Source organism: Rhinopithecus roxellana, chromosome 15, assembly GCF_007565055.1.
Source record: "Rhinopithecus roxellana isolate Shanxi Qingling chromosome 15, ASM756505v1, whole genome shotgun sequence".
Lineage (NCBI taxonomy): Eukaryota > Metazoa > Chordata > Mammalia > Primates > Cercopithecidae > Rhinopithecus > Rhinopithecus roxellana.
The window spans coordinates 38333085-38477263 of NC_044563.1; the positions used below are offsets into that span (position 1 = coordinate 38333085).

Below are 144179 nucleotides of genomic sequence, written 5' to 3' on the forward strand. Positions count from 1 at the left end.
AGTACTACATACACAACACCTCTTGTGTGCTTGCTCTCCCCTCTCTTATCTTTGCTTTCTTCTGTGTTGGTTTCATTCTCAGTGAGATCATATCCAGGTAGCTTAATTTTGGATATGAAGTTAACTTTTAATTAACTTCATATCCAAAGTTCCCAGGCCGGCAATATCCCTGACCAGTACAGATTTATGTTCAATCAGTGTGATAATCCCAGTAGAAAGATAGTAGCTTCTCACTGGAGAACTAAGTATCTGTGTCATAAGAACACATTCCTCTGACCTGTAACACCTAGAACACTGAGATAATTTTAAAAAATATACAGAGTCTGGCAGAGATCATCTTGCCAGAGGGATACTGATAAATTTTACAGGCTACAAAATTATACTATTTCCAGTCTCTTCCTAACAACCATATATTCTCCCTAATATATACCTCTTCACCAAAAGAAAGTAAAAAAGCAAAAAGAAGAAAAACAACATTGCAAAAATTATATTATCCAGGGCCTTGTATTTTCTTTAATCACTCAAGAGTCTATGACTAAAAATTAAGTTAGCAGAAGAAAGTTCTTCTGGTTTTTACTTATCAGCAGAAGTGGTTCCAATCAGAAAATGTTGAAACTAATAGTGCTATTCAGGAGCAATCAGTTATTTATGAACCACAGAAGGAAAAGAGAATAAACCAGCTATTAAAAGTCGTAAACCTTTAGAAGATTACACAGAGACTGATAGGAAGAAGTAAATTCAGAAGTTTTCTGCTAGTTGAGTTAGTAACCTACCTAATATAACGAGTATCAATCATTGGCATATTCATTTTATCCTTCAAAATGAATTATAGAGTACTCAATAATACTTAAACATAAAGACATGCACTGGAAGTGATTAGCTATGGTTTTGGTATAATCACCCCTTCTGAACCAACATACTATTCATGTTTCACTCAATAAATGTTAGGCACCTATTCTACACCAAGCCCTGACCAAATGCTGGGGATACCGTGTTGGTTGGAGAGCGAAAGTCCCTGCCTTCATAGACATTGCATTCTGATGAGCGAAACCTGGTAAATGCCTTAGCCAGAATGTCTAGCATTCTGCCTGTGCTGGTACCTGTCTGGAATTTTTCATTTCTCCTATCATGCTGTTGGATTTTATACTTCTTTGTTCCACTCAAAGCACTGCTCTAGTTTAGTCGTCAGCATTCCACTGCAGATGAATTGCTTCCCTGTAATTAGGCTGATTTGCAGAGTTCTCAGACCTAAGATGGCTGGAATTTCAAACCTTTGCATGGTTACCACGCACATTCCATCACATTCACTTCTATTCCTTTATTTCTGTTCCTATTCACTATGAGAGAAACCCACATAATGGCAGGTATAGTGTCCCTCAAGTATGAGTGTGCTCTGAAAGAAAATGCTCTCTGCTCATGAGCACCTTCTGCAAAGATCATTTTTTTCCAAGAGGGCTTTTATAAGCTTCCCTGAATTAAATGGAAGAAAAAAAATCTGTCTGTGGAGCAGTAGCCTGAAGATATCCTCCTTGGTCAGAAATTGTTTTCACTATGGTCTCACCATCAGGTATATCCCATTCACCATCTCTGCACAAATCCCTGTTCTGTAGGTTAAAAGTTCCCCTTTTATACTCCCAGGTTTATACCCAACACAAATTATGTGCTTGTTCACCAAAAGACATGGAGGATAACATTCACAGTAGCACCATTCATAATAGCTTCAAATTGGACACAACCTAAATGTCCATCAACAGGAGAATGGATCAATATATTGTGGTATATTCCTACAACAGGGTGCTATACATCATGACAGCTGACAAAACTCAGCTATACTGAACCACTTGAATGAATCTCACAAGCTAACAGCACAAGAATCCAGATAAGCAAGAATGCATAAGATGTTCCATTTACATAAAGTTCACAACCAGGCAAAGTTAATGTAGAGTTTTGAAATGGTTCACTTTGCGATGGGAGAGAGGGAGAGTGTTTGGCAGAGGGCATTGTGGGTCTTCTGAGGTGCTAGTAACATTCTATATCTTGACTTGGTTTCACAACTATGTTCATTCTGTGATATCTATTGAACTATACACTTAGGATTTATGCACCATTTTCATGAAAAAAGAGTTTTTCTTAATAAAATGTATCCATTTGCTGCATTTACCAAGGTTTTATTTAGGTCCCACTTTCACAGGGGAGCAGCTCCTCGCCATTCCTGGGGGCCACACAGGGCTAGGAAGGTTTTTCTCCCTGGGTAGCTGGAAATTGTGTTACTGTATATTTGTGGAGAGACAAAGTCACACTCCACATGGAAAAAGCCAAAGTTTGAAGAAGAAAGACAGTTCCAAATAAAGTGAGGCCATAATCAGATGATGAAAAATTAGCCAGAGACTGATGGGATCAAACCCCAGAAAGCTGGTATCTGGGTATGCGAGGTTATGGGGCACAGTGGTTACATCCACTGATGCTGGAACCAAAATCCCTGGGTAGATTTCCCAAATCCATTAACTTCTGTTTTGCTTTGGGCAGCTTCCTGAACCTCTCTGTGCCTCAGGCCCTCCTCTGTGAAATGCCCCTGAGAAGTCAAAATATAACACTTGTCAAGCACTCCCAGCTGTGCTTGTCCCATGCTGGGGGCTCAACATGTGTCAATGACTACATCTGCCTCATTTTCTGCTCTCACAATCCATATACCAGAGCATGGCTGTCCGCTGCTCACATGTTTTATAGGAAAGCAAGGGAAACCATTCTCTTTCTTCCTAGTCCTAGTTCCAAAGTTCGCAGGCCAGATACCTTTCCTGTCCGTAAAACTATGACTAGAGAACAGAGTCACATTCTATAAAATGACCTCTTCCACCAAACCATGTGAACTGGGAGTCAGACATTCAACAAAAGGGGCAGATCAGTTTCCAGACAAACAAGCGAGGAGTGATTTGAATGATACCAAGAGGAGTACAGTACAAATAGCATATTGGTGGGTCTGCCTTTCTTCAAAATGAATGAAACTGTGCCTTTATACACACAATGCAGAAGTGTACATTAAGCCTGAGTATTTGTCCCAGATTTCACTCTCTGCTTAGATAAGTTAAGCCTGGTATTTCTTTGGCTAGAAATAAAACAAAGCAGGCCCCTTTCTGAGATAAACATTTTACATTTATTTTGTATCTCACTGGGTTTTTAATCTCATCACTTATCTCAATGCTTTGTTTCTCACTATTTTATCTCAGGGTTTCTGAATGTTCTCCTTGAATAAACAGTATAAACACAATAAACAGTGTAACAGGCAAGAACCCTGACATAGAAGTGGAGGCACATTAGCGGTAAGGCAACCAAAGACACTAAGATAAAGCAGAGAAAAACATGAAGTAGCTGGTGCGTGGGGCTTGGAGGAAAGAATTAACAGTGGTGGTTGTGGGAGAGCACTGCAAGCTGAAACAGTGTGCTAAATTTCAGGCGTTAGTAGAAATGTCAAATACGTGTGCGTGTAGGCAATTATAAACATGAGAAATGTGTAGAATGGTGTCTTACACAGAATAGGTGCTAAATGAATATTATCCAAATTAGTGAATGAATGAAAAGAGGAGAGACAAGGGATTTGCTCATTTACATGTAGGAGCTTTGAGAAGTCAAGGAATTTTAGGATTAAAAGGGACCAGTAAAGTCTATTCCCCTTACAAGTGGTTTGGCTTTGAATACCTCAGTCTCAGGTTTGAATCAGGAATCAGTAAGAAAGAGAGAAAAAGAAAGCAACACCGACACATGGATTTTTTTAGGGAGTTAAAAGCATTCTGGAATAATGGATGGCTGAAGGACCGTTTGTAGGGGGGAAAAAAGCTATCATGGGAGAATTGGAACGGACCCCAAGGAGGTCATCTATCATGTCATCTCTCTGTAGAATACAGAAATCATTAGCTGATGACAACAATACCTTTGTGTAGTACTTCTAGTTCTGAAAGTGCAGTCAAAGACATTATCTCCATTAATTCTCACAAGCACGTAGGTATTCTTTTCTGGGACTCAAAGGAAGTTAGTAGCTCAGAAATAAGGGATGCTTGTTGATGTATAGAAGTCGCATTACCTCAGACAGATGAAATGTCCTTTAAAAGATTCCTCCACAAAATAACATATTCATTTATGTAGTAACAGGGAGAGTTGTTGAGAATTAAATGATGAATTGTCTTTTCAAAGCTGTGAATTTATTGTATTACCTTGGAAAGTATCTTTACCTCCTCCTTCTAATATAATAGCAAGGAGAGCCACCAGGATGCTTTGGACAGTTATCCAAGGGGAAGGAGGATGATGCTTGGTGGGAAAGTGGGGAGTGGCCCCACCCTGGAGGTGACTTCCCAGGGACTGGGAAGAGTGGGATGTTCAGTGTGTTCTGGGTCTCACTTTGCACTGCTTACAAGCATCACAAGAGAAGGACACAACTTAGATGAGGGTGGTGGTGCTGGTAGGAGTGAGCGATTGCTGTGAGAGGTATAACTATAACCTACCTGGCATGAGAAGCCTGACTGGTAGCAAAAGACTAGAGCTCAGCCCGTGCTGCACAAGAGACAGATGTAAGGGACAGAGACCTTTCACTTCCGTTGTCCTCATCTGCATACCTACTGGGATTTTGGTATGATCCATAGGAGATGGAAGAAAATTTAAAAAAGTAATATTGGAATTGTTACTAATCTTGGCAAATTAAGATTTGATTTGATATAGAAAAATAAAGACATACAATGTTTCTTACACTTGAGATGTCATGGAATGATGGTACATCTGTTAACCTTCATTCAACAAGCATTTATTGAGCACTTACTGTGAGCCAGACTTTCTAGTAGGTGTTGGGGATATAAGGGAGAATAATACAGAACTGGATCTTGTTTTTGAGTAGCTTGTTACATCTGTAATGGACAGATAGACAATTAAACAAGGAATAACCAGCCAGAGTGCTGAGTGTTAAAATAGGAGAAAGACAGGAATCTGAGACACCAGAAAAAAGGGGTTACGTAGCCTGCTCTAGGGGACAAAGACAGCATCCGTGCAGAAGTCACAGTTAAGCTGAGACCTGAATGATTCTGTCCTGCATCGCACAACACTTCCTTCCCACCACTGCTATGCTAAGCATTTACCCCAGTTACGTAGTATTTGCTATTTTCAAATCTCTCTCTCACTAAGCATTGAGCTCCCAGAGGTCTTACAGCATCATGTATATTATTTAAAAAAAAAAGAAATCTTTGTATCCTCAGCATCTCTGATAGAGCTCCTACACTTAGTAGGCTTTCAATGCATAGCTGCTAAGTGACACAAAAATTGAATGAATGAATGAATGATGAATGGTGGGAGGCCTAATTGTGCTATACGGTAGAAATGCCAGTGTTCATCTGCAAAGGGTGCAGGCTGGATGCTGCATTCTAGTTAAGCAGTGTCACTACTGTGTCCTCCAGGCAGTCAGTTGCTGAGCATCCACTAATTAAGGCTACACTGCCACTCTGAGGGCAGTCTGGGTAGTGCCAGGATTGGACAGGACACTGATACCCGCTTTGTTTCTCAGCTTCAGGCTGGTGAAAGCACTAGCAATGCAGCCTCCTCTTTGAAGGAAATGTCTCTCAACTTCGTCACAGTCCTCCTTACTCAGGCAGCCGTCAGTCCTACTGCAAAGCCAGGGCATGAAGTCTTCTCTTAAAAGTGCAGTCTGGCTAAGGAAACTGAACCTCACTTTCATGGCACAATTTTGGGGACACAGAGGAATTGAGTCACATTCTTTTCCTTGTGTGTGGGTTGGAGAGGAGGAATCCAGCCCCTACCCCACCCCTCCCATTGCCCTGGAAGAGCCACCTGGGGTAAGCATGAAGCCTGCACACTCACCTCAGCACAGAAGGTAAATGCTTTAGCTGAAATATTCTCCTCTTTAGCGACCCTACTTCTCTCCCCTCCAGGGAGCTTTAAATGCTGGTGATTTCTGACCAGCATCCTGGAAGGGAGTAATGAACTAGCACCCGGGGCACCTTCCTCGCTTGTCTCCTGGCCAGTACCCCAAACTTCTGTCCGGCCGTTACTGTGTGGCTCAATGAACTGGGGGCAAGAAAATCTAGATTATAACCCTGGGCTTGCTGATTCCTATGCATTACACCTTTGGTTAGTTGATTAATATCTTTGAACCTCAGTTAGCTGATCTACAAAATAAATATTGATATACCTGACCTATCTTACAGGGCTGTTAAAGAATCAAATGGTACAATATGCGGAATGCCCTTTGTGAACCCTAAAGCACTACACACATGCAAAGTATTATTATGTCCAATACGTCTGAAAATGTATGAAATAAAGATTCCATGGAAATGTACTTTTTTTTTTTTTTTTTTTTTTGAGGCGGAGTCTCACTCTGTCGCCCAGGCTGGAGTGCAGTGACCAGATCTCGGCTCACTGCAAGCTCTGCCTCCCAGGTTTATGCCATTCTCCTGCCTCAGCCTTCCGAGTAGCTGGGACTACAGGCGCCCGTCACCATGCCCGGCTAATTTTTTTGTATTTTTTTAGTAGAGATGAGGTTTCACCATGTTAGCCAGGATGGTCTCGATTTCCTGACCTCGTGATCCACCCACCTCGGCCTCTCAAAGTGCTGGGATTACAGGCTTGAGCCACGGCGCCCGGCCGGAAATGTACTTTCATGTTGTGAAATCCTCACTGTTTCTCTTTGTTAATCCAGGGAAACCACTGACTAGTATTTCTTTCACTTGATTGTCTCATTTCTTTCACTGATTAATTCATTCAAAAAGCAGTTATGAGTAAAATTCAACATCAAAAATATTGATTGAGTGCCTATAATATGCCAGGAACTGTTCTTGGTGCTGGAGATACCACAGATATTAAGGCAGATATATCCCTGCTTTCCTGCACTGGGGTTAGAGCAGGGAGTAAAATGGCAGTCCCTGCCTTTAGGAGTTGACAGTCTAGTGAGAAAGGGAGGAATTTAAAAACTAATCATATGAATCACTATGTGTGTGTGATATGGTTTGGTTCTGTCGCCACCCAAATCTCATGTCCAGTTGTAATTCCCAATGTTGGGGGAGGGACCTGGTGGGAGGCGATTGAATCATGGAGGCAGATGTCCCCATGATAGTGAGTGAATTCTCATGATTGTGAGTGAATTCTCAAGATATCTGGTTGTTTGAAAGTGTGTAGCACTTCCCCCTTCACTCTCTTTCTCTTCTGCCACCATGTGAAGAAGGTGCTTTCTGCCATAATTTTAAGTATCCTGAGGCCTCCCCAGCCATGCCTCCTGTACAGCCTGTGGAACTATGAGTCAATTAAATCTCTTTTCTTCATAAATTCCCCAGTCTCAGATAGTTCTTTATAGCAGTGGGAGAGTGGACTAATACAGGCTGTATGTGGCAACATTAAGCTCTCGTTAAGGACACAGGGAAAAAGAAAATGTTTAATATTGTTGTTATCCTCTTGTCCTCACGAACCCTCAACTGCTAGTGGGCAAATTAACTAGTGTCCAATGTCATTAGACTCCATTCAATCCAATATTTTATACAATCCTCAGTCAGGCAATGCTCAGAATCCCCAGCAAAATGTTCAGCTTTTCCGGTTGTCCTCCCCTCCTTCTGTTTTGGTTCTGAAACTAGCATCTCAGTTTATGGGGGGAAAGTAGGGCGTTGCAGGGAGGAGTGTCATTTCCAGGACATGAGGCACAAGGGAAGAGTTGGGGTCCTCTAATGTGTCTTCTCTGTCTTCTGGTCTCCAGAGAAGTGCCTCCTGTCCTCCTATGTGCTGGTAAAGTCTGTGCTAGTGTCACTCAGACCCTCTCTTGGCTCTGTCAGATCCTGGGATTAACCCTTGGCTTGCTTGTCCCCACTGCCTGCATCTGCTGGCTGCAAAACCTAGGCCTCTGCCACATTTGCTCTCCAGTCTGTTGGCTTGACAATGTACTCCTAACCTCTACTGTGAGAGTCACCTCACTCTGCAATGGCTAAGCTAGTAGCAGAGGTACTGACTTTCTATTCCACACCTATTCAACTTGTGAACTGAAGGGACTCAGAAAAGTTAAACCTCAGGGCCTCTCTCTGCTGGACCAAATCACACCATTAGATCTGTAAGAGCTTCCCCAGAGACCAAAATGAGCAAGGGCTGTAAATCTTTTACTGACCTAGTGAGTTATGCCCAGTACAGTCCAGATGAGAAATATGGGGACCCCCGCACCCTGTTTTCCTCTTGCTGTCTGCCTTTGCCTCTGTCTACCAGTGCTCAGGCCTGGGAAATGATATCTGTATGATATCTGTCTCATGATACCTTTAGTGAGTCTCATGGCTTCACTAAATACCCTCCAGGAAAACTTGGATCTAAGTTCCTTTTCCCAGTGAACTCTTTATCCCTGCTCGCTACCTGGCTTCTTGCAGCTACTGAGCTTTATCCACGCTGCTGTCCATACACCAGGACACCACCCCTCTACCTGCAAGTCTCAAAGCACCATAACACATTGCTGTTGTGTGCAACAAACTCTAACTGAAGGTTAGGGATGATGATGAGGTGCTGTGTCCAAAAAAAAAAAAAAAAAAAAAAAAAAACGGGATGGGAAACAACGAAATCAAATGGCAGAAGGCACTGGCCAAAGGCCCTCAGCTGTCTCCACCACAGCGACTGTCTTGCTGGTGACATTCCCAGCTTTCTCACAAAGCCATCATTTCCTGGGACTTGTTTTATTTCCTTCTAGCCAAACACTTCTGTCAACTTTCTCAGTTCAGAGACACTCATTTACTGTCCCCACTGCCACCCCCCACGGGTAGCTAACCTGTAATTCTATTATGAAGGGAAATTTAGCTCCTTTTTTATCAGATGCTAAGGTAGAATTAGCATACAGCAGTGGTTAAGTTCATGGATTTTAAATCCAGCGTGCCTTGGTTCAAATCTGGCCTTCATTGCCTACTAGCTGTGTGGTTTTAAGAAGTTGCTCATCCTCTTGGTACCAGTTTCCCCATCTGTAAACCTGGAATGGTCGTAGCCCCTACTGGCTGGGGCCCTTGTGAAGATTATATGATAAATGCAAATAAATAAGATGCTTACATCTGTCCTATATAAAGTAAGCACTCAATGAAAGGTAGGTATTATTCTCTCTACTTCCTCCTTCCTACACTAGCCGAGACCAGTGATTCTCAAACTTTAGCACATAACAGAATTATCTAAAAGTCTTATTAAATGTCAGGTTGCTGGGACCCAGAGTTTCTGATACAATAGGTCTGGGATGTGACAGAAAATTTGCATTTCTAACAAGTTCCCAGGTACTGTAATGAAGCTGGTTCGATGACCACACTTTGAGAACCACTGGCCTAGACCATGTTTTCCATTCTCAAAAAGTTCCATTAAGTTGTTTTTCTTGGCTTCCCACCCTTAGAAATAGGTAGAAGCTTCAAATTATACTTTTTTTTTTTTTTTCGTAAAGATGAGATCTCAGTATATTGCCCAGGCTGGTCTTGAACTCCTAGCCTCAAGTAATCCTTCAGCCTTGGACTCCTGAAGGGCTGAGATTACAGGTGTCAGCCACTGTGCCCAGCCCTCAAATTATACTTGTTACAGAGCCTTCCTGGATCAAATTCCATAGACAAAAAAAAAGAAAAAGAAAAAAAATTTATTATGCTGACTATTTGGTAACAAAGAAAAGGAAATAAAGAATATATATGTGTATATCCATTTTTTTGTTGTTGCAAACAAACAAACAAACAAAAAACTTACGAAAGATAAACCAGAAACTGATAGAATTGTTTACCTAGGATGGGGTAGAAAGAACAGGAAAACGAGTGACACAATTCTCTGAGTATACCATATATATATGTGTGTGTGTATATATATATAGTTTTGACTGTTGGAAGCAGGCTAGTGTTTTCATATTTAAAACATTAAATCAGCCGGGCGCGGTGGCTCAAGCCTGTAATCCCAGCACTTTGGGAGGCCGAGACGGGTGGATCACGAGGTTAGGAGATCGAGACCATCCTGGCTAACATGGTGAAACCCCGTCTCTACTAAAAAATACAAACAACTAGCCGGGCGAGGTGGCGGGCGCCTGTAGTCCCAGCTACTCGGGAGGCTGAGGCAGGAGAATGGCATAAACCTGGGAGGCGGAGCTTGCAGTGAGTTGAGATCCAGCCACTGCACTCCAGCCCGGGCAACCGAGAGTGAGACTCCGTCTCAAAAAACAAAAACAAAAACATTAAATCAAGTCTGAGGAAAGAAGCCTAGAATTAATAAAAAATACAAAATTAAGAGTATATCAAATAGATGACAGAGCTACATGAAAGGGAAAAAAATAGAATGAATCTAAGTCACTTTGGTGTTTTTTTTTTTTTTTTTTTTTTGAGATGGAGTCTTGTTCTGTCGCCCAGGCTGGAGTGCAGTGGCGCGATCTCGGCTCACTGCAAGCTCCGCCTCCCGGGTTCACGCCCTTCTCCTGCCTCAGCCTCCCGAGTAGCTGGGATTACAGGCGCCTGCCACCATGCCCAGCTAATTTTTATGTATTTTTAGTAGAGACGGGGTTTCACCATGTTATCCAGGGTGGTCTCCATCTCCTGACCTCATGATCCGCCCGCCTTGACCTCCCAAAGTGCTGGGATTACAGGTGTGAGCCACCGCGCCCGGCTGAATCCAAGTCACTTTGAACACAATACTTACATAAGCACCCTCAGTCTAAAAACAAAAAGAAGTTCAAACAAATGTTGTTTTGTTAGTGATATGGGTGTAGCAATTCTGAAATTATTTGGTGTGCATCTTAGGACTGAGTAAATTAGTAAATATACTAATGTTTCTGGTAGCCAGGTTTCCTACTATGAGAGAGAGGTGATATAATTTATGGAATGGGGTAAATTTAGAGGTGTCAGCATAAAAGCATGATTTTCTAAGAAATAAAAAAATAATAAAAATGTATGTATCTTTCCTAGTTCTCTCTGCTGAAAGGGCCTAGAAGTAATGCTACCCTAGTTACAACGAGCACTCCTAGCACCTAGATCTTAAAGATCTTTATGTCTAAAGATAATTCCTCTTTAAAAATAGCTGATTCTAAAATACAACATAAGTACACGATAAGACTAGAATATTTTGTTGTAGTAGAAAACAAAGAAATTATTTGAAAAATAAAAAGGTCCAAGGATGTTACAAAGAGGAAGAATCTCAAAGAGACCTCTAGCCAAATCAGTGATCAAAAAACAACACAAACAAACAAAAAGAACAAAGAAGGCTGGGCGCGGGGGCTCACGCCTGTAATCCCAACACTTTGAGAGGCCGAGGCAGGCAGATCACCTGAGGTCAGGAGTTTGAGACCAGCCTGGCCAACACAGTGAAATCTGGTCTGTACCAAAAATACAAAAACTAGCCGGGTGTGGTGGCACGTGCCTCTAGTCCCAGCAACTCAGGAGGCTGAGGCAGGAGAATGACATGAACCTGGGAGGTGGAGCTGGCAGTGAGCCAAGATCGTACCACTGCACTCCAGCCTGGGTGACAGAGCGAGACTCCATCTAAAAAAAAAAAAAAAACAAAAAACCAAAGACTCATGACAGTACTGGATTATAACACTGTGGGAAAAAAACCTAAGAATCCACCAGTGCCCTTGATACTAAACAAAGAAAAAAACAAATAATAAGAATGATAGGAGAGCTTTTCTTTATAATAGAGCATCAACTAGTAAATGTAGAAGGAATAACACAGTTAGAAAATCACGATTTTGCACCCATCATAGTAATATTTTGTTTAGAAAAGAATAATCCAGGAATATTAAAACCATTGAGTGAAAGTTTGTTGGGAGTGAGTATATTTACACAGCCTGAAAATTTCTCCTCACAGATTATTCATTAACTACAAGAGGAAAAAAATACTTCTACATAATAGATAACACTGTAGCTAAGTGACCACCAACAATGGGACAAACTGATATCTTATAATTCCTGATAAGAGAGGCTAAGAATACAATATCACGTATGTAATATTCCTGCCCAAAATGTATAGCCTCAACTTAATTATGAGGAAACTACCAGTCAATCTCAAATTGAAGGATAAGCCACAAGGCAACTGGTCTGAATGTTTCAAAAATATCAATGTCAGAAGAGAAAAAGAAAGGCCAGGCATGGTGGCTCACGCCTGTAATCTCAGCACTTTGGGAGGCCAAGGTGGGCAGATCACAAGGTCAGGAGTTTGAGACCAGCCTAGCCAATATGGAGAAACCCCGTCTCTACTAAAAATAGAAAATTAGCAGGGCATGGTTGTGCATGCCTGTAATCCCAGCTACTCGGGAGGCTGAGGCAGCAGAATCTCTTGAACATGGGAGGCTGAGGTTGCGGTGAGCTGAGATCATGCCATTGTACTCCAGCCTGGGCAACAAGAGTGAAACTCCTCTCAAAAAAGAAAGAAGAAAGAAAGAAAGAAAGAAAGAAAGAAAGAAAGAAAGGAAGGAAGGAAGGAAGGAAGGAAGGAAGGAAGGAAGGAAGGAAGGAAGGAAGGAAGGAAGGAAGGAAGGAAGGAAGGAAAGAAAGAAAGAAAGAAAGAAAGAAAGAAAGAAAGAAAGAAAGGCTGTGGAGCCATTCCAGATTAAAGGTCATTGAAGAACGATTACAACTGAATGAAAAGCATGATTCTTTATTGAATGTCTGATGAGAAAAAAAATAAAAACATTGCTATTAGGGATATTGCTAGGACAACTGATACAATTTGGATATAGATTGCATATTCCAAAATAGTATTATTGTATCATCATTAAATTTTTGGAACGATCATTGCTCCATGTAAAACAATGTTCTTGTTCTTAAAAGGCAAATACTAAAGTATTAGGAGTGAATGTGCTTTGGTTGCATTTTTGAATCAGCTATATTTAAAGGGGAATTATATGTAGGTATCAAGATCTAGGTACTAGGTGTGTTCGTTGTAACTCGGGTTGCATTACTTCTAGGCTCCTTCATTAGGCCCTAAATACTTTAGTATTTATCTTTTAAGAGCAACAACAATAATATAGCAACAACAATAACATAGTTATAAGTGGAAAGAGATAAAGCCAGTGTGGTAACGTATTAACAATTGGCAAATCTCAGTGACGGATATATGACAATTTATTGTCCTAATTTAGCAACATTTCTATACATGTGAAACTTTTACAAAATAAAAAGATAAAACAGATTTGAAAATCTTTAGGTGACTCTCTCCCCAATTAAATGGCATTCAAAAAGTATTCTCCCTTTAAGCCCAGGGATTTTCCACTAATTTTGTCACTATTACATTTTCCTATTGATAACTTTTAGTTACCTGGTGTGGGCAGCTGGTGGAGAAGGAGGTTTGGGTGAAGATGATGGGTGCAATTTGATGCAGTGTCTTTGAGATCCAATGTGTCTCGAGAGATCCAATGTGTTGGGAGCTCAGGGAAGAGGTCCAAGCCAAAGACATGGAATCGACTGATATTACTCCCTTGAGAGCTCTCCTGGAGGGAGCTTAGAGAACAAGAGTGGCAACTGTAAAGGAGACTAAGAGTGAATGGTGGGAAAACCAAGGGGAACCACGGCTCAGCAGCTGTGGAAGGATACATTTCATATGGAGACCATGGTCCACAGCCTGAAATGTCCCAAGGAGTAAAGCAGACAACCGTAAAGTCCCCTGGATTTGGCAAGTAGGTGGTCCTTGGAAACCTGAATGACTTCCAGGGAGAGGGAGTTGAGGAGTGGGATTGGTGGTGAAACCACACCAGGGTTCATTAAAGAGTAATTGTGTAGCCAAGTGTGGTAGCTCACGCCTGTAATCCCACCAGTTTGGGAGGCCGAGGTAGGCAGATCACTTGAGGTCAGAAGTTTGAGACCAGCCGAGCCAACATGGTAAAACCTCGTCTCTACTAAAAATACAAAAATTAGCCGGGCATGGTTGCAGGCACCTGTAGTCCCAGCTACTTGGGAGGCTGAGGCAGGAGAATGTCTTGAACCCAGGAGGCGGAAGTTGCAGTGAGCTGAGGTGGTGCCACTGCAGTCCAGCCTAGGCAACACAGCAAGACTCCATCTAAAAAAAAAAAAAAGTAATTGTGTAAGCCTGACACAGTGGCTGAGACCTGTAATCCCAGCACTTTGGGAGGCCGAGGCAGGCAGATATCTTTGAGTTCAGGAGTTCAAGACCAGGATGGGCAACATGGCAAACCCCATCTCTACTAAAAATACAAAATAATTAGCCAGGTTTGGTGGTGGTGTGTGTCTGCAGTCCCAGCTACTCGAGAGGCTAAGGTGGAAAAATCTCTTGAGCCTGGGAGGTGGAGGTTGCAGTGAGCTGTGGTTGTGCCACTGCATTCCAGCCTGGGTGACAGAGCCAGACACTGTCTCAAAAACAAAAACAAAAAGTAATTGTGGAGGTGAAATGTGGTAAGAATATACCTTCCGATAAGTCTATTTGGAAGGGCAGGAGAGAAATACAGATGAAGGAAGATTTTTGGTTTTGGTCTTTAGAGCTGGAAAAGATTTGCCCATGGAGAGGGGGAGGTTAGAGAATCGGAAAGGGCGATAGTTACATTAGCAAGAGCCCAGAGGAAACAGAGGGCAGGAGATCGGGGTAGAATGGTGGCACTAACCCTGCGTAGGGAAAGAATGTATCTTCCCACCCAGTGGCCTATGAACCCCAGGGCCTTGTCTTCTGTCTTGACCTCTCTCAAAAGAAACCAAACTGTTAGCCTCTTTCCTAATATTTCTGATGAGCCAACCACAGGATCCTGGTAGGCAGGGTATTGACTTAGGTAGAATTCTGAATTTGGAGTTGGAAGAAAGCTTTGATTTCTTGTTTTTTTGCTTGACTTCCTGACTGTGTTATCCTTTCTGAGCAGTAATGTCCTCATCTTTAAAATGAAAAAAATGCACTCCACGTAATAAAGTAGGACAATATATGAAAACACTTTAAAAAGGGACTCGCGATTAGGTAGCTTTTTTGAGGTGTTTTTTCTTTGTGTGTCCCTCTGCTCTTAGGATCTGGCAATATTCCAGTGACCAGGAGACCTGGCAGTTGCCAAGAATGTTCTCTGCAACTGCTGGCTTCTAATGAGGCAGCTCACACAGGATTTGCTGTCTTGAATTTAAAAATAACAGAAACAGAAACAAGTGCATCCACAGAGAGATGGACTATCACCAGAGGCTTGGTATTGTGATTAACAGTAGAATGTAAGCCAATGGAAGCCAGCTGGCAATCACTGAAACTCGACCATTTGGTTCAGTAGCTCACAATGAGTTTGTTATTGAGAATTGTTTATAATAATCAAATTTTCCACTAGGTGACAGCAAAGCCCATATGATCTAAATCATCGTTCCTCTTGAATAGTGTTTGAGAATCTTTCAAAAGCAGTGGATCCTACCGTTCTGCAGAGAGTAATTATTGCTAAAATTATGACATATGGCCTTGAGATATTGTCATTACTCTTCTGAGATAAGTAACTCCAGTTTTTAAAAAAACAATTTTAGTTTTTGACATTCTAAGTCACTTGAATTTATAGAAACAACTACAACAATAATTTAAAAAGCTGACATGTGTTAAGTATTTGCTGTGTGCCAGGCACTCTTATAAATGTGCATGGCTCTTGATACTACCCAGCTTCTCAGAGGTTTCACAGGGATCACAAGTCCCTTCTTTTAATAAAGAACTAAATCTTTCCTGGGCCACTTCTGTAACCATAACACTAACTACATACACGCTTGTGGCTGAACTACCCTGCCCAGGAGAGGAGGAGTTTGGTTATGAATATTAATGGTTTAGTCAAGAGCCCTTTACAGGGTTTTATGAACAATTTTCAGTTATAGTTGGTATTTCTCAGAGCATTTATCTTTTTTAAAAATAACTTTCCCCCTCTTAGACCTATGCTAACCCTTCATTGGGTTTCCTGTTGGTGGCTCATTCTTCTTGAGACTGTGTTGAGTTTGGGGTAACCTATTGAAGTCTTTTTTTTAGGGGCTAAAGCTGAGACCCCAGGCAGAGTGAGCTTGACTCATCATGGTATGAAGCCTTTAACCATCAGAAGGAAGTGGTAATTATGGGCCATTGCTGGTGTTTGACTCTGTCCCCTGGACCCTGGCTCCTGAATGCTTGCCTTGGTTCTAAGCAGAGAAAGGACTGAGAAGTAAAATGGCAGGGCTGTTTCTGGAACACACTGATCCACAGGCAGCCCTGCTTAGTGTGTTTTCTTCAATCAGAATATAACATAAAAACCAGGGAGCTACATAGCTGGCTCCTATACAGCTACCCATACTGCTTTTCTTTCCTTTTTAATTATTACTATCTCTGAAAGAATGCTATAAATGCATGAGATGAAATTTCCAAAGGTGCCACAGAGCATACAGTTAAAAAGTAAGTTTTACTTCCCACACCTGTTCCCCATAGGAAACCACTGGTTCTCACAGTTACCAGTTTCCAATAACGTTCAGCCTCAGCAGCCTGGGGATTCCGTGCTTGGCAGGACAGCGGTAGGGATGCTGGATGCTGATGGGGGGAGGCGTTAGGAGTAGCTCAGATTGCGGAGTGAGTTAAGCACATGTGACACCTCCTGATGAGGCTCAGGGACTAGGGGCACATGGCGTGTGGGAAAATGAGCCAGGAAACTTTGGGAATTCATAACAAGATGGCCTTATTGGCACCCACAGGCTGGTGTGGCCTGGGGAATTTGTGTACTATTATTATAGAAATATGTTCTCAGATGAAAGTTAAAAAATATAGATAAATATATCTCACTATTTAAGTATATATATTAAATACATATGTGTGTATATATACACATATATCTATGTTACAGTTTTTCCTGCAGTATGGAGCCCAAGCCCCAGTCTCCAATTCTCATAGCAACCCAAGCATCAGCAAGCAATGCCTCCAGAAGATAGAAACTGACACTCCTAAGGTCACCAGCAATCTTATCCCACAATGTCAGCTGAGCCATGAGAGGGAGCAACCACTGCAGAGTGGCAGCTAGCCTAGGCAAGCCACGACCCAGTTCCTGACATTGGCCCCAGGTGCATTCACAAGTGTGAGCACGTGTGCTGGTTGACCCAGGACCACCTCAGTTTATACCTGGGATAATTGTGAAAAGGGTCCTTTTCCAATCTCAATAACTGTCCCAAGTTTGTCAATGAAGTATATGATCTCTCTGAATACAGTTCCCCTGTGCATCATCTCCCACTGTGCCACTCCTTCAGGGTGCTGGACCAACTATGGACGTGTGAGTTAGGGGGGGTCAGCTGTCTACCATCTTTCAGACCCAAAGCTGCAACCATTTTTTTCCCCTAGGGCCTCTTCTGGGTCTAGCAGTCTCCTGTCTCTGGGACACAAAAGGGCCAATTCTACCTCCAGTTCAGGCAACAGAACTCCCCAGCCACCCTTCAGAGGACTGGATACCCTAAATGCTTATGCCTCTTTTTCCCAATGAGCCTGATGCTCAGTAGCTCAAACGTAATTTACCACTGAGATATGTAATAAATATCTCAGGATATTTATTTCGGCCCCTCTCTAATCCCTAGCATGTCATTTTCATGAGAAAAAAAGGAAAATAAAATTCTTCTGTAATACTCAAGTAGAAATTTCCAGAGGTTAATAATTTTGGAAGCATATTCTTCTGGATATGTATGTAAAGTCTTTTATTGGTTCTAGCTGTTTTTCATCGGATTTTTAAAGTTTTTCTGGGTAGGCAATCATGATTTGCAAGTAATTATTATACTGACACCCAATATTTATTTATTTAACATTTTGAAAATTTTTATTTAGAGACTAAAACTTCTAGGATGTAATTGAATAACGATGATAGCAAGCATGTCTTCTTGCCGACTTTAATAGAATGCTTCTAGTATTTCACCCTTAAAATGATGTGATTTAAGGTTGGACTTTGTGTGAAGGGAGTATCCTCCTAAGCTTACCAAAATAATTACCTTGGTTGTAACTTATAGAATAAATTGTCAGTATCTTGACAATTTCATCTTGACAAAGATCAAGATATTTGCTTTTGTCCAGATAAATGGCAATGGACCTATACCTTTGCTTTACTCAGATATCCAACTGTTGCAGCTCTTTCTCTTTTTACCTACAATAAAATATTAAGTCCATAAATCATTAGATGCCTGGGTTTAAGTCTAGTTGTGGGAGTTTGCTAACTATTCTGAATTTCACTTTCTTTATCTGAAAATTAGAATTAAAAATACTGACTTCACAGAGTTGCTGCATTAACTTATTGCCTAGAATGTAGCAAGCATTCAATAAATTTATTATTATAGCTGTTATATAATATATATTTCACTCTCTGATCCTATTGGAGATATAGATATTAAATATAATATATATTAGATATATCACATATAATAATAAGAGAGTAAAAATCTCTTTAGAAAAGACTTTTCAGTTAATGACAGTGGTGATTCTAGGATTATTTTAAGTTCACTGTGGTCTTTTCTTTAGAGGTAGTAGGATGCCCAACTGCTCCAGTTTGTTCTGGATAGGGGAGTGTCCCAGGATGAAGGACTTTTGGTGCTAAAACCAGAGAAGTCCTGGGTAAATTGGGACAAGTTGGTCACCTAGATCATGGTAATATTTGACTCCTTTCCTGTTTTCATCTGATCAGGCAGTCTCCTCCAGAAGACAAAAATAGCATTCAAAGAAAATTATTAAAGTCCTCCTGATGAACAGATATCACCATCATCATTTTAGTAATAATAATAATACTAATAATAATACTGTAATAATAAGCCACATTTAGAAGGAAACTAAATATCTCTTTCTAAGGAAATTTCTAGCAAACCAAGACAAACACTACTGGGATGATTTTCACAGAAGATGTACTCTTTGGATGGTGAGAGAGCACTAAGAAAGTAGCTATTCCAATGGGGCAGGAGGTAGAAAAGAGAAACTGAGGTACTTGGCATAGTTCAGATACTACAAATCCGGTGCTCCTGATATACAGAAGGAAGTGTGGATATAGACCCACATTGAGAGTGAGAGTAACAGGAAGAGGTGCAAGAGTGAGGTGAATAATTTCCCTCTAGAAAGTTTGGGGCAAGCCTGGAGGGGATACTGGTTTTGTGGGCTCTTGCCAGGATAGTTGCTACCCATCTGTGCTCTGGCCTGAACCTGGCTGAGTCATCACCCAGAATGCTGTGATGGTGGGAGTAATTATAGCCCAGGAGGACATGGAAACATCAAGTAATTACAGTCAAGGAGGACACGCCCCGGGCTATGGTGCTGCTGTGCACAGAGCATGAGGCAAGGTTCAGGCAGCTGTGGGAAAAAGGTATAGATGCTTCAAAGTATTATTAAAAATGTGTGGATCCCCAAGAAACTCTACTATACTCAAGTTTACCAGGATATTTGGGTAGGAATGGGGCTGATGAACCTCACTGTTTATAAAATCTAGACTGCTAATAAAAGAAGTAAAGCTTTGAAAGCTCCGGCACCTGCTCATGGTCATCACTAATCAGCTTTACCTGGCATACACATGAAATGAAACATCAGTCAGCCTGTAAATTTAAGCAAGCTGTGTTAGACTGTACACTTGTCTAAGTATCACTTACTTCGTGGCATGAATAAATGGATCTGTGAAACGCACTGAAAAAAAAAAAAGATCAAGATCAGGAGTACAGTGGGAAACAGAGGTCATTGCTGGGTAAACTCAAAAGATGTAGTACACAGGCCAGAGACAGGGCTGAGACACTGGGCGTTTATTCTTACTAGATGCTGGACAGTTATTGTGGCTTCAATGAGATAATGCACATAGACGCAGAGTTCTTACATGGCACATAGTTAAAGCTTACTATCACCTATTTTTAGTTTTTGCACCTCTGAAAGCTAATCAACTAATTTCCCCTAGTATAGAAGCAGATGAACAAAAGTCAAAAATCGAAATTCTTTACCGGGAATAAAAGTTGTACAAGTTGTGTTTGTTCCACCAACAATTTCCTTTGATCCAAATGGCCAGTATAGAAAGATCAATGTTCTTCTACAGTGGCTAGAGCACAAACAATGATGTCAAGGGCACGTATACTAGGAAGAGACCACTAATGACCTCTCACAGGCCTCCCAAGGTAGCATCATGACCTGAAATTACCCATGCAGGCCAGGAACTGTAATTTTATTCAGTCACAGAAAGAAACACTTATCTCAGGTGTTAGTTCTGCACAATCATCAAACTTACAAGAGTGAATACAAACCAGTGTATCTTTTATTTGTAGTTTAAAATTTTTATTACTTTTATTTTTCAATAATTTAATACAATCAATCAATAAAAGAGGACCATGTATGGGCCAGTCGTGACAGTGTGTTACTAAACACAGATATTGGATAGGCAATTAGCAGTGTCTGCTCCAACCATGGCATCAGTTTATTAATTTTCAATAATAAATTACTATAAGAATTCTGGAGTCCTTATGATCAGTGCCAAGTGCCATGAAAAGTCCAATCAAAATCAGAAACCATTTAATTTATTCCTTCAGAAGAAATTACTGCATAGGTCTATTTGACAAGCACAATCTTCCTTAAGATATTAGCTTAACCATAATCAAGAAGGTTGTCCTGAATGCAGAATATAAGCTAAGAAAGTTGACTGTTTAATGGCTTCAGGGAAGAAAGTTTCTGGCCCACAGAACTGGAAATACCAGCCAGGTCACAGCCTCTCTAGGACAGTGCTAAGATGGAAATTACTAACATTTGCTTCAGTAACTTTTCCTGCTTTTTCTATCCCCAAGTTACAAAATCACTTTTTAGTGTCTGCATTCTTTGCTTAGTCAAGTTAATATATCTACCTCGGTTATAGAAAACTTTTGCAAGCCCACAGGCCAGTTTTTCCTCTCTAAAGAGTTTTTTTGAATGTCTGCTTCGATTTGTAGCCCGTTTATTTCACTTTTTCTCCTTATGCAAGCATCTCAAGTTATTCTGGTCACTTTACTGACGCACCTATATACAGAGAGCAACTATCCAATCTCCCTGCTTTTTGACATTCATCTTATCTTGTTTATAATATATAGGTAATTCCATGAAGTTTCTCAGGATCCCTTCTATTCAGTATGTTGTTGACTGAAATCTTTGGTCATCACCTTGGTCTCTGTGCCATTAATTGCCTCCTTTATTTCTTATATGTTAATTTATTATTCCACTGGATCCAGCTTCAGTCTACAAATGTAGTTAAGTCTCCACTGCTCCAAAAACCCTACCCTCAAGTCTGCAACTCTCAGGGTACTTTCCTTTCATGGTGGAGGGACTGGAAACAGCATTGTCATGCATCATTGCCCTCTTCCATGTATCAACACCTTGCAAACTGGCTCCTACAAGTTCCATACTCCAGTGGAACTTGCTTCTTGGAGTAGTACTTTCAGTGATCTCTTCTCCCTGGGGTCTAGTGCTAGACCCCAAAAAGGGGTGAATGCCTGCCTTTGCTGACATTGCTCCCTGGCCATAGTTAAAAGAGAGACACACACTCAAGCTAGGTTACTTTTCTCTCCTGGGATTTGGAGCATGAACTGGAGAGGTGCAGAATTTTCTGGAGCAGAGCTGTATTAGTGGCTGCACCACCCTGGGAGAGGGGTCATAGATTCCTAGGAGGCCCCCAGAGCTGCCCTGGTTCCTATCCTTCCCGAACCTTGGTTGTTCATCTCCTCCGCTAACTCTCTGTGAGTTTTCCCAGAATCCTCCTTTAGGTACTGGCCTTAAATTCCCTTTTTTCTTTCTGTCTAAGCTAGTAGTCAGCTTCTATCCTTTACAACCTAATTAATTCTTAACCAGTTAATTCTCTTACCCTTTTTAACAATTCAGAAGCATTGAACACTGAAGAATCCCCTTCCCTGCTGAAATTGTTTTTCTGTGTCTTTGCTGCCTTTGCATTCTTGTGGCTCCTTGTCCTGCAGCATTTTCTCAGGCCCCACTGTCACTCCTCTTCTTTCCCTCACCCTTGAATGAAAGACTTTCTAAAATGTTTTTAAAATTTTTTTGTTTTGCTTTGAGACAGCCTCACTCTGTCACCCAGGCTGGAGTGCAGTGGCATGATCTTGGCTCACTGCAGGCTCCACCTCCTGGTTTCAAGTGATTCTCCTGTCTCAGCCTTCTGAGTAGCTGGGATTACAGGTGCATGCCACCACGCCCAGCTAATTTTTATATTTTTTAGTAGAGACAGGGTTTCACCATGTTGGCCAGGCTGGCATTGAACTCCTGATCTCAGGTGATCCACCCACCTCGGCCTCCCAAAGTGCTAGAATCACAGGCATGAGTCATCGCCCGGCCCTTCCTAAAATATTATTTATGAGAATCCTTTTTACATTCTCACTTATTCAAATCAACAAAACAAAATTTGAATGAGCCAGATACTCCACCTCATTTCAGAATATTTTGAAGAGATAGTCTAGAGAACATGACTATATATATGGTCATATTCTATTGGCACAGTCAAGCAACAAGACATCCAAGTTCTAGATATACATTTCTGATTATCTACATGTATATTTGTGATTCAACTCACCTAAGATCACCTATTACCATCTGAAATTTAGTATGCTTAAAACTATACTCATTATTTCTGCCCTCAATATGATCCTTTTTCTATCTTTCCAATCTCAATCCAGAACAGTACCATCCTCCCACCATAAGCTTAAATATCAGAGTCATCTCTTATTCCCTCTTCCCATCTGGTAAATGCACAGGCCCTGTTGATTCTGACCCTGATACACATTCACCTCAGCAGAACATGCCCACGGGCACCCCCATCAAGTCTCCTTACATTTCACTTCCTGTTGCAGGGGTTTACTAACTCAGTGCCCAGCTCTCTGGCTGTGCCCTACCCAGTCATCCTCCACATGGCTGCTTAAGTCTTTTAAAACTCAGATTCAATCGTGACAGTTCCCAGAAGAGAAGCCTTTCAGTGGTTCTCCAAGGGATGTTCATAAAAATTGCCGAGGAGTTCTGAAAAAGTGAAGATTCTTGGGCTGCAAATAAGAATTCCTCAGTCAGTTTCCAGAAATAAGGTATGAATATTTTGAGAACCTCATCGCCCCACCCCCACCCAGGGATTTTGATATAAACCTACGGTTAAGTGTCATTGCTTTAATGGAACCTCAATACCTACCGAACAGATCTCAAATTTCTCACTGTGGTATTTAGGGCACCAACTTCTGCTTCAAGCCTTGTCTCCTTTAATTCCTTACGTATTCCAAAGTCTGACAAAGAGTGATGACAGTAGTTACTATTTCCTGAATGCCTCCTGACATCATGCCTTTCATTAGTCTGCTCTTGCCACTTGGAAAATCCTTTCTTCTCCATTTCTATTTCTCTCAATTATACCCTCCTTCAAGGTGAAGTTTGACTAATTTAGAGTAAAATACATTATAGTATTTAGAGTAGTTATGGGGTCATAATAAGCCCTCTATAATAGCAGTTAATGTTGTTATGATGATGATGATGATAAATAATACCTTATACCTCCATGAAGTCCTTACCACCCACTAAATCAGAACTAGTCTTTCCCTCCTTTGTGTTTCCATTGCACTTTGTTTCTAGTCCTTTTAGGGTATCTGCTAGATTCTGTTTTGCTTTTTGTACCCGTCTTACCTGTCCTGGTGAAGTGCAACGTTGTTAGTGAACTCTATCTTGGTCAGGTACTATATCATGTTCAAAACACAGCAGTTGCTCAATACATTTTCACACTTTTAAATTGAGTTCTAAATGATCTTTGTGAACTGTCACCCCCGCCAGAAACAGATGTTCAGCAGTATTCCCTGCCTGTTTGTTCAGCATGTTTTGTCTCTGAGCTGAGCAGGGGAGAAACCCGACTCGGAGCCCTTTAAATTAAACATGTATTTGAGTGGCAAAAGAATTTTTAATTAGAGCCTGGGCAAAGGAAACATTAACATTTGTTGAGTGCATACTCTGCCAGGACACTGTAGTGTGTTTGCCCTTGGAACAGCTGTGTAGCAGGAAGCTGCTTCTAACGTATTCTGTATTCTTTCCTCCCATTGTTTGCTTAAGGTAACATTTATGTCTGATATTTGCTTAATGTGTCTCTCAAGTCATTTCTGAGCATTGTAAAGAGGAAACGGTTCACTGGGTGGCAATGCCAGGCACTCAACACTGAGTAACTGATGTGTTAGTGGTGCTCTTTGAAAAGTATGATGTACTGTGAAGTGTCACACTATCTGGATAATTTGCTGTTACCATCAGCCAGGTGGCTGTTTAAATGGTTTTAGATTGAGGATGAGTTTCCAATAATTTTAGGCCTTTCCCAAATCCATACTCCTAGGAGAAGTGGGGATTTTTGGCCCATGGCATGATGTCCCTGTGAACAGTAGCAGAAATGTAGATCTGTTTTATGAGATAAGGGACTACAGTGGTTCTCTGAGCCCATGCTTCCACGTTGAATGGTAGTTAGGACTATAACACGGGTGACTATATAACTTATTGTTAAAAGAGTGGATGCTCAGCACAACAGAATCCCCTGGGACTATCCCAGGCGAATTGGTACCTCAGCTACCAGAGCACAGATCACTTCCATGCTGGGCATGGAGTCAGTGACATCTGCTTCTTTCAACTCCAGATAAAGTACTAAAAGAGAGGGTGTGAACCCTGAGAGTAAGTATAAAGATCCTCTGGATGTGCAGAATTCATCCTGAAGTGACTGAACAAAGCTAAGGGGTGAATTTGATAAATCTCTGCACTGCAGCCTAATGAAAGAGCAGGCTTCTTAGTTGAAAGAGCGAATCATGCATTGGGGGCTTCTGAGGAAAGTTAGGCTTCTCCTCTAAATTCCGCAGTGTGATGAGGGGCAGGAATGGACTTTGCCTGAACACAGAGACTGATGCCTGAACTTAAGAGTCTCATTGATTGCATCCAGTGTTTTCTGGACTGTCCAGCGAAGCCCTCTCCAAGTCCTACCTTACCTTCAAGGCTCACTAAGCGATGAATGTCTCTATCGGTATTCTCACTGTCCTCCAATCCCATTGCTTTCTCCTTCCTTAGAAGTGATACACCCTCTCTACTACCGAAGTTGTGACTTACATTTATACAGCCCTGCTGAAAATCATTACCAACCTAGCTCAAAGGAATCTTTACTTTATTCTGAATCCCTCTAGCACTGAGTTGTTTAGTCCACTTTGCCCTTGTGATACATAGCCTTGCATTGTTAGTTGTTCTTTTCACCTGAACTGTTTTGTCTTTTCAAATTGAGAATACAAGTCATATATTATTGTTCTTTCTTCATCCACATTCCTCAATTATCAACGAATACTTATTGATTGATTTTGAAAACCTTATTTTGTATGTTGAACCATCTTGGTTTTGTTCTGAATAGAAGAGTTATTTATGTTACCAAAATGTACCTGGACTTTCCCTTTATTTCTAACCATATCACCAAAAAAATAAAAAATCCTCCAAATCTGGAATTTACATCAGACTTCTTGGAGGAATGGGGAAATGAGTTAATATTTTAACTCAAAAGGGTGATGCTAGAAGCCTAAAGTATATAGCAGAAGTGGTAGGATGAATAGAATTGTTAAAATCCACAGAGGGGCCGGGCGCAGTGGCTTGTGCCTGTAATCCCAGCACTTTGGGAGGCCAAGGCGAGCGGATCATGAGGTAAAGCGTTCGAAGCCTGGCCAACATGGTGAAGCCTCGTCTCTACTAAGAATACAAAAATTAGCCAGCTGTGGTAGTGCGTGCCTGTAATCCCAGCTACTCAGGAGGCTGAGGCAGGAGACTCACTTGAACCTGGGAAGTGGAGGTTGCAGTGAGCTGAGATCACGCCACTGCACTCCAGCCTAGGCAACTCTGTCTCAGGGAAAAAAAAAAAAATCATCAGATTGGAATTGGGATCCTGGGTTTGGTTCTTATGACTACTAAGTCTTAGAATTTACTTCTCTGAACCTCAGTTTGTTCATTTGTAAAATATTGATTATAATATGTATTTCTGTAGGTTTATTGTGAAGATTAAATGAGATAACGTATAAGAAAACACTAAGAATGATGCCTAGAACAGTACATGTTAAATAATTCTCAGTCTGAATGAGTCACTGATGTTGTTTTAGAGTATGCCAAATCCTGTAATTCTGGGTATTTTGGTTTCCTTAAAGAGCCACATTTGAAAGATTACCAATGGAGATAAGGTCAAACTTGTTAGATGGTAAATAGTCTCTTGACATAAGGAATGGAACCCAAAGACCTCAATAGAGGATGGATTAGTACCCATTTATAATACACAAAATGAACTGTTCCTTGGTCAATTTCTCACTTCTTTGACTTAATACAATGGCCTACTATTAAGTAATCAATCATTGATCTAATTTATTATACAATGAATGCAGTCTATTGAGAAAGTCAGATCAAAATGCTTAGCTGTTTTATGAGGGAAAAATCAGATGAGGAACAATTGTGTGTTGTTATCACAAAAAATCAAAATTAATAGGAACAGTAGCCTATAAATGAAGCATAATGTGATTGGCTACCAGCCTGGTCTTAAAGAAAATGGGTTGGTAACGTTTTCTTAAATGGTACCTTTTTCCAAGGACCTCTTATCTTAAAATCTTCTGAGGGCATGGGCTAGAATGCAGTCCTCCAACTGGAACTCCTCCTTTTTCCTGAATGGAAGCTTTCTAACTTCCATGCCGCTTCTTTTTATTATCAAAAAGCACATATATGTTGGTGTTTATTTTCTCTGATCAGTTTTATGAGGAATCTATATCTCTTAAGCAGATTTCCCAAATGGGTATGGAACTATTCTTTCCCAATGTGATTGGTATTGTCAACAAGGTTACTAAATTGTGAGCAAGCTCCTTGAATAATCATGAAAAGTGTCCCAGGTAGCAGGAATTCCAGGATTCCTCATGCATAGCATGCGTCTCAGGTGACCTACTTACCACAAGTAAGTCTTTCACACACTCCTTTTGAACTGTGATGAAAGTAAGCTATACAAAAGCTGACAGGTACAGACTGTCAAATTAAATCTCAAACTAGACCTTGATGTTAAAATCTTGAATTAGATAGGACTTATCAAGTTAAATTTACATGTGAGGATCATGAGTCCTTAGCATCCAGAGAAAACCCAGACTTTTGTACTTGGCATGATAATAGTTTTATCTGAAGACAACACAAGTAAAACAATTTCCTTGTAAATTAATGTCTAACCAATACATAATGCTTAGAATGGAAAGAAGCAAATTTTGTAAAGCACCCTTTTTCTTTTGAGTCTTTGGGAGTACACTTGAGATTAATTATAATATAAGCTTTAAAGCCTTTTACCCGTTATGTTAAATACCAAAAGGAATAACTTGCATGTGGGAAAATAAAAGTGTCCTTTCCAGCACTTGCCGTAAGTCACTTTTTTTTTTTTTTTTTTTTTTTTTTTTGAGATGGAGTCTCGCTCTATCACTCAGGCTGGAGTGCAGTGGCATGATCTCAGCTCACTGAAACCTCCACGTCCCAGGTTCAAGTGATTCTCCTGCCTCAGCCTCCTGAGTAGCTGGGACTACAGGTGCATGCTACTATGGCTAATTTTTTGTATTTTTGGTAGAGACGGGGTTTCACCGTGTTAGCCAGGATGCCTCAGCCACCCAAAGTGCTGAGATTATAGGCGTAAGCCATTGCGCCTGGCCAAGTCACTTTTTTATTGTCCTTCAAAAAGTAGTATTTTCAGAAGACAATGCTTAATATGTTGGTTGTGGCATTTGTGTTGGAGTTAACTGCCATCAGTGAAGCTCAGTTAGCTGATTTCAGGCTGATCTTCTGAATCTTTCATTAGCTATATGAGAATGGATAGACAGAAATGTACAATGTTGTAATGACTAAATCACACCACTGCCAATGGTCAGAACTGTGAGTGGCTCTCACAACCTGGCAGCTTAGGTGCTTAGGTTCTGAAGAAGCCATGAGGCAATAAAGTAGATAATAGTATATGTCCTAAAGTTGCAATTAGATTTGGTTTTCATCTGTGAAATTTTGGGCAAGTCTCTGAGTCTAAGCTTGTCGTTTCTTTCTTTCCATTTCTAATTTTATTGAGGCATAATTGATTAAATTGTATGTATTTATGTGTCCAATATGATCTTTTGTTATATGCATACATTGTGAAATGATGACCAATATTAAGCTAATGAACATATCCCTCACCTTGCATAGTTATCTTTATTGAGTAGAGAGTGTGTGGAGAGAACATTTAAGATCAACTCTCAGCAAATTTCAAGTATAAACTCCAGAATTATTAACTGCAGGCATCATGCTGCATAACTGAGACTTTGTACTCTTTCACCAATATCTCCCTATATCCTCCAACCCCAGCTCTTAGCAACTACCATTCTACTCTCTGCATCTATGAGCTCAACTTCTTAAGATCCCAGCATAAGTAAGATGATGCAGTATTTGTCTTCTATGCCTGGCTTATTTCACTTAGCAAAGTGGCCTCTAGGTTCATTCATATTGTTAGAAATGATGGGATTTCATTCTTTTTTAAGGCTGAATAAAATTCCGTTGTGTGTACATATACGTATTATATACCATGTTTTCTTTATCCACTTATCCACCAATGGACACATCTTATTATTTTGAATAATGCTGCAAGGAACATGAGAGTGCAGCTATTTCTTCTATATACTGATATCATTTCTTTTGGATATATGCCCAACAGTGGGGCTGTGGCATCATGTGCTAGTTCTATTTTTAATTTTAATTTTTAATATCTTAGTTCCATTGATGTTTTCTGTTGTTTTTTCAGCTTCTATTTCATTTATTTTTCCTCTGATCTTTGCTATTTCCTTCTTTCTACTGAATTTAGGCTTTGTTCTTTTTCTATTTCCTTGAGGTATAAAGTTAGGTTGTTTATTTGAGATCTTTCTTTTTCTTATTCTAGGCATTTATTGTTATAAACCTCACTCTTAGAACTGCTTCTGGTGTGTCCAATAAATTTTGGTATGCTGTGTTTCCATTTTTGTTTGTTTCAAGATACCTTAAAATTTCCATTTAGATTTTTTGACCCTTTGGTTGTTCAGGAGCATGTTGTTTAATTTTTACATAATTATGAATTTTCCAATTTTCCTCCGGTTACTGATTTCTAGTTTCATACCATTGTGGTCAGAAGAGATGCTTGATATGATTTCAAATTCTTGAATGTGTTAAGACTTGGTTTGTGGCCTGGCGTATGATCTATCCTGGAGAGTATCTCACTTGCACTTGAGAAAAATGTGTATTCTGCTGCTGTTGGGAGAAATGTTTTGTATATGTCTGTTAGGCCCATTTGGTCTAAGTTATAGTTTAAGTCCAGTATTTCCTTATATTTCTATTTGGTTACCTGTCCATTGTAAAATGTAGGATATTGAAGTCCCCTGCTGTTAATTGCATTGCTATCTCTCCCTTTGGATCTATTAATATGTACTTTACATATTTAGGTGCTCTGATATCAGGTGCATATGTGTTTAAAATTATAATATTATTTTGATGAAATGACCCCTTTATCATTATGCAATAACCTTATTTGTCTCTGTTTTACAGTTTTTGACTTAAAGTCTATTTTGTCTGCTATAAGTATAGTTATCCCTACTTTCTTTTCGTTTCCATTTGCATGAAATATCTTTTTCCATCACTTCACTTTCAGTATGTGTGTGTCCTTAAAGGTGAAGTGAGTCTTTTGTGGGCAGCATATAGTTTGGTCTTGTTTTTCATCCATTCAGCTGCTCTTTGTCTTTTGATTGAAGAATTTAATCAATTTATACTCAAGGTAATTATTGATAAGTAAAGACTTACTATTGCCATTTTGTTACTTGTTTTCTGGCTGTTTTGTAGATCTTTTAGTCCCTTTCTTCTCTTACTGTCTTTCTTTGTAATTTGGTTATTTTCTATAATGGTGTGCTTTGATTCCGTTGTCTTTATCTTTTGTGTATCAACTACAGGTTTCTGTCTTATGGTTACTATGAGGTTTGCATAAAACACCTTATAGTTATAACAGTCTATTTTAATCTGATAAATTTCAATGACATGCAAAAACTCTACATGTCTATTCCCTATCCACCTTTTCTGCTTCTGATGTCACAAATTGGCATCTTTTTACATTGTATATCTGTTAACTAATTATTATAGTGATAATTATTTTATTATTGTCTTTTAACCTTTATACTAGAGTTATAAATGATTTATATACCACTGTTACAGTATCAGAGTATTCTGGATTTGACAATATACTCACTTTAACCAGTGAGTTTTATACTTTTACATGTTTTCATGTTACTAATCAGCATCTAGAAAAAACTTGTATTTTTTTCTTTCTAGGTTGGTCTTGAGGTCTTTTGTGAGAGTGGCTATAAACTCTAGCCCTGCCCTGAGGGTCCAGGGGATTTGGTTATAGATGCTAACAGTGTATCTTTCATGTGATACTTCTTTATTCTGGTGGATGACCTAATGCTTAAGTGTCCTACCTGTGATCATGTTTCTGTCTCCTAGGAAACTTTTTTATACTGACAGACACCCTTATGGCTCTTGTGACCTGTGTCCTGTTTATTTCTACCAAGATAGTCACTCTCTAGGAAAGCCCTGAACAGAAAAGAATTTATGCTTCAGGTGCACCAATCAAGTAAGACACAGAGGAGGCAATTCCACAAAACCCATGAAACGACAGAACCAGTGTATTACTTACAAATCGAGGCCAACAGGAAGGAGAGGGCTGTTGAGGAAATTCTCACTCAAGCAGTGAGTGGGGAGCAAAAGAAAGAGAAGGAACTATGGGCCTAAGCCTTTACCAGGGTGCAGGGCACTACCCAACCAGGTTTTCCATGAGGAGTTCTAATTGTTGAATTTACAGCAAGTAGGTAAGTGTTCCATGGGGTCATGCTGTGACTGACAGGTGGTCACTGCAGCATACGTGAGCAGTTCCTATGGGGTGGGAGGGTCAGGTAAGTTGTATCTATTAATAGCTGTTCCATATGAAAGTGGTCACTAAGAGGCAATTGCATAAGACAGATAACTGGATCAACCACACTGAGGAACTATGAGAAGGCAGAGAACTGAACACTATGTGTTAAGGGTGACTAAGCCCTGCTTCTGGTATAAGAAACTTCAACTTATATTTAAAATGGATGCTGAGGAAATATAAAATTATAATTCACTACAGTGTCTTTATATTTCAGGATAAAGAACTCCCTTTAGCCTTTCTTGTAAGGTAGGTCTAGTGGTGATAAACTCCCACGGCTTTTGTTTGTCTGGGAAAATCCTTCTCTCTCCATTGTTGAAGGACAACCTTGCCAGGTACAATATTCTTGGTTGGCAGTTTTTTTTTTCTTTCAGTACTCTGAATATATCACCACTCTCTTTCACAGCTTACAAGGTTTCTGCTAAGAAATCCACTGATAGTCATGTGGGTGTTCCTTTTTATGTGACAAGTTGTTTTCCTCTTATTGCTTACAAAATTCTCCGTGTTTGATTTTTGACAATTTGATTATAATGTGGCTTGCTTAAGACCTCTTTCTGGTCAACCTATTTGGAGTTCTTTGGGCTTCGTGGATTTGGACGTCCACTTCCCTTTCCAGAATTGTTAAGTTTTCTGTCATTTATTTAAATAAGTTTTCTGTTCCTTTCTCTTTTTCTGTTCCTTCTGGAATGCCCATAACGCATATATTAGTTCACTTGATGGTGTCCCAATAAGTCCTGTAGGCTTTCTTCACTCTTTGTTACTCTTTTTGTTGTTTATTATTCTTTCTCTGGCTGGGCTATTTCAAATGACCTGTCTTTGAGCTCACCGAGTCTTTCTTCTGCTTAATTGAATCTGCTATTAAAGCTCTCTATTGAATATTTCAGTTCAGTCATTGTGTTCTTCAGCTCTAGAATTCCTGGTTGGTTCCTCTGTTTGGTTCATTTTTATGGTTTCTAGTTCTTTTTTGAACTTTAAATTTTGTTCACATGTCATCTTCCTGATGTCATTTAGTTGTTTATCTGTATTCACATATAGTTCACTGAACCTCTTTAAGATTATTATTTTGACTTCTTTTTCAGACAGTTAGTAGCTTTCCATTTCTTTAGGGTCAGTTACTGATACTTTATTTTGTTTTAATGGTAGTGTCATGCTTCCCTGATTATTCTAGATCCTTGTGGACTTGTGTTGGTGTCTACACATTGGAAGACATAGGCACCTTCTCCAAACTTTACTGATTAACTTTGGCAGGGAAAGCCCTTCACCACTTAGTCTGTCTATAGATTATGTGTGAACTAACTGGCAGAGTTGTTGATGGGCTGGCCTGGTGCCTAGGTCAGTGGGTCGGTGGGCCTGGGGCCTGGGTTCATTGGGAGGAGCCTGAATCCACAGAGGCTTCCCTGGCACTGGGATGGGCCTTGAGCCTGAATTTGCAGGGGCCAGCCTGTGATTGGGCTAGGCCTAGAGCCTGGGACTCTGGGGGCTGGGTCATGGGGGCAGGGCTGGCACTGGTGTCTGTGGAAAAGTTGGGTGCTCACTTCATTCTACTTCCTCCATGCAGAGGGTATCTGTCTTCATGCTGTGCTGCTAGGGCTTGGGGGAAAAGGGATGAAAGCAATGTGAAATTATCTTTCCTACACTCTTTGTCTTTTTTTATTTCTGTGCTTTACCCAAGTGCTGTAGTTGCCCGTCTGGATTTATTGGTTCTTGTGAAGGTATTTTTGTGAGTGGACAGTTATTCAAACTGATGTTTCTGGAAAGGGACAAGTCCTGGAAGTTCCACAATCCTGCTCTCATGCTGATAAACCTAAACCTCAACTTTTTCAACTAAAAATGAAGTACTATTACACCTGCTTATATTATTGTTGTACAGGATAAATTAGGTAAAGTTGAAAAGCACTTAGCATGGGGCCTTACTCAATACAAATTAGATTTTGTTGTTATATTTATTATTAACACTTTTGACAAAATTAATTAGACCATTGTGATATGAGGACTCCCACTTTTATTGCTTTTTAGATATGACTAACAGAAGAAAAGAGAGCAAGCGAGAATCTAATTAACAGTACTAAACTGAACGAACATCACTCTGTTTATTCTACCTTGTTTTTTGCCCCCATTCCTGCCCCACTGCCGAAAGGCAGAAAAATAGAGCCTCCATGAATAATTTTCCAGGATAACTTACAATGTGATGGCCCAGTCTTGGTGAGAGATGACAATGTGCTAGCAGCCCTTACTCCTAGCGCCTCCTCGGCCTCTGCCTTCTCTCTGGTGGCACTTGAGGAGCCCTTCAGCCCGCAGCGGCACTGTGGGAGCCCCTCTCTGGGCTGGCTGAGGCCAAAGCCTCCTCCCTCTGCTTGCAGGGAGGTGTGGAGGGAGAGGCCCCGGCGGGAACCGGGGCTGCTTGCTGCGTTGGCAGGCCACTGCGAGTTCCGGCAGGCGCGGGCTCAGCAGGTCCCGCACACGGAGCGGCCAGCAGGCACCACAGACGCAGGGTAGTGAAGGGCTTAGCACCCGGGCCAGCAGCTGCGGAGGTTGTACCAGGTCCCCCAAGCAGTGCCGGCGGGTGGTGCTGCACTCACATTCTTGCTGGGCCTTAGCTGCCTCCCCAGGGGGCAGGGCTAGGACCTGCAGCCCACCATGTCTGAGCTATCCGCCTGCAGTGGGCTCCTGCACAGCCTGAGCCTCCCCGCCAGGCACTGCCCCCTGCTCCGTGGCACCCGGTCCCATCCACCGCCCAAGGGCTGAAGAGTGCACGTCCCGCTTGGGACTGGTGGGCAACCCCGCCTGCAGTCCCCCTGCAGGATCCACTAGGTGAAGCCAGCTGGGCTCCTGAGCCTGATGGGGACTTGGAGAACTTTTATGTCTAGCTAGAGGATAGTAAATATACCAATTAGCACTCTGTGTGTAGCTCAGGGTTTGTAAATACACCGATTGGTACTTTGTGTCTAGCTAACCTAGTGGTGACTTGGAGAACTTTTCTGTCTAGCACTCTGTGCCTAGCTCAAGGACTGTAAATGCACCAATCAGCACTCTGTCAAAACGGACCAATCAGCTCTCTGTAAAATAGACCAATCAGCTCTCTGTAAAATGGACCAATCAGCAGGATGTGGGTGGGGTCAGATAAGGGAATAAAAGCAGGCTGCGCAAGCCAGCAGTGGCAACACGCTTGGGTCCACTTTTGTGATGTGGAGGTTTTGTTCTTTTGCTCTTTGCAATAAATCTTGCTGCTGCTCACTCTTTGGGTCCATGCTGCTTTTATGAGCTGCAACACTCACCGCGAAGGTTTGCAGCTTCACTCCTGAAGCCAACGAGACTGCGAACCCACGGGGAAAAATGGACAACTGCAGACACGCTGCCCTTAAGAGCTGTAACACTCACCACAAAGGTCTGCAGCTTCACTCCTGACAGCGATACCGTGAACCCACCAGAAGAAGGTCCAGACACATCTGAACGTCTGAGGGTACAAACTCCGGACACGCCATCTTTAAGAACTGTAACACTCACTGTGAGGGTCGGCGGCTTCATTCTTGAAGTTAGAGAGACCAAGAACTCACAAATTCCGGACACATGGGAACAGTATATCCTCAGTAGGGCCCTCCTGAGACTGGCCAGGGAGAAGGGTAAAGGAGAAGAGATGAGGAGATTTGAGGAAATTTTGCTGCAATTTAAAAGTCCTGAAGAGGGCAGATGTGATGGCAGATGCTTGTATTCCCAGTGCTTTGGGAGGTTGAGGCAAGAGGACAGCTTGAATGCAGGAGTTCAAAACCAGCCTGTGCAACAAAGTGAGATCCCATCTCTACAAAAAATTAAAAAATTAGCCAGAAATGCTGGCACACAACCTGCAGTCCCAGCTACCCGGGAGGCTGAGACAGGAGGATCACTTGAGCCCAGGAGGTCAAGGCTGCAGTGAGTTGTTTTTGTGCCACTGCACTCCAGCTTGGGTGACAGAGTGAGATCCTGCTTAAAAAAAAATGCCCTGAAGAAATGAGAAAAAGCTAGGGATGATAGATGGATAGGGAGAATGCGTGGCATATGAGAAAGAGCCCTCACTTGGCACCTATGTACCACTTTATGCAGCATGCTTTATTTCCTTTGGTCAGAGGCTGCCCTGGCAAGGGAATGGGCTTTTAACTTGAGTTTTCAGGACCATCCCTGTGACTGAGGTAGGCCTGGAGCCAAAGGCTCTTTGGGATAGCCTGGTGTCAGAGTTTATAGGGGTCAAAATCAAGAAAACAGCCACTTTAGTAACTGCTGTACTCTTACCTCACAATTATTGGCCTGTATAAATCAGTATCCCCCCAAAAGTTATTGAGATGGTACTGAAAGCCCATAAGAATCCAAATTTTGAGAACTTTTTGGGATGGGAATGTGATTATCTATTGCTTGAATAAATGTTTCTAGAGACTATGTGATGGAGGAGACAACAGTCATTTAGACCTGGGTTAGAATCTTGGCTTTACTATTGGATTTTGAGTAAATTGCTTCCTTGATCTAAGTTTCTTGATTTGTAAAATGGAGATAATACTTGAAGTTTTTTTTTGATAAAGAGATTGTGTATGTGCATTTATAAGGATCTTGCTAGGAAACAGATGGCCCACATATACAAACTGCTAATTAGAGTTGGAACTATTTATGATGGTATGGGCAGGTGCAATAATCTGTTTCTGTCCCTCCTAAATTCATATGTTGAAGTGCTAACCTCTAAAGTGATTGTATTAGGAAACGAGGCCTTTGGGAAGTAATTAAGTCACGAGAGTGGAGTCCTTATGAATGGGATTAGAACCGTTGTAGACAAGACTTCAGAGAGTTCTCTCACCCTCTTTCCACCATGTGAAGATAAAATGAGAAGTTGGCAATCTTTAAGAGGGCCCACCAGAAACCCACCATGCTGGCATTCTAGTCTCAGACTTCCAGCCTACAGAACTATAGTAAATAAATTTCATTTAAAAGCCACCCAATCTATTGTACTTTGTTACTACAGAAGTACAGTAAATAAGGCCGGGTGCGGTGACTCAGGTCTGTAATCCCAGCACTTTGGGATGCTGAGGTGGGTGGATCATGAGATCAGGAGATCCAGACCATCCTGGCTAACACGGTGAAATTCCGTTTCTACCAGAAATACAAAAAATTAGCAGGGCGTGGTGGTGGGCGCCTGCAGTCTCAGCTACTTGGGAGGCAGGAGAATGGCGTGAACCTGGGAGGCAGAGCTTGCAGTGAGTCGAGATCGCGATGGCGCCACTGCACTCCAGCCTGGGCAACAGAGTGATACTCTGTCTCAAAAAAAAAAAAAAAAAAAAAAAAAAAAAGAACTATAGTAAATAAATTTCATTTATAAGCCACCCAATTTATGGTACTTGGTTATAACAGCCCAAACTGACTAAGACACCAGGTTTTTAGAAATATCCACAAGGAAAGACGTAGTATCCTAGGGCAGGCAATGGAGAGGAGCAGCACTCCTCTTTCTAGACCTGGACAGTAACAGGAAGGAGAGAGCTGCCTGACAGAATCTGTGGCCTTCAGAGAGGGATGCAGCCAATCTGTAGTGATTCGGTAAGGAGAGAACTAGGGGAATTAATTTCTAACTTACTTCACCTCTGTCCTATGATCTCCCTCCCGTACCTCAAACGGTCATACCTAATTGGAAGCCAGACCTCAAGAAACCTACTGAAGCACTCTATACAGGATAGCCTTCCAGGGCACAGAACAACACAGAAAAGAAAGGAAAGTGAATCTGGAGGGAAAAAGTGGAAGATGATTGGAGAAGGTTATAAGGTACTTAATATGTTTCCTGATACAGATAGTACAGTTGACCCTTAAACAATCCATAGGTTAGGGACACCGACCCCTGTGCAAGTAAAATTCTGTGTTTAAGGCTAGGCTGTAACCCCAGCACTTCGGTAGGCTGAGGCAGGTGGACCACCTGAGGTCAGGAGTTTAAGACCAGCCTGGCCAACATGGTGAAACCCCGTGTCTACTAAAAATACAAAAATTAGCCAGGTATGGTGGCATGCACCTGTAGTCCCAGCTATTTGGGAGGCTGAGGCATAATTGCTTGAACTTGGGAGGTGGAGGTTGCAGTGAGCCAAGACTGCACCACTGCACTCCAGCTGACCTGACAGAGAGAGACTCCGTCTCAAAAAAAAAAAAAGAAAGAAAATCTGTGTTTAACTTTTGACTCCTATCAAACTTAATTACTAATAGCTTATTGTTGACTAGAAGCCTTGATGATAACATAAAAATACATATGACATATGTTATATGTATTCTATACTATATGCTTAATCTAGAGAAAAGAAATATTATTAAGAAAATAATAAAAAGAGAAAATACATCTGGAGTACTGTACTGTATTTGTCGATACTATAAGTTTCTGTTGTTTGTTTATGAGATGAATCATCTGTCTCAAATGGTGGGCAACTACAGCTGCAGACCTCAATCTATGGTACACATTAAGCAATTCAGCTTTTTCTTATAATGCATGACTTTTGTCTGTTTCTTGGGGGCACTTTCAGCATCACTAGTGGCATTTTGTATGGGTTCCATGGTGGTGTTCAAGGTTTATAGTACTGCCTTAAACGTGATGAAAATCAGGCAAGAACCACGAGAGATCACTTTTTATAGCAATAGGCAATTTACTAGAGAGATAAATTGCTCACATGGTGATGATTAGCATCACAGAGCATTTTAAGTGGATACTCGCAATTCTTGAGCTCACTGCCAATAGTAACAGGAGGTGGCTATGAAATTATTACAGTATAATCATATATATTACAATTAAGTTTATGAAATTATGATTTAATACTGCATCTTCATGTATGTTCACATTTCTCTTGACTGTGAAAGGTGCCAGGTACAGTCTGTTCGTGCATGTAAATTCTGATTAACTTTTTATAAATCTGTATATATTTTTATGGTAGTAAATAATAAAATAGGCTAGTATCCACATATATTTTATGCATTAATGAAATAACTTTTTCTTAATTTTTCAATATTTCTAGGTTACACAGTTCATCTGAGTTTTTTCAAATTGTCATAAAGCTCCAAAAATTTTTTCAATACATTTATTTTAAAAAATCTGCATGTAAGTGAACCCATGCAGTTCAAACCCACATTGTTCAGAAGTCAACTACAGCCATAATAATTACAATAAAGACTAGGTTTCAGATTATAGTTCCACCTTTCAGGGGTGGGCAGTGGATAATTCAAGAGCTTTTCAGAAATGTCCAAAGTTTTATAAATGTAAACTTTATGAACATTTCAGAAATATGTTTTAGATTGTTTATTGTTGAGAGGATTTTTTCCAATAACGTGTTATATGCTTAGTTTTCCGTATCGTGATTATAAACTTAAGAATATTGTTGCAAAATTCTGTGAAAAGATAATGTAAATTCTGTTAACTGGTTTTTCAATTTAGATTTCCTTTTTCTCTAGAGTGTCACACTTTTCTAGGGAAACTTTCTTAGGTCAGTTAGTGAAACAACTAGTGTTTCATTCAATATCTTAAAAAACTTCCACATCATATGAAAAATTTACCCTGTCCCAACCCAAATGAAAAAAAATTATAATTTATAGTTGGTGATAATTTTTTTTTTTTTTTTGAGGCGGAGTCTCGCTCTGTCGCCCGGTCTGGAGTGCAGTGGCCAGATCTCAGCTCACTGCAAGCTCCGCCTCCCGGGTTTACGCCATTCTCCTGCCTCAGCCTCCCGAGTAGCTGGGACTACAGGCGCCCGCCACCTGGCCTGGCTAGTTTTTGTATTTTTAGTAGAGACGGGGTTTCACTGTGTTAGCAAGGATGGTCTCGATCTCCTGACCTCGTGATCCGCCCGTCTCGGCCTCCCAAAGTGCTGGGATTACAGGCTTGAGCCACCGCGCCCGGCCGGTGATAAATTTTTACATGTAAAAACTTTAAAAGGAAAATGTATTACTGGTTGGGTAAATTAGTATTATTTTAAACCAATTTCTTGTGGGTCAATAGTCTTTAACCAAAAGGTTCTCTCTCATTTTGACCATGAAATTTCAAAGGACTTTTCAGAAAATTCACTTTCTTCATAGTCTTGCCCAGTCACTAAAAATTTAGAATCTAAAACTACTATGTCCTCTGTCATAGGGATGATTGGCATTAAAGACAAAGAACTTGAAAACAACTACAGAGCAGGAAAATACATGACTTAAAAAAACAATAAATATTATAGGTGACTTTGTTGGATATTTGTCCTAATAAAAATTAGTAATTGCCAGAGACTATGATTTTTTCTTTTTGTAAATTTGCATTTATTTTTATTATGCATTAGCTTAAATAATCAAATAAAACATAATGTGAAATAAATTCTTGCCTTATAGCTTGCTACAATTTCCTTTTTCAAGAGGCAACCATTTTGAACTCTTTTGGTAATTCTATTTGGTATTTGCCTTCATATTTCTAAATGACAAGCTTATAGTACTATTAATTTTTTCAGTTTTAGATACTATTTTCTCACAACTATGAAAAGTGAGAATTTAGCTCTTTTACATAATCCTTCATACAGATAATTTCTCCTCACTCCACTCATATCTTCAGAGAGTTATAATATACTCTCCACTACATTCACATTTTTATTATTATGCCTTTGCATGTATTATTCACTGCCAAAGCAAAATGGTATACTATACTTTTGTTTCTTTTATGACTGTTATGTTAACTGTAGTTGCCTTTTCTTTTTTTTTTCATCTGCTTGGCTTTCTTCACATCTGTGGCTAAGTTTTCTCACCCTCCCTACAGCTCTAAATAACATCTCTTTGTCCAATTCTGCATACTTTTCAGATTATCAGTTTCACTGTTTCTTTTGTCTTTGGGGATAGCTGTTCCTGGTGCCTTCCATCTTCTTGCCCCAATTTGGACTGGTAGCTCTCTAGGCCCAGTGCAAAACTGCGATTTGGAACTTACTTTTGGCATTCTCTTGGGAGTTCCTTTCTCCTTTGCCGAATTCCTGGTTTCCTGAATCCCATGTCTCCTTCTTTCTAAGTTTACTCCTTAATTTTGGGGGAGCATTTCTCCAGTGCTTTCTAAGAAAGGGCACATGGGAAGTACACATTGAGCTTTTATGCATATTAAAATGTATTTATTTTACTCTTTCATTTGATTGATAGTATGGTTAGGTATAGCATTCCAAGTTGAGTGTGTTTTCCATCAGAAGCTGGAATGCCATGCTCCATTTCCCTCTAGCTAGCTTATGATATTACTACTGAGTGGTCAGATGTGATTCCAGTTGAATGTGATAGCCTTCACCCCCATTTTTTCATCTGGGGAAGCTTTTAGAATCTTCCTGTTATTATCAAATGTTCTAAAATGTTTTCAATGATATATCTTGACTTAGGTCTGTTTGCATTTGTTGTATTGGGCATTCAGTGAATTCTTCAAATCTGGAAATAAATGTTCTTCAATTTTGAGAAATTCTATTATACTTTTATTTTATTTTTTTCCTTTTCTCTTTAATCTCTTTCTGAATTAAGATACTAGAACTGCTAGATGGATCCTTTAATTTTATTTTTTTCTATTTGCTTTTTTTTTTTGGTCCTTTTGCTCTACTTTCTGTTCCCTGGTTATTCCTTTTTTTTATGGCAGTCTATTCCTGTCTCATAGATGCAATATGTTTTTTAAACGTCTACTTGAGAGTATTGCAGAGGCTTGTTAAGAAGTTAAACTTCTGCTATCTGCATCGTTTCTCTTTCCCAGGCATTTAGTTTTCAGTTTTTTTAATCTGCTAAATCTGTCATAAAGAGTTAAATAAAATCAAGTTATTCTTAACAAAAGTAAGGTTGTCAGGAACAATTACTCCAACAAAGAACCTCTTAAGAGAACCAATACTGATCAGCATGTTTCCTAGGTTCATTAACCGAATAAAGAAGTCATTAAGGCAGATACTAATTAAAAGATGGTGAGAAGCTTGTCTCTATTTCCACTGAAAACAGAGAAGGATAAAACAGCCTTAGGATACAAAATGAGTAATATTTTATATAGAGGAGAATCAAATAGAGAGGATACGTAAGATTTGGTCTGCTCAGCTGTTCCTTCGGAAAACCGTTTCCTTTTCCACAATGTCATCTACATGGTTGTATCAGGAACTACCACAATATATGACTTTGTCCAACACTCACTCACTTGACTAGTCCAGGTGTGGGAATCTGATCCAAGGTGACTCAATCACAGTTCTTACCTAGGAAATGTTTAAAACTGAAACCGAGAAAAAGAGACCAGTATGTTTCTGATCACTCAAACTCTAAGATAAAGGAATTGAGAGCTTTTAGGAAACATGTTTCCTACCAGGTGAACCTGAGAAACAGAGGAGTTCTGCAGTGGAAACTTGCACAGACACACAAGCAGATGCACAGAGAAAAGCGATCACTGAAGAAGAGACTCTCAGAGGCATGAGAATCAGTTTCCTGAACCCAGTCTCATCTCTGTTTTAGCAATCTCAGTATCCTCATTAAATTCCTCTTTTGGCTTAAGCTAGTTTGAATTGGCCTCAGTATTGCAATAAAAAAAATCTCTAGCTAATACGCTCACTTTATTTGATGCTTCCTGTGAATCAGGCAATGTGTTGATGCTTTATATACTTTATCTCATTAAATCTTCTCAACTTGTAAGGTTGGTGACATTATTTTTCACATAAGAAAACTTTAGAGATCTAACTATTATATAATAGGCAATTCTACCTAGATGTTCCACAGGTGTCTAAAACAGAACTATTTCTCTATCTGTAAAAGAGGAAAGGCTAGACTCACTGCTGGAAACGCTCTTCTCCCTACACACACCCAGCCAAGTCCTTCTTACCTTCATATGTCAGCTTAAGTGTCCTCAGATAAGACTATCCTGCCTTCTCAATCTAAAGTAGGTTCCCTGGTGGTACCCTGTTATTTTCCTCACCAACAATTGTAATGACATATTTAGTATTTTGTTTTGTTCTTTCACATGCTGTATACTATGAACTCCATGACAGTAGGGAACATATCAACATTATTTGCCATTCTAGCCCCTGCATCTAGCATAGTTCCTGACATATGGAAGGTGCTCCATAAAATGTGCTTGAATAAATTAAAGACTTCTAAATGTTTCCTTTCATATACCTCTGAGGCTATACTCAGTAACTTTCAACAACTCTTCATTGAGTGCCCAGTATGTGCAAGTCACTGTGCTAGGCCTGTTGAGACAAAGACAAATACAGTCAATTCCTCAACAGGCCTAGCACAGTGCCTTGCACATAATAGTATACAGCATAGTATAAAGCCCAGAAAGAGGAATAATTATAAGACGAGAAGTGTTATAACAGAGATATGAACAAAGTGCTGCAGTTGCAAAGAAGGAAGTAGTTAAGATATGATCCAAGAAGTTAAAGTCAGGAAAAGAAAGGAATTTCCAGGGTTCAGATTGTCACATTGTGTATAATGTGTCCATTTTGATACAGCTGTACTTTATATCTGCTTCTAATTTATAAGACCTGGAGTAGAAGTCCTAGTAAATACGTTCTCAAGTAGAGATGCATGAAAAACACATTTCTCTTGAATCTTATGATCATCGTTACCACTTGCTTTATCTCCACATCACTGTAAAGACATTGAGCCTGGCCTCCTGCCTCAGCCCAAGCCTCTTCAAAAGATTCCAGGCTTATATTACAAGTCAAGCTTTTCTTCCTTCCATATTGCCAGATCTGCTTTCGCTGGAGCTGAGATTAGGGGACAATGACTTTTGATCCCTTTTAACACTCAAAGGATAATATTCTTCTTTTAAGATGCTGTCCCACATGTTCTCATTATAATGAGTGGTTTATGGAAAATTGCCTTAGTCCTGTAACTTCTGTCTGATGCCTGTCTTCTCTCCTGCTGATCTTTAACCAGGTGATCCACCCCAACACTGGTTGGGGAACATTTCTCTAGTTATGTTCCAGAATAGATTTCTTCTTGTTCTTTTATTTATTTATTTATTTATTTATTTATTTATTTATTTAAATCTCCTTTACACCTTTATTTGTCAAGAACACTTCAAATAAAACCTTCTTTTGGGATTTGCATGTATATGTATGTGAACAAATTGGGTTCACTTAAAGAAAAAAAAAGCGGGTTGGCAAACTGTCATTATCACTAGTTATCTAGTGAAAGCCTACAAAGGATGCAACAGGAGGAAAGATGTAGATAGTAGTATGTAACTGTGTACCTTTTTAATCTCAGAATTTTAAATATTTAACACCATTGCCATATAGTTACATCAGTGACTGTTAATTAGAATTATCTCACAGATTGTCGTCAGAATTAAAGATAATGTATGTACGGTGCGTAGGAGTATTTGAAACTACATCAGTACACTTAGTTTTTACCTTAATTTTCTTTCAGCACCACGGTCAACGTCAAAAATCTGGAAGGACATTGAAATATCCGTAAAGTGAAATTGTATGTGACTTAATTAAATTCTATTTAAGTGTATCCGGTAACTCTAACTATAGAAACAGGGACACGAATAACCAGAGTAGTCAGAACCTCAACATGGGTAGGAGACAAATCTCGTCCTTCTTCGCATTCTCCAAGGTGACTTACAGAACGCTTAACGCCTTGCATACGGACAGGCGCCCCAAATTTAAGTTCGCGGTCATCTTTAAAAACCCCCAGGGAGCTATGGACCCAGGGCTCCACCAGCTCTAAGGTCCCACCGTCGCAGATCTCAGGTTACCCAATCCTCCTCTCGGGTTACCCAACCCGGCCTTGCTGCAGTCCTCGGGTCTTCGGCCCCTCCCGCCCCTCGCCGGCAGTACCCGCCGAGCCGGGCTGCCCCACTGCGCATGCTCCTCGCCGCGCGGGTAGAGAGCGCCGGGGCAGGGAGGCGAGCGCCAGGCGCTGGTCCCTCCGGGCAAGGGAGGTAGGCCTGGGCCTGACGCCGGCCACGCAGCGGCGGGAGAGTGAGCATCCGGGCGGCGGCGTCCTGGAGACCCGCGAGAGATGGAAGCGGCGGCGACGCCGGCGACGGCCGGGGCGGCGGGGTGCGAGGAGCTAGGTCGGTGTTGTGCCTGGGCAGGGACCCTGGGCTGACGTAGGCGGGGGTCGGGTGCGCCCACACCTCTCGGGGCCCCGCGCTCTGCCACGGCCGCGAGGAGGCGGACCCTGCCCCCCCGCCCATCCGCATCCGGGTTCCACAGGGAAAGACGTGGGGCCGAGTGGGCGGTGTGTGTGTCTGTGTGTGGCCGAGTGGGCGGTGTGTGTGTGTGTGTGTGTGCGCGCGCGCGCTCTTGAGGTTGTGGGACTAGCACGGGTTCTAATTTAAACCCAGCAAACAGACCTCCCCAGGAAGCTGGAATGAGTTGAGGCCTGATTGCTAACTGACCCCGTGGTCAGCGTCCGCAAAGGAACCGGTTATCTGACCCCGAGAGCTTGGTCAGACGAAGCCCAGGCCTCAATAGGGCGTTAAAATGTGTGTGTGTGTGTGTGTGTGTGTGTGTGTGTTTGCGCGCGCGCGCGTGTGCTTGAGTGTGTGTGTTGAGTGGGGCGGGGCCCTGTGTGTACACGTCGAAGACGCGAGAGCCTGCGCCGCGACTTTCACAGTTTTTTTCCCAATGATGCTTTAAGGAAGTTATCATTGTTCTGCTTTTCAAATGCTGCAGCCCTTTTCGGAATCTCCAGATGAATCTTCATTTTACCCCTTGTTATCCCAGAGTTTCGAACAGGTCGTGCTGACCAGAACGAACAGGAGATACCTGTAGCTTGCTCACTTGGCAAAGTTTGTTTTCCTGCTTTCCTTCGATCCTGTTTCTTGGCGACAGGGCGTGTTTGTTTATGGTTTCCCGCTGTCCAAAACAAAAAAGTAGGGATTAGGGTGGTAAAATGATCACTCTGCCAGTTACATGTACTGTTCTTGGAAGTATTTTTCATTCGATGCTGATTAAATGTAATTAAAAGATTAAATCTAAATGTAATCTTCAAGAAAACGGTTGAACTTTTAAAAATGCCGTATTCTAAGTAACTTATAAGTTTTATTCCTCTAATAGCTTGCAGGGCACTTTGCAGTGGAATTTTTTTCAGGCCATAATAGTAGAAACAATAAACTTAACATTTTATTGCATGCTTACTGTGTGCAAACACTGTGCTAAGTGCTTTGCCAATGCCTTGTCTTTAACCCTCACAGCATTTGGGATAGGTGCTATTATGATCTCCATTTTATAGATACAGTAATTTTAAGCTTATTAATGGCAGAACCCAAATGTGAACTCAGGTTTGCCTGTTTTAAATTCATTAACAACCTGTCTTAGTGAGGATATGGAGAAGTGGGTATTCTCATGCATTGCTGGCAGGAAAGGGATAATACAGTTATCCTTAAAAATGTACATATCCTTTGACCCAGCAATTCTCCTTCTGAATATTTCCAGAGGAAATAAGTAATGTAACAAATACCTGTATCAAGAGGTTTTCATTATAGTATATAGAGAAAAGCTGTTAACTAAAGTACAATGAAATGAAATTGGTTAAATTGTGGTATAGTTGTATACTGCCTAACCATTAAAAGTGATATGGAAAGATGTTCACCATGTACATTTTCTTTAACTGAAAAAAAAGTTTCAAATTATTTCCGTTTTTTTAAGTTTTATGTATTCATTAATTCAACACATATTCATTGAGCTTCCCCTACGCACTTGAGATACATCGTGAGCAAAACAGATAAAAATCCCTGTTCTTATGGAGCTTGTATTTAGTAAGGGGAAGCAGAGAGTACGCAGTAAAGACAATAACCAGTTAATTATGTAGTATGTTAGGTGAAAAGTGCTATGGAAAACAAGAGCAGGGTAAGGGAAATCAGGAATGAGGGTGGGGGCTAGGCAGTTTGCAGTATTTTATAAAATGGTTGGGATGAGCCTTATTGAAAAGGTGCAGTTTGAGTAAAGACTTGGAAGAGGTAAGGAAATTAGCCAAATGGATATCTGGGGAAAGACTATTCCAGGCGGAAAGAATAAAGGAATAGCAAGGAGACCAAAGTGGCTGAAGCAGAGTGATGGAGGTAGCGATGAGGCCAAATTATGTAGGGTCTTGTAGACTGTGACTTTTACCCTGAGGGAAGCAGGGACCAGTGCAGGGTTTGAACAGAGGAATGTCATGATCTGCCTTGTTTTAAAAGGATTGCGTTGACTGCCATGTGAAGAATAAACTGTAAGGGGGCAAAAGTAAAAGCAGGAGAATATTTCAGTAATTCAGGAAAGATGTGGGTGTCGTTCAGAGCAGTATGGCAGTGGCAGTGGAGGTGAAGAGACATAGTTAGCCTCTAGGTATATTTTGAAAGAACCAGTGTAATTTCCTGAGAGTGGATGAGGGTTAGAGAGTAAAACGGAGGAGACAAGGAAGACTCCAGAGTATCTAGAATAATGAAATTGTTATTAACTGGGATATTATGGTGGTTTTGTAATATACCTACAGATTCTTTGATGTTTCTCTCTTAAGTAGGAGAAACTTAATTTTCTTCCCTTCGAGTGGGGGCTGGACTTAGTAACTTGTGTCTAATGAAAGATTTTGGTAGAAGTGATGATGTATGACTTCAATACTAGATAATAAAGTGCATTGTACCTTCCTCCTTGCTTTCTCTTTTTGAATCATTCACTTGAAGGAAAGCTAGCTGTCATGTTGCAAGGAGACTCAAGCGGCTGTAAGGAAAGCTCCGTGTTGCACAGAACTGAGGGCTCCTGACAGTAGCCATAAATTGTTATACAGCAATAGATAACTAATACAAATGGGTAAAGTTGCAGGAATAGCAGGCTTGCTGGTGAAGACCAGTTCAGTTTGGGGCATGTTAAGTTTGAGATGTCCATTAGATATCAAAGTGCAGATGTCAAGTAGGCAATTGGATTTATGTCTAGCATTAGTGAAAGGTCTGGTCTGGAAATGTAAGTTTCGATGTTATCAGCATATGAATAGTATTTAAAGATAGGAAACAGATTGAGAAGATATGAGAGTTTTTTGTGTGTATGTGGGTGTGCGCCTGTGAACATGTACTCTAAAATGTTAACAGTAGTAATTTCTGGGTAATGAAGTAATTTTTAATTTCAAAAATGTTGTTTATATATTTTCTGATTTTCTACAATGACCAAGTGTTATTTAATTTAAAAAAAGAATTTCCAAAAATGGGTATTTATGTAAAAAGCACTGGTAGAGATGTTAAGATACAGGTTCTCGTAAGGTATGTGAATAGCTTAAGGTCTGCACTTTATTTCATAGCCCATGGGGCCCTCCGGAAAGTTTCTTGCTGTATATATTTCTTCCACCTCAGAAATGAACAAAATAGTTACGGTTCTTATTTTATATCTAGAGAGTAGTTTATAGATTCAGGTGACAATATTATGTTATTTTTAAAAATGAAACTATTTCTATTTTCTTTTAGTTTGTCTATTGCCAAAATACAAGTGATTTTTAAATTTTATTATGAAAGTAATGCAAGTTTGCTACAACTGCTTTTCTTTTTTTTTTTTTTTTAACATTTTCCAGAGAAGGAAAAGTGCACTAATGATCCAATTGTCCATCTATATTCTGGTAAATTTGTTTACATTTTGTTATATTTACTTTCCCTGATTTCTACTTAATTTTTAAAAACATGATTGGAATCCTATTGCAAATATTCAGCTTTTTCCCACTTCGCATATGATACAGTGTTCCCTGTTTTACTCAGACCTCAGTATTGCACCATAATGTCAGTGCAATACTTCATAAAGTGACTGCCTTAATTTAGTAATTTTCTGATTGCCACACATTTAGTTTGTTTTCCAATTTTCAACATCAATAATGTTTTAATGAACATTCTTGTGCAAAATCCTCTTCTGCATACACTAGCTTGCCAGAAGTAGAATTACTAGGTGAAAGAAATAAACATTTTTAAGACTTTAATACCTAGGATATTGCTAAATTAATGTTATTTTAGAACATTCTGTCTACAACTTGAAATTTACGTTGGTTTTAGGCTTGAAAATTGAGATTCAAACAATTTTCTTGCCAAATAAGACAGCATACAAGCCCTGCCTAATTTAAGAATGCTCCATTTGTATGCTCCATTAATGTATCCCTATGGTATACTCTGTAATACACCTAACATCAGATATATTGTGTATAATAAATGTTGTATAATATTGAATCAAGCTAGTGTTTCTTATTTATCTATAATTTTTCCACTTGTAAATCGGTAGCACATGTATTCCTTAATAGTGTTTTAGTTTATAAGACATCATTAATTTTTACAATAATAATCACAGCATTTTCCAGAGCTGCCCAATTTAGTACTTAACTAAAAATTACAACAAAACATTGGGAACATAATAGACATTATGTATGATGTAAATTGGGTTGTATAATCTTTAATTCCTTTGGGGTGTCAGTTTTTATTTCATATATTCTTAACTCTGTTTACTATGTTGAGTTGTTGAGTGTTTATCTCCCTTACTAGTCTTATTTCCTTCTGGCAGGTATAACATGTTTTGCCCATCTTTGCATACTCAATCTTACAGCAGTTTATAGCTCATAAATGCTCAGAAGTATTAATTATTAAATTATTTCTAATTTTTGTCAAAGATTGGCATTTAAAAATCCTATACAGCTTAATATGCTTCTAATATATGGAGGAAGAGGAAAAAAAGTGTTTATTGATTACTTATTTATGTGCCAAGGTCTAGGCCCTACGCTCATATACGTTATTTCATTCTTCATATTCTATGTAACATATATAATGTATATAATAATTTCATATACATTATCATTTGTGATGACATCACAAAACCCCTGTGTAATAGAAGTTATTATTTTCATTGTACAGATGAGAAAATAGGCCCAGAGGAATCTGGTTAAAATGTAAATCAGATATCACTCCAAAGCCCAAAACTCTCTAGTGCTGTGCTGTCCAGTACAATAGCCATTAGTTATATGGTTGTTGAGCACTTGAAATATGGTGTGTTCAAGCTGAAATATGTTGCAAGTGTAAAATACATGCTGGATTTCAAAGACTTAGTATGAAAAATAAAATCTAAAATATCTTAATCTTTTACTGTTGATTACATGTTGAAATGATATTTTAGATAATCAAGTTAAATAAAATATTAAAATTAATTTCCTGTTCCTTTTTTTTTGTAAAAAACTTACTGGAAAAGTGTATATTTGTGTACTATAAATTTACATTTATATTTATATATAAATTTACATTTATATATAAATGTAAATATTTAATACTTACAATAAAATATTTATAACAAAATGTAAATATTTAATATAAATTTACATTTTTATTATAAATATTTTATATTAGATATAAATAAAAATTAAATTTAAATAAAAATTAAATATTAAATTTAAATTAATTTAAATTTAAATTAAATTAAAAATTAAATATAAATATAAATTAAATATAAATTTACATGTATGTTACATTGCATTTCTATTGGAAGGCACTGCTCTAGTGGCTTTTCATGTCACATGGAATGGTCTACAAGGCTGTGTACAGTCTGCCTTCTGTCACATCTGATCTGATCTCATCTCCTACTCCTCCCCTGCACTCATTCCTCTCTAGCTGCTCTACTCTGCCCTCCTTGTTCCTTAAACACACCAGACTCCCATCCTGAGGGCCTTTGCCTTTGTTCCTGCTGCCTAGATTACTCTCCCTCCCACAGGATATGGACGCTGCTCACTCCTGCTCCTTCTTCGGGACTTCTTTGGCTGTCTATCCAAAATTAGAGGCTCTCTGTCTCAATCCTTGTGTTTCTCCTTAGCACTTAACACTATCTAACTTATCTCTGTTTTACTTATTATTTTATTGTCTCTTTCCTTCACTAGAATTTGAGCTCTATGAAGGCAGGATTTTTTTTTTTTTTTTGAGTTTTAGTAATTATTCTCAGCATCTAATGGTGTTTAACGTATATTAGGGCCTCATTAATATTTGTGAAATTGAATAGGAATCCCTTGTAATCTCTTTAATTGAATACATTCAGTTATGAGGCAGAGAGCTTTTGTGTTGAGGAACTGTTGTTAGTGGATATTAGTGAAGATGACAGTCTATTAAAAGGGGTTTTTGAGAAGGGCCAGAAACCAGTAAATTTTGTGGAAGGGCTTATTCCTCTTTGCATCAGCTTCCATAATGTGTTTGCCTGTAATGTTGATGTGCATAAAAGCCATCATAGTCTTTGACATTCTTTTCACTAACAAACTAAAGGTAAGCCATGGGAGGCTGTTGTGCCAGGAAAAACAACTCCTGGTAACCACTTTCCTATATATGTCTTTCCAGGAGTTCCACAGGAAGTTCCCAGAGAGAGTATAAATGCTAATTCTTTACCTCATACCTCACTGCTTTTCATCTGACATCACGGTGTGAAATAACCAAGGGAAGGATATGGTGGTAGTGATGGGTGCTGTCTTTCTTGAATCTGAGCCAGAAACCTTCCATAGGAAAGGGGTGCGATTCTCGACAACACTGATTTGAAAACTTATCAAGCTTTCCAGCTTAATCTTCTGCCATACACATTTACCTTCAGTTTCAGTGACATTACACCAACCTAAAGTTTCTCAAGCATGCAATTGTATTCAAGCCTGGAATGTCCCACTCAGCCTTGTGACCAATGCCAGTGCTAAAAGCTCTCCTAAAAAACTAAGAGTTAAGTGTAAGAAAATAATATTACTGCATTTTTCTATATTGTATACCTAAATTGGAAACAAAAATGCAATTTAGCATTTTATATTTAGTATTACCTGGAACTTCTAAAAGTTATAAATGACTAATTGACTCTTTATTAATAAATCTAATGTTCAGAGATCTAGGTATATATAGGCTATTACCATTTAAAGATGCAACTTCTTGGGTACTAAGTATTTCCTAGATATTTCTAGTTAGGTGTCTTTCAATTTACTCTTTAGATTCAAGAGCTATTTTATATCATTCAAGTTGATATGCTCAGTCTTAAAACCTGATTGCTTTACCTTTTCTTAGTTTAACAGATACACGTTTTTTAGTATGTAATGTTAGCTCCCTATGTAGACTAAAGCTGGAGGGAAAGTCTTAGAGATTTTTCAGATGCAGTGAGCCAAGACCACGCCATTGCACTCCAGTCTGGATGAGAGAGTGAGACTCTGTCTCAATAAAAAAGAATATTTAAGCACATAGTTAGAACTTAGCTAATAACGTCACATTGCATGGTTCTTTAATGGTAGAATCAAAATAGTAAATATGTACTTCTTAAATTCCTAACACTATTAAGAAGTATATTTATCTTTAATTAACTTACTTTAATCTCATTGTAAGAGAGTTAGAGGAGTTTCCTGGAATAATTCAGTTACAAATTTTTTTGTGGGCACATAATAATTGTACGTATTTGTGGAGTACATGAGATATTTTGATATAAATGTACAATATGTAATGATCAAATCAGGATAATTGGGATATCCATCATCTCAAATATTTATCCTTTTTTAGTATGTGTTGGGAAGATTTCAAATCCATTTCTCTAGTTATTTTGAAATACATAACAAATTATTGTTAACTACAGTTGCCCTATTGTGCTACAGAACATTAGATCTTATTCCTACTACCTGTCTGCATTTTTTGTACGCAGGAATAATCAAATTTTTGTTAAGGTTTTAAATGTGAAGGATGAGATGACTTTAAAGCAAATATATATATGAAAAGCTGTTTTTCACAGTAAGTCATGTTTAATGTTTTCTAGACAATATAACACTGAAAATTCATGACTTTAAGAAGTAAGGGAAAGTGTAACCATAGGGATCACACTGTTGAACACAGTTAAATAAATATGACAGCTGCTAAACAATGTGAGAAGTTTGTTCAGAGTAACTGAGGCCCCAACTAATTTTTACTTGGGATTCTGAACATTATAATACTATTTTTAAAAACTTAATTCTGTGAATTACAAAACTAGTATTTATAGGTAATTTTAACAATTCTAGATTTCCAGGTTTATCTAAAAGGATATGAAAAATAAACTCTTCGATAATGCCATTACAAATAAACTTATTATTTGCAGTTCATATTGTTGTTAAAGATATGAAAAAACTTACCATTTTCCGTACTTTCCTTACTGCTGTGATCTCTTGGGCAGTGTGCTTTAAATAACAGATTGTTCAGTTTTTGAAATATTGGTAGTGATAACTATCTTTATTGAGGACAGAGAGTGTACTTAGTACAGCACAGAACATGCTGCACACTTCCTGACAGAAAGAAATCAGAAAGTTCAAATAACTGATAATTTAGATAAGCTAAATGAATAAAAGCAAATGAACTCTAGTCAGCAAGGGCAGTGGAGTATATTTAGAAATAAAAATATTAACATATTAGTGGTTGAAACTGATGTTCATACAACTAATAATGATGGTTATGGATTAAGTAGTCTCCCTGCTCCTCAATTTATATGTAGTCATAGTGCTGCATACCTCAGGATGTGACCTTATTTAGAAATAGGGTCATTGTAGCTGTAATTAGCTAAGATGAAACCATGGCCAGGAGCGGTGGCTTATGCCTGTAATCCCAGCACTTTGGGAGGCCGAGGCAGATGGATCACCTGAGATTAGGAGTTCAAGACCAGCATGACCAACATGGTGAAACCCTGTCTCTACTAAAAATACAAAAATTAGCTGAACGTGGTGGTACATGCCTGTAATCCCAGCTACTCTGGAGGCAGAGGCAGGAGAATTGCTTGAACTTGGGGGGTGGAGGTTGCAGCGAGCCAAGATCGTGCCATTGTACTCCAGCCTGGTCAACAAGAGCGAAACTCTGTCTAAAAAAAAAAAAAAGATGAGGTTATGCTGGAGTAGGCTGGGCCCCTAATCCAATATGACTGGTGTCCTTATAAAAAGGGGAAATTTAAACACAGAGAGAATGTCATGTGAACTTGAAGATGACTGTCCATAAACCAAGGAGAGAGGCCTACCTGGAACAGAGCTTTCCGTCCCAGCCTTTAGAACCAACCCTCCCAACACTTTTTCAGACTAATATTTTCTAGAACTTTGAGGCAATAAATTATCTTGTAGTACTTGATTATGAGAGCCCTGGGAAACTAATGTGATGGTTTTATAAGAGTACCAATTTATTCTGTATAGAGTATAACAAAAAAGGATATAAGGGAGAATGTATTGAAATGAAAATTTAATGTGTCACTTAAGATACATATGAATGAAAATGAGGTAAAGACGGATACCAGAATGGTCAGAGATATAAAGTGGTTGAATGGAAGACAGGCAAAGAAGATCCAACATGCATGTAATTGAAATAGCTAAAGAAGTAGTATTTGAACCAAATACATATTTAAAGCTATTATCCAAGAAAACTTCATAGTAGAAATAAGAAAAAACCTAAATCAACATCTCAAAAGGGGCCCACTGTGTCCCTGGGAAAACTGACTTAGCATGATCAACCCCAAGATTTGTGGTAAAGTTATTAGACTTTAAAGACAAAATATCTTCAGGACCTCTAGGAAAAAGAACAAGTTACTTAATGGCTGAGAAAATTAGTCTGCCATCAGACTTCTCAAAAGTAGCATATAAAAGCAAGGCAAACGTGGAGCAGCATTTTCAAGAAACTCAAGGAAAGAAAGTGTGAGCCAAGGATTTTATATCTAGTTGTTCTTCAAGTATCCAGTCTATAAAGAAAAACAGTTTGAAACATGTAAAAACTCAGGGAATACCGTGCCCAGGAGACCGTCCTGAGGAATCAGTTAGAGCAGTGGTCCTCAAAGTGTGGTCCCCAGACCAGCAACATCAGCAGCACTGGGGAACTTATTAGAAATGCATATTTTCGGGCCCACCCCAGACTTGCTGAGTGAGAAACTTTGGGATGGAGTCCATCATTGTGTGTTTTAGCAAGCCCTACAGGCCATTCTGATGCATACTTTATAAGAAGGTCTTCCAGCCAAGGGATGATTGAGGAAACTTTGGCAGAGAACTGATAGTGAATATTGATATTGATTGCAGCTATAGGTCTAAGAAATGAGTAGAGACACAGTTTGAAGAACAGTATGAAAAACATCCCTATGTATTGTCAAAGTAGAAAGAATACAACTAAAAATGAGAAAATAAGGAACAGAGAAAGGAAAAAGTAGAATTAAATTATTAATTGTGGTATAGGTAATAAGTAGAAGTCAGAGAGTACCACTTAAAACAGTCAAACAAGATAGTAAAAAATTAAGTAAGAAAAAAGATGATTAAAGGCGTCTAAAAAATATAATGGCAAAGAAACCACTAGAACAATTCAATTAAATGTAATATATAATCCTGGATGGAGGAAAAAATTGCTAAAAGGAATTTGTTGGTATAACTGATGAAAGTGGAATATGGAATGTAGTTTAAATAAAGTATTACATCAATGTTAACCTGAATTTGATAACTTAATAGGAATATTTAAGAGAATATTCTTGTTCTCAGGAAATACACACTGAAAAAGTGGCAAAGGGCAAATTTTGATACTGAAATTTTAAATATTGGAATGACTTTGTAATTTTCTTCAAGTATTTAAAAATGTGATTACTATATACCTGTACAGTATGATTCGAAGCTAAGCAGAGATGAAAATATATTTGATCATTCACATTTCTCATGGTGTAATTCTATGATCATTTACTATAAATCTCTTATGGATAATGCAGAAAAAGTTTTGCATTGAATACTTAAGCTTTCACCTTGCACTGCATATTCCAAACAGCATATCCAGCAAATAAATTTAGTTGCTTCTTTTTAAATGTACTAAAACTCAGGGTATTAGTATGAACTAACTTTGGATGGAAATAGTAAAGATGAGTACAAATAGTATTTCCTAATATTTTAAAATTCATTTATACCAGCTTTATCCAAATTTTTTAAGCAATAGTGAAGTACTTTGTTTTTCTTTTTTAAAGAGATGGATGTAATGAGGCCTTTGATAAATGAGCAGAATTTTGATGGGACATCAGATGAAGAACATGAGCAAGAGCTTCTGCCTGTTCAGAAGCATTACCAACTTGATGATCAAGAGGGCATTTCGTAAGTGTTATGGTTTATAAGTCTCCTTTTCTTTTAATTCAGTATGTATTTTGTAATCTTCTGCAGGGAAGACATTCTGTTACATTACAAGACACAAATATAAGACATATCTCCACCTTCAATGAGTTTATAGTCTGTTTGGGAAAGAAATGCATTTAGATCACAGAGCAGTGTATAGGAATTACTGCAGTGACAATGCGTAACAAATGCTAGGGATCTTGAAAGAAGGGAGATCTGATTAAGTGGAACAGGAATGTTAAGAGAAGTGATGTCTGAAATGATCAGGAGGTAGTAAATGCTTCTTTATGCTGAAACAAAGTCATGGAGGTAGGAAAGGAAACCTTTTTTGACATTTTGTCATCATTAATAGATTCGAGTAACTTCTCATTCTAATGATAGTTTAATGGTTAAGCAAAGTAATACGCAATTGATCAGAAAAGAAGAATATAAACTGAAAAAATATTTAGGTAAACATTTTTGTTTCATAAGTTTAAACTTTTTGCTCTTCATTTTTGTTTCAACTTATTTCTTCCTGGTGAAGAGACTTCCTTCAGATGCCTCTGGAAACTACTTTTAGGTCAAATCCCTTAGGGAATTCATAGTATCTAAAAATTAATTAATGTTTATCTTACCTGTTGATGCATATAGTTTTTAAACTTGTATTTTTTTAAATTAACTTCTTAGGTTGACAATCATAGATCAAATATGTTTAGTGTCATGGTTACATAGGTAGTGTCAATACATTGCTTTGTTACTAGTCAGATACTCAACATTGTTTTGAAAATCATAGCAGCAAAATATCTTATGAGAAAATTACTTTTTAAAAAAAATTTATTGCTTTACTGTGTACAAAACCACACTGTAAAGAGATGCCTTTAGCCTTTTTTAATTTAATTTTTTACTATCTTGTTTGGCAGATATTTCACTTAGCTATCTCATTTAATATCCACAATAACTCTTGTTATTCTGCTTTTAATTAGCAAAGATAGGACTTGAACCAAGTATGACTTCTAGCCCAGTGGTGGGATGGAAATGTTATTTGGTTCCTTGCCTAGATTAATTTTCAGTTCCCATCTAGTACTAAAACCATGATCGTGTTATAATAGATTTTGTTCTAAAATATTTAAGTCTTACAACTTTTACTTTTCAGATTTGTACAAACTCTTATGCACCTTCTTAAAGGAAATATTGGAACTGGCCTTTTAGGACTTCCATTGGCAATAAAAAATGCAGGCATAGTGGTAAGACTTATCTTTGTAATCACCAGTTAAGATACAGTTATCAGTCTCATTTATAGCAGCCTAATGTCTGACCTAGTCAAATATAACCTGGTAAGGTGACGTTTAGATGATCATTTAGATGTTGTCTTGAAAAAATTGTGTCAACTGTGATAATGATACCTAACAAAAAATACTAATTACTTTATTCATTTCTACTTCATTACTTATTTGTAATATTTAGCCAAGTAAAGCCACAAACCTAAAACAGTCTTTGATTTTTCCAGGTATAGTTATATCTTATTATTATTTTGGATTTTCAGGAATTGAATTTAGCAGTGTAATCATAGCAACAAATATATTTATAGATCAGATTATTGGTAATGTGACATTGTATAGTTTTTTAGAGTCAAATATACAGTTTTCAGAATTTAAATAACAGTTAAGAAAAGTTGATCGGGTGTGGTGGCTCATGCCTGTAATCCCAGCACTCTGGGAGGCCGAGGTGGGTGGATCACGAGGTCAGAAGATTGAGACCATCCTGGCTAAAACGGTGAAACCCCGTCTCTACTGAAAAATACAAAAAATTAGCCGAGTGGGGTGGCAGACGCCTGTAGTCCCAGCTACTCGGGAGGCTGAGGCAGGAGAATGGTGTGAAACCAGGAGGTGGAGTTTACAGTGAGCCGAAATCGCGCCACTGCACTCCAGCCTGGGTGACAGAGCGAGACTCTGTCTCAAAAAAAAAGAAAAATAATAACAATAACTTTTAAAAACCAACATGTAAAGCATTGTTAGAGGCAGCTATTGTAATTATTATAATTACAGAGATCTTTGTTAGGGGAGAAACCCATTTATGATGTAATAAAATCGTATTTAACCTTTTTTGAATAGACCAGTTTCTAAAAACAGTTTTAACTATCTCTGCATTTGACTGTTTTTTCCCCCAATTTAGATGATAAAAACTTTTGATTATAAAAATAAACTTTGGCAGTATTTTGGTTGTATCTTGATAATTATTAGCATCTCTTTAATTTTAGTAAATAAATATTTGAAATATTTTATTTACTACTTTTTGAAGTAATTATTTTCTAAGCATGGTTTCTGACACATAGTAAGTACCCAACAAGCAGTCTGTAGAAGTAAATTGCTCGCAGTCTCCGTTTGACATTGTGCTTTTTAGGGATTTCAATAATGATGCATGGTTGTGTATAATTATAACGGTGGGTCATTGATAGTTGTAGACTTGCCATCTGATATTCAATATGATCTTGTGTTCTATCCTACTTTGTTGTCTATGCTCCGTATTCGTAGGTTTGAGTAGCTAATAAGATGGAATTATACATTGTTGTCTTAAATATTACTCGAAATTCTTTCTGCATCAAGTTTATTAGTTTTCCCTTATGCAATGACTAATCATTTTGCCCAACAGATATTTATTCAGTGCACATGAAAAATCCATTGATTCATTGCTTATGAGATTACTCAATTTCTGTTAAATATTTAAACCTTATACATTTTTTTCCCCATAGCTTGGACCAATCAGCCTTGTGTTTATCGGAATTATTTCTGTTCACTGTATGCACATATTGGTACGTTGCAGTCACTTTCTGTGTCTGAGGTAAATGTGGATTTGTTAAGCCTATTTATTTTAAAGCTATCTTTTTATTTAGAGCATCAGATAGTCTTATATTCTACTGTGCTTTGTATTTGCTTTAAGCTCTGATATAGATACATCTAAGGTAATGAATATGGAAGAGGGTAGCATTTCATATGATTTAAATCTGGTTAGAATCTATTTATTTTTAAAAGGTAGCCTTATTAGTGAAATAGTATGGTTTCTCAGTATAAATGGAAAAAATTAGAAAAGATATATAGCGGCAATGGAGACAGTGGTGTGACTTTTAGCTATAGCATAATGGTCTTCAATGTGTTAGTAATTCTGTTTTGATTATAATGCCTTTGGTGCTCTCTGCCGATGTATGGGTTAGTAGAGAGTCAACAACATAATATTATTTTTCTTCATTTTTGTATCATGAAATACTTCTACTGGACAGTAGACCATATGTATTCTAGTAGCCTGATGTCAAATCTTGACTCTCTTTTGTTGTTATTACATACTGTTAAAACTTTGGGCAAATCATTTATGAGCTTTATATAACAATGTATACTTGGGAAAAAAAAAGAGATAATGGAGAAATAATAACTACCTCATGGGAAGATTAAATGAGATAGTTTATGTGAAAATGTATTGTGCAGCCTTGCACAGATGTATTATTAATTAATGCTATTCTAAGAATGGAATAATTTAGACATGAATAATGTAGTTGACGTTTTAGGCATTTGAAATATTTAAATTAATAAAGCACAAATTTAAGTTAAAAGTTGTAAGTTATGTGCTAAAGTTACATAAACTTTAGCAGTAGATAAAATTAATATACTGGTAAAAAGGACAGATTTAAACTTTTAAAACTTTATGAGGCGTGCTTTAAAAATATGAAGATCTTAACATTTTGATAACTCATCTGTCAGTGCATAGCCTTGCATTTATTAATTCCTATTTATTTTATGTTTATTTAAAGAGGTGGTTTTATGGACCAACTTAAAATTTTTCTTTTTTCCTTTGTATGTATGTCATTAAATTACAGGTTTAAAAAGTCAACATTAGGTTATAGTGACACCGTGAGCTTTGCTATGGAAGTGAGTCCTTGGAGTTGTCTTCAGAAGCAAGCAGCGTGGGGACGGTAAGTACTTACTCTGTTATTAATATGTGATTGTTAAAATTATATTAATTTTAGTATTTTAATCTAAAAAGATATATAAATAAAAATATGATAAAGCTGGAAAATAGACATATGTAACCCTTAAACAGACTTGGGTTCTAATCTGAACTTGACCGTTTTTCAGTTTTCTGACCTTGATCAAATTATTTATCATTGTGGTTTGGTTTTCTCACTATGAAATGAGTTTATAGTAATACCCATTTCACAGGATCATTATGGTAGATGAAATAAAATGGTATTTATAAAGCATGACCTGCTCAAATAATGACATAATCATGTTCATTAATTTTTTAAATAAAGGAAAACAAGAAAAATGTTGTAGTCTCATTATTTCAAATGAAGTTGTAGTATTTAGTTACATGCTTATCTGAAGTATGGATATATTTTAGCATAACCTTATTTTATTGTCTTGTTATTTAAATGTAACTTTATTATTGGTGGCTCTGCCTAATCAAAGTCAGATGAATACAGGACTAGAAAAATAAGGAAACATAAGCAGTCAGCAAAGGGCTACCTGTTGTACAGACGACATGTGAGATGGGAATTAAAAGAAGAACAGTGTTAGTAGAGTAGTTTATAGTTAAGTATGGCCTTTCTGGAGATTTTCAGGAAGTTAGATTTGGTATGAGCTGCTCAGAGTTCCTGATATGCTGAGTAGGAGAATATATGCTATAATAAAATGTTTTAAAACTTTTGAAAAGAGAAATAAAATATATTGACATTTCAGTAGCCTTATGGATGCTTATTTGTGGATATCTTTTTTCAGGAGTGTGGTTGACTTTTTTCTGGTGATAACACAGCTGGGATTCTGTAGTGTTTATATTGTCTTCTTAGCTGAAAATGTGAAACAAGTGAGTATTTTTCTTCAGTTAGTGAAATCATTTTCTTCTAAAGCCCTAGTTGTGGCTTCATATTTCTTCTGTGGAAGCCATGGTTGAATTTGAAAATGTGTTCCCTTTCATAAATGATCTTCCTTTACAGATTTTCCTTTAGTCTTTTTTTCTTGCAATTTGGATTTCTGCTGTAATTGTTGATTTTACTGTTTTGCTATAATACTGATAATGCTTGTTTTCTCAGATCAGAATATGACAGATCAGAATATGATTTCTCAGATCAGAATATGATTTCTTAGCTACGTGAAACTTAGATCTCAAAAGCATATACAGAGATGCTTTGGAAGCATATTCTTTACATTGACATTCTATAAAGAACTATATAAGGCTTTAGCCAGTAGCCTAAAAAAAGTCAAATAAAAATAGTGAGCATTGATTATTAAAATCCAGTAATTATAGCCATTGTGTAAAAAGATACTGTGTCCAAAAATGAACAGCTTTCTGTAGTTCTTTCAGAAACTTTCTCATATTATGAAGGTTTGCTTTAAGAAGAAGTGGTGTGCAGTCTTGGAAGAGATTGACAGTGTATTTGGACAAATGTGGAAAGCACTAAAATAAAAAATCCCTCCATCAAAACAATACTATAAAGCACTTTTCTTTATGACTGGTATCATTATTCGTACATTATCCTCTGCTCTTCTTTAATCATTATTTTAATCAGTAATGTTTATTAATGATCCACATGTCCATGGTACAGTAAACATTTTACATAGTAATATATAGGATTGTCTTCTAGATATTTTTATGCAAAATGATGAAGTATGTTTTCTAAAGAACTTATGTTTGTGTAGGTTCTTGTGCATTTGTGTGTATTTGACTCTCTTTTCTAAGTATAGACCATGCTTCATTTCACTGAGAATTGGCAAACTGTTTCTATAGAGGGCCAGATAATAAGTATTTTCTGCTTTGCAGGCCATATAGTCTCTGTTGTAACTATTCAGTTCAACCATAGGCAACAATATGTAAACTAATAGATATGGCTGTATTTAGGTAAAATTTTATTTGCAAATATAGGTGGCCTACAGACAGTAGTTTTTTAACCTCTGATTTAGACTATCCCTATATGCTGTATTTGACCCATTCACTTAGATTTTTGTGTTGGAAGAAGTCATTGAGTCAAACCCTCTTTTATAAAAGAATTCATAGCTAGTTAGGAATTGGGGCTTGGATTTCTGGTCAGTTTTCTTTCCAGCGTACCATGTCTCAGCATCTAGAAAAGTTTTGTTTATATCTGGAACCTTAAATGTCTGGAAACTTAAATGTCGCTCGTTCTGTGAAACCTTTCTTAACTGTTCCTTCCATGCTTTCCTTTTCTTTATCTCTTGCTAGAATTTATTGGTTTTTCTCGTGGCTTCTGTGTCACTTTTTTTTTTTTTTTTGAAACGGAGTCTCGCTCTGTCACTCAGGCTGGAGTGCAGTGGCCGGATCTCAGCTCACTGCAAGCTCCGCCTCCCGGGTTTATGCCATTCTCCTGCCTCAGCCTCCCGAGTAGCTGGGACTACAGGTGCCCGCCACCTCGCCCAGCTAGTTGTTTGTATTTTTTAGTAGAGATGGGGTTTCACCGTGTTAGCCAGGATGGTCTCGATCTCCTGACCTCGTGATCCGCCCGTCTCGGCCTCCCAAAGTGCTGGGATTACAGGCTTGAGCCACCGCGCCCAGCCTTCTGTGTCACTTTTAAAAATAGCCTTGATCATGCTGTACTGAAGTTAATTTACAAGTTATTTTTCACCAGTAGACAGCAAGCCCCATGAAGGAAGGGACTCCCATATCCCTTGTGTTCATCACTGTAAACTAGCATCTAAGAGTGCCTGGCTTATCAGTACCCAATATGGTTATTGGCTCTGAAGGAAAATGAACTCCCTGCACTGGGAGAGATTATACCTTTTTCATGTCTTTATTTCTCAGACCTAGTACTGTACCTGGTTGATTGCACAAGTGTCAGTAAAACTTTCTGGACTGAAAGGGTTTAATCCTTTTGTTTGATTTCCGCAGTGATGGTCTCTGCTACTTTTCTTGCTCCTACCCTGTGCAAAGACCCATTTTTCCCATTTTCTCTGTCAACTTTTCTCTTTCAGCACCTACATGATTGTTTTAGCTTGGTTTCTCACTTTCACAGCCCATTTTCCTGTGTCTATAAAAGGAATGGTGTCCTTAGGGTTTTCAAGGTAAGCGATCATATCATCAACAAACAGGGACAGTTTGACTTCCTCTTTACCAATTTGGATGCCCTTTATTTCTTTCTCTTGTCTGATTGCTGTGGCTAGGACTTCCAGTACTATGTTGAAGAGGAGTGGTGAGAGTGGGCATCCTTGTCTTGCCCCAGTTCTCAGAGGGAATGCTTTAAACTTTTCCCCATTCAGTATTATGTTGGCTGTGGGTTTGTCATAGATGGCTTTTATTACATTATGGTATGTCCCGTGACTGATAAAATAATTCAGCAAAGTTTCTGGATATAAGATTAATGTACACAAATCAGTAGCTCTTCTTATAAACCAGCAGTGACCAAGTGGAGAATCAAATCTGGAACTCAACCCCTTTTCCTTTTACAAAAGCTGCAAAAAAAATTAAACTACTCTCTGGTTCCAAGATGGCTGAATAGGAACAGCTCTAGTCTACAGCTCCCAGTGTGAGCGACGCAGAAGACAGGTGATTTCTGCATTTCCAACTGAGGTACTGGGTTCATCTCACTGGGGCTTGTCGGACAGTGGATGCAGCCCATGGAGTGTGAGCCAAAGCAGGGCAGGGCATTGCCTCACCTAGGAAGCACAGGGTATTGGGAAATTCCCTTTCCTAGCCAAGGGAAGCCATGACAGATGGTACCTGGAAAATCGGGACACTCTCATCCTAATGCTGTGCTTTTCCAATGTCTTAGCAAATGGCACACTAGGAGATTATATCCCATGCATGGCTTGGAGGGTCCCACGCCCACAGAGCCTTGCTCACTGCTAGCACAGCAGTCTGAGATCGAACTGCAAGGTGGCAGCAAGGCTGGGGGAGGGGCGTCCACCATTGCTGAGGCTTGAGTAGGTAAACAAAGCAGCGGGGAAGCTCAAACTGGGTGAAGCCAACTGCAGGTCAAGGAGGGCTGCCTGCCTCTGTAGACTGCACCTCTGGGGGCAGGGCATAGCTGAACAAAAGGCAGCAGAAACTTCTGCAGACTTAAACGTCCCCATCTGACAGCTTTGAAGAGAGTAGTGGTTCTCCGAGCACGGAGTTTGAGATCTGAGAATGGACAGACTGCCTCCTCAAGTGGGTCCCTGACCCCCGAGTAGCCTAACTGGGAGATACCTCCCAGTGGGGGCTGACTGACACCTCATACAGCCGGGTGCCCCTCTGAGACGAAGTTTCCAGAGGAAGGATCAGGCAGCAACATCTGCCGTTCTGCAATATTTGCTGTTCTGCAGCCTCTGCTGGTGATACCCAGGCAAACAGGGTCTGGAGTGGACCTCCAGTAAACTCCAGCAGACCTGCAGCTGAGGGTCCTGACTGTTGAAGGACATCTAACGAACGGAAAGGACATCGATACCAAAACCCCATCTGTACGTTACCATCATCAAAGACCAAAGGAATGCAGCTCCTTGCCAGCAACGGAACAAAGCTGGATGGAGAATTGACGAGTTGAGAGAAGAAGGCTTCAGACGATCGGTAATAACAAACTTCTCCGAGCTAAAGGAGGATGTTTGAACCCATCACAAAGAAGCTAAAAAAACCTTGAGAAAAGATTAGACAAATGGCTAACTAGAATAAATAGTGTAGAGAAGACCCTAAATGACCTGATGGAGCTGAAAACCATGGCATGGGAACTACATGATGCATGCACAAGCTTCAGTAGCCTATTTGATCAAGTGGAAGAAAGGGTATCAGTGATTGAAGATCAAATGAACGAAATGAAGTGAGAAGAGAAGTTTAGAGAAAAAAGAGTAAAAAGAAATGAACAAAGCCTCCAAGAAATATTGGACTATGTGAAAAGACCAAATCTACGTCTGATTAGTGTACCTGAAAGTGACAAGGAGAATGGAACCAAATTGGAAAACACTTCAGGATATTATCCAGGAGAACTTCCCCAACCTAGCAAGGCAGGCCAACATTCAAATTCAGGAAATACAGAGAACACCACAAAGGTACTCCTCGAGAAGAGCAACTCCAAGACACATAATTGTCAGATTCACCAAAGTTGAAATGAAGGAAAAAATATTAAGGGCAGCCAGAGAGAAAGGTCGGCTTATCCACAAAGGGAAGCCCATCAGACGAACAGTGGATCTTTCGGCAGAAACTCTACAAGCCAGAAGAGAGTGGGAGCCTGTATTCAACATTCTTAAAGAAAAGAATATTCAACCCAAAATTTCATATCCAGACAAACCAAGCTTCATAAGTGAAGGAGAAATAAAATCCTTTACAGACAAGAAAATGCAGAGAGATTTTGTCACCACTAGACCACCAGAGAAATGCAAATCAAAACCACAATGAGTTCAGAAGGAATAGTAGCAGCTCCTCTTTGTACCTCTGGGATGTACCTCAAAATAGTAAGAGCTATTTACGACAAACCTACAGCCAGTATCACACTGAATGGGGAAAAACTGGAAGCATTCCCTCTGAAAACTGGCACAAGACAGGGATGCCCTCTCTCACCACTCCTATTCAACATAGTGTTGGAAGTTCTAGTCAGGGTAATCAGGCAGGAGAAAGAAAGAAAGGGTATTCAATTAGGAAAAGAGTAAGTCAAATTGTCCCTGTTTGCAGATGACATGATTGTATATTTAGAAAACCTCTTTGTTTAAGAACAAAATCTCCTTAAGCTGATAAGCAACTTCAGCAGTCTCAGGATACAAAATAAATGTACAAAAATCACAGGCAGGCATTCCTATACACCAATAACAAAAACACAGACAGCCAAATCATGAGTGAACTCTCATTCACAGTTGCTTCAAAGAGAATAAAATACCTAGGAATCCAACTTACAAGTAATGTGAAGGACCTCTTCAAGGAGAACTACAAACCACTGCTCAGTGAAATAAAAGAGGACACAAACAAATGGAAGAACATTCCATGCTCATGGATAGGAAGAATCAATATCATGAAAATGGCCATACTGCCCAAGGTAATTTATAGATTCAATGCCGTCCCCATCAAGCTACCAATGACATTCTTCACAGAATTGGAAAAAAATACTTTAAAGTTCATATGGGACCAAAAAAGAGCCTGCATTGCAAGACAATCCTAAGCCAAAAGAACAAAGCTGGAGGCATCATGCTACCTGACTTCAAACTATAGTACAAGGCTACAGTAACCAAAACAGCATGGTACTGGTACCAAAACAGAGCTATAGACCAATGGAACAGAACATAGCCCTCAGAAATAATACCAGACATCTACAACTATCAGATCTTTGACAAACCTGGCAAAAACAAGAAATGGGGAAAGGATTCGCTATTTAATAAATGGTGCTGGGAAAATTGGCTAGTCATGTATAGAAAGCTGAAACTGGATCCCTTCCTTACACTTCATACAAAAATTAACTCAAGATGGATTAAAGGATTAAATGTTAGACCTAAAACCATAAAAACCCTAGAAGAAAACCTAGACAGTACCATTCAGGCCATAGGCATGGGCAAGGACTTCATGACTAAAACACCAAAAGCACTAAAACACCAATGGCAACAAAAGCAAGAATTGACAAACGGGATCTAATTAAACTAAAGAGCTTCTGCAGAACAAAAGAAACTACCATCAGAGTGAACAGGCAACCTACAGAATGGGAGAAAGTTTTTACAATCTACCCATCTAACAAAGGGCTAATATCCAGAATCTACAAAGAACTTAAACAAATTGACCAGAAAAAATCAAACCCATCAGAAAGTTGGTGAAGGATATGAACAGGGATTTCTCAAAAGAAGACGTTTATGCAGCCAACAGGCACATGAAAAAATGCTCATCATCACTGGTCATCAAAGAAATGCGTATCAAAACCACAATGAGATACTGTCTCACCCCAGTTAGAATGACGATCATTAAAAAGTCAGGAAACAACATGTGCTGGAGAGGATGTGAAGAAATAGGAACACTTTTACACTGTTGGTGGGACTGTAAACTAGTTCAACCATTGTGGAAGACAGTGTGGCAATTCCTGAAGGATCTAGAACTAGAAATGCCATGTGACCCAGCCATCCCATCACTGGGTATATACCCAAAGGATTAGAAATCATTGCTATAAAGACACATGCACACATATGTTTATTGCGGCGCTATTCACAATAGCAAAGACTTGGAACCCACCCTAATGTCCATCAGTGATAGACTGGATTAAGAAAATGTGTCACAAATACACCATGGAATACTATGCAGCCATAAAAAAAGATGAGTTCGTGTCCTTTATAAGGACATGGATGAAGCTGGAAACCATCATTCTGAGCAAACTATTGCAAGGACAGAAAGCCAAACACCGCATGTTCTCACTTGTAGGTGGGAATTGAACAGTAAGAACACTTGGACACAGGGTAGGGAACATCACACACCGGGGCCTGTCGTGGGGTTGGGGGAGTGGGGAGGGATAACATTAGGAGATATACCTAATGTAAATGATGAGTTAATGGGTTTAGCACACCAATGTGCCACATATATGCATATGCAACAAGCCTCCACGTTGTACACATGTACCCTAGAACTTAAAGTATAATTAAAAAAAAAAAAAAAAAAAAAAAAAAAACAAAGCAAAACAAAAGACCCACAAACACACAGGATAGCACCTGACACAGTTATCACTCCAAGTATTTGTTGTTCCAACCTCTCTCCCTCAGTCTGAGCTAACCTATGAGGAACAATAAAATAATGTAAAATAAAAATTGTAATTTAAGCAAAAAAAAAAAAATTAAACTACTTAGGAATATAACTAACCAAAGAATCAAAAGACCTCTACAAGGAAAACTACAAAACACTGCTGAAAGAAATCATAGAAAACAAAAACAAATGGAAGCATATCCCATATATGTGGATGGGTAGAATCAATATTGTGAAAATGACCATACTGCCAAAAGCAGTCTACAAATTCAATGCAATCCCCATCAAAATACCACCACCATTCTTCACAGAGTTAGAAAAAACAATTCTAAAATTCATATGGAGCTAAAAAAGAGCCTGCATAGCCAAAGCAAGACTAAGCAAGAATAACAAATCTGGAGGCATCACACTACCTGATTTTGAACTATACTATAAAGTCATAGTCATCAAAAGAGTGTGGTACTGGTATAAAAATAGGCGTATAGACCAATGGAACAGAATAGAGAACCCAGAAATAAAGCCAAATACTTATGGTCAACTGATCTTCAACAAAGCAAACAAAAACAAAAAGTGGGGAAAGGACACCCTTTTCAACATATGGTGCTAGGATAATTGGCTAGCCACATGTAGGAGAATGAAACTGGATCTTCATCCATCACCTTATACAAAAATCAGCGCAAGATGGATTAAGGACTTAAGACCTGAAAGTATAAAAAGTCTGGAAGATAACATTGAACAAACCCTTCTAAACATTGGCTTACGCAAGGATTTCATGACCAAAAACCCAAAAGCAAATGCAATAAAAACAAAGATAAAATAGCTGGGACCTAATGAAACTAAAGAGCTTTTGCACAGCAAAAGGAACAGTCAGTAGACAGACAACCCACAGAGTGGGAGAAAATCTTCACAATCTATACATCTGACAAAGGACTAATATCCAGAATCTACAACGAACGCAAACAAATCGGGAAGAAAACAGCTGCATCAAAAACTGGGCTAAGGACATGAATAGACAGTTCTCAAAAGAAGATATACAAATGGCCGACAAACATATGAAAAAATGCTCAACATCACTAATGATCAGGGAAATGCAAATCAAAACCACAATGCGATACCACCTTACTCCTGCATAATGGCCATAATCAAAACATTAAAAATGTAGATGTTTGTGTGGACGCAGTGATCAGGAAACACTTCTATACTTCTGGTGGGAATGTAAACTAGTACAGCCACTATGGAAAACAGTGTAGAGATTCCTTAAAGAACTGAAAGTAGAACTACCATTATATCCAGCATTCCCACTACTGGGTATCTACCCAGAGGAAAATAAGTCATTATTTGAAAAAGATACTTGCACATGCATGTTTATAGCAGCACAATTAACAATTGCAGAGTTCTGGAAGCAGCTCAAATGCCCAGCAGTCAATGAGTGGATAAAGAAACTGTAATATATATATCATCATATATATATCTATCATATATATGTATGATGGAGTACTACTCAGCCATAAAAAGGAGTGAATTAATAGCATTTGCAATGACCTGGATGAGATTGGAGACTATTATTCTAAGTGAAGTAACTCAGGAATGGAAAACCAAACATTGTATGTTCTCACTGATACGTGGGAGCTAAGCTATGAGGACACAAAGGCATAAGAATGATACAGTGGACTTTGGGGACTTGGGGGGAAGAGTGGGAGGGGACAAGGGATAAAAGACAACAAATATGGTGTAGTGTATACTGCTTTGTTGATGGGTGCACCAGGATCTCACAAATCACCAGTAAAGAACTTACTCATGTAACTACCACCTGTACCCCAATAATGTATGGAAAAATAAAATAATAAAATGTTTTTAAAAAAGGGAATGGTATCAAGAGATTAGTGTTGTAACTGCTGACAGTTTTAGCCAGGAGAGTACTTTAGATGCTGTCTGCGTCTGAGAGTCCCAATAAATTCTGTAGTTTTTCTTTCTACCCTCGTTTTATTTTTTTTTTTTCAAAATATTCTACTTTTAAACTATTTCTTCTATCTTTTACTAGATATTTGCAAATAATTAGCTTCTTAATACACAGTTTCTCGCAGAAAAATCTGTAATCTAAACCATCAGACACAGGTGTTCCCTCATATGTATTGTGACTACAGAATAGAGTGAAAGGTCTTAGTGAGAGCAAGTAGCCATGGGAGATGTAGAGGACATAGAAAAGAGTAACAGTAATTAGAGTTAAAGTCCTGTTTATATTCTTGTTTATCAAAATAAAGCATCAGTCCTTCCATTAGCATTACTTGTTAGAGATGACATCCTTTTGATTTTACAAATATTTAATTCTACAAGTTGCATTTTCCTAGGACTCCTAACCCCATTAAGAGGCTTTTTATTAACAAGAAGTGATAAGACATACCATCTTACCAGTCATTTATATATAATATGATGGAAATTATGCCTTTCTAGGGTTGTGCAACGTGGTAGTACTGTATCTTTTCTAATACTTATCTTCTAAAGGAGTTACAAGCTCTGTTTGAATTTAAGAATAATGTTAATAATGCCTTATAATTTTATATTTACAAACCATGATATACATTATTTAATCTTTATAACTACTCTGTAAAGTAAGTACTATGCTCATTTTATGAATGAGAAAGCAGTCTCACAAAATATGAGTAGTGTGCCATAAGTCATATGGAATTAGGTTGAAACCTAGATCTCTGTCACATCCAGTATGTTAATTGTTCATCACCCCACGGGACATTGTCTTGTTGGATTTTAGCTGTGAGTGTGTTTGTATGACATAAAGAGTAGATAAGGTGGATAAAATAAATGTTTATAAGCTTAGAATTGGTGACTTTCTCCTATGAAATATTATCAGTTACTTCTCAGGTTGAATGGAAAAGTTTAACTTTGCACATGTCCTAAGAAGATCAGGTAGAAAAGTGATTCTCTGGAGGTAAGGAGAATGCCTGCTGTAGATAGAAATGTAAAAGTCCTTTTGAATCATAAAGGGTAACATGGGAAAAAAAAGGCAGTCAAGCTTGAGAAAGTAGTTGAGATGGTCACTGAAGCAGCATGAGATCAGAGATTTTCACTCTCTACAGAGGTGTTCTTTTACATTTGATATCTTTATACAATCGTAGACACACTAGTTGATTAAACCTTACCAATTGCTACTTATTGTTATAGTTAAAAACTATAGGATTGTTACCCTCCCTTTAATGTACATGAAATTTAAATGTATTTTATTAACCCCCAAAATTAAGGGTTTACTTGCCACACAAACGTAGAAACCTGCTATGTAACTGCCACAGGACTATTCTTGGTCCCATTAAGTCTTTATGCACAATCAGTAGGGGATAAAGAACCCTAGTGCTTCTGATGAGTCTAGTCCATAGTGGTTATGTTGTTCCTGTCTGTTCTTACTCTAGGATACTCTAGAAAATCTCATATAGATAAAATAGTGGTATGTGGGCTTGGAGAATGGGGGAGGAATACAGTATTACAAATAAAAAATGTAGCAATATCAAAGATCATTGATTGTAGAATAGGAGTTCAAATCTCTGCTTTCTCAGTTTTAACTCACACATTGAGCAAAACCCCTTATCCCTGGTCTAGCATCAGTTTCCTTATTTGTAAAATGGGAATAGTAACAAAATATGCCCTTGTTTCTCATAAACTTATTGTGAGGCTCAGCTGACACAAGGTTTATGAAAGCCTTTGTAAAATGTAAAACATTATACAAATGTAGGGTACTATAACTATAATTCTGCATTTGGCTTTACTGACAAACATAATCTGCCGTTGGAATTTTAACTTAAATTACAGAATCATTGAAAACTTAATAAGTGGTGGATTTTAGTAAATTTGAGCTCCAATGGAAACAACTGAATTTAGTAATTTTATTTTATAATGTTTATTTCAGTGTTTTACATTTTGGTAAACATGTGAGATCATAGGAAGTCCTATTAGATAGCCAGTCTCTGTCTCTAGAGGGCACCAAAGGACTCAAATGTTTACCTGAATCTTGCTCTAGGTATGTATCTACATTTTTATTTTATTTTTTTAATCCTCAGAATTTTTATAACCACTTTTTTGCCAAAAGTGCTAAAATACTATATTTGTGATAGAATTAATTTTAAATTCCAAAGCGCCTAATAATAATTAAAACAACCCTTTAAAATATTGGTTATATAACTGCTTTTCTCTTGCCAGCTAGCCTTGTTAGAGCTTTACTTTGATCATTATCTAATCTAATTATTGGAGATACTGCTTTCATAACAAGTATTTGGCTCTAAATTATTTAGTTACTAGAACATTAAATCAACAATCAAATATGTTTGTAAAAACCAAGGAATGTAAATCCCCAATTTTGCTTTTATTTTAAATTATAGAAAAGAAAATGTAAAGTTTTGATGGTCAGTTACAAGATAGTCATGTGCTGTGCATTTCTTAAATGGTACATGATGTAACTTGAAAGTCTGTTAGTCCAGTATAAGTTATAAATTGCCTGTATAGGGCAAAAATGTGATAGATATTTTCTCTACAGTCTAAGATGATGTGTACATTTATGGTGACACTAAACATTACTTACGGTAGATTATACATGTAAAATTAAAGTAGAAGAAACACTTAAATTGTTAATCATATCAGAAATTTGTTTTAATCTTCTGATTCGTTGGCCTCTTAATTACTACATTTAGAGAGAGGTATGTAAGAGTGGAGGCCAGGTGGCTGCTTGGGCAGGGCCCTTCTTTCTGGGTTGCAGTATTTTGGCCAGGCTAATTCTAGAGTCACAGGCCTGGGTTTGAATCCTAGAACCACCACTTACTGGCTTGATATTACATAAGGTTTTAAAAAAATATTTCTCTAAGCCTCAGGTTCCTCAACTAAAATTGGGATTAATATTACCACCTGCTTTAGAGAGTCATTTTGAGGATTAAGTGAGATATTGTATATAAAGCATGTAGTTCAGTACCTGATACAAAGAATGTACTCAAAAAACACTAGCTGTTATTATTACAAGGTCTTAAGAATTTTTAGAATGTGTGTATCCAGAGACTCGACAATATTGATGTGTTCGAAGGAGGGTACACTGTTTGGGGGCAAATAAGTTTTCACTGGTATTCAAGTTATAGTATGATCTGCCTCTGCTGTAAATTTTTAAGACTGTTTCTAAAGTCCTCTATAATTTCATTTCTATTTTAGTAGGTAGCATTATGTGATTAATTGGATCACAGATAGTTCTTAATATATGGAGTCTGTAAATCACATTTGTTTTGAAATCTGAAAATTGGGTTATAGGAGTGGCTGAATAAGTTTTAATATAAAGTTGATTTATCTTGTAGAAGTTTTTTGCTCTAGCAAAAATTTATGTACTGTCTACCATATGGCCATGCATGAATGTAGTGGATTTTTAATAAATATTTATTGATGGTGATGATAATTTATAAATAATTGCTTTATAAGAGTTTTAAGGTTAGGCTATAATTTTAAAATTTTGCTCTGACTACATTTTTGAGAGATAATTGGAGCCTGTTTCCTATCTGAAGAAAACAAGCTAGAGGAGAATACTCAGTGGCCATCCTAGACAAGCATGGTCCCAAATTTGATGATCTTGAAAAGAGATACTTGAGCCTTTGGAGGTATCATGAGCATGATAGTGACAAAGCTTCAGAATACATTAGTAGATCTATCGTTATAATTTTCTAATGAACTTTATATTTACAGTATGATAAAAGAAATTACCTTTCAAGATTATTTTATGTCAGTTATCCTTATATTTGATACATATGTTTCTAGGAAACCAGAGTATCTTGAAAAAATGTAAATGTAAATATTTTAAAATATAGCAATGTATTATGAAGTGTATAGATTGTAATTTTCTTTGTACATGTGTTTTATGGTTGTAAATTGATGGAAGTTTTTGCCCTTCTTTATTCTCCTGGTAATCCTATATAGGTTCATGAAGGATTCCTGGAGAGTAAAGTGTTTATTTCGAATAGTACCAATTCATCAAATCCATGTGAGAGAAGAAGTGTTGACCTAAGGATATATATGCTTTGCTTTCTTCCGTTTATAATTCTTTTGGTCTTCATTCGTGAACTAAAGAATCTATTTGTACTTTCATTCCTTGCCAACGTTTCCATGGCTGTCAGTCTTGTAATAATTTACCAGTATGTTGTCAGGGTAAGTATAAAATACTTTTAACTAAGTTCTTATCTTTCTTATATAAGTAAAATTTTTGTTTACCGTGGAGGTAAAAGTAATGATATGTAAAGACCCCTACTTCATATGTGGCACACAGTGTACAATCAGTAGATGCTGGTTTCTTTTAGGGGGATGCTGTTGAGTTAGAAAAGTAAATGACAGAGAGATTAAACAGGCTTTGTGGTCAGATCTTGAATCTCAGTAAATATGCTTCTGGGCTTTGTGACAGTGCTTCAGAAGGTAGGAATACCCACTCTATTAGAGTTATTATGAGATTTAGGATTGTGTTCTTAGTACAGTGCCAAATGTGAAAGCAGGTACTCATTAAATGTATTATTATTTAAAATACTAATTAAATGTATTATTCTTTAAATCTTGTGATTTAAACCAATCACGAGATGCATTATATATATATATATATGCCATTCTATAATTTCCTTTGACTTCTGAACTTTTATTTGCTGCTACTGCTTCAATCCACTGCCACTACACTAGTCTGAAATCTGAAGTATATGCAATTACCTCAACTGATTTCATTGTCCCATAGGCTGGGGATTCTTAACCCAGTTTCCTTAAAATAATCTATTGTTGAGATTCAGGGATTCTTCAAATTCCTTAAAATAGTTTGCAAGATTTAGTATTTCTGTTTGTATGTATGTGTTTTGCTGTTGAGCAGTTATATAGCTTTCATCTTGCAAGGGTGCCAAAGACCAAAAAAAAGGTTGAGAATCCCTGCTCTAGTCACTCCTGATCTAATTAATCTTATATATTATTTCCAAGGTAATTGTTGTAAAATCTTCTTTAGCAATTTATTAAAAATTATTACTATGGATCTGTGTTTCATTTCCTTCCTCTTTGAATTTCAAAACCTGTAGTTTCTCTTATAGCACTGAGTGGGAGGAAACAGACAGGAAGTTCCTGTAGGCTTTCCAGAGTTCATGGCCCCTTAGCTAAACATGTAAGAGTCAGTTAAGCCGAAAAGGAGGTTCCTAAAATAGAAGAAACAGCATGAGCTGCTGTTTGGAGAAGAGAAATAGCATCCTGCTTGCTTTAGATAATAGTTTAGTATTGAATGAGCCAAACATTGTAATACCCTTTCATTCTAAACCCAGTGTGTATGGTTTTAGTCATGTATCACCATTATATCACACAATTCTATCTATGCTTCAGATGTCCTAGACCTCTCTGTTCCCCAAATTATCTTTGAGCTTTCACACTTCAGTTGCTTTGTTCATCCTTTTTACTTGGCCTTGAATTCTACTTCCAATCGGGCAAAGCAGAGAATGTAAGATGGTGAGGAGAGTAGGGACCAGACTTGGGGTATCTGGAAGAAGTGGCTATTTAGAGCTAATGTGCACTTTGTCCAGATGATGAGAGTTGGAATAAGCCTGTGAGTCAAGACCAAGCAATCAGAGCCAGAGTCAGGACATATATATTCAAATAATAAGGGTAATGACAACCATCAGATCAAAGAGTAAGCACTGAAACAAGAAGGAAACCTGTTCTAGGCAGCAGCAGAGCTATAAGGTAGAAAGCCAGTGTCAGGAACCAGGCATCTTAGAGAACTGAAAGAGCAATGAAAATAGAGTGGAGAATGAATTTCTATTGGGCACCAGCAGCAGTGGTTGATAACTTGACTGTATGGCTCTCAGCTTAGAACTTGAATGTGCTTATGTATTTCCTGTTGTGGCAGGAGCCATACCTAGTGTGCACAACCTGGGATTGCAGGTGGAAGCAGGTAGTCAGGAGCATTTTGCTCAGATGGAATGTATGGGCATGAGGGAAACAGTTGCTTTTGGCAGTGAAATCCTAACAGCTTGGCTACATTTAACATAGGGTGCTTTAAGTGTTTATTGAAAAAATTATTCACTTTTATAATATATTTGCTGTGGTGAAGCTCAAAATTACATGATTTTTCTTTCAATTTTAAATTATTTAGAATAAGTAAAGATGTAACTGGTCTTCTTTCTTTCTTCCTTTCTTTAGAACATGCCGGATCCCCACAACCTTCCAATAGTAGCTGGTTGGAAGAAATACCTACTCTTTTTTGGTACTGCTGTATTTGCTTTTGAAGGCATAGGAGTGGTAAGAATTTAGTTATTATTATTATTTTTTAAAATCTTAATTCAACACAATGATTTATATAGCCTAGCTATATTTAAAATTGCATATTTTTCTTTTTTATTTCACTTTTCTTTATTTCTAGAACATGATTTCCAATTTGGTGTGATAGATTAGAATTATAGTTTAGTCCTTCCACTAACAAGGAGCTTAATGTTAGACATACCACTTAGACTCTACTTCTCTTTTTCTTTATCTATAAAATGAATAAATTAGCCAGATCATTTTTAACATTTTATTGTGGAAAATTTCAAACCTATACAAAATTTAGAAAGTAGTATAATGAACTCCTATGTAAACGTCACCTGGCTTCAAAAATTATTAACTCAAGGCCAGTTTAAAAAAAAAACCTATATCCCACATACTCAAGCACATCTGAAGCATATTTTATAGATGACATTATTTGAAGAGAATCGGAATAGTGGCAGAATCACTGCTATATAAGAAGAGTTGGGTATAAATTCTCCCTGTAGTTTTATGAGTATAATGTTTGTTTTGAGAAACAATGTTATAAAGCTAATACTAAGAGACACTCCAACGATTCTGAGGATTCTAAGATATTAAATATTTCCATGCAGGTAGCTCCCAGTTAAAGCCTAACATTTGTAGACTTGGGGAAAATAAGAGTCTTGCTGTCTGCTTTGCTCCATAGTTTATGTTTCATAGTCTGATGGTAGGTATGGGAGCAAAACCATTTGTAAACATCTATTTATATTAACCCCAGACAAAATAGATCTAAAATAAAATTTTATACCATTTTACTTGGGTTTCTGCTCTCTGTGAATTCTCCTTCAGATAATTCTCCCAAATTCTTAGAAATTTTCACAGCTACAATTATTGCTGTTGCAAACATAACTGCAAATTTTCATGTCTGTCTTCAACTGATGAGCACCGGTTAACTATTGACATTTCCTCTGAATCTCAAATTCAACAATTCCAAAGTCTGATACATATTTTCTCATCCAAAACCAGCTTTACTTTCTCATTTCTTTTTTCTTTTAGTTTTATCTTCAGTTGCTTAAACTTGAAACACTGGAGTGATTCCTTTTACTTTGTTCTTGGTTCCCTATTTCAATCAGTAATTAAGGCGCGTTAAGTCTTCTTTAATATTTCTCAAATTCATTCCATAAAGGAGACTATACATAAAACAATTATAATGCTGCGTGACACAGAGAAGGCCTCAGGAAATGTTCATTTCTTTCTCTTTCTCCCTTTCTAGCTGCACTGACACCATTCCTGGTCACTGCCCGTATTTCCTATCTGGATTATCTCCAGAGCATCCAAACTGTTCTCTGCCCTCTTGCTGCTATTAACAGTTAATGTTTCCATCTGGAACTGATTGACTGAAAAGTGGAAAAAATACTAGATTTATCATCTCATAGAGTTATTGTGAGGATTGCATAAGATGCTATATGCAAAGCTTTTAGAATCATACCTGGCATATCATAAACACTCCAGTAAATACTTGCTATTATTATTACTTAGCTATTTCACTATATGGCCTAATTTTATGGTTACAGTCTCTGAAGATTTGCCTTAAAAACTTGATTTTTCAGTCAGCCTTTTCTTATTTTCTTTAAAGGTTCTTTTTCAATAAAATAAAAATCATTAGTTTTACTGAATTTGACAGTAGATACAGGTGGGTAGATGTAAAACCAGTTATAGATATGTGTGTATACATGGGTTAGTATACATGCATATACTTCCTAGTTCTGTCTCCTGAGAGGGGCTGCAAGTAGTGACACCCCAGTAGCAATAAGCACACACCCAGATCTTGATTTCCAAATACCAGATCTTCATTTCTAAATACCATTCTACAAGAGAATCAAAGTTCTTTGGAGAAATGGCTGATTTTAGGGCTGAAGCAAGGAAATGCAAGATGAGGCTAAAGCATCTTGTAGTGTCAGAAGGTAAGAATATGTTCAAGAAACGAAAGAATGGAGGCATGTCAAAGGGAAACAGAAGCCAACCTGATGGAATTTACAATGGCCAAAGGTGGAATAATATGAGTAACAAAACAAATAACAGAATATTGGATTATAATTCAATATTGAAAAAAATATACATAAGGCCATGCTAATATGCATACATACATACATACATACATGAGATTCCAAGAAATCCTCTTCCCTCCAGGCAATATAACTAATCCCCCTCCTACTCCCCAGGGAATGGACTGGATTTAGGGATTTACTTTCAGTGAACAGAGTATGATGAGAGGGAAGAAAAGTAACTGTATAATAGAGAAACCTGACAAACATTACCTTAACCAAGTGATGAAAATTAACTTCACCAGTGATAAATCATGTTAATAACGTGTGATGAGACAGGCACTTCACCTCTATGTTATCCTTCTCTAAAACCTACAATACCAGTCATGAGAAAAACCTCAGACAAGCCTAAATAGAGGGGCATTATGTAAAATACCAAACCAGTGCTCCTTAAAACTGGCAAGATAATGAACAACAAGCAAAGATTGAGAAACTATCACAGACAGGAGGCATGGTGACAAAATGCACTGTGGGTATCCTGGATGAAACTCTGGGACAGAAAAAGGATATTAATGGAAAAACTAATGAAATCCAAATGAAATTTGCAGTTTAGTTAATAGTGATGTACCAATGTTGGTTTTTAGTTGTCGCAAATGTACTATGGTAATATAAAAAGTTAATGGTAAGAGAAACTGGGTTGGGGTATATGGGAGATCTCTGTGTTATCTTTGTAACTTTTCTGTAAATCTAAAATTATCCCAAAATAAAAAGGTTATTAAAACCAACTAGCAGGTTTGCCTGCCAAGAGATGAGTTTAAATGTTTTTAAGAATTTTAAAATAGGTAGCATAAATATATAGCAATGGAAGTGTACTTCAACAATTATATATGTTTTAAAGGAAAAAAATTTGCATATAGCCTATAAATAACCAATTTGTATGTATAAGAGACACTGTTATTTGTAAATACTTGTATTTCCTTAAAAAAGAAAGAATTGTATTATTTTCTTAGGTCCTTCCACTGGAAAACCAAATGAAAGAATCAAAGCGTTTCCCTCAAGCATTGAATATTGGCATGGGGATTGTTACAACTTTGTATGTAACATTAGCTACTTTAGGATATATGTGTTTCCGTGATGAAATCAAAGGCAGCATAACTTTAAATCTTCCCCAAGACGTATGGTAGGTGTATATGAATTTGTCAATATTGGTTTATATATTTTATAATGTACCACTGTTTGATGATAAAGGCATGTTCTTGGATTTATGGTTTAAACGTTTAAAATTTTTACTGTGATTTCCTGGAATCCCATCACTCTGGGAGGCAGAGGTGGGTGGATCATCTGAGGTCAGGAGTTCGAGACCAGCCTGGCCAACATGGTGAAACCGCATCTGTACTAAAAATACAAAAATTAGCTGGGCGTGGTGGCAGGTGCTTATAATCCCAGCTACTCAGGAGGCTGAGGCAGGAGAATCGCTTGAACCCGGGAGGCGGAGGTTGCAGTGAGCTGAGATCGTGCCATTGCTAATCCAGCCTGGGTGACAAGAGCGAAATTTTGTCTCAAAAAAAAAAAAAAAATTACTGTGATTTATTTATTTGTGCAATCTGGAATTTTTTATTCTCTTCAGAGGAGAGTAAATATGAATTTAGGGTTCTTCTGGGATTTTTTTAAAAAAATGTTTGAAATTGGAGGTTGTTCCAAATCCAAGTCAAGTATAAGAGTAGAACAGGGATTATTTTCATATGGATACATTTTAATAAAAAAATTAATACCTGTCCTTATTGCCCAAAAAAACCAAACAATCAGGGTTCCTGATAGAATAATAGATTATATCATACTTGCTATTTTGGTCAGCTTCATAGTGTGTATTTTCCAACTCCTTTCAGAACACAATTGGGACACATTATAAATAATAAAACAAAATGGTGCATCATCTTAATGTTCTCTTTAATATTGGGACCATATCCTGCTAAATAAAGCATCATATGTATATGATTTTTCCTTTTTCCAGAGGTTTGTCTTTGAAAAATTTTCAAAGATAGTGGCAGTGATTACCATGCAGACTTACTTCCTTATTTACAAGATGGAAGGTAACTCCTTAGTTTTCACATATGCAAAGAATAAATTCAGAATTGCTGACTGAATTATTGTCACATTACTACATTAGCTACTTGGATTAAAAAAGTCTGTGTAATCTTAAATGTCTTAAAATATTAGTGAAAAACAACAACAGCAGGAATTATATCTTCTGACTGGCCTCCTGGTGAGAATTTGTCTGTCATTTAATAGTCATTTGAATCCTGGGCATTGGAGTCAAAAATGTTGCTAGGACAAATGTTTGTAGGAAGCCATTTATGATAGAGCAAATGTACCTAGGATAGTTTCCAGATTGCACAAGGGGCACACATGTGATGTGTCTGTATTTTTTATTACAATTTTACTTTAACATAAGTGTATTTCAAAATGGAAACGTTTCAAATGTTATAAATATATTTCAAGGTAGAGTCATAATTGCAAATAAAGATATATGGTTATTTAGCATTTATTTTATTAACTCTTTATAGTTAACTATGTAATTTTGTTCCCTTTAAATGTGCTTTTTGGTTTCTTTTTTATAATATGAAACTAGAAGCTTAATGAACTAGAAGCCTAACAGCTTAGTATAAGAGAATCAAGCTAAAAAATATGGTAGTAAGTTCATCTTTTCAAATACCATACAATGTTTGGAAAATAGAATGATTTTTTTTTTCCTTATTTAGAGTAATATTTTGAGCCAGGTATGGTGGCTTATGTCTGGAATCCCAGTGCTTTGGGAGGAAAAGGTGGGAGGATCACTTGAGGCCAGAAGTTTGAGACTAGCCTGCATAACACAGTGAAACTCCAACTCTACACAAAATTTAAAAATTAGCCATGCATGGTGGCCCAAGCCTGTAATCGCAGCTATTTGGGAGGCTGATGTGGGAGGATCACTTGAGCCCGGGAGGTTGATTATCCAGTGAGCTGTGATGGTACCATTGCGCTCCAGCCTGGGAAACAGAGAGACATTTTGTCTCAATAATATTAATAATAACAATAATAATATTTTGACTAAGTCTTAAAAATAATCATTTTAGAAATAAATTTGACAACTATTTTTAATGTCAAATATAAAGTGTACATGGAAGTAATGTCAGAATTCTTTCCTGGTCTTATTTACAAAAGCATGTAAGAATATTTTAGGGGGGAAGGTTCTGAAGTGGGAGTGTGCACACATTCACATTAAAAGGTTTGTATTCCCAGGCATGGAAGAATGTGGTGTAGAAATAGTGGGCAAGAATAAGACAGGATGCTTTTGGTATTCACAACTCAATCTTGGAGGGTGACACTGTCCCTGCAGTAGCTCGAATTAATCCTTCCCTTTTCCCACGGCTCCTTTCTACATCTGACCTTATTTCTAATTGCTGTGACTTTCCAATTAGAATGGAACTAGTTGAGATTCTTTATTTAAAAGGGACCATTAGATAGTAGTTTCTATTCAAGGACGTCTAGCTAGATACCACTTTTCATTAGAGGAAACCCTAGTACAAGTATCCTAAGAAACAACAAAAATCTGGAAAAAACAGGAAAGCCAGTCAAGATAAATATTTCCCTTTAGAGAACTTGCGTTGGTTGATGTCTTTGCACTGTGGAGATATGCCTTATGCAGCCTATAGTCTGTTTCTGTGTGGACTCTGCCGTTGTGGGACAATTAAAATGATAGTCACAACTGAGGGATACAAGAGAAGAGTTGCTTGTCTTTTTACAGTCATGGCATTCGGTAAAGTGAGAAGTTTGGACTAGAATAATTATGGGATTATATCTAATATTTCTTTCTTAATATACTATATATGAGTCTCTCTTTCACTTCTTTCCTGTGCTTCACATGAGAGGCCTCGGAAGTTAGAGATTGTGCAATGTACTCTATTGGCGGAGTATGAAAGCCAATGACTGTTGTAAGAGTATCCTAGAGAACTAATGGCTACTAGCTATGAAAAGCTATAAAGGGCTTTTGGTACAAATTGACAAAGTCTCAGAGTATATTTTGGTTATTTCTGCAAGGAAAGATTGAATTTGAAAGAGGCCATAGGATAAAGCAAGTATGGATTAGAGAAGCTCCAAGTTATTACTACCCTTAATTTTTCTGAACTGTCATCTTTGAAAATTAGTTATGAGCAGTACTGTACATGTATTGCATTTAGCTTTCGAAGGAAAGAATGTATTTTAAAGGTTTTACTAGTTCAAGGCATTCAATCTAGTGATGAATGCTACATAATCATAGTTGTCTTATTTTTTAGCCTAGAATGAGATGAGGCTCTTGGCAAGGATTGCAGATAGTTCTCAGTTAAGATGACTTCTTGACAGAGCTAAATGCTGAAGATTCTCAACCTGAGCATCATGAAGGATCCAAGAGGGAAAGTGACTTACCAGGTTGTTTCCAAGGGTAGCTTCTGTATTCAACCTTGAGAGACAGAGAAGCAGTCAACAACTCATTTCCCAAGTTGGTTTTTAAAAAAATTAAAGTTATTCATACCTGAAGATTGACTTATTAGCCACTGTGGGGAAAAGAGTAAAAGCATTATTAATTTTGATAATCTATGTTTTCAAAACTGATATTTTCACTGGAACATTAAGTTGTTTTCTCCCTATAATCTGATTCAATATATTGGCTGAAAAATAATTATTAAAAATACATTTCTGTCCTTTACTAAGGTATTAAATTCTTTACTATCATTATAATAGATTTTGTTTCCAAACATAAATAATTTTATTCTTTGAAGTGCTATTAATATTTATCATGTTGAATGGTTGTAGTTTCTAAGAATTCCCTATCCATATCTATTTTGATAATTAATATTTAATAAGTATCAATCATCTATTAATACTAAATGCATTGAAGGGATATACAGAGAAGAATGAAACAGTCTGTAACTCTCAGGAGCTTTGGCAGTGAGGAGTTTTAAAAGACCATTTAATGTACACTCAGTGTTGTTTAAAGTTGTTTGATGTTTTTTATACCCTCAAAACAAAATTCCTGTGACTTTAAGAAAGGTTATTTTTCTTTAGAAAGAGGGTTTACTGGGTGGATTTTTCCTTTCAACTTTCTTCATTTCTAAAACGTAGTACAAAAGAAGCCTTACAATAGTTGCTGCTTAAAACCCAAATGAAGAAAAGGTTGTGATAATATCTATACAAAAGTTAAGTAGAGAAAAATAGTTTAGAGTGATTGAAAATATAGATTCCAAACATAGAAATAAGTAGGTTCTTAGGCCGAGCGCGGTGGCTCAAGCCTGTAATCCCAGCACTTTGGGAGGCCGAGACGGGCGGATCACGAGGTCAGGAGATCGAGACCATCCTGGCTAACACGATGAAACCCCGTCTCTACTAAAAAATACAAAAGAAAACTAGCCAGGCGAGGTGGCGGGCGCCTGTAGTCCCAGCTACTCGGGAGGCTGAGGCAGGAGAATGACGTAAACCTGGGAGGCGGAGCTTGCAGTGAGCTGAGATCTGGCCACTGCACTCCAGCCCGGGCAACAGAGCGAGACTCCCTCTCAAAAAAAAAAAAAAAAAAAAAATTAATGGTACTTATATGCAAAATGATGTATTTTTATTTTTAAAAATACTAAATATATTATTAACCACGTTTTAAAAACATGTAAGTGAAAAGACAAGACAAAGGAATGTCCTTTTGTTAAACTAATTATCAAGAATATTTAATTATCCACAGTTACATATCAGAGTATAGGAAACACAAGTCTTTCAGTTATGTTGTATATATTCAGTAACTTGACCATTTGTGTTTAGCCTTTAAGCCTCAAGCTGAGAAATACATCCTTAGCTAATTTTTAAAATTAAGTTTTAAATGTTGTTAGCTCTAAGGAGTTCCTTCCTTCCTAATGGTGCTGTGTATTCTCAAATCTATTTTTACTGAGCTTTTAAATTTCTTCTTATTCTTGTATGATAAATATGTTATAGCAGAATACTTATTGAATCTCTTCTTGGTTGGCCATAGTTTAGAGACTGTTTATAATCATTACTACTGTCACCACTCCAATTCAGCATAGTACTGGAAGTCTTGGCCAGAGCAATCAGGCAAGAGAAAGAAACAAAGGGCATCCAAATAGGAAGAACTGCAGGATCTGCAAACTATCCCTGTTTTCAGATGACGTGATCCTATATCTGGAAAACCCCATAGTAAGCCCAAAGGCTTCTGAAGCTGATAAGCAACTTCAGCAAAGTCTCAAGCTGCAAAATCAATGTGCAAAAAACGTCAACATTTCTATATGCCAATAACAGTCAAGCTGAAAGCCAAATCTTTATGTGGCAATTGTGAATGGCGTTGTGTTGCCCCAATTCACAAGTGCCACATAAAGAATAAAATACCTAGGGATACAGCTAACCAGAGAGGTGAAAGATCTCTACAACAAGAATTACAAAACACTGCTCAGAGAAATCAGAGACGACACAAACAAATGAAACAACATTCCATGCTCATGGATAGAAAGAATCAATATCAAAATGGCCACACTGCCCAAAGCAATTTATAGATCTAATGCTATTCCTATTAAACTGCCATTGACATTCTTCACAGAACTAGAAAAAACTATTTTAAAATTCATGTGGAACCAAAAATGAGCCTGAAGGGTCAAGGCAATCCTCAGCAAAAAGAACAAAGCTGGAGGCATCACACTGCCCAACTCTAAACTATACGACAGGGCTGCAGTAGCTGAAACAGCATTGTACTGGTACAAAAACAGACACATAGACACATAGACCAATGGAACAGAATAGAGAGCCCAGAAGTAAGGCCACACACCTGCAACTATCTAATCTTCGAAAAACCTGACAAAAACAAGCAGTGGGGAAAGGATTCGCTGTTCAATAAATGGTGCTAGGATAACTGGCCAGCCATATGGGATAGACTGAAACTGGACCCCTTCCTTAACACCATATACAAAAAATTAATTCGAGATGGAATAAACGCTTAAATGTAAAACCCCAGACTATACAAACCCTGGAGGACAACCTAACCAGTACCATTCTGGACATAGGAATGAGCAAAGATTTTATAATGAAGATACCAAAAGCAATTGCAACAAAAGTGAAAATTGACAAATGGGATCTTATTAAACTAAAGAGCTTCTGCACAGCAAAGAAAACTATCAACAGAGTGAACAGACAATCCACAGAATGGAAGAAAATTTTTGCAAACTGCATTGAACAAAGATCTAATATCAAGCATGTAGAGGAGCTTCAAGGAATTTGTAAGAAAAAAATCTCATTAAAAAGTGGGCAAAGGGTTTGGGAGGCTAAGGTGGGCAGATCACAAGGTTGGGAGTTTGAGACCAGCCTGGCCAATATGGGGAAACCCCATCGCTACTAAAAATACAGAAATTAGACAGGTGTGGTGGCGGACACCTATAAGTCCCAGCTACTTGGGAGGCTGAGGCAGGAGAATCAGTTGAACCAGGGAGTCAGAGGTTGCAGTGAACTAAGATTGTGCCACTGCACTCCAGCCTGGGCAACAGAGTGAGACTCTGTCTCAAAAAAAAAAAAAAAAAAAAAAAAAAAGTGGGCAAAGGACATGAACAGACACTTCTCAGAAGAAGACATACGTGCTGCCAACAATCATGAAAAAAAAAACTCCATATTACTGATCATTAGAGAAATGCAAATCAAAACCACAGCATGATACCATCTCACACTAGTCAGAATGGCTATTACTAAAAAGTCAAAAAATAACATGCTAGTGAGGTTATGGAGAAAAAGGAACAACACTTATTATAAACTGCTGGTGGGAGTATAAGTTAGTTCAAGACATTGTGGAAGACAGTGTGGCGATTGCTCAAAGACCTTAAAACAGAAATACCATTTGATCCAGTAGTCCCATTACTGGTTTTATACCCAAAGAAATATAAATCGTTCTGTTATAAAGACATATATGCCTTTGTTCATTGCAGCACAATTCACAATAGCAAAGAAAATGAATCAACCTAAATGCCTGTCAGTGATAGACTGGATAAAGAAGATGTGGTACATATACATCATGGAATACTATGCAGCCACAAAAAAAGAGTTGAGATGATGTTCTTCGTAGGAACATAGATGGAGCTGGAGGTCATTATCCTTAGCAAACTAACATGGGAACAGAAAACCAAATACTACATTTTCTTACTTATAAGTGGGGGCTAAATGATGAGAGCATGTGGACACATGGAGGGGAGCAACACACACTGGGGCCTATTGAGGGTGAAGGGTGTGGGAGGGAGAGGATCAGAAAAAATAACCAGTGGGTACTAGGCTTAATACCTGGGTGGTGAAATAATCTGTACAACAAGCCCCCATGATACAAAATTACCTGCACATGTACCCCTGAACTTAAAAGTGAAATTTAAAAATCCTTACTGCTTTAAATCTTAAGACATCAGAAATAAAGCTCCATTAATGTTGACTTTATATACTTATATATTAAGTACATTTATACTTAAAGCTCCATTAATGTCAAGGTTTATATACCTTGACGTTATATACCAAAAGTAGAATATAATCATTTTAAAATTATTGCATTTTTTTGTAAGAAAGAAAACACTTCCCTGTGCATGGGAATTTTAGGTGGGAAAGTAGAACTCTTAAATGAGAAAACTGTGGGAAGATGTTTCTGTTGAAAGAGGACGTAGGTGTTAATCACTGCCCCGATGCTGCAGCACACTGAACCAACAGTGTTTTCTCTGCTTTTTACTTAAAAAATGCAGGATGTTTGGGCTTTTCTTTTAGATGTTATAAAATGTTAAAATGTTTTTTTAAAATACAGCACATTAATTTTATTAGTCTGCAACCCAAAAGAGTGGATTCTACGACGTTCCTTCTTCTAGATCCTACAATTCTGTGTTTTCTCGTCATGTCATTATCATCATTTAAAAAGTCTTCTTTTTCTGTGCTTAGGAAAGTTACTGAAGTCTTTATCAAGACATGCATGTGAAGTTTTGACAGGTTATCCACAATGTAGAAATCTAAAGATATTTATAAAACAAAATTGCTGTGCTGTTTTGAAGCACTGTATATCAAAGAGATAAGTTAATTTGCACAAAAGAATAACAACAACCTTACCCAGCAACTGTATGTCCCTTATTTAATGTAAATTTAAACATAGATTGTGTGTATAATTTAGAGAACTTTGCAAGTTGAAATGGTTTAGATGCCTGCTTTGAGACTTTAAGATGGATGACATTTCTGCAACTAATGACATACCTCCAAAAATTTTCACCCAAGAACTATAGTTTAATGCGAGTTTTTCTTCTATGTAAAGATTAATGACGGTATGACTCAGGATTTAAGACATACAGTAGGCTCGATTTTTAAAAAGAAAGTTGAGAAAGCATTAGCTCTTCAGGGGGCTGAGTCTAATCTTCAGAATATTGGCTTATCCCAAAATGAAATCTTTTTACCAATATACCCCAAACCCTGGCATGCATGTTCAAGCTTTCCATTTTGTCAAGATGAATTGTTCTTGTATCCTCTAGAAATTTAGTTAGAGATCAATTTGCCTTTTTTTTAAACAAGCATTTTTAGTTAGTAAGGTTCTGGCCTAATTTGGTATTCTGGATTTCTTATTTATCTTAATATTAAAATTAAAGGAGGAAAGCTAAATTCACATTAAAAATGACTAAATTTTGAAAATTTTTTTCAACAGGTTATATCAATCAGTGAAAATTCTGTATTCCTTTGGCATTTTTGTGACATATTCAATTCAGTTCTATGTTCCAGCAGAGATCATTATCCCTGGGATCACATCCAAATTTCATACTAAATGGAAGCAAATCTGTGAATTTGGGATAAGATCCTTCTTGGTTAGTATTACTTGTAAGTATCATTATATATTTATATCATAATTTTTATTGTTGAATTTCTTAAAATGAAAGCTACACAAGACATATTTTTCAATATTTTTAAAACAATTTTATTCACCCAGCTGGGTTACTTTTCAGGTTAAAATTCTGTTTTTCGCCTGTAATCCCAGCACTTTGGGAGGCCAAGACGGGCGGATCACGAGGTCAGGAGATCGAGACCATCCTGGCTAACACGGTGAAACCCCGTCTCTACTAAAAAATACAAAAAACTAGCCGGGCGAGGTGGCGGGCGCCTGTAGTCCCAGCTACTCGGGAGGCTGAGGCAGGAGAATGGCATGAACCCGGGAGGCAGAGCTTGCAGTGAGCTGAGATCCGGCCACTGCACTCCAGCCTGAGCGACAGAGCGAGACTCCGTCTCAAAAAAAAAAAAAAAAAAAAAAAAAATTCTGTTTTTCTACTGCTACGTAAGAAAAACACAAACCAGATCCTATCACACTTAAAATAACTAATGAAGTTATTTTGAAAATTACATTACTGGTAATTAACATGTACATGGGACTCCTTCCATTTTTGATACACTTTTTTTGTTTTTTTGAGACGGAGTCTCGCTCTGTCGCCCAGGCTGGAGTGCAGTGGCCAGTTCTCAGCTCACTGCAAGCTCCACCTCCCGGGTTTACGCCATTCTCCTGCCTCAGCCTCCCGAGTAGCTGGGACTACAGGCGCCCGCCACCTCGCCCGGCTAGTTTTTTGTATTTTTTAGTAGAGACGGGGTTTCACCGTGTTAGCCAGGATGGTCTCGATCTCCTGACCTCGTGATCTGCCTGTCTCGGCCTCCCAAAGTGCTGGGATTACAGGCTTGAGCCACCGCGCCCGGCCTGATACACATTTTATTTTGGTTCTAGCTTTCCTTGGGTTTTTTATTCCTGTTTTTGCATATTTTAACAGTTTTCTTATCCATAACTACCTACAGGAAAGTGTTTAATTTTACTTGTATTGGTCTTTCATAATTTTAGTGGCTTATTTTCTTATTATTTGAAGAAGTGTATATAATCTTTTATTAAGACTCTTTATCATAAAATGCCTTCTCAAAGGTAGCGTTCATAATAGAGACTCATGGAACGGGAGCTTGAGTTCAGTATAGTGGAAAGAATGTAAGTTTTGGAGTCAGACAGATCTGGGGATTCAAACTCAAGCCTACCACTTACTTGCTGGTGTTTTCAGGCAAGTTACATGCCATTGTTGAGCCCCTCTTTCCTCAACTATGAAATGAAGATAAAACTTCCTTATGGCATTTTGGTGGTGTTAGAAATAATATTAACAAAGTATTAATAGCTGGAAGTTATTATGATCATTATTGTAACCATTACTATAACTACAAATATACAGATGATTGCATCACCAAACTAAACTAGGATTACCTAAAATGATACCTGGGACCAGATTACTAGTGTTCTGGGGAACAAGCAGCTTTGGAAATTCCTTGTGTAAGATACTAATAAACATCTTGCACTATTTAGAATGATAGAGCTAGAAATTCGAGGAGGCTCAATAAATTGATTTGAGCAGCCTGCCATGGAGTTCATGCCTAGATTTAAAGAATTTAGTGTATTACATTTGGTTTGAAAAGGGAAATGCAAAGCTGAAAAAGTAGATAAAATGTATTTTTCAAAGTAATTACTTAAATGAATTATATCACTAATAAGAGAAATCATATTAACGAATGAAGTCAATAAGTCCGTATTCTGATGACTAATAAAAAAACATTCAGTAGCAAAAAGATATTTTAAAACATTTTGAAATATTTTTATACATTTATTTTATTGACATTTTGGTATTGACTAAATAAAAAGACTAATTTCAGTAAAAGTGTTTTTATCAACAGATGTAAGGCAATTCTATTCTGAAAGTATATCGTCTTTTAAAGTTGGTAATGGAAATTCAGGTAAAGGAGTTTGAGGGCAATGGTAAAAGGGGTCCAGGATTTTTTTTTTTTTTTTAAACTTCAGCCATTTCTGCACATTGGCTGGCATTGTTGTATTGAAGTTATTAATCTGCTGAGGCACAGACCACACCACATCTGCTTCCATGATTTTGTTCCCAGAAGCCAGGGGCTTAGTTCATAGCACAGAGAACTGCAGCCTTTTCTTGGTTGCTGCTTTCTTTTAGTTAAAAGTCATTAAAGCTTCTCATCCATACAAGGGATATGCCTTGGAGAAAGAGAACAAAAACTATGTAATATTTCCTTTTGCTATATTGGGACACATCACTGGACAGTGAACTTCATTTGTGTCTTTGGCACATATCCTTCCAAATTAAAGTAAAAGCCAACTGATATTCATGGCAAAACTGCTTTTTATTCTGTTTTCAAAGGCATGTGAAAAGATTTGGGGGCTTGCACTGTACTGACCAATGTGTGTAGACAGTTGATGGGACCTAGTCATCAACTAGAGTAGGCTGTGCAGCAGCACTAGCAATGAGAGTGGAGGCTCAGCCTGATTTGCATTGAAAATTGAATGTCTTTCAATGTTCCATAGTCCTTTCCGAGTACTGAATCCATGTTTGTTGTATTGGTCTTTAAAGAAGTGGACTTACCAGCTTGGATTATGTTGGTTGTGTCCAAGTATCCATTTAGCATTTGAATCATGATTTCAAAATATCTTCTTCGTGAAACTCAAAAACTTTAGAAATGATTCAGACTCTTCCTGCGTGTTCCATTTAGGTGCTTACCTGGTATATAGGCAACTCACAAGTGAAGAAGGAGGGAGGGTAGAAACCAGCCAAAGGTCACTATGGACATTTTAGGAGCAAACCTGTACTATGAACCATTCCATTTTTAAATGTATTGTAATAAACACTAAGGCCAGTGTTTCCATTCTGTGTATGAATTGAATCAACAAAATATACTAAGTACTCTTTACTTCTGTTATTCTCTAACTTGTTGATCCTTCTACTGTTTGTAATTTTTAAAGAGTCCTTGTTTTTATAATCTATAGTAGACTATGACTATATAAGTATCAAAACCTATAAATCTTTAGTAGTTTGTAGAGAAAACTCACTAAAATCCTTCATTTAAGTTAGTTGCCTCTGCACATTAAAAACGTACCATTCTGTTTCCTGATATCCTGTCTTAGAGTCAGTAGGTATGTGGAGAGCACCATTAACTTTGTTTAATTAAAATTAATGTGCTAAGTTATTTTCCACATTTTTGTTTTTGGTGCTGTAATATCAAGTGCTTTGTTTTGTGCTCTGATATATCTGCATTTACCCTTCAGATGCAAATAATAGACTTAAATGGGCTTTTATTTTAATATCAGAGGGAACTTTATGCTCAAAGGATACTTTTTCTTGCTGTATATAGTTTTGGTAGACACTGAATAAGTATGATTAGTACTTAATAAATCTATTCATAATAGCTGTCTGTTAATGACATAGTATTTGTAATGAATAAAACTATCCTTACTTTAAACTCCCCTTTGAGTTTTTATTAATATATGTTGGATTCGGCTAAAAGTATATATACTTGTCTTTTTTGTCTACTAATAACATTACCAATAGCATATTTCAAGCCATTTTTACAAACAAATATCTTTCAGTTATATAATGTTTAAAATCTGACTTTAAACAGATTTTAGATGGGAATTCTACTTCATGATTTAAAAGTGTTTGCTAGATGGAAGTTTCGTCTATAAATTCTAAAATGCTATAGTATTCCCCCACATAGTTTTCCAACAGTATTTCACTGGATTTACTAAGGACAGCTTAGATTATAGATAAACAAAGAAAAATGGATTCCAAATTGAAAGCCTCTTCAGGTGGCAAGATAGTGGTAATATTTGTTTGGCCTCACTTTTATACCACTACTTACTGTAAGTAGGTGAAACAAACGTGTCTCCACGAATAATTTTGTTCAATGAATTTTGAGAGGTCCTAACTATGTTTGAGAGTTATGCTGTATAGTTCCCCAGAGAGCGAAGTTAAAAGGCTATAACAAGCATCTGTTAGACGAATAACCTACTTTATAAAGTATTTCTACTTTCGAGTTCTTTAGAGCTAGTTATTTCTACTTCTTTAGAATCAATTATTTCATTTATAAAAGGGTTATGCCACTTCAGCCCTATACATGTAAAGCTATATTTATAATTTCAAAACAGTTTTTAGGGCTTTAGCTTTCATAATAATTTGAATACAGAATGATAAATAACAACTTCTGGTTATATGAGGAATATAGTGGGAACTTAGTTCGAAATTGATCCCACAACCTCCTGGAAAATGTTGAGAGCCACAGAAAAAAATAGAAAAAGGAAAAAATAAAACGTCATAAATTAAAAATTAAGAAGTAGAGAAACCAGTGTACTGCAAACTGAAAGCTAAATTACTAACAGGAATATATATATATATCTCCAACACATGCCATAATTGGAATCCCCAAAGAGGAAACGTGATATAATCTTCATCAGTGGCAGTGGTGATGTAGTTGTCACAGCCTGCATATGAGTAAACACAGCTGTTGTTTTTGGTGGCAACTCCAAACCCTCAACAAATCATTTGGACAAATAAGGAAGGAATATGAGTCTTGGTTTTTGCAAGTCTTCTGTTGATGCATTTTGAAAAGATCAAGAAAGTACCAGACCAGAACTTGCAGAAAACTTGTCAGCAGTTTGGAAATCTGCTGCCAATAGTGGAGTACTATTTTTTTTTTTTTTAAAAAGAACTTTTCATTTTGAGGTAATTTACACAGAAAGGGTGTAAAAGGAAGTAGTTACCATAAACCTCTAGTCAGCTTCGTCTAACGTTCACAGCTCCCATAATCACAGTACAATTATTAAGACCAAGAAATTAGCATGGATACAATGCTATTAACTACTTTATAGACCTTGTTGTAATTTTGCCAGTTTTCCCACTAAGATCCTTTTCTGGTCCAGGACATTAGCCATGGTCCCACTTGAATTTAGCTGTCATATTCATTTGTCTCTTCCAATCTTGACTGTCCTTGACTTTCTTTGTCTTTCTTGACCTTGACACTTTCGAAATGTCAGTAATTTTGTAGAATTTCTTTCAATTTGAATTTTTCTGATGCTTTCCCATGATTAGGTTGAAGTTAAGCATTTATAGCAAGAATCCGATGGAAGTGATGCTGTGCACTTCTCAGCGTATCACATCATAGTATCAGTGTCTTATTGGTGATGTTAATTTTGCTTACTTGGTTAAGGTGGTCTCTTGACATATTTCTCCACTGTAAAGGTACTAGTTTTCCCTTGTAATTAATAAGTATCTTAAAGGAAGATATTTTGAAACTCTGTAACTATCCAGATCTCATCATTTTTGCCCACTAATTTCAGCATTCATCAGTGACTCTTCCTATCCAGTGATTATTGTGGTATTTGCTGAATGCTTTTCTGTTTCCATTGGTCCTTCTATTTTGATAAATCGGAATTCTACTTTAAAGAATAGCTATCTCTTCTCTCTCATTTATTTATGTCCGACCACTGCATGTCTTGTGCATTATTGAGCTGTATGGGCAAAGTAATGTAAATGCTTTGGAAATAAACTATCAAAACCTCTTTGCCCAGAATTTCAAAGCAAAACATTGAAAGTTGTTTACATGAGAAACTGTTGACAAGTGAAAGTCTAGGAAATGTCACCTACTTTTAGTATTCAGGTAAGTAACAAACATTTAAATAAGAAAAATAAATGTATTTTCATTTTCTAGGTGCCGGAGCAATTCTTATTCCTCGTTTAGACATTGTGATTTCCTTCGTTGGAGCTGTGAGCAGCAGCACATTGGCCCTAATCTTGCCACCTTTGGTTGAAATTCTTACATTTTCTAAGGAACATTATAATATATGGATGGTCCTGAAAAATATTTCTATAGCATTCATTGGAGTTGTTGGCTTCTTACTAGGTACATATATAACTGTTGAAGAAATTATTTATCCTACTCCCAAAGTTGTAGCTGGCACTCCACAAAGTCCTTTTCTAAATTTGAATTCAACATGCTTAACATCTGGTTTGAAATAGTAAAAGCAGAATCATGAGTCTTCTATTTTTGTCTCATTTCTGAAAATTATCAAGATAACTAGTAAAATACATTGCCATGTACTTAAAAATGGTAACAAACTGTTTTCTTTGGCATAGTATTATTATTTTGGAAGTAATCATAGCTCTTTACCAGTAGTGGTAAACCTATGACAAATCCTTGCTTTTAAGTATTAGCAATAGTTTCAAAAATTAAGTTCTGAAAATTGAAAAAATTAAAATGTAAAAAAAATTAAAGAATAAGAATACTTCTATTATTCTTTTATCTCAGTAAGAAATACCTTAACCAAGATATCTCTTTTGCCTCTCACTTGAGAAGGGAATAGGATTTCAACAATAAGAGAATAAAATAAGAACATACATAACAGAAAGCTCTCTCCAGATCATCCCTGTGAATGCCAAAGTAAACTTTATGTATAATGTAAAGAAAAAAAAAAAACTCAAATTATGTTTTTAGTAGCCAAATACTAATGATTAGCTCCTGGAAGTATAGAAAACTCCCATTTTAATGTAATATAAGCATCAGAAAATTGCAAGCATTAGAATTAATTTTACATTCTAATGGTAGTTGATCTTCATAATCAAGAGGCACTGTTCAAGATCATGACTTAGTGTTTCAATGAAATTTGAAAACAGACTTTAAAAGTTATCCAGTGCAACTTCCTTATTTTTCGTCAGAGGAAATGGAGGCCTAGAAATGTTGAGTAACTTGGTCAAGACCACTCAACCTTGAGATTAAGAGAACCTAATCTTCTGACTCCCAGGCCAGGATGTTTTATTTCTCATATCATGTCCAAGGAAAAGAATAAATTATGTTCAGCTTAATTTTAGTATTGCATCTATTTGATTATATTTTAATACGTTGAAAATGAATTCATGATTTTTAATAGTATATGTGACCTGAGCAGAAAATCAGAGAACTCTAAGAAACCTACACTGTGGCCATATAAACCTCAGCAAGAGAAAGAAGCTATGTTCTTTTAAAACAGAATAGAGACCACTTGCTGGTGAAACTCCTGGCTAGTAAGATGTGTGTCCAGCTATACTATTTGTGGCTTGAGCTTTTTTTATTATTACCTTCCTTTCCTGAGTTTTGTAGGCACCATCCTCCTGAATGGCAGAAAATAGACACCTCAGAAAACAGAGGATTTGTGGACTCTTTCCAGCCCTGTGGCTTTTCTTATCACAGCCTTTTATTTATTATGAGCAGAATAAAAGAATCAGCTGGGTGTGGTGGTCTGTGCTTGTAATCCCAGCTATTCTGGAGGATAAGTTGGGAGGATCACTTGAGAGACCAAGAGCTCGAGACCAGCCTGGGCAACATAGTGAGACCTCGACTCTATAAAACATAAAAATTTTAAAAAGCTTGACATAGTGGCATGTACCTGTAGTCCCAGCTACTCAGGAGGCTAAAGCAGGAGAATCCCTTGAGCACAGGAGTTTGAGGGTGTGGTAAGCTATGAATGTGCCACTGCACTCCAGCCTGAGTAACAGAGGGAGATCCCAACTCTTAAAACAAAAACTAAAAAAAATATGTATACAAGAATCATAAACCATGAAGAGATTCATGCTTAGAAAAAATCAAGATAATAAACCCCCTTCTAAATATTGAGACACTCCATGCTGCTTTCAGACAAATAACTTCTAATTATTCCATATTTTTCAGATTATTAACCAAGATAATCTCCACAGGGAAAATGAAAATTATTAATAATAGAATTGTCTCCTGACTTAAAAAAATTCATACTTTAAAACATAAACTGTTTACCCAAGCTGGTGATACTCTAGTTTGTTAGTATACTATACTTGAAGATATCATCAAGATCACTATAGTTGTATATATTCTCTATTTTTATATGTAAATGTTAACTTAGTTCAAGTATTTTTTGCTTATATCATTAACTGATCATCAAATACAATCCTAAAGATATATCAGAAGCTTTATTTTGGTACAAAGTCATAAGAATCAAAACTTTGTTAGCCATTCACATTAGGTATCAACAGTAATTGTTTGAGGTACTTTTATATCAAATCTGTTACACTGAGCCTTTAGTCACACTAAGAGAATGCAGAAGAAGTTATAGGAAAACGAATCTTCACTGAAACTAGTATTATATAATCTTGAATTAGATGTTTAAAAAACTTTATAGCTTGATATAAAATGAGTTGAAAATTATTTAATAGGAAGCAGCCCTAGGTTTTTGTCACCTGTGTTCAGATAGTATTTCTAGTCTGTGTATTATTTCACTTTTACACTTTGGCCCATTGTTTATTTTCCTTATGGAATTCATCAGATGCAATGAAATTTGAATAGTTGATCATAGCAATAAATTTTAAATTCAGCACAAACACATCTTGAGCATATTATCAGCCAGGCTTCCTTCAGCGATAAGAATGTGGAATCAACATCCAGTACTAAATTCAATAAATGATGAATACTTTAAATACAAGGAAAAGTTAGACTGCAGAAAAGAAGAGGGGCTAAATAGGAAGAAAGTTTTAATTCTCAACAAGAAACACTATTTAGATGGAAAGCTTAAATGTATTCTTATTAAGGGTATTTGATGATACATTTTATTTGCAAAAATAACCAGTGGGTAATTTTTTCTCTGAACATTTAGCTTTAATGAGTCATAAAATTTCCTAAAGATTTTGGAGATGATATTTTGATTATACCAGCTCTTGCTTTTATTTTGGGAGCCTGGAGAAATTAGAGTGATTGCACCTGTCAAATTTTGTATCTCATCGCTTTTGGATCATCACACCGTGACTAAAGTGACTTCAGCATTTTGTCAGCCACCACAGTGAAGAACTATTCCCTGAAAGTTAATCAGTGGCCTGAGAGCCTTTTTTTGCTACTGAGGGGGAAGAAAGGAAAGCTTTATTTACCTCTAATTGAGCTCCGTTCCAAGTCAGTTATCACTGTTCCCTTACACCCAAGAGTTTCATCAGTATCGGAGTCAACTTGTCAAAACACTGGTTCTCAGATGTTTTTTTCAGAGGATCTTCTTTTCCCCACATGGCCAGATTTCTTTACAATTAAGAAAATAAGAGATACAGCATATTCTTGGTTAAAAACCAGTTTAGATGGTGTTACCAAATGAAAACAAGTCTGTATTAGCAAATGCCACATTATATTTAGTCGTATTCTCACTAAATTCTCCTTTATTAAAATGATTTCTGCATCTTGCCTAGACAATGCACTTACATATTTACAAGTGTTGTATGTCAATGTGCATGTTTTGAATTTCCTAACAGTGCCTAATCTTAGTAGTTTCACAGTAGTTATGTAAAATCTCTTTAACTGCAAAATACTATAAAATATTACTTGAAATATTAAAAGTATTAGTGCCATTTCTAGCTGTGGCAAGGCACAAGTCTTACTATGACTGACTTATGTCTTCTCATAGATTTCAGTACAGCATCTGAGTAGTGGATCTGTTTACTGACAGCATACACAAATTAGGTCTTGACCTAATTTCTTCATTAAAAGGGAGAAGATTTGAAATAGAGCTAATGTAAATAAATAAAATTATTTAAATAACATCAGTGGCTGAATACCATCTGTTGAGGAATAACTTGGTAAAAATATAGAACATTGATAATATACAATAATGACTTTCTAAAAAATGAATCCGATCTTTTTGGCTCACCTGGCTTCCCTTAATAAGAAAATTTGAGAAACTTGGATCCGAAAAGTATAGTAGTATACTTCCTAACATTAAATTCCTGACTGTAATAGTTAATACTTTGGCAGCATTATGGTTAGTCTTGTTTATGCCATTGGCACTTACTAGGCTAAACTTTCTGAAACTGATTGGTTTTGACCTATGAGATAAGGAAACATGCTCAAGAAATGGCTAGAAATGCTATTTATTGCCCTATGATAAGTGAAATAGCAAATCACTCTGATTCTTAAAATTTCATATTAAAATTAGTTCCTACATGCATGTGTGCACAAGTATATGCAGACACACACACAAATCAGTAATCTATGTGAACTAGATACGAATACTAATTTGCTGTTCAAATTGGGTCCAGAAAGGTGCTGTTTTGAAAAGAACACTAAAAATATTTCCTTAGAGTTTTCTTGATAACAAGAAAATACATGTTTACACCCCGAAGAAATTCAGCTGTGGGTGGATTTTTGTTTTTCAAAATGATTTTGTTAGTTTGAATGAAACCTAAATATCATTGCACTCAAGTCAATTCTTTTAACATTTTTCTTTATAACAGAATATGAAACTCTGTCTTAAAGTATTGTAACTTTTCTGAATTTTCAATAAAATATTTTGGTTGTGGTTGCCTTTTAGATACATTTTTCTTTTATAAGGTTAAATGACATTTATAAGTGTCATAAGCTAAAAATGGCACTAGTATAATATTCTCATAATAACATTTTAATTGGTCTTTATGGTTAATTCTCGGTTATGCTGGAAGTTGATACTGTGTACTTCTAAGATTTAAGAGCAGAAGTTGATTAAAAATGAAAGAACACACTCAAAACTGTGACCTGAACTTCCTGCAGCATGAATGCAGGATGAGCTGTCTGCAGATGCTGCATTCATGATTTAATTTACTGCTTTTGTAAGGTCAAGAATATGTATCAATCATTTTGTTTGCTTTTGGAAAGCATTATGCCAATCCTGTAATAAAAGATCATAAAGATATTTATACCTTCACATTAGTAATCCTGCTCTTGTGAACTTAGCATAAAGACATATCATAGTTCACAGAAGAGAGCTGCTATGCCTAAAGGTGTGTGACAGCATTGTGTTTTAATGTGAAAAATTGGAAACAACCTGCATGTTCAGCAAGAGAGGGATCATAAATTATGATAACCTGGAATACAATGAAGATTATATTACACCAAATGTATACTGAGGACTGATAATTTGGGAAATTAAAAAATACATAAATTTTAATTGCAGCTCTACAAAATATGCTTCTGGGCCAAGACAAGGAGATTTGTGGAAAATGGAACCATAATGTCAGGATAAAGAAATAGGTTTTACTGTTTTTAAATGACTAGTGAAAGGAGGGATGTGAGAGGAATAAGCAGAAATGGTTTTGGGAACAGGACGTTGATAAAGCCTTAGTAGTAGTACATGCTTCTGGCAAGCAACAGAAAGAACACAAAGACACACACACACACCCCAAATTAGATAGGGATAGGACTAGGTGCTTGTAAACTGCAATGAAAAGCCCTGTGGGGTACTTGATGGAGGAAAAAAAATAAAGATGGTTGGTACTATAACTGGTAGAACAAGGTACTATTCTGTCATTTAAAAACCAATGCACAACATTTTCTAAAGAAACCTTTATGAATTATTGGAGAAAGCTTTCTTTTGGAAAGGTTGTGCATTGTTTTATTTTAAGTCCTGGGGTACATGTGTAGGATGTGCAGGTTTGTTACATAGGTAAACGTGTGCTATGGTGGTTTGCTGCACGTCTCAATGCATCACCTAAGCCCAGCATGCATTAGCTATTTTTCCTAATGCTCTCCCTCCTCCCACCCCACCCCCAAACAGGCCCCAGTGTGTGTTGTTCCCCTGCCTGTGTCCATGTGTTCTCATTGTTCAGCTCCCACTTATAAGTGAGACCATGCAGTGTTTGGTTTTGTGTCCCCTTCGTTAGTTTGCTGAGGATAATGGCTTCCAGCTCCATCCATGTCCCTACGAAGGACATAATCTTGTTCCTTTTTATGGCTGCATAGTATTCCATGGTGGCGTTCCTTTTTATGGTTTCATAGTATTCCATGGTGTATATGTACCACGTTTTCTTTAGTCTATCATTGATTGGCAGTTGCGTTGATTCCAGGTCTTTGCTATTGTGAAGCATGCTGCACTGAACATACTCATGCATGTATCTTTGTAATGCAGTGATTTATATTCTTTTGGGTATTTACCCAGTAATGGGATTGCTGGGTCAAATGGTATTTCTAGTTCTAGATCTTTGAGGAATTGCACACTGTCTTCCACAATAGTTGAACTAATTTACATTCCCACCAACAGTGTAAAGGCATTCCTACTTCTGTGCAACCTCGCCAGTATCTTTTATTTCCTGACTGTTTAATAATTGCCATTCTGACTGGCATAAGATGGTATCTCATTTAGGTTTTTGTTTTTTTGAGATGGAGTCTCGCTCTGCTGCCCAGGCTGGAGTGCAGTGGCACTGTCTTGGCTGGCTGCAAGCTCTGCCTCCCGGGTTCACGCCATTCTCCTGCCTCAGCCTCCCGAGTAGCTGGGACTACAGGGGGCTGCCATCATGCCCGGCTAATTTTTTTGTATTTTTAGTAGAGACAGGGCTTGACCATGTTAGCCTGGATGGTCTCGATCTCCTGACCTCGTGATCCGCCCGCCTCGGCCTCCCAAAGTGCTAGGATTACAGGCGTGAGCCACCGCGCCTGGCCTTTCATTTAGGTTTTGATTTGCATTTCTTGAATGATCGGTGATGATGAGTTTTTTTCCATATATTTCTTGGCCACATAAATGTCTTCTTTTGAAAAGTGTCTGTTCATATCCTTTGCCCACTTTTTAGTATAGTTGTTTTTTTCTTGTAGATTTAAGTTCCTTGTAGATTTTGGATATTAGTCCTTTGTCAGATGGATAGATTGCAAAAATTTTCTCCCACTCTGTAGGTTGCCTGTTCACTCTGATGCTAGTTTCTTTTGCTGTGCATAAGCTCTTTAGTTTAGATACCACTTGTCATTTTTTGCTTTTGCTGCAATTGCTTTTGGTGATTTTGTCATGAAATCTTCGCCAGTGCCTATGTCCTGACTGCTATTGCCTAGATTTTCTTCTAGGGTTTTTATAGTTTTGGGTGTTACATTTAAGTCTTTAATCCATCTTGAGTTAATTTTTGTATATGGTGTAAGGAAGGGGTTCGCTTTCAGTTTTCTGCATATGGCTAGCCAGTTCTCCCAGTACCATTTGTTGAATAGGGAGTCCTTTCCCCATTGCTTGTTTTGTCAGGTTTGTCAAAGATCAGATGGTTTTAGATGTGTGGTGTTGTTTCTGTGTTCTCTATTCTATTCCATTGGTTTATGTGTCTGTTGTGCATTGGTTTTTAAAGAACAGATTTGGTTTCAAGTTTCCCTGTAAAGGTAGATTTGTTTGATGGCTTAAAATGTGAGGGAATTGGGACTTTTGGTCATCAGTTTTCTCGTGCCATGAAGCATGGGACTAGCAGGTATTAATGATAGAAACTAAAGCTAATATGTCTGCCTTGCAGAGGAGTTATGAAATAGTTTTGTTATTCTGCATGCTGGATCTCTGTGCAAAAGGACTGGGACTGGCCACCAAATGCCCAACCTGCACTGAAGGGAGAGGAAGGGTGTGCTGGGTGTGAATCAAGGGAGAGCAGGTGTAGAGTTGAATAAGAAAGTAAAATAGACCAAAAAGAAAAAAAGAGGTGAGTGGGCAGTGCAGAAGTGAGCACCTCAGATCATGGACCTGTAGTGTCTTCTTATCTTTGTAGCTCCCACACCCAGCAGTACCCCAGAAGAGCACAGAATAGGTGCTTGAAAATCTGATCTTGTCACTTTCTTAAATCTACTGTCTTCTCCAGTCTTGGTTGTACAAAGATCGAGCTCTTTAATGTGGTACTGTAGCTGGCCTCACTCCCTGCCTCACCCCAAAAGTTGCAGCAATGCCAAACTGCTGTCAGCACCACAAGCACAGTACACACACTGTTTCATCTGCATGACTCCAGAACCTTCTCATACTAAAATGATTTCCTTCTCCCTCCCTGGTCAATTCTTTCTTAAGATTCAGTTTAGGAGGCTCTTCTACTAGGAAGCCTTCACATACATCCATACCTGTACCTAGAGTGAGTTACATATTCCTTCATTTTTTCGTTACTTCTCTGCCCTCCCCTAGACACTCTGAGCTCCATGAGTGAGGTAGTTTGATCAATTATGTTCAATTCTGAAAATACAGTACTAGAAGAATGTCAGGCACATAGCAGACACTCAAAAAATTTTGTTGAACGAATGAATGGACAGAAAAGCCCATATTAGAGCTCTGGTACTTAAAATCTTCAAGTGCAGGGGCAAAACCGTGCTTTCTGTGCTGTCTGTCCTCTGCCCCTATGTCTTTTTGTTGAATGAATGTGACCAACCTTTTCCACTTTGTTCAGCAGGCTACAATACTGTAAAGCAAAGACATCCATGTCTGAGTGTCTTACAGAAAATCATATGAATCAGACAAATCTTAAAAACATATTCACAAGTAATGTATGTGAAGTCTGTAAGAAGGAAAAAATTAAAAACCCTCACAGCCCTTTCTGTTTCTGTGTTTTACATGAGCAGATTAAATTTTGGAAATAAATCAGTTATACTTTCTACCCATTGTTTGTAAAATTAGATGTAACCTGTACTGCAAGTGATCCTTTTCTAAGAAGACAAAAGCATAACACCCAGAGCTATTTTTCTAAATTTTTGATGCCTAAAGGTTCCCTGCTTGTAAAAGAATCATTTATTCAGTAGTTTTTTGTGGATCTTCTCACAAAAGAGGGCATTCTCTGGCTGTTTTGAGAACCTACCTATTGTCTGGTGCATTCTGGTATATGTCATAAACGGAGCCCACTCAATGCTAAGCAAGAATGATAATCTCTGTGTTGGGAAATGTGGCCTGGCCAAGGTGGCCATTGTATAGAAATAGCTCAAAAAGTAGAAAATAAGAATCTCAATGAGTGCCTGGAAGTGGGAATTATGTAACTGAAAATGCATTTGCTCCAGCGCATTGCCTTTCATGAGATGTTGCTCAAGTATGTAGTTTGCACATACAGCAGAGTGTGCTCTGTGGAAAAAAAAATTACCTCAACCAACCAGTATTAGTACTTTTCAGTATAAAACAGATAAATTTAGCCACTGGAAGAGGACAAGAGGCATCAATATAACACTTTGCACAGCAAAAACCTATCTGGGTCACCCTTTTTAGGATACTCTTGGAAAACTAGCCACCCAGTGTTAATGGCTGGTAAGTATTATACTGAAACGAACTGCTGGAAATCACACATAATCAATGATGCCCATCAAATGCATACTGGCAGAGATTTTGCTTTTTAGCCACTGTTGTATAGATATGAACTGCTTAGTGACTTCTGGTTATTGTGATGCAGAAAATCCAAACCATAGGAGAAGATATTTTCTAAAATTAAAATTGCTTTGGAGGCACTACATAGATGGGAAAAGATGTGTTGTACTCAATTCCGACAGAGGCCCAGATCATTACAAGGTTAGGAGAGTAGCCCCTAAATGCAAATCCACACACTAATTGTTTTTCAGAGGTTAACTAGCAGTCTACCATAGTACCTCCTGACTGAAGTATGATGTTCAAGGAAACAGTGAAAATAATAATTCTGATCATCTTGCAGTTCTTGAGTGTACACCTTTCAACACATTCTGCCAGAAGATGGGCAGTGACTACAGATATATATTTTTTCTCTCAGAAAAAAAAATGTTGGTTGCCAGGGGGAAACATCTTAGGACCTGAAAAATCATGGATGGGAAAATTTCTCCATGACACTGATAATGCCAGTAAAGACCGTTTCTATCACTTCAAATGTGGTGTATCTTAGCAATAGCCTTAATTATCTTGACAAGCCAGAACTTACCACTTTGGGGATAAACTTTTGCCAATTTCCAATGATGAGGGTAAAGGGTTGGGATTAAAACAAAACAAGCTGTGGAACAAATGCCTCAGTCACTAGGAATTTGACTTATCCCCAATACTTGATTATTTTCTTTCTCATTAGAGAAAACAAAACAATGAAATCTTGGGGATGCTTTAAAAAATACATCAAGATGCCACAATAGAATATAAAGAATTGCTCTACAGCGTGGTTCCCAACATTTCTGGCACCAGAGACCAGTTTTATGGAGGACGATTTTTCCACAGATGGGGTCGGGGGGTTGGTTTTGGGGTGAATCTGTTCCATTTCAGATCATCAGGCATTACCAGATTCCAATAAGAGGCGCACAGCCTACACCCCTTGCATGCACAGTTCATGAAAGAGTCCCCGCTCCTATGAGAATCTAATGCTGCTGTTGATCTGACATGAGGCAGAGCTCAGGTGGTAATGCTTGCCAGCTGCTCACCTTTTGCTGTGTGGTCTGTTCCTAATGGGCCATGGGACCCATGCCCTAAAGAGTGCAATGTAATCAGAGTAGATTAGGAATTTGTCACTAAGCCCAAGTAAAACCAATCAAACTTCCAGGTTTTGATTCCATTGTGGACTTAAGAGTTTTCAAGGTACTGCTCACTCATAAATCTCTCCATTCATTCCCTGTCCATGTTTGAGCTGGACTGAGATAACATTCTGATAACAGAATTATCAGATGAAGCCCTCGATCACTTGCTGACATTCCTAATGACCTATCATTGTAATTTTAAGTTCTTTAACTTAGTAGCAATAAAGAGGCAGGAAAGAAACATACTGCATGTAGAACGTAATGCTTCTATTGAGCCAAAAACCTAGTGAAAGGTTAACAGTGAGATCAGCCATCTTCTACTGACATGAAATAATTTTTCTTACTTTTAATATTACCTTCAGTTTTTATAATTTAAATATGTGTCATGTCTCTTTCTGTTCACTTAAAGTTAATGGTCCAAGAGTCCACTTAACAACCAAGTGGTTTGGGGATAACAAAGATAGATTGTTGCTGGTGAGAGATTGTTGGTGGAATGAATGAGTCTGGGAATTGTCTAGACTACACAATGCCTGAATATGGTGAAAGATTGTCCTCAAATGGTTTTTTCTGGTTGTGTCCAGGGACATTGGAAATGTGTTAAGAATAGGTACATGAGTGGGAGTGTTACAAGTTCTAGGATTTGCTTTTGATGAAAACAACAGATTTTTGAGGAAGATTAATCTTTTGAGACCTAATATATAAGAGAGAAATGATCACATTAGTGTTAAATATCATGTTTTAATATTGAGACAGAAGGGCAGTGGGTCAGAAACCTTCTAAATCTGCCGAAGAATGCAAATAATTTTTCTTTTTGACAAGAAGATTCACTTGCCAAAATTTCAACCCAAACTTAAAATACTGCATTTTCCCCCCATGGTATTCTGGACATATTCTCTCAATGGTTACCCTGATAGAGTTCATTGCTATTTGTGAAAAAAGAAAGAAATGAAAAAAAAAAAAAAAAAAAAAAACAACTATTTTTGGTATCCACATGTTTTTGTAAGTCTGGGGCTGGAAATATTTCAACAGTAAGAAAGAGGAGATAAGTTTCCTAGACACTAAGTCTGTTCACCATTCTTCAATTCAGCCCCATTTTCAAAATTGATTAACTCAATGAAACTGCATCTTGATGAATATGGCTGATAGGAAAAAATTGTTATCATAGTGTATTAATCATGACAATTAATATAGCTGCTGGAACAAACCACCCCTAAAATCCTAGTGGCTTAACATAATAAAAGTTTATTTCTTTCTCATGTCACAATGTGCTGTATTATCAAGCTCATTGCCTCCACATAGGGATGCAGGATCCCGGCTCTTTGCACCTGTGTCATTACCATACTGAACACATGGCCTCTAGCGTCCCCACAGAAGAGGATGAAAAAGCACAGGCAACCATGCATGAGCTCTTATGGCCAGGCCTAGAAGAAGGGTACATCACTTCTACCCACTTCCTGTTACCTAGAACCTAATCACATGGCCCTATGTTATTAATTCCAACGTGTGCCCAGAAAGAGGAAATGTTATTTTATATTAAAAATCAATTATGCTATTGCTTAAGATCCAAAAAGCATGTGAATTTTAATACTTCAAAGAAATTTTGAGTTTAAGGATTCCAGTTGAAGTTATACTATGGACTCCTGAGAACCCACATTTGCACTCTGCCATCCTAAGAAGCATCTTTGGTGAAGAAGTTTGAGAAGTTAGTAGCAATGGGCTCAGACTGAACTGTCCACACGTTTTCAGTCATCAACATTAGAGAGCCAGAATCAGGTACACAATTAACAGACAATGAAATTTCTTCACACATTCCCTCCTGTCATTCCCTTAATGAAGAAAATGACTCATGAGAGACTGAAACAGATGAGATGCTGATCTTATTAGCGCTGTGATCCAAACCAAGCAGCCTCAACAGGGGAGCCTAAAACGAGACAGTAATTGAGGACTACATTATATTATTAAAGAGATAGAAGGAAATCCTGTCATTTGCGGCAATGTGGATGGAACCGAAAGACATTATGTTAAGTGAAATAAGCCAGGAACAGAAAATTAAACACATGTTCTCACTCACGTGGAAGTTAAAAAAGGTGATATCATAGAAGTAAAAAGTAGGACAGAGGATATTAGAGGCTGGGAATGGTAGGGAGAAGGGAGGGATAGGGAGATATTTGTTAAAGGATAAAAAGTTACAGATATGAGAAATAAGGTCTAGTGCTATATACCACTGTAGGATGATTAGAGTTAACAACAAAATATGTATTTTCAAATAACTCAAAGGATATTGAGCATTCCCAAGGCAAAGAACCAATAAATGTTTGAGATAATGGATATGCTAATCTACCTAATCTGATCACTATAGAGAATATACATCGAAATATCTCTGTACCCCGTAAGTATGTACAACTATTATTTGTCAGTTGAAAAAGTTAAGGTGGAAGGAATTCAGTCCGTTCATCTTTTAACATTTGAAAAAAGAAAGGAGAAACTTTGGCAATGGAGAGGAATATGAAATGATGTCTCACATGTATTTTGATACCGAAATTTGCATGCACTTTTTCTCTTCAAACTTTAATTGACAAAATTAAGCCAGCATCATACAGGAAATGTAGCCATGGAAATAAATTTAAAAAGTCCTTCCAAGCACAGCAAGGTGCCAATAAACATTTGATGAATTGAGAAACAGATGCAAAGAATAATAGTGCAGTACTGACAGCTTCTGACTACAGCACTTTATCATTTTTCATTAAAAGGATAAAGTCAGGCTGGGCGCAGTGGCTCATGCCAGTAATCTCAGCACTTTGGGAAGCCAAGGTGAATGGATCACTTAAGGTCAAGAAACCAGCCTGACCAACATGGTGAAACCCCGTCTCTACTAAAAATACAAAAATTAGCTAGGCATGGTGGCAGGCGCCTGTGATCCCAGTTACTCTGGAGGCTGAGGCAGAAGAATTGCTTGAACCTGGGAGGTGGAGGGTGCAGTGAGCTGAGATTGTGCCAGTGTACTCCAGCCTGGGCAACAGAGTGAGACTCTGTCTAAAAATAAAAAATAAATAAAAAATAAAAAATAAAAGGGTTAAGTCAGTAATTAAACTTGCTGTCTTGAGTTTCCATACTCACTTAAAGAGATTTAATTTCTGGAAGTTGGAATAGCATTAAATATTTAATTATGGGCCAGGCACAGTGCCTCATGTCTATAATCCCAGCAATTTATGAAGCCGAGGCAGGAGGATCTCTTGAGGCCAGGAGCTCAACACCAGCCTGGGCAACACAGACCTCATCTCTACAGAAAAAAAAAAATGTAATTATGATATGGCTGTAAGTAAATAGTTATTATAAGTTTCGTATTTTTAAGTAAAACCCGTAGTCTAATACAATATTAGAATGAATATCTCTGGACGTAATAGGTAAAAATGAAAGCAACTAAACTTTTAGAATAGGATGCAGATCCCTCCAAATCACAAATGAAGCCCTATTCCTTTGTGCTCAATTTCACCATCAATTGCTGCTTTAGCTTAGTTACTGCTCACAGTTAAAAAACATCAAACTTAGGAGGTGATTCCATGATGATTTTAGTTCCCATCAATTATGTTCCCTTATTTCTGGGGTTTTCCAGTTGCAGCCTATGGTTTCCAAGCTGGGTAGTTGTCATCGTCTTAAATTGATGACCCTTCTTTGTGGTAGCGTAGGATGGCACTAGCAGAATGAAATGGTGGGCCTCATGCTTGCTTCCATTAGCTTCTCCCAGCAGAGAATTTGCCTCCTTTGGCAGCCTAAATTTTAAAATGCTGTCTCATCCCTCTCTTTTGTATCTTTCTTGTTAATTTTATCCTGTTCCCTTTCCTCTCTATTGGTCTTCATTAATGGAGGTCCAATGCACAGAATAAAATAAGAATTTTTCCAAATATGTCCAACAGCTACTCTGCCATTGGTTGCTGAGAATTGCCACCCAAGGATCATTATCTATAGGCTTTTGACAAGCTCAGCAAGACTTAAGGACACTTGACTTCTGTGAAAATGAGGAAAACCAAAAGTAATTAAGAATAAAATTTCTTTAAAGTTTATAAAGAGCTTCAGTGTTTTCCCTCTTCATTTGGACTTAAGGAAACATTTTAAAAAACAAATAAAACTCCCATTATTACCTTCAAATTTGGCCTCATAGAACAATAAGCATGGCCCATTATCTCCTAAATAATTCATAAGGACAATTATCTATTACATGATATCTCATTGCTCTCCTTTAATAGAGTGGGTCTGCTATAGATAATAAACAGTAAAAACAAATAGTTACAGGGCTCTATGGGTGCCCTTTATATGGGTGGGGCCCTTTATACATAGTGTCTTGTTGAAGTCTTACTTACTATATGAGGGAAGCAGCATTGTGATCCCAATTCACAGAAGAGGAAACTGAGACTGAAGAAAGTATGGAGCTATGCTAGTAAGTGGAGAAGCCGGGATAGAAATCTAAGTACGACCAACACTAAACCCCATGCCCTTAACCAATTTATTACTTATTATATTTCATTGCTTCTCTGTACAGGGAGATGACACTGAACAGTTGTGGATCAAATTATCATCCTATGGCATTATTTAACTTTAACGATAATAGCTCTTGGCACTTTTCAAAAGTCAGATGATGAAGCAGTAAATTCTTTGGTGATTATGTGAATGCTTCCAGGATGTTCTAGTCTCCTTAAAAATGTCAGGGAGTAAAAGAAAGGAGACAAGCTCAAATCAGAACAGGTCAGATGTAAAAAAGAATTTCTCGAGAGTACAATAAGTATGGAAATGTTTTACCGAGAGATGGAGTAAGTTATCTTGAGATGCCTGCAAGAGATTTAAAGATTTCAGCTCAGGACAAAAGAAATTGGCTAAATTACTTCTGAAAGTCTTTAAGGGTTTTCATTTTTAAGAAAAATTTGGAAACAAGATCCAGATGTCTAAAATGTCTGCAGTTATAATAAGGAAAAACCAAACAATCTCAAATCTCCCTGAATGTAAGAATTATTTAGACAATTTAGATTTTGATAACATTCTATTACAATTAAGACCCCCAAATAAGAATAAAAAGTCACATACAATGATAATTTCAATGTTAATTCAATATGGCTACAATATTTTGGATATATATGTGTGCGTGTATGTATATGCATACACACATGTATGCATGTGTATACATATATATCATTAAAATCCTTCTAAAGAATATATATATATCATTTAAGTGAAAACGTCTAAAATGTAATGATTATTTGAGTTGCATGTTCAGAGATATAAAAGCAAATCAAATGATATTTCAATTTTGTAAATATGAAAAACTTAAAGCAGTACTACAAATAACATAATACAGTTTTTGAAGTCCCAATACAATGGATTTAATTCATTTCAACCTCACAAACATTGAGGGAGCTGCTACAAAGTGTTAATCTCTACGTTAAGCACTGAGCTTTCATCTCATGATTAAATGGTGGGTTCAGCACACATTTGCCTCTTCTGTGAGTCCCCTTTGAAATAGCAGTAGAGATATCAAAGGGAATAAATGCATTATAGCAAAGAGAATTGCAGGAGAGTCATCAGCAAATAAAAGGTTCCTGAAATATTATAAACCATTGAAAGTATGCAAATAAACAGAGCAGGAAAAAAGTGCAGCTCACAGAAAGTGAGCATGAAGGGGCTGCTGTGGGAATGGGAGCCAGTCCTCTCAGCTGAACTCTGGGGAGCACTGAGCCCCAGACCTACAGGTATGGAAGCTAGAAGTGAGAGACAGGGAAATTAATCATAGGTCTATCCATGGAAAAACTATGCCCATTCACCCCACTCCCCAATTCTAAAAGCTGAGCTAGTTTTAAAGAATTAACACAAATCCTTTACAAATTATTTCAAAGAAATAGAAGAGCAGATAATATGTCCAAACTGATGCAATGATGCCAGACACCAAATACCTTATACGAAAACCAAACAAAGACATCACAAAAAGAAAATTTTCCTTATGGATATAGACACAAAATATTCAACAAAGTGCTAGAAAACTGAATCCCACAACATATAAAAAACTTATATGCCATAACCAAGTGAGATTTATCTCAGGAAGGCAAGGTTGTTTTAATATCCAAAAACCAACATGATACACCATATCGATAGACTAAAAAATGAAAACCATACAGTTATCTCAACAGATGCAGAAAAAGTACTTGGCAAAATTATATACCCTTTTATTATAAAAATTCTCAACAAATCAGAAATGTGATAAAGCACACCTGCAAAAAAAATATCTGTAACTGACATGATGCTTAATGGCCAAAGAATGAATGCTTTCCCATTAAGATCAGGAAGAAGGTAAAGTTGCTCATTCTCACCACTTCTATTTAACATTGTGCTGGAAGTTCTAGCCAGGGCAATTGGACAAGTACTATAGATGGAATGTTTATGCTTGTATCCCCTCACCTCCCAAATTCATGTTTGGAAGCCTAAATCCCCAGTGTGATGGTATTTGGAGTTGGGGCTTTGGAGAGGTAATTAGGTCACAAAGGTGGAGCCCTCATGAATGGGATTAGTGCCCTTAAAGGAGACAAAGAGACCAAAGCTCACTCTCTCTCTTGTCACCATACAACAGAAGACAGCTATCTGTGAACCAGAAAAATGGCATTCACCAAGAACCTGACCATACTGGTGCCTTGATCTTGGACTTCCAATCCTCCAAAACTGTAAGAAATAAATGTCTGTTATTTAAGCTACCCACTCTACAGTATTCTGTTTTAGTAGCCCTAACTGACTGAGATAGAAATAAAATGAAATAAAAGACATTCAGATTGAAATGAAAGAAGTAAAAGGATCTTTATTTGGAGATAACATGACCTAGAATATAGAAAATCCTAAAGAATCTAATAAATTACTATTGGAACTAATAAATGAAATGTAGGATACAATATCAGTATTCAAAAATCAATTATATTTCAATAGAGTTGCAATGAACAATCCAAAATGAAAATTACAGCATTCTTCACAATACCCAAAAGGTGAAAACAACCCTAATGTCCACTGACAGATGAATAAACAAAATGTGGTGTATATATATATATATATATATATAATGGAATATTATTCAGTCTTAAAAAGGAAAGAAATTTGGCACATGCTACAACATGGGTAAACCTTGAAGACCTTCTGCTAAATGAAATAATTCAGACAAATACTGTATAATTCCACTTATATGAGGTATCTAGAGTAGTCAAATTCATAGAAACAGCAGGCAGAATAGTGGTTTCCAGGGACTGGGGAGAGGGAGAAATGAAGAGTTATTGTTTAATGGGGACGGATTTTCAGTTTGGGGTGGTGAAAAGTTCTGGAGATGGATCATGGTCATGGTTGCACAGCAATCTGAATGTATTTAATGTGACTGAACTCTACACTTAAAAATGATTAAAGTGATACTTTTATGTTACATATGTATTTTTACCATAAAAAATTGAAATCAAGAAAACAATTTCATTTATAATCACATCAAAAAGAATAAAATACTTAATAGTAAATTTAACAAAAGAAGGGCAGAGCATATACTCTGAAAACTGTAAAACATTGTTGAAAGAAATTACATATGACAAAGAAATTAAAAGACAGCTCATGTTCATGGATCAAAAAACTGAATATTGCTGAATGACAATACGCCACAAATTGATCTACAAAGGCAACATAATTCCTACCAAAATTCTAGCTTCTGCTTTGCAGAAATTGACAAGCTGATCCTAAAATGTATCTGGAAATTCAAGGGATACCAAATATTGATGTGGTTCTCACTGGTATTTCTGATTCCTCCTCCCTTGTCTCCATCAGGGAAGAGCAGAACCTCCCCTCTCACTCAGTGGCAATGAGGCAGTATGCAGTGTAAATGGATGTTCCAGATTCAACAGGAAGTAGATTTGCCAGTGGGGCCAAAATGGAAGCTGAACTTTCATCCACATCTAGACTTGTACACTATACCTAAAAAGGGTGACTGCAAAAAAGAACAGTAAATAGGATCCAGAGCCTCACAACATAATATCAAACTGTATAGGATACAATAAAGAAATCACTTGCCATTTCAAGAGCCTCAAGAATCGCAACTTGAATAAGAAAAGACAATCAGCAGATGCCAACACTGTGATGGCGTAGATGTTGGCATTATCTAACAAGGATTTTACCCCAGCCACCACGAAACAAGCAATTATGACCGCATTTCAAACAAAAGATAAAACAAGAAGTCTCAGCAAAGAAATAGAAGATATGAGAACAAAATGAAAATTTTAGAACTGAAAAAATGTAATAACAGATATAAAAGATTCACTGGATGGACTCAATAGAATAATAAATACAACAGAGGAAAGAACCAGTAAACTTGAATGTAGGCCAACAGAAATGACCCAATTTGTAAAACAGGAGAAATTAGATGAAAAAGAAATGAACCTCAGGGACCTGCGGAACTCTCTCAATTGATCTAACACTTGTATAATCAGAGAGCCAGAAGGAGAGGAGAAAAAGAGTAGGGCTTGGAGTATTTGAAAAGATAATTCAAACTTTTTTGAGCAAGACATTCCCATTTAAAAACATTGAAAAATTTCAGAGACCTTTCCACCATAATTGCCATAATTTCTATTTGTATCCACAGGAAAAAATACAAATAGCAAAAAACTGCAATACATTTAATGGTGCTTTTGGTAAATTTGTTTGTGTTGCCACAATTACCTTGGGAACCGGCAGGCATGAGTAGATACATGGAATCTTTTCCTCAGCCTTCCAAGCAGCATTTGTTGCATACCATGATTTGCTGATTCCATGACATAACTAACCCTCTGACTTCTGAGGATGGTCACTTGTTCATTCATTTGCTCATTCATTCGATAAGTAGTTACTGTTCCCTTACTCTGACCCACATATTGGTAAGTGCTGTTTTACAGAGAGAGTTCTGCACTGAAGGCTGTTGTCTGGCAGTCCATTTAGTGTGTTCTATGCTTCTGGGAAGTAGCTCCTCTTGGCACTGGCCCATGTAAGCTTATCATTGTACAGCCTGCTGTAAATCTGGTGAGGTCATAAGTTGGCCTTTCTTAGTATTGCTTTTTGAAATGTGATAAATTTTCTTTATTGTAAAGCAATTTTATTTAAAGACATGAAATTTTCCATAGCCCAGCTTACTCATGGTTGGTTTTGTTTTTGTTTTTTACGAAGTTTTGTGCTTCAACCATTAACCAAAATCCCAGCCTCATTCAGAATGAATCTTTTAAATATAGAAGCCCCTTCCAGTTCCCCATGACAAGTGCTGCCTACTTTGGCTATTACCATCTCTGTTGAAACCACTGTCGATAGGCTTAGCCAACATGCATGTGAGTTACTATCAAATGAATTGGAAATTTGGGTGAAAGGAACTGGTTTCCACTTGGATTGGATTTTAGACCAGGATCTTTTTGTTCTTAAGTTGTAAGTATTTTGTCCCATCTTGCTGTGCTGACCAAAATGGCAGAAGGCCACATCAGTACTGAATCAACAAGTCAGTACAAGTTACTAATTAACTGAAAATTCGTGACTAAAATTAAATGTGATGTCAAAGAATAATTTTCAAAAAACGATAGAAATTATGACTTTCAGACATAAAATGAACACATATCAAAGTTTTTATTTTACTCATATGTGTAAATTTTGATGCAGTACAGAAATATTAAAATGAATTTGCAAAAAAAATGTGCTCTATCCATAGAGCAATAGTCAATTTTATCCCAACTGGACATACCTAATTTACATTCTTACAGACAAGAATTGTTTGCACTGCTGTCAGTTTGCTGCAATGTAACTTCTATCTCTACAGAATTATAAAAGAGCCTAGTCAAAGTCACCCCTAGATGGAATTAAATAATTCCTGGGGCCTTCAGCCTTTCATTGAAAGGATATCCAATAATCTCTTTTGCTCATTTTAAAGTCTTGTATCTTTCTTTGCAGTGATAAAAGTGATAATTCTGCCTTAGCACAGTTATGGAAGGCAGAATAAAGAAGATACTTATTAACACCATACAGAAAGAAATCACATATCTTTTATGGCTTATGCTTAGTTTTTTAAAAAATACATAGAATAATGAAAACATAACTATTAATAATCATGAGGAGTGTATAGATATTACCTCACTGTCATTATCTAAGATAACAAGTGGAAATGTAACAACTATTATCTAAATTCAAAATGGACACCCATGGTAAATATTTCTTTTGTTTATGCACAAAGAGTATACACTCTGTCAAATCAAAATAGATTTTCTTAAAGATGTGAAATTAATCCAATCAGTTCTTTCCTCCTTTAACAACAACAACAAAAATACACTGCCAGGTTAGTGAGTCAAACAAGAGAAGTCTAGGAAGATGAATGGGGAAGAAAGGCTGTTCTGGTTTAATGTAAACAGCTTAAATACGATATTCAAATGAGTCTGAGAAGCAATTTCCTAGGACTGTTGACTCATTTGCTTTAGGATTAATTTATTCTTTTTTCTTCAATGCAAGTCCAATGCATTTTAATTTTCAAATAGTACTATGTTCAACAGCATTTATTGTATGTTCTTGCTATATGCCCAGAACCTCAGAACCATGCTAATATTATCATCTATCATTCAATACTGTAAAAACAGTGCTATTATTACATCTAGTTGTAGTCAGGTCTTCTCTAGGCTTCAGCCATGAGTGGAGGAGTGGCAGGAGCTAAGATCAAGGCACAACTTTTGATCTCAGCTGGCAAGAAAGGAAAGTGGGTAGAGCAGGGCTGGTGAGTGCTTACTTCTTGGACTCAGGGTTCCACAGAGCATCAAGATCTAATCAGCTATGCTTCCTCTGTTACCACTCCCCTATCTCTGCATCTCTCTGCTTCTGGAACCATCTTTTTCTTCCTGTCCAAGCTCAGAAATGACATCTCCATCCTTCCCTGAGCTCTTCATCAAAATTTCCAGTGCCCTTTTGATTGCACCAGGTATTAGAAAGGAATCCTTTGATATTAGTCCAATTGATGATCTTCTGATCCTTTCTGAGAGGTTTGAATTTTTATAGAAGATATTTGATAACAAATCTCAAACTGTTCATTTTTTTTTTTTTTTAACTTGTTATTTCTTCTTTCTTTTAACCATTTAGTCAACAGACATTTTGAGTACCTACTACTTGCTAGGTGTTCTAGGGCTAGGGGCAATCTTCTTCCTTCATAGGTCTGCTGCTTAGCTACTTGCTAGGGAACAGGTGGGGAGCCATTTCTCCTTTGGGAAACCTGGGTCTAGCACTGATGAAAGAAAGTTTCATGGTTGCTTGTCAACCGCATCCTCCAACCTGGGAGTGCCATGGAGGCCAGTGCAGAAACCAGGGTTCTCAGAGTTTGTGTGAGGGACTGAGTCTCTGGAACCTGGACTGGGGGAAGGCCATTTACTTTGAAGACAGGGGTGAGAACTGGACTTTTCATCTGCATTTCATGGGCAGCCTTTTTCTGTGAGCAGAACTGAACTGGATTTTTCATTTGCATTTCATGGGCGGCCTTGCCTTCAGTGTCACTGACAAGGGAAATACCATATGGGATTCCTCAGGCCTCCTCCCCCTCCTTCTCAATGTCCCTCAAGGTAGCACCCACTCCCATTTGTTTCTCTCTTGGGTGGGAAGGTACATGACATGAAAAATCCTGAATCTCACATCAAGATGTCTTTCGAAAGATGAGTGGGCCGATTCTTAGTATCATCTCAAAGCAGGCAAGGCAAAGGCAGGATATTTATGAGGTTTTGGAGTGTAGTTTGAGTCAGGCCTTTTGTTTCAGGGGACTTGATTAGAAGTGGGTAATCTCATGACATATTAGGATTAGTGGACAGAGTGAGGCAAGGGTTTTGAAGACAGTCTTGGACTGTAAACCATTGTTTGAGACTATATTGTAGTAGACCTGGACTATGAATAGTCTAATGTTTAAATAAATTTTCAGGATATTCTTGAAATGGATAATAAAGTTATTTGCAACTTTATTTTCCATGGCAAGAATGTCCTGGAATAATCATGTTGATGAAGACAATGGATAATAAGTCATATTAATGTAGACAATAAGCCCTGTGGGTATAGATAATTTCAGTTCTCAAAGATTAATGGCAACATTTATCATTTATTGAGTGGCTACTACGCTATGTACTGGGCTGGCACTTTTAAGTTGCAGTGGTGTTCTATTTTCTTCCCTTTTATTTTTCCTCGTAAATTAAGCAGGTGTCAGTTCTGTATGCCTTTAGATACTTGCTATTCAAACTGTGGTCCTGGGACCTGCAGCATCATCAGCCTCACCCGGGAGCTTGTTAGAAATGCAGACTCTCAGGCCCCACCACGGACCTACTAATTAGAGTCTCCATTTTAACAAAATTTCCAGGAGAAGGGTGTACACATTAAAGTTGGTTAAAGTTTTGGACCAGTTTTGGCAGAATGACATTAAAAATAAAAATTTTAATTTCAGTTTAGAAACATTAAGGACATCATGTTTGTTGGCATCTAAGCTTTTGAACTATACTTGTTAGTATTTCATAGACATTATCTGATTTAATCCCTGCAACAACCTATGAAGTAGGATTTTATGGATGAGAAAACAAAGACTCACACTGGCAAAGCATCTAGCTCAAGGTCACATCATCAGTATTAAGTGACAGAGCCAGGATTTGAATTCTGGTATGTCTTAACACAAAAGCCAAGGTTCTCAACCATAATGCCATGCTGCCCCCGAAGACTCTCTAGATGAGAGTTCCCCACCGTCACACCCAGACTCCTGCCTTCATCTCCTAACAGCTCTACACATATCTCCTTGGCGCCTTCTCCACCTCCTCCAAGCCAGATGTCTTGCACAATCCAGACCACTGAGTACAATCTTTTTGACCTTCAGTCCACTGTCATGGTTGATATGCTTCTTCTGGATTGATGACAGAAGGTAGCCTCCCTGCTTCTCAGACATATTCCCATGGCTTCCCATGGAGAATCTCTTCCCATGGCTACCAATAACTTAGATTTCAGTGTACGCTGCCATCCTTTGTCTCTTCCCCAGAAACACCACCATCATTTGCCAGCACAAATGGAAAGCAAACTTTCAGGACCCTCTATATGGAAAAGGGCATAGGGGAATTCCCCAAACCCTGGCCTCCATCCCTGGTCTGGTGATGAAAAAAATCCCTAAAAAATCTCTGACTATCAGGCCGGGCGCAGTGGCTCACGCCTGTAATCCCAGCACTATGGGAGGCCAAGGCGGGCGGATCACCTGAGGTCGGGAGTTTGAGACCAGCCTTACCAACATGGAGAAACCCCGCCTCTACTAAAACTATAAAAAATTAGCCGGGCGTGGTGGCACATGCCTGTAATCTCAGCTACTCAGGAGGCTGAGGCAGGAGAATTGCTTGAACCCGGAAGGCAGAGGTTGCAGTGAGCCAAGATTGCACCATTGCACTCCAACCTGGGCAACAAGAGGGAAACTCGGTCTCAAAAAAAAAAAAAAAAAAACGAAAAAGAAAACAACCTCTGACTCTCCCATCCATTATGGTTGCTTCTAGCACTATTTGCCTTCATCACCACCTATAGGATCAACCTTGATGTGCTCAAGCTCCAGAAAATTCTATACTTGAAAGTCATGTGGATGGTAGGACACAACAAAAGCACTACTAACTTTTCAAATACTGTGTTGATGCTGGTTTCCTAGGCAGGAGGTGAGAAAAGAAGACTCCAAGGGAATGATCTTTTTTCTTAATCTTTCAGCTTACTGTAAGAATATAAATGATCAGGCCGGGCACGGTGGCTCAAGCCTGTAATCCCAGCACTTTGGGAGGCCGAGATGGGCGGATCACGAGGTCAGGAGATCGAGACCATCCTGACTAACATGTTGAAACCCCGTCTCTACTAAAAAAAATACAAAAAACTAGCTGGGCGACATGGCGGGCGCCTGTAGTCCCAGCTACTCGGGAGGCTGAGGCAGGAGAATGGCATAAACCCGGGAGGCGGAGCTTGCAGTGAGCTGAGATTCCGCCACTGCACTCCAGCCTGGGTGACAGAGCCAGACTCCGTCTCAAAAAAAAAAAAAAAAAAAAAAAAAAAAAAATATATATATATATATATATAAATGATCACTGTTTTTCAAGCACTTAGCGTCTAGAATGGGACATTTATTTTTTGCTTTCTGAAAGACAAAACTAACAAAGTGGTCTAAGAAAAAAATCCATGCACCCAGAAATCCAGAGAAAATGACGTATTCTTATTGGAGTACAGGTGAAAGAGGACTTCTGAGAGGGCCAGGCAAGGTAGCTCATGCCTATAATTCCAGTGCTGTGGGAGGCTGAGACTGAAGAATTGCTTGAGGCAGGAGTTTGAGATTAACTAGGGAAACGTAGTGAGATCCTGTACTCTAAAAGAAATCATAAAATTAGCCAGGTGTAGTGGTACACCTGCAATCCTAGTGCCTGAGGCAGGAGGATCGCTTGAGCCCAGAGGTTTGTATGTTATGGTGAGCTATGATCACACCACCGCACTCCAGCCTGGGTGACAGAGCAAGATCCTGTCTCAAAAAAAAAAAAAAAAAAAAAAGAAAGAAAAAGACTTCAAAGAAAATCCGAGTGTAACTGTTTGAATGTGTCCTCTCCCAAATTCAGGTGTTGCCAATGTGACACTATCAAGAGGTGGGGCTTTAAGAGGTGATTAAGCCGTGAGGACTCCTCCCTCATGAATAGGATTTGGTTCCCATATAAAGGGCCTTGACAGAGGGAGCTCCTCCCTTTTATCCTTCCGCCTTTTGCCATGTGAGGACACAGCACTCCTCCCCTCTGGAGAATCCAACATTAAGGTGCCGTCTTGCAAGCAGGATGCATCCTTCACTAGGCAAGCTGAACCTGCTGGTCTCTTGAGCTTGGATTTCACAGCCTCCAGAATTATGAGAAAGTAAATTTCTCTTCTATAAAATACTCACTCTCAGTAATTCTGTTATAGCAGCACAAACAGACTTTAAACAGCTTTAGAGTGTGATTAGAGTCAACAACCCTAACTAGGGTCAGTAAATGGCATACTCTGTTATCTCTATTGCAAAGTCACTGCCTAACTCCAGGTGCACCACATTTTAGCACATTCCCACTTTGGCAATGTAGTGGTGGTGGTGGTGGTGGTGGTGGTGGTGGTGAAGGTGTCCAGACAGAGGGGACAGTAAGAGGAAAAAGCCCTAAAATGACTGGTATGTTTAACACAGGTTTCTTTAACTCCCCACAACCTGTATCAGGTACAAATAGGTTCACATTAGCATTAACTCCCTCATTTCAGTGGCTCATCTTTGTTCTTTGCCTATGCTTTTCACTTATTTTCAGATGTCTCCAGAAATGTCTCACACACATGTAATAACGGTCTTCTGTTCCTCTGTTCCACCTTCCTAGTTGGTGTCTATCACCCACAAGCCACTTAAGGAAAATGCTTTTCCTCTGCTGTGACTGCTGTTGTCCTTCATGACATACTGCCCAGCCCAGGAAGCAAGCTTCAGACATTCCCAAAGTCACAACACACTCGAGGTGCCAAATGACAATGTGTTCCGTAAATCAAACGACGTGATGGAGGTAAGTCTCGATCATTTTACAGGTTTACTTTGCCAAGATTGAGCATGTGCCTTGGAAAAAGGAACACAAAATCACAGGAACATCTGTGATCTGTGCTGTTTCCAAACAGGGTTTGAGGACTTTTGTATTTAAAGGGGAAAGAGCAGGCACTAAGGCAAAATGGAAAGAAAAGGGGGTAGGGTAAATAAAAGAGAAAAGCAATTGCATTCTTTTGAGGCTTTGATCAGCATTCACTGAATCCATATTTAAATGTTAAAGAAGAGGGTAGAGGAATAGTCAATTATTCATTCATCTGGTGTGTGGTTAATCAACATTTTTACGTAAGATAAAATAAACAGTAAAGCAGTCAAATATGCATTTGTCTTAAGTGAGGGAGGGAAGACTCCGAATCCTGTCTTTGTCCTATACCTGTGAAGATAATCTGTTAATTTACATTGTCTGGTGAAATTCAACAGAATTGTTGTAGGGTAAAGATCTTGGGGTCAACAAGGAATTTCCAGGTAAGCAAATTGTGAGGCAGCCCCCATGGGGAGGTCAGTAACCTTCTTTCTTTTTATCAGTTTAGGAACAAAATGGGAGGCAGTTTTGCATGACTCAGTTTCCAAGCTTGACTTTTCCCTTTGGCATAATGAGTTTGGGGTCCCAGAATTTTAGTTTCCTTTCACAGTGTTGTGGGCCTTTTTCTTAGTTCAGCTAAAGGTGAGGTCCTTGTCGCACGGCCACAAAAATTTAGGGTCACAGACAAGTTGAAGGATGAGCAGGGCAGGGTTTATTGGGTAAAAGGAAAAAAGGGAAACAGGGACTCTCTGCAAAGCCAGAGTGCCTGCTGGTGCGCTTGCAGCCTGGCAGTTGGAGCCCCAGGTTCCACACAGGAAGAAGGGGGGCCAGGCTCCTGCCCACTACAAACAGCGCAAACTTCTGTGGCTCTGCCCAGGTGTGCACTCCTCCCAGTGCATAGGCTGGTTGGAGTTTCACCAGGGAGCCCTTCCCACCTAGCAGTTTCAACAGTTTTCTCCAGAACTTGTTAGACTGCTAAGCCACACCATATTACATGCAAAATGGAAAGAAAAGGGGGTAGGGTAAATAAAAGAGAAAAGCAATTGCTTTTCCCCTTTCCCCCAGTTTGAGTGGGAGGCTGTATTGCATAGTGTTTAAAAGCATGGGTTTGGAGGACAGAAATAGATTAGAAATAGATTTTATTTATCTGACTCTAAAATATGAATTAAAAAAATCTATTTCACAAGATTGTTATGTGGATTAAATTAGTGGCACAGAAATCTGTAGATACTGCAGCTCACTCTTTTCTGGGCATCATTAAAGTTCAAGTTCAAATGTTTGTCTTTAACACGATCTCAGAGACCTGTAGAAAAATGCCAAAAGGAAATGAAAACTTATATCCACAGAAAAACTGTTACTTGAGTGTTGATAGTGGCATTATTCATAATGTCTCCGAAGTGGAAACAACCCATATATCTACCAACAGACGAATGGACGAAGTATGATATGGCACCGCAATGGAATATTATTTTGGCAATAAAAAGAAATGAAGTACTAAAGCATGACGCATACAAAGATGAACCTTGCAAACATCATGTTAAGTAAAAGAAGACAGTCACCAAAGTCATGTATTGCATGATTCTATTTATATGAAATATCCAGAATAGGCAAAATCACTGAAAAAGAAAGTAGGTTAGCAGTTGCCTAGCGCTGTGAGAGTGGAGAATTGGGGGATGATAACTAAGGTGTGAGAGATTTTTGAGGTGATTCAAATGTTCTAACATGTGGTGATAGTTGCACAACTCTGAATGTATTAAAACCATTTAATCATACACTTTAAATGGGTGAATCATATGATTTGTGATGTAATAATGTTACTGTAGGTAGCTAGTCAGACAGGAGCAGGGCAGGAGAGAGCTTCCGCCAACCCCCACCAGGAATATCAGTTGACCGTCAGGTGATGGTCAGGCAGTTTTTAAGCTAGTTTGCTAAAATAATAATTGGTTGCAGCTGTCGCCAGGGACAGGGCGCCTCCCAATAGATAGAAACATCTGAAACTGATGATCAGCAGCTTCCCAATAAGCTCCCAGGAGTTGGGCAAGTGGGCTCAAGCATGCACACTAAGAGGGAAAATGGCAGACGACCTTTGTTTAGGAACACTGGATTGGTAAGGGGAAAATGCCTCAAGGGAGCATGCACACAACTCTGGTAAACACACTGTGCATGCGGCCCCTCCCAAGTGCTAGCAGGCCACTGTGCGTGTGGACAGCCCACCTCAAGGGAAGAATCAGGGGAGAAGTAGTACAAGACCCTGGAAGCATGAAAACATATAAAACCCCAAGTTGAAAGGTCAAACCACACACTTGATCTCTCAAGTTGCCCGCCTGGCCCTCTTCCGAGTGTACTTTCCTTCCTTTCCTTCCTGCTCTAAAGCTTTTAATAAACTTTCACTCTGCTCTAAAACTTGGCTTGGTCTCTCACTCCGCGTTATACCCCCTCAGTCTTCTGAGGAGGCAAGAATTGAGGCTGATATAGACCCGTATGGATTCACCACTGGTAACAATAAGAAATATACAGTCATCCTTCAATATCTGTGGGGGATTGGTTCTGGAATCCCCCTCAGAAATTAAATTTATGATGCTCAAGTACCTTATATAACATAGTGTGGTATTTGCATATAACCTATACACTACCTCTAATGTACTTTAAATAATCTCTAGATTCTTATTACAGTGTAATGCTATGTAAATTGTTGTTACGCTTTATTTTTAAAATTTGTGTTTTTAATCGTTTTTTGTGTGTGTGTTTGTTATGTTTGTGTTATGTATTGTATTTTCCAAATATTTTCATTGAATTTTCATTGAATTTACAGATGTAGAGAGCAGAGGGCTGACTGTACATTTGGTCTTTGTCTTAGGTTTCTGGCACACAGCTCCTAAATTCCTTAGAATCTCTAGAGGCATAAGGGTGCTGTTTTTATGCTAATGAGATGATGGGTGGCTGGTTGTGGGGGCAGTCCCTAGACAGCTTCAGGTAGGGGTTGGTCACCAGAAAAACCAACGGGTAATTAGAGGTTTAGAACTATCAGCTCCACTCACAGACCTCCAGGCAGGAGAGAGAAGCTGGAGATGAGTTAACCACCAGTGGCCAATGATGTAATCAGTCATGCCTATGAATGGAGCTTCCATTAAAACCTCCTAAATGAAGGAGTTCAGAGAGCTCCCGCGTTGGTGAACACATCAGGGATGCTGGGAGGGTGGTGTGGCCCCGCTCCCATACCTTGCCCCCTGCGTCTCTTCCATTTGGCCATTCCCTAGTTGTGTCCTGTACAATAAACTGGTAACAGTAAAGTTCTTTCTCAGTTCTGTGAACCATTCAAACAAATTATAAAACTCAAGGAGGGGGGTCCTGGGAACCCCCAGTTTATAGCTGGTCCATCTGGAAGGCCCAGACTTGTAATTAGCCTCTGCAGTGAAGGAAGTCTTGTGGCACTGAGCCCTTAACCTGTGGGGCCTGCGCTCTCTGGGTAGTTATTGTCAGAACTGAATTGAATTGCAGAACACTCACTTGGTGTCTGGAGAGCTGGAGAATTGGCTGGCAGGTGGAAAACCCCCTGTGTTTGGTGCCAGTGGTGTTGTGAGTAAAGGGAACATGGATATCTCAGTAAAGCTGTTACTGAGAATGCCTATAGGGGGCTTCCTTAGCAGCTTGAATTGGCCTGCAATGATGGCTGGGCCTTCCCAGGCTATGAGCCCTTCTGAAGAAATCTTGCCTGGATATCTCAGGCCTGCTCCTGACAGGGTGTAAAACCTTGAGCAAGTTACCTTGCTTCTCTGAGTGAGTTTCCTCCTCTGTGATATGGGGATGAGAATAGTACCTTCTGTATAATGATACAACACCTATTCTTTGCACAGTGTCTGGCAGATGGAATGATTTGGATAAATGTGAGCTAACATTATTAGGTGTGAAGTGCAGATAATAATATCTACCTCACAAGGTGGCTATTGATGATAAAATGAGTAAATGCAAGGAAACCACTTAGCAGTGTGCCTGGCAAATATATGGTGAACAATAAATGGTAGAGAGGAGGAGTAGCTATCATTATTATAGTTCATAGTATTATTTTAGCCTGATTCAGGAACAGGAAGGGAGAAAATAAGGGACAGGGAAGAAGAGAGAGCTTCAAAATCTCAGTCCTCACATGCATACACTAATTTTTTAGAAATGATCTCAACAAAGAACCATGGTTGTCTCTGGCTTTAAATTAGTGCCCTGGCATCATCCAGCCCCTAGAATTGTGGCTTATAATGAATCCTTCTGGCTGCCCCAAGGTAAGAGGGAAAGAGGGGGTACACAGTGATGAGGGGGCCTCCCTCTTCTTAGGAATTGTTGGGTGGATGCATGGAGTTAGAGGTCTGACAAAGACTTCCCCGCCCCTCATATGGCTCTACTGCACCAGCCAGACTGGCAGAACTGGCCCCGTAGCCTGGGCAGTGGTCAGGCTAACCTCAGGTGGCCCTGCTTGGAGGGGCTTCAACCTCAAGTTGGCAGAGTTTCCAAGGAAGTGAGGCAGCCCCTCTCCTGACTTTGCTTCCCTTCCTCCTCTGGGATCATCCATGCCATTTAGTTATGTTAATTTTGGGGGTTTTGTTTTAATTTTTGTTCTCATTCATTTTCTCTGCTTAGACTGCTCAAAAGCCCTTATCTAGTGAATTACTTTAAATTACTTTAAAAACAACAAGAGATTCATTTCCCCCCTCTCACTCTCAAATCTTCATTTTTTTCTTTGTTTCCACTCCAGTGCCCCTGGAACAAGCAGTCAGAGCTGAAGTCCTGTCCCACAGGGAGCAGGCTCATGAACTCTGAGAGGGCCTGGGGAAGCTCCCGTGGAAATGGGCATGGGGAGGCCTAGGCTTCTTTGCTAGCCTCCAATAACAGGAATTTTCTGAACTTTTGTTGAAGATCTTCACCAAGACCTGTTAGAAGCTTGGGTCATGGGCTCACAAGAGCTAGAAAGGTCTGGAAAGATGAGGTCTGGTGTTTGTCCTCTAGGCTGCTCCTCTCTACTTCTTTTCCCATCTCCTTTTTCCACTCACATCCTACATCCAATGCATATTCAATTCCGAAGAGGTCCACTTTCAAAATATAGCCACATCTGATCCATTCTCGCTCACTGCCACACACTAGCCATGCCACCATCTCCACTCAGATGGATTCTAACAGCTTTATCACAAGTCTCACCTGTATTAATCTTGCCTGCCTGTAGTCAATCATTCACTATAGTTGGAGTATTTTTTTATTATCAAATATATCATGTCCAGGAAACAAATTTAAATAATTTAATTTGATTTAAGTAATAATTTAATTTGATTTAAATTTTTTATTATCAAATATATCATGTCTAGGAAACAAATTTAAATAATAATTTAATTTGGTTTGAATAATAATAATAAAATGAACACCCCATGGCCACCCCCCAGCTTAAGAAATAGAATTTACAGCCGGGCGCGGTGGCTCAAGCCTGTAATCCCAGCACTTTGGGAGGCCGAGACGGGCGGATCACGAGGTCAGGAGATCGAGACCATCCTGGCTAACACGGTGAAACCCCGTCTCTACTAAAAAAATACAAAAAATTAGCCGGGCGAGATGGCGGGCGCCTGTAGTCCCAGCTACTCGGGAGGCTGAGGCAGGAGAATGGCGTAAACCCGGGAGGCGGAGCTTGCAGTGAGCTGAGATCCGGCCACTGCACTCCAGCCCGGGAGACAGAGCGAGACTCCGTCTCAAAAAAAAAAAAAAAAAAAAAAAAAAAAGAAATAGAATTTACAATACTCTAGATATCCCCTGGATTCTCTCACAAATTGCATTCTCCTGCCTCCCCTGAGAGGTAAATCACATCCTGAATTTTGTGTTCATCATTTTCTTGCTTTTCATATTTTAAAAATAAACTTGTATCCTTAAATAATATATTGATTGGTATTGTTTGTTTTGGACTCATTAATTCTTCTTTGACTTGCTTCTTTTTTCAACATTGTTTCTGAGTTCATCTGGTTGAGGCATCTTAAAACTTAAATCAGATTGTTGTTCATCTGCACAAAAGCCTTTAACAGCTGCCAATCACACTTAAAAATTACTGTTAACCTTGTTCTTTTTGCTTAGTATTGTTTTGGCTACATGGAATCTGTTTTTTGGTTCCATGTGAAATTTAAAGTAGTTTTTTCTAATTCTGTGAAGAAAGTCAATGATAGTTTAATGGGAATGCATTGAATATGTAAATTACTTTGGGAAGTATGGCCATTTTCACAATATTGATTCTTCCTATCCAGGAGCATGGAATGTTTTTCCATTTGTTTGTGTCCTCCCTTATTTCCTTCAGCAGTGGTTTGTAGTTCTTGAAGAGGTCCTTCACATCCCTTGTAAGCTGTATTCCTAGGTATTTTATTCTCTTGGAGCAATTGTGAATGGGAGTTCATTCATGATTTGGCTCTCTGCTTGTCTATTGTTGGTGTATAGTAATGCTTGGGATTTTTGCACATTGATTTCGTATCCTGAGACTTTGCTGAAGTTGCCTATCAGCTTAAGGAGTTTTTGGGCTGAGACACTGGGGTTTTCTAAATATAGAATCATGCCATCTGCAAACAGAGACAATTTGACTTCCTCTCTTCCTATTTGAATATCCTTTATTACTTTCTCTTGCCTGATTGCCCTGGCTGGAACTTCCAATACAATGTGAATAAGAATGGTTAGATAGGACATCCTTGTCTTGTGCCTGTTTTCAAAGTGAATGCTTCCAGCTTTTGCCCATGCAGTATGATATTGGCTATGGGTTTGTCATAAATAGCTGTTATTATTTTGAGATATGTTCCATGAATACCTAGTTTATTGAGAGTTTTTGGAATGAAAGGATGTTGAATTTTATTGAAGGCCTTTTCTGCATCTATTGAGATAATCATGTGATTTTTGTAATTGATTCTGTTTATGTGATGGATTACATTGATTGGTTTGTGTATGTTGAAATAGCTTTGCATCCTAGGGATGAAGCCAACTTGATCATGATGCTGGAAGCATCATACTAACTGACTTCAAACTATGCTAAAAGGCTACAGTAACCAAAACAGCATGGTACTAAGGGAGGAGACCACCCTTCATATTGTCTTATGCCCAGTTTCTGCCTCCAAAGAAAGAAAAAGTAAAGTCTAAAAGTCAGAAATGAAATCCACAGGCAGACAGCCCAGCACCACACCCTGGGCCTGGTAGTTAAAGATTGACCCTTGACCTAATGGGTTATATTATCTGTAGATTACAGACATTGTATAGAAAGCACTGTGAAAATCCCTATCCTGTTCTGTTCTGTTTTAATTACCAGTGCATGCAGCCCCCAGTCATGTACCACCTGCTTGCTCAATCAATCTTGACCCTCTCACACGGACACCCTTAGAGTTGTAAGCCCTTAGGAGGGACAGGAATTCCTCACTCAGGGAGCTTGGTCATTGGAGATGTGAGTCTTGCTGAAGCTCCCAGCCGAATAAAGCCCTTCCTTCTTTAATGTGGTGTCTGAGGGGTTTTGTCTGCGGCTTGTCCTGCTACATTTTTTGGTTCCCTGACTGGGAAGCAAGGTGATTAACAGGTGGTCAAGGCAGCCCCTTAGGCGGCTTAGGCCTGCCCTTTGGAGCATCCCTGTGGGGGACTCTGGCCAGCTTGAGTGACACAGATCCTGAGAGCGCTCCCAGGTAGGCAATTGCCCCAGTGGAATGCCTCGCCAGAGCAGCATGTGGCAGGTCCCCATGGAGGATCAATGCAGTGGCTGAACACCAGGAAGGAACTGGCACTTGGAGTCTGGACATCCGAAACTTAGTAAGACTAGTCTTTGGAACTTGCCCACTCCATTTGAGTGGAAACGTGGCCTGATCACCCACGGCATGCCTGTACCGGCACTTTGGCTTTGTTTTTGATTTGACTTGGATTGCTTGATGCTTTGGTTTTGGTTTTGACCTGGCTTGAATTTCTGGATACTCTGATTTCGGTTTTGATTCTGGTTTGGTATAAACTGTAAAAGTGTGTGTGTGCCCTTTTAACCTGTTCTTTGTTTTGTGGTGTGCATGTGATGTGAGCGTGGTGTTTTGTCTCAAAGAAGCATGGGTCAGGCACAAAGTAAGCCCACCCTACTAGGAACTATGTTGAAAAATTTCAAAAAAGGATTTAAGGGAGATTACGGTGTTACTATGACACCAGGAAAACTTAGAACTTTGTATGAAATAGACTGGCCAACAATAGAGGTGGGTTGGCCATCAGAAAGAAGCCTGGACAGGCCCCCTGTTTCAAAGGTATGGCACAAGGTAACCTGTAAGCCAAGGCCCCCAGACCAGTTCCCGTACACAGACAGTTGGTTACGGCTGGTTTTAGACCTGTCACCCCCCCGCCCCCCCCACCCCACACAGTGGTTGAGAGAACAGCAACATAAGTGGCTGGCAGAGGCAAGGAAAGACCAGCAAAGAAAGTGAGAGAAAAGAGACAGAGAGGAAAAGAGGTAGAGACAGAGAGGAAGAGACAGCGAGGAAGAGACAGAGAGACAAAGAGGGATCAAGAAGAGAGGAGAGAGATATACAAGTAGTTAAAAAAAAAAGTGTACCGGTATTCCTTTCAAAGCCAAGGTAAATTTAAAACCTGTAATTGATAATTAAAGGTATTCTCCATAACCCTGTAACACTCCAATACCACTTTGTTGTCAGTGTAAACAAGGGCGTAGCCGAAGGCACTGAGGCCACTGACAACCTGTGTAGCCTTCTTATCAAAAATCCTTAACCTAGTAATCTGCGGATGGCCCAAATGCATTCAGTCTGTAGCAGCAATTGCTTTGCTAACAGAAGAAAGTAGAAAAATAACTTTTAGAGGAAACCTCATTGTGAGCACACTTCACCAGTTCAGAAGTATCCTAAGGAAAAAAAAAAAGATGATTTAACATTAACCACTGAAAATTCCCTTAACCCAGCAGGTTTCCTAAGAGGGGATCTAAATCTTCATTACCATTCAAAGGTCCCACCAGACCTAGGAGAAACTCCCTTCAGGACAGGACGATAGATGGTTCATCCCAGGTAATTGAAGGAAAAAAGAAAAAAAAAAGTTATAAAAGAAGAATTTATGCAAGAAGTGTTGTATAATTTAAAAGTAACTAGGCCTCCTGAATGTAAAACTATTGAAAAAAACAGTTTATGTGCAAGGTGTATAAGGAAAGTAAAATATACCTTTGATAAAAAGATTATAAGTAGGCATAAGAATGTAAATGTTTACCTACATTAAAAGGTTAAAAAAGTATTGTTTTGAAGGTTTAAGCAAGTTTTAAAACGTTAATTGTAAAGAAAATTCTGTGTGTAAACATATTAGCTAAAGTTAAAGAGGTATCATCCAGTTTTTCTGTGAACTGAACATTAAAGTAAAAATACAACAGGTTTTTCTTAAAGCACTAACTTGTTCTTTAACAAAGATTATAAAAGGTTAAAAAGGGTATAAAAATCTTACCTTATGGTGTGACATTAAAAATTGAATAAATATGTCTACAAAGGTTTATTAAAACTAAGTTTAACATTAATAGCACAGTAATATAAGGTGAAAATTTGCTTATCTGGTATAAAAATCATACAGGAAGCATTGTCAAATATAAAATGGTGTTTGGATTCTTTGGTCTAAAAACTAATTAAAAATAGTTGCTAAAGGAAATTTCTCAGTAGAAAGGCACCAAGGACGACAAAGTCCACTGCTGATCTCCCCACATTTAAAACAAAAGGTCAGTTTCTTAGAAATTACATACTTGGTTTATCTTCCACTTTCCTTTCCCTGAAAACTAAAAGTCTTTTAGCATGTGTACCACCCCTAGAATTTCCGGTAAACCAGCACCAGTCTGAGGATCACGTTCTCATCAAAGGGTGAAAAGAAAGGAAACTCAAGCCAGCCTAGGAAGGACCCTACCTTGTGCTGCTAACCACTGAGACTGCTGTTCACACAGTGAAAAAAGATGGACTCATCACAACTGAGTCAAGAAAGCGCCACCCCCTCCAGAGTCGTGGGCCACAGTCCCAGGGGAAAACCCTACCAAACTAAAGCTAAGAAAAATTTAACTCTTTCATCTATTCTATTACTCTCTCTTCTTTCCTCGCTGTATCGCTGACCATCTAGTTATTAACATAACCAAGTCAATTTCTTCTCAAACTATTGCATTTAATGCTTGCCTTGTTATACCCCGTGGGAACTTGCCAAGTCAAAGGCAGCTCTCTACTTCAGAAAAGTACCTCTGTCCCTCCTGACTCTCCTCAGACTGGGCATTAGTAAATTAGGACCATTTAATCCGGGGAAATTTCGATAAAGACTCCAGTGCCAACCAGGAGTCTTGCCCCTCAATGTAGAGCTTTTGGGCCGTAGTTGGTCCAACGGTCTGCAGACTACTAAAGAGCAAGGATGGACTGCCTCAACTGGTTTTTATAATTTCCTAAAATCATGCAGTGATTTTACTGGAGGATCATAGAAGTTAAAGACTTAAAACAAACTTTGGCAATTAAGACAGGATGCCAAGATGCAAATGCCTGGTTGGAATGGATCAAATATTCCATCTGCACGTTAAACAAAAGCAGTTGTTATGCTTGTGCACATGGCAGGCCAGAAGCCCAGATTGTCCCCTTTCCACTAAGGTGGTCCTCCAGTCGACCAGGCATGGGCTGCATGGTAGCTCTTTGCCAGGATTCTACAGTCTAGAGTAGTAAGTCATGCCAAGCTTTCTCTGCTATATCCCAAAGTCTGGCACCCTGTGGGTCAGTCCCCGAGGGCCATCTGGCTTCCATCTCCCAACACTAAGTTCACTTCGTGTCTCTCATGGCAGGGAGGAGATTTAGCATTCCTTGGAGACCTGAAGGGATCCAGTGAGCTTAAGAATTTTCAAGAATTTATCAATCAGTCAGCCCTTGTTCGTCCCCGGGCAGATGCGTGGTGGTATTGTGGTGGACCTTTACTGGGCACACTCTGCCGAATAACTGGAGTGGCACTTGTACTTTAGTCCAATTGGCTGTCCCTTTCACCCTGGCATTTCATCAACCAGAGGGAGGAAAAATAAGACATCATAAAGCAAGAGAAGCCCCTTATGGGTCTTTCGACTCTCATGTCTATTTAGATGCAATTGGAGTCCAACAAGGAATACCAGATCAATTTAAAGCTTGAAATCAAATAGCTGCAGGATTTGAGTCAGTATTTTGGTGGGTAACAGTTAATAAAAATGTAAATTGGATAAAGTACGTCTATTACAACTAACAGCAACGAGCTTTTCATGAGTTAAAAGAAAAACTCATGTCGGCTCCAACCCTGGGGCTACCTGACCTGAGAAAACCTTTTACACTCTATGTGTCAGAAAGAGAAAAAATGGCAGTTGGAGTTCTCACCCAGACTGTGGGGCCCTGGCCAAGGCCAGTGACCTATCTCTCAAAACAACTAGATGGGGTTTCCAAAGCCTGGCCCCCATGTCTAAGGGCCCTGGCAGCAACACCCCTGTTAGCACAAGAAGCAGATAAACTAACGCTTAGGCCCCCCCCATGCTGTGTTAACTTTGATGAATACCAAAGGACATCATTGTCTAACAAATGCTAGATTAACCAAGTACCAAAGCTTGCTATGTGAAAATTCCCACATAACCATTGAAGTTTGCAACACCCTAAACCCTGCCACCTTGCTCCCAGTATCAGAGAGCCCAGGTGAACATAACTGTGTAGAGGTATTGGACTTAGTTTATTCTAGTGGGCCCAACCTCTGAACATGAGTAGACTGTGAGCTGTACGTGGGCGGGAGCAGCTTCGCCAACCCCTACAAAGTGACTCTGAAGAAGATGACAAGCCCTGCTTCAGTCACACCCGGAAGCTGACTAGTCCACGCATGGCTGAAGAATGAGAAAACTCATTGCAGGACTCATTTTCCTTAAAATTTGGACTTGTATAGTAAGGACTTCAACTGGTCGTCCTCAGACTGAGGACTGTTCCCAGTGTATACATCAGGTCACTGAGGTAGGAAAAAAAGTTGCTACAGTCCTATTATTTTATGGTTATTATAAGTGTACTGGGACTCTAAAAAGAACTTGTTTGTATAATGTTATTCTATAAAAGGTATATATCCCAGGAAAAGACCAACCTGATGTGTGTTATGACCAATCTGAGCCTCCCATGACCATAGTTTTTGAAATAAGATTAAGGACTGAGGACTGGTGGGGGCTCATAAACGATAGGAGTAAAGTGTTAGCCAAAACAAAAGCAAAAGGGGTGCCCAAACGAGTCACCTTGAAGTTTGATGCCTGTGCTGTCATTAATAGTAATATGTTAGGAATGGGATGTGGTTCTTTTAATTCGGAAAGAGGCTATATGGCAGAAAATAAGTACATTTTTCATGAATTAGGACTGTGTGGAAATGAATGTGGATACTGGTCTTATGTCATTTAGGCTACTTAGATAAAAAACGAAAAGGATCCTGTCCACCTTCAGAAAAGGACTGTACCAGTGGTCAGTGTAACCCCTTAGAACTGGTAATAACCAACCCCCTTGATCCTTGCTGGAAAAAAGGGGAGCATGTAACCCTAGAAATCGATGGGGCTGGACTGGATCCTTGAGTAAATATTGTGGTTTGGGAAGTTTATAAACGCTCTCTTGGCCAGTATTTCAAACCTTCTGTGATGAACTGGATGTGCCAGTAGCAGAAATTCCAGGAAAAATAAGAGATTTGTTTTTGCAATTAGCCAAGCATGTAGCCGAGTTTCTCAATGTCACATCATGTTATGTATGTGGAGAAACTGTAATGGGAGATCAATGGCCTTGGGAAGCCCGAGAATTAGTACCTACAGACCCAGTTTCTGACGAATTCCCAGCTCAAAAGAATCACCCTGATAACTTCTGGGTCCTAAAAGCCTCAATCATTAGACAATACTGTATAGCAAGAGTGGGGAAGAACTTCACCCTTCCTGTAGGAAGACTCAGCTGCCTTGGGCAAAAAAAAAAAACTACAGAAACAGCCACCTAGTGGAGTTCAAGCCATGCTAAGAAAAATCCATTTAGTAAATTCCCCAAGTTGCAAACTGTGTGGATCCACTCGGAGTCCCACCAGGACTGGACAGCCCCCACTGGATTATACTGGATAGGTGGGCATACAGCTTATACTAAATTACCCAACCAGTGGGCAGGTAGTTGTGTTACTGGCACTATTAAACCATCTTTCTTCCTACTGCCCATAAAGACAGGCGAACTCTAGGCTTCCCTGTCTATACTTCCCGTGAAAAGAATCATAGCTATAGGAAATTGGAAAGATGATGAATGGCCCCCTGAGAGAATCATACAATATTATGGGCCTGCTACTTGGGCACAAGACAGCTCGTGGGGATACTGGACCCCCATTTACATGCTCAACCGAATCATACGGTTACAAGCTGTCTTAGAAATAATCACTAATAAGGCCGGCAGATCCTTGACTATTCTGGCCTGGCAAGAAACTCAGATGAGAAATGCTATCTATTAAAATAGATTGGCTCTTGACTACTTGCTAGCAGCTGAAGGAGGGGCCTGTAGGAAATTTAACCTTACTAATTGCTGTCTACACATATTTGATCAAGAGCAAGTAGTTGAAGACATAGTTAGAGATATGACAAAATTGGCACATGTGCCTGTGCAAGTTAGGCACGGATTTCATCCTGGGGCCATGTTTAGAAAATGGTTCCCAGTGCCAAAAAGATTTAAAACTCTTATAATAGGAGTTATAATAGTAATAAAAACCTGCTTACTGCTCCCTTGTTTACTACCTGTACTTCTTCAAATGATAAAAAGCTTCATCACTACCTTAGTTCTCCAAAATGCTTTAGCACATGTGTACTATATGAATCACTGTTGATCTGTTTTGCAAGAAGACATGGGTAGTGAGAATGAAAGTGAGAAGTCCCACTATTGAGTGAAGTTCTCAAAGGAGGGGAAGAAGGGAGGAGACCACCCCTCATATTGTCTTATGCCCAGTTTCTGCCTCCGAAGAAAGAAAAAGTAAAAACTAAAAGGCAGAAATGAAATCCACAGGCAGACAGCCCAGCGCCACACCCTGGGCCTGGTAGTTAAAGATTGACCCCTGAACTAATCGGTTATGTTAGCTATAGATTACAGACATCGTATAGCAAAGCACTGTGAAAATCTCTGTCCTGTTCTATTCCATTCTAATTACTGGTGCATGCAGCCCCCAGTCAAAACCTCCTGCTTGCTCAATCGATCACAACCCTCTTGTGTGGACCCCCTTAGAGCTGTGAGCCCTTAAGATGAACAGGAATTGCTCACTTGGGGAGCTTGGTTGTTGGAGATGTGAGTCTTGCCAAAGCTCCTGGCTGAATAAAGTCCTTCCTTCTTTAACTTGGTGTCTGAGGGGTTTTGTCTGTGGCTTGTCCTGCTACAGTACTAGTACCAAAGCAGACATATAGACCAATGGAACAGAACAGAGAGCTCAGAAATAACACCACACATCTACAATCATCTGATCTTCAACAAACCTGACAAAAACAAGCAGTGGGGAAAGGAGTCCCTATTTAATAAATGGTGCTGGGAAAACTGGCTAGCCATATACAGAAAACTGAAACTGGACCCCTTCCTTACACCTTATACAAAAATTAAATCAAGATGGATGGAAGACTAAAATGTAAAACGCAAAACTATAAAAACCATAGAAGAAAATTTGGCAATACCATTCAGGACATAGGCATGGGCCAGTGCTTCATGACTAAAACACCTAAAGCTATTGCAAAAGAAGCCAAAACTGACAAATGGGATCTAATTAAACTGAAGAGCTTCTGCACAGCAAAGGAAACTAGCATCAGAGTAAACAGGCACCTGACAGAATAGGGGAAAATTTTTTGCAATCTACCCATCTGACAAAGGTCTAATATCCAGAATCTACAAGGGACTTAAACAAATTTACAAGGAAAAAAACCAAAAAACCCCATCAAAAAGTGGGCAAAGGATATTAACAGACACTTCTCAAAAGAAGACATTTACGTGGCCAACAAACACATGAAAAAAAAAAAAAACTCATCATCACTGGTCATTAGAGAAATGCAAATTAAAACCACAATGAAATACCATCTCACACCAGTAAGAATGGCGATTATTAGAAAATCAGGAAACAATAGATGCTGGCAAGGCTGTGGAGAAGAAATAGGAACACTTTTACACTGAATATAGTATAATGATTTATATTCCTTTTGGGTATATACCCAGTAATAGGATTGCTGGGTCAAATGGTATTTTCTAGTTCTAGATCATTCCAAAAGGAATATAAATCATTCTACTATAAAGATATATGTACACATGTTTATTGCAGCACTATTTATGATAGCAAAGACATAGAACCAACCCAAATGCCCATCAATGATAGACCGGATAAAGAAAATGTGGCACATATACACCATGGAATACTATGCAGCCATAAAAAGGAATGAGATAATATCCTTTGCAGGGACATGGATGAAGCTGGAAGCCATCATCCTCAGCAAACTAACACAGGAACCGAAAACCAAATACCACATGTTCTTACTCATTAGCGGGAGTTGAACAATGAGAACACATGGACACAGGGAGGGGAACAATACACACTAGGGTTTTTGGGGGTGGGGGGCAAGGGGAAGGAGAGCATTAAGAGAAATACCTTATGCATGTGGGGCTCAAAACCCAGATGATGGGTTGATAGGTGCAGCAAACCACCATGGCACATGTATACCTATGTAACAAACTTGCACACTCTGCACATGTATCCCAGAACTGAAAGTAAAATAAAATAAAATAGAATTACAATTAGCCCAGGAACAACAAAAGTTTGAAGTGCAGTGGATTTAGATATGGATTTTTTTTTTCAACCAAAAGCAGATCAAAAATACAATATTCAGGGTATTTGAAACCCAAGTATGCAAATAACTGATCTTTTCTTTTCTTTTCTTTTTTTTTTTTTTGTTTCTTTTCATCTTTTTTCTTTTCTTTACTTTTCATTTCAGAGACAGTGCCTCGCTCTGTTGCCCAGGCTGGAGTGCAGCGGCATGATCTCAGTTCACTGCAACACCCACCTCTGAGGTTCAAGTGATTATCATGCCTCAGCCTCCTGAGTAGCTGAGATTACAGGCACGCACCACCATGCCTGGCTAATTTTTGTAGTTTTAGTAGAGATGGGTTGTGCTATATTGGCCAGGCTGGTCTCAAACTCCTGGCCTCAAGTGATCCACCCGCCTCGACCTCCCAAAGTGCTGGGATTACAGGCATGAGCCACCACACCTGGTCAAGAACTGACTTTTCTTATATGCGGGTTCCACAGAGACCACTGGGGGACTTGTGTCACAGATTTGAGTATACACAGAGAATCCTGGAACCAACCCTTGTATACTGAGAGATGACTGTAAATCCAGTCTCCTTTCTGGTCTCAGAAGGCCCTACACAACTGGCCCTTGCTTCTCTTATCTCATTGCCTATATTCTTGTCTTCATTTGTTCTGCTCTGGCTACACTGCCTTTCTTGTTTCTCAAACATTCCAACATTGTTTCTGCCTCAGTTTCTTTGAATTGGCTGCTCTCTTTGCCTGGAATTCTCCTTCTGTCTTCACAGAACTTGCCTCCTTACTTCATTCAGCATTCTTCTCAAGAGTTGCCTCGCAGAGGGGCCTTATTTAATTTACTCTATTTAAATAATTCCTGCCATTCCCTGCACTATCTGTTGCTTTATTTTTATTCATAACACATCATTATTTGTTCTTATGTGCTAATTTGTTTATTATCATTCTTCCCTATTATAACATATGAGGACAAGTACCTTGTCTTGTTCACGTCTCTATCAGGGCCTGGCATGTATTAGGCATTCAATAATATTTTTGTATTAATAAATAATTGAATGAATGAATGAGGGGGCTTAATATATGTCAGTTCACTTCTTCAGATCACCCAAATATGCAGTTAATCTAGATGTAAATGTTATGTATGCTTTGTAAATGCAGCTCTAAGATAAATACTTGCTCCTATGCCAGAGCCCACACAGTGTAGTTGTGCAGGTTGCACACTGCACAGTGTTAGAAGGCACCATACACACACACACACAAGCAATTTTGGAACAGCCACTGTCTCATTACTCACTAAAATATTCACTATTTGTTTTGCTTGTCTTTAGTTGCATGTAATAGAAAATGCAATTCAAAATTGGGATAAACAAGAAAGATTTGTTCATCTGTGTGCCTGGAAAGTCCAGAATAAGAATAGGCATCAGTGTGGCTGAATCAGCAGCTCAACTGTGCTATTATCAAGGTTGCACTTTCTTTACATGTTTTTTTTCTGTTCTGCCACCCAGAGTGTTGGCTCAATTTACAAGTGGATTCCAGCAGATTGGATGGTGCCTGACTTTAGTTCACGGCTTGCGGAAGAAAAGGCACAGCTTCCGCCCCGGCATTCAGCAGGAATCCTGATTGAGCTAGATTAGATCATAGGCAAAGTCTCAAGAACATGACTATGGTGAAGACAGTCACACAGGCTGCTTGGCTCTGCTTATCCAGGCTCCTGTGGGCCTGAGGGTGAGGTCAGTCTCCCCAGGCACAGGGCCTGCATGGGAAGGGTGGAAACCTTGGTACTATAAGCCATGGGTGCTGGGTAGACATTATAAATGTCCACTGAGTCATCCTTTGGGTGCCGTATGGGAACTGTGAAGTCAAGTAAGATCACAGACCTGGGAGTGATTTAATGAAACAATAGAAGTAAAATAATACTGGCTATGAATTTTGTGAGCATTTCTGTCTAGGGCTAAGTGCAGCCCCTACATGATGAGGTTTTCAGTTAGAGAGAACAATATTTTTAGGAGACAGAACTGAAATTGTGCCCTGACTGAGTATGAACTCTTCCCTTTGCTGGGTAGTTTTCTTCTGAGCTTTAGGTAACTTGGCTGATAAAGTGAGGAGGAAGAGAATGCTGTGCTCACTCAGGGTCAGCACTGCCTTTGATGCTGTCTGTGTTGGCTAATTTGCATTCCCAGGGCAGAGATCAAAGAATTTGAGATTCTGTTTCTTTGGAGCGAAGAAGCTCATAAGGAGGTCTGAGCAGTCAGTAAGTGATTATGCTGTGTCTGGCAATATCATGACCTTGGAAAAGAAAGTCTCAACCTTGGGGGAGGCATCCTTTAGAGAAGCTTAGGCCTCTACCCTGCAGAGTTCACTTGTCTGCTTTGAGTCACTCTGTACTTGAAGAATGATTTGACACATTATACCTGAGTTTCAAAGAGGAACTAGGGAGTAGGTATGATAATAAATGTGATGGAAAGGAGAGGAAAGAATGACTGGAGCACATGCAGGCGTGTGTGTGTGTGTGTGTGTGTATGTGTATGTGTGTGATGATTGGACCAGTAGAGATGGATCAAAAAATGACTTCTTAGAGGCTACCTCTAGGGATGTTCCGGAAAGCTTACTGACCCCTTAGTCCTCCTCTCTGTCTGTCTGAAGAATCTGATCTTCAGGTCTGAGTCACTTGGACATGAAGTTCCTAGCAGGGTGAGCAGGAAGGGAACTGATGCATTGATTACATGCTGCCCACATAGGCATAGTGCCCACTGCGTGTCACCACAAAGCCAGTGAGTGGGCCTGCCTCTCCAAACTCAGCCAGAAAGTTCAACTATGCCACCAGCCATGAGCTCCCACTAATGCCTGGAGGAGGTACTATAAGGAAGGAGAACTCTGTCAACTTAGTAGAGATACAGGAGAATCTTCTGGACCTCAGTGTAGCATGCATGACTGTGCTTTTCAGGGCAGGGGAAGCTATCATGCAGGTTCTTTCTGCACTTTGCTCCAGTCTCCTCTCTGCAAGCAGTTTTCTCCACTGTCCCATACATTCTGCATGCATATGGCTTGGCATACCATGGTACTGGTTTTGATTTCAGCTTGACAAGACTTCACAGCTCCAATGCTAAAGACCCTCTGAGTATACTTTCTGTGCCTTTAAGTTAGGAGAGAGAGAGTGAGAGTGAGAGAGAAGGGGGAGAAGGGAGGTGTTAGGATTGGCCACTTAGGCCCATTTCTTTAGTATGGATATGTGGGTAAGATATCCAATATTTGAGGCATGCTTATACCCAAACTAATTTCTTATTTACCTGAAACTCAAATTTTGCTAGATGGCCTATGTTTTTATTTCTTATGTCTGGCAACCGTACATGGGGCACTCCAAAGGAGTCTGCTACAGGGGCCAAGGAAGTGATAGTGATTAAACAGTGTTATTTTTGTCTTTTAGTCTAGGACTCAAATATCAGCTTTACCATTTATAATGAGTATGAATCATGTAATCTTCTGAGTGTTAGTTTCTAATTGGGAATAATTATTTTATTAAGTAAGAATCATTTACATCCTGCTTTGCTCCAGTAAAACAATAGGAAATGTAGTAGTGAACTACAAAGGTCAAATGAGTATGTCACAAATTTGACCCTATGTGGCTCCAGATTAAAGATCCTATCAGGTAAAATAAAAAAGGCTCCTTAAAAACAGTTAAGATTCAGTTTAATCTGTTTTCTGCTGCTATAACAGAATACTACATAGTGGATAATTTGTAAAGAAAGAGATTTAGTTGCCTCATGGTTCTGGAGACTGGGAAGTCCAAGAGCATGGTGCTGGCATCCAATGAGGGCCTCTGTGCTCCATCATGACATGGTACAAGGGCAAGCGAGTGTGTGAGACAGAGAAACAGAACAGGGGCTGAACTACATCCTTTTTTTTTTTTTTTTTTTTTTGTTGTTGTTGTTGTTGTTGAGACGGAGTCTTGCTCTGTCGCCCGGGCTGGAGTGCAGTGGCCGGATCTCAGCTCACTGCAAGCTCCGCCTCCCAGGTTTACGCCATTCTCCTGCCTCAGCCTCCGGAGTAGCTGGGACTACAGGCGCCTGCCACCTCGCCCAGCTAGTTTTTTTTTTTTTTGTATTTTTAGTAGAGACGGGGTTTCACCGTGTTAGCCAGGATGGTCTCGATCTCCTGACCTCGTGATCCGCCCGTCTCAGCCTCCCAAAGTGCTGGGATTACAGGCTTGAGCCACCGCGCCCGGCTGAACTACATCCTTTTATCAGAAACCCACCCTCGAGATAATTAACCCACTCCAGAGGTAATGGCATTATGACCTCATGACCTTATCAACTCTTAGAGGTCCCACCTCCCAATATCCTTACATTGGCAATTAAATTTCAACATGAGTTTTAGAGGGGATGTTCAAACCATAGTACTCAGTAATTTTTAGTTCCATTGGAAGCTTCACCTACCCCTTGCTCTAATCTACCCTTATATAATGAACAATACCCATGTCTAACCCATTATTTTTTCTGGGGACTTCTAATCAATACCCTGAGAAATACTGATGAATTGTTAAGTGCACTTAATGATGTATCTAGGAGTAATGGCAACCATGTTCTTAAAAATTATGGCTAAGAATTACAAAGAAAATGTAAGAACTCTTAAGGTAATGGAATTGTGAGGGATTTTTCCTTTGTAATTTCATTTATGGTTAATATAATGTTTTATGTGTAATAACCATAAATTATAAAATACCTTTTGGGGGGCATTGTAGGGATCTGTACTGTTTGTTCAAAAAAATATATTGTGCAGTCTTCTTGGGAAAAGGTTTGCAGCAGTTTCTGTCAGTCAGTAACAGCTAGTTTGATGAATAGAAATGAAAAAATTGTCAAGCCATGCGATGGATGCCATTATTTATGAAAAAGACAGACCTGGCAGCCCGAAGACCTGGAGCTGGGAAAAGGCAGGTCATTCCTGAGGCAGCTTATAAAATCTGAGCAAACACAGGCTGCAAGGTGAGAAACCTCACATTTCGGTCTCTCTGACTGTTGCAAGAAAGTCAGTGATTTGGCTGAGTATTAGGAATTACTGAAGCCAAGGACTCAAACAACAACAGGACTTAACTCTATTTGTCTCAAGGTTGTGGTGAGAATAAATGAGTTGATGTAAATACTGCTTAAAACAGACAATTACAGAGCAAGCCCTATATAAGTATTAGTTATTATTATTATTATTATTTCTGTTTCTGACTTCATGTCAATCTTATTTTCTTTTTTTTCCCCACATAGGAAATACAGCTACTGATAGCTTTTGAGTTTTATATGTTATCATTTGCTTCTATGAAAAACATTTGTCTTGATTTCTAAATTCAGTTAGAAAAATTCCACAAGTCTAAGGGTAAATTAGAAGTACAACAGCCCTTGTAGAGATTGACGACCAGATCAAAATCAACTGGTTGATCAAGGATACCCTAATCCATGAAGCTGTTAAGGTGATCTTGATTACTAATGTCACCTGGCATCTGGAAAACACAAACAAAAATTATCTCTGGAGGAAGATAAAGTCATTGTAGGCATTAAAATATTATTCAAAAGATTTTTTTTTTCAAATTCTATGTCTGATACATAAGGAATGATAACCAGCTATTCTCAAACATGAGATAACAAGAATAATCATCAATAGAAACAACAGATAATACTGATAGACTGGCAGGGGCTCCAAACACTAGAATTATTTGACACAAACTTTAAAATAAATTATGCTTATTACATTTATGAAGATAAAAAGCAAGTTTGAAAGTTTCAGCCAAAAGCTTGGAAACTACAAAAAGTGACATAAACATTCTGAAAAGACTTCTGCTTTTGGGTAGGATTAAATAACTGGCAGCAGACCAGCACACCCACCTAGAACAATTCCCACCTAGAAAACATGGATATAATTTAAAAAGCATCTCCTCAAGGCAGTGGAGAGCTGCTGAGATGATGAGAAATAGTGGGACTAAGACTCCAGGAAGGAAAATCCTTAGCTGAAGGAAAAACCTGAGCTAAGCCAGCTTCCACAGCCACTTTTATCCTAGAGGCATGTGTCAATTCTGAGCATTTGATGCACAATTCGTGAGGGTTGTTGCAAGGAAAGAAAGAAACCAGCAGAGAGATGTCCTCAAGCACATACTGGTTTTTCCTTCAAGACATTTGCTGAATACTAGGGATGCATGTGCTAGAAGCCTACCAACTTAAGTGAGAAAACTTTTGAAACATAGAGGATGGCTTTTCAGCAATTTTGTAGGATAAGGAGACCACTCCAACTCTAACCTTGTCTTATAAAATGGCTAAAAAATACACAAAGTTGTTAGCTGAAAAGCCTAGAAAGCCAAAGGCTTTAGGTGTTCCTAATTGGATTAAAGTGATAAACAACCTCTCCATGTGCCCAGTGGAGGGATAAATCCTTTCTAGAGAAGGTTCTGAAGTTTCAACACAGTTATACCTACCATGTCTGGCAATTAAAAAAAAATTATTGGGGAGGTCAAAGATAGGGTCGTATGTCTAAAAACCAAGAGAAACAGGTCCACAAGTGGTCAAAATATCTGAGTTAGCCAACAAGAATTTAAAAAGAAACCTGATTTATTTATGTGTGTGTGTGTATGTGTGTGTGTGTGTTTGTGTGTGTGAAGAAAGGGAGAAAAATGAAAGGCTGAAAAATTGTATTAAATAATTGAAATATAAGAAAAATTAAATCAAAATTCTAGAACTAAAAATATTATAAAAAACACTAAATTAAATTTTTGTACTTTAAGATAAGAAAGATTGATAATTCAGTGGTTATATTTGACAACAGATTAGATACAGCTGAATAGAAAATTAAAGAACTAGAAGATAGTTCAGAAGAAATTATACAGAATAAAATACGAAAAGAGAAAAGGATGAACAATACAAAACACAGGGTCAGAGACACAGCAGAGACAGTGAGAAGGTATACTACTGTATGCTTAAATAAATTTCCAGAAGGATAAATGAGAAAAAAACCCACAGGACAGATGCAATATTTGAAATGATAATGGCTGTGAATCTCCCAAACAGATGAGTGACTTCAATTCACAGATAAAAATAAGTTCCACAAACTCAAGTATGATAAATAAAAAGACACCTCAAAGTGAAACTGGTGAAATCCCAAGACAAGTAGAAAATCCAAAATTAGATGGAAGAAGAAAAGGTCACCTTTAAAGGATCAACTATTAGACTGAAAGTTGGCTTTTCAAGAAAATCAAGTGAAAGTCAAAATAGGGAGTTTTTGCAGGAAGAAAATAACTGTCAGCCTGGAATTTCATACCTAACAAATTTCCTCCAAAAATGGAAGTGAAACAAAGACATTCAAGTTATACAAAATTGAGAGGATTAATCAGCAATAGACTTTAAAGGCTGTTCCTCAGGCAAGAGGAATATTATCCCTGAAAGAAGCTTATACTGGAATAAAAAATGAACAGTGAAAAAAAGGCAAATATATCAGTAAATGTAAATGAATGGTGCTTTTACAAGACAACAATAATAATAATATATTATGACATAGATCCATATGTTAGTACAGAGGAAGGCAGAAAGAGAGGGAAAAAAGGAAGAAGAGGGGAAGAAAAAGGAGGAGGCAGAGAAGGAGGAAGAAGAGAGATAATTTAAATATAGACCAGCACACACTTCAGCAGAAGCATAAAAGTTGAGAGAGTAAAATTATGTTAAGCTTCTTGCTTTATTGAGGAAGAGGATAAAAACATCAATTAATATTTGCTTTTAGTAATTCAAGAATTCATATTGTAGAGACTAGTAAAAGAGCCTATCACTTTCAAATGAGCACAGAAAAACAAAAGAAATTATAAGAAATAATCCCCCCAAAAAAGGCAAAAAAGGAAAAGAAAGGAACATAGAATAGGGAGGGCAAACAGGAAGTGCATACACATGTATGTACAAATAAACACTGAATACATATAAATCCATGTGTATCAGTAATTATATTTAATGCAAATACCTTAATTGATCAATTAGAAGGCAAAACAATTTTAGACATTAAAAAAAAAAAAACAGAATCTAAGCACATGCTACTTACAAATGACACACATTAAATATATAGACACAGAAGGTTGAATATAAAAGAATAGAAAAAGACGTGGCTATACCACTATCAGACAAAACAGATTTTATGGCTGAAACCATTATTAGAGATGAAAGAGGTACTTCATAATGATAGAAGGTTCAACTCACCAGGATAATATAGCAATTCTAAACTTATGTGGATGAAATAATATGGCTTCTAAATGTATAAAGCAAACATTGACTGAACTACAAAGGAGCTGACAAATTAATAATTATAGTGGGAAATTTAGTGTACCTCTCTCGCTAACAGATAGAACAGACACCAATCATTAAGGCTATGGAAGATTTAAAGAACATGATAAACTTAACATAATGAACATATCTAGAACATTGCACCATGATAGCTGTAGACAGACCTTCTAATGAGTCATAAAGCAAGCTGCCACAAACCTTAAAGAGTGGGAATCACACAGCATATTTTTTTTTTTTTTTTTTTTTTTTTTTTTTTTTTTTTTGAGACGGAGTCTGGCTCTGTTGCCCAGGCTGGAGTGCAGTGGCCGGATCTCAGCTCACTGCAAGCTCCGCCTCCCAGGTTCACGCCATTCTTCTGCCTCAGCCTCCGGAGTAGCTGGGACTACAGGCGCCCGCCACCTCGCCCGGCTAGTTTTTTGTGTTTTTTAGTAGAGACGGGGTTTCACCGTGTTAGCCAGGATGGTCTCGATCTTCTGACCTCGTGATCCACCCGTCTCGGCCTCCCAAAGTGCTGGGATTACAGGCTTGAGCCACCGCGCCCGGCCGCATATTTTTAATAACAATTTAATTAAGCTAGAAATCATTAATAAAATAACTAGAAGCTTCTTTTATATTTTAATATATTTATAAATTTTTAAGATGCCAAATTTTGAAATGCATAATAAAAATTGTACGTATTGAAACATTGGAATATAGTAAAAGCATGCTTAAAGAATAATGTTTGCTAATGCATGTATTTGAGAAGAAGAAAAGTGACTAATGAGCTCAGCATTCATCTAAAAAAGTTGTAAAAGGAACTGCAAATGAAATCTTTAAAAAGTAGAAGAAAGGAAATAATGACAAGAACAGAAATTAATGAAATAGAAAAAAAGTACAAGTCAACAAAGCCAGCATGTTTTCTGACAGCCGAGAGGGAAAGGACTTAAAACTTGCTAAATGCTTACCATGTTCTGTTTGGTCTGCTAGGACTTTAAAAAATACTCTCTAATTTAATTATTTTTAATTTATTGAGATATAATTCACATACCGTAAGTTCACTGATTTAAAGTGTACAATTCAGGCCAGGCACAGTGGCTCACGCCTGTAATCCCAGCACTTTGGGAGGCTGAGGCAGGTGAATCATGAGGTCAGGAGTTCCAGACCAGCCTGGCCAACATGGTGAAACCCCACCTCTACTAAAAATATAAAAAATTAGCCGGGTGTAGTGACGGATGCCTGTAATCCCAGCTACTTGGGAGGCTGAGGCAGGAGAATTGCTTGAACCCAGGAGGTGGAGATTGCAGTGAGCCAAGATCATGCCACTGTACTCCAACCAGGGCGACAGAGTGAGGCTCTGTCTCAAAAAACAAACAAAAAACCCAAAAATACGCACACAAGGTTGTGCAACCATAATCACAATCTAATTTTAGAACATTTTCATCTTCACAAAGGAACCCTGTACTCCTAGGTAGTCACTCCCCATTCTCATTTACTCTCCCCTTCCCTGTCCAGCCCATGGCAACCACTAATCTACTTTTTCTCTATAAATTTGCCT

The 144179-nt window shown here is 38.3% G+C and overlaps 2 protein-coding genes across 3 annotated transcripts; both read left to right on the forward strand.

The window, feature by feature from the left end:
- Nucleotides 1-19240: 19240 nt before the first annotated feature.
- On the forward strand, nucleotides 19241-19417 carry LOC104657537 (ATP synthase subunit ATP5MPL, mitochondrial). Its single transcript, XM_030917327.1, is given in 1 exon segment — nucleotides 19241-19417. A coding segment is annotated over 1 exon segment (177 nt).
- Nucleotides 19418-43663: 24246 nt separating this feature from the next.
- Nucleotides 43664-97025, forward strand: SLC36A4 (solute carrier family 36 member 4). Of its 2 annotated transcripts, none has more exons than XM_010357361.2 (11): nucleotides 43664-43877; nucleotides 54730-54853; nucleotides 56004-56094; nucleotides 57600-57688; nucleotides 58716-58811; nucleotides 59617-59701; nucleotides 72467-72694; nucleotides 74702-74800; nucleotides 77838-78007; nucleotides 86534-86703; nucleotides 92401-97025. In XM_010357361.2, the coding sequence occupies exons 1-11, from the start codon at nucleotides 43823-43825 to the stop codon at nucleotides 92706-92708; spliced, it is 1515 nt and encodes a 504-aa protein (XP_010355663.1). In that variant the 5' UTR covers nucleotides 43664-43822; the 3' UTR covers nucleotides 92709-97025. The 2 variants fall into 2 exon arrangements, with proteins under 2 accessions (XP_010355663.1, XP_010355664.1); XM_010357362.2 differs by having other exon boundaries at nucleotides 43680-43877; nucleotides 86534-86690; nucleotides 92401-92577.
- Nucleotides 97026-144179: the final 47154 nt, after the last annotated feature.

Bases quoted from the DNA above. Each gene is read 5' to 3' on its own strand.
- SLC36A4 (XM_010357361.2), top strand. From the start codon at position 43,823: ATGGAAGCGGCGGCGACGCCGGCGACGGCCGGGGCGGCGGGGTGCGAG. The intron at 56,095-57,599 runs GTAAGACTTATC...TTTTCCCCATAG, and splicing joins TAAAAAATGCAGGCATAGTG to CTTGGACCAATCAGCCTTGT. The intron at 86,704-92,400 runs GTAAGTATCATT...TTCATTTTCTAG, and splicing joins CTTCTTGGTTAGTATTACTT to GTGCCGGAGCAATTCTTATT.